Here is a 144,179-nt window from a genome sequence, read left to right on the forward strand (position 1 = left end):
TTTTTGTTTCTGGAGTGTTTGTTAGCCATATTAACATAATGTGGAAAAAATATCCTGAAAAATTTATATTTTGCGTAAGAAACCATACCCTCACATTTTTGAGGGTAGCCACTTAGGGTACACAAATGTCTATTATTTCTAAGAAAATACTTTTCATTGCAATTTTGTTGTTGTTGATACTTAGATTCTTTTGAGTTGTGTATTTGTAAATAAATAGACTTATTTCAGCAGTTTTGGCTTACATTGGTACACTTTATTCAAAAAATTCTTTCATAATATCGATGTTTCATAATATAACATATCTGATTGCAATGCAGAATGTGCACATATTTATGAAGAGAATCGATTTCTTCTCTTAGCTTGGCTCTTGAGTGAAAAAAATTATTTATAGACAAGTAGAATGTGCTCATATATTGAAAAGTTGCATCTATAGTTGTTATATATGGTAGAAACTCCAGATCAGTCCAGAGGCTCCAGATCACTACTTGTAACAGTTATTTCAAACCTGTTTGTTATGAAATCGTTGGAAACAGTTGCTGTCTTTTGTCAGACATAAAAATACATTGCAACTGCTGCATAAAACCCTAGATCTTTTTTTGCATCCTTCCACCCTACTGCAAAGACGGTTGTTGAGTTTTTGTGGTATGCTGTGGCGTATTTAGGAGGGGGGGGCTTCCGGGCTTAACCCCCGCAAAATCTCACTTACTATAGTAAAGTATATGAAATATCTTGCAGAATTTTCACATTTTCAGACAAAGCCACCCCCGAAAGTTAGCAAAGCCCCCCCCCCCCGAAACAAAATCGTAAATACGCCACTGGTGGTATAGCTCAGTGAAAGACACAATCGTACGTCACATTATCCACTGGTAGTGTTGGTGGTTTTTCTGCTGAATTCTTTGACTCAGTTTCTTCTTGCCCTTCGTCGGTACTAGGTCTTCCTCTTTTTCTTGGTGGCAACTGAGAAAGCATTAAAGCTTCGACCGAAACATACTGAAGTGAAGAATATCGATGATTGGTTTTCTGGAATGCGGCAAGCCGAGAAGTTCCTCTTGTATTATAACCATGAGTTACACACTGCCATATCAACAAAATGAAAAATGACACGTAGGTACCACTTTTTAGATTTCAAATGAATTTTGTAATAGGACATAAGCTAATCTATCTTATTAATTCACCAAATACTTCCGTTGTACAAATTGACAAATTCTGGCCGAGTTACTTTATCGTACTTTTTCTCTTTCTTGTATCTTTCCCTACTGTCCCTACAATATCTTCCCCTACTGTTGTTTGAGGAACAGTAACACCAAATCATAAGCTTTGGTCCAAGACACTAATTTTATCTATCTCATCTAAAAATACATGTACACACACACACACACAAAACAAACTCTCAATTATCAAGTTTTATGTTCATAATAAAAGGTGATTAGTTTTTCTTTAAAATGATAGTTGCTTATGAAGCCGGGAATTACATAAAACGGTAAACCAATAGGCTACTTGAGTAAGAGAAGTATTAAAAAATTAGGATAGAAGAGAATACTCCGAAATACGTACTTTAATATTTCGGTGGTTACCGTTTTAACTTGCAATAGTCGTGTGAATGAGGAAATATTTACTATATACCAATCAAAAGCAACTAGGTAAGAAGACCTCAAATACTACTACTACGAAGAAATAACAATACATTTCAATACACAATGCTAAGACCCCGTAAAACATTATTTGTATTACCTTTCGTCTGACTGTCCAAAACAATGTATATACAAATAAGATTTTACATGAAATTACTGAATTTGTATACTAGTGGCATAATTTAAAGAAAAAATCGTCCAAAGAATAAAAACAATATTGATTCTTTTGATTTCAAAAAACACCAAAATCTGCTTTCTCATAAACAAAGAAAAAAATGAATTTTCTAAATTTCTGAAACAGAAAAAAAAAGTTGCCTTTTTGGCTACCCTCATAATTGTGATGGCCGAAATTTATGACCTTCCCGCCAATTTGATAATTACCTTTCAGACATAACAAATTGCCCTAATGAAGAAATAGATCTTAATTCACAATAAAAAGCATATAGGGTCTATACTTACCAAGTACACTTGGTTCTCGAGGGCTTTCTCCAACAACGCAGGACACACTACTCATAAACGTTATGATTTCCAATATACTCAACAGATGTCAACCCAGCACCTGATAACTTACCATTCAGTCACAAATGTGCTTGTAGCTAATTTGTGTAATAAAATCCTTTGATTGGCATTTTTTGCCACAGTGAAAGTAGCACTCACAATTGTGAAGGTATCTGCTGAAAGGGTTAAATCTTATAACAGGGTCTTAACGTGCATAGGCGAACTTATATTTTACTATATACTATAATATTTTTTCTGCATTTTTTTTAAATGATTATTTTTTGCTGTATTTTTGCCAAGAACTGTTTGTAGCACTGAAAATAAAATTATTATTATTATATTTTAAATATATTAGCTTATTGAAACATGAGACTCTCAGTGCGTAATGTTAGAAACACAGATTGTAGAAAATGAACTAATAAGATTGTAGAAAAAAGGAAAACTCGATTTAGAGGCCGTCCCAAAAAAATTGTGGCTCCTGATCCAATTGGCCCAAAAGATCCAATAAATTTCAATCAAAATTTTTCTTCTAGGTCTTATATCTGGAGAACTACATATAGTGTAGCCGAAAACAAACTATCAGTTAACTCCGTATGATGTGCTTATTCTGTAGAAAATACGAAAACACGATTTAGGGGTCGTTCAAAGATTTTGTGGCCTCTGATCCATAAACTATATAGTTTCTTACGGCTATGTTGTTCATTACTTTTCAGGTAGGAATTTTATATACATATACATACATACATACATACATACATACATATATATATATATATATATATATATATATATATATATATATATATATATATATATATATATATATATATATATATTACCCTTCCTTAAAATTACGTTGATTATATTCGTTACTTTAGGTGATGTTCAGTTGTTTGTACTAAAGAAATTAGTTTCTTGTTAAAAACTAAGCTAACCTACTTTGTACATGAATTAACTTTTTGATTGATGGCTTTCATGTAATACTTAGTTAGTTGTATGCTATTTATTTTTCACATTACTTATACTTGTAAGAGATTAGATGTTTAGTATCTTTGCATTTTTAACCAATTTTAATAGAACGAGGACGTTGTCAAATCGACCCGTTTATATCAATATCTATATTTATATCTAGCTTATTATATATATATATATATATATATATATATATATATATATATATATATATATATATATATATATATATATATATGTATGGTTTACTATTTATCTTAAGCTGTAGTTTTAAAACTAATAGATAAAAAACGCTTAAATTTTGTACCATTCAAATATCAGCAGGGGGACATTGTTTATCATACCCAGAAATAACATACACTTACACACCAGTGGGATCTAACAGACCCCAATTAAATTATTTGTTTAAGGTATATTAAGTTTCTTTTTTAAAAAGAAATCAAGTGAAGAGCAATCTTCTTGATCTCTAGTACCTGTATTGACAATTTCAAGTAAGTTGTAATCTCACATGCACAATCTAACAGATATTTGTAAAGTTGCATGCATATTCTTGAAAAATCAAAATGTAATTTTATTAAGGTTTGAAGATGTGCTAGTGGTAACCCAGCTTTGAATTCCAGCGGGAGCTTATGTAGTTCGGGTTCCATGTTCAACACTAGGTCCACGTCCCATATAGCCTTGCTGTTGAACGGGATGTTAAACTCAAAATCAACTCAACTCAACTCAAGATGAGTACTTAGGATCAGTGATTTTTATTGTGTTCTTCTTAAGATTTTTATGTTTAAAACACAAAATTTGTAATTGCGGAAGCCAATATACAAACCAGGTGGTCCATTTGCGCTGTTCAACTGGTGAATTTTTTAAAGTTTTTTTGATTAAGAAAAACATTTAATGGATATACACTGTGATTTACATTAAATATAATGTACAAATTAAAAAAAGCTATTATTCAATACAAGCATGTAGACAAATTTAACAATGCAAGTCAATTTAACAATATACTGTATGTGTAGAAACATAGACTATGAGAACAATAATATTGGAAATTGACAACACCTGCGGAACAATTGTTGCGATATATAAAAGAATAAGCAAATGAACATAATTACAAGAAAAACATATATAGGTTAATTTAAAATGATTAACAATTGTCGACAAACTTTAAAACAACAGCACTTTAAAACTTTCGCCGAGATGATTACAGAAAGAAGATCTCCAGTTCCTTAGCAGAGGGTAGCGATCCCAAAACAGATGCAACGTTCCCTCTTTGTACTGCAGTGCTGAGGCGTTGCAGTAGAAAAGAGGTTGCTCTAGCGTCTCCTGACGATAAATAAATGCGGTGTCCGACTTCTTTTATAAAGTTAAGACCTTCGGGACCCCAGGAACCACCTGATTCGATAGCTATAGTGACAAATGATATTTGTCAAGTAAATTGCTGTACTTTTTGCGTTTTTCTCTTTCACGGCGCGCAGCCACGTTGCCAGCTTGTGCTGAAGAAGAATGTAGATTTGAAGGGGCGAAGGTATCGGAACAAATAAAATCTCATAAAAGTGTTTTTCCTTTCTTCCACGGTATTAGGGTCATACCATCTGGCCTCTTACTGTCTGCACGATTGCATCCCAACGGTTCGCGTATAGAAGGAACGCCTGCTGAAATTAGTGACCTCATGATGATATCGTTCACACTGGAGTGGCGTGAATGTCTACCCGCACTATTGGCACAGGAGAGTCCGTGAAGGCCCTTCTTGTTTAGGACACTTCTACAGGCAGAACATCTGTGTTGCTCGCAAACATCTGCTTCCAAACGCAGTGCACTGGCAATTCGAAAACTGTCATAGGGAAGATGCAGTCCTAAAGCAGGTGATGGGATAGCATGGAGTCAAGCGCCTGCTTCAGGAGATGATGTAGCTAGGACTCTGGCCTTGTCTTCTGGGTTATCGGATGACTGAATTAGAGAAGAAAAGTGACGATTTACAATGGGATTGTCCCAAGAGGATTGTAATCCTCTCTTATCAAGATCAGAAGGATCTGATCCCACGATAAATTACCACTTAGAAATGCTGTCGTTGAAATCCGAATCCGTTACAAGGCTAAGATCTTGTTGGAGAATGGTCTCGATCAATGGGTTAGCGCCATAGAATGAAGACAGAAACGATTAAATAGTCAGGTCCATGGCGCGGCAAATGCCGAGACCTCCGTGGTTAACAGAGAGGGATGCCTGCAACCAAGAGTTATTGTTGAGTGAGCAATTCAGGATAGATTCTAGACCGGCTTTTAAGGTGTTGTCATAGCATTCCAGAAGATCAGCATCCCGCCAAGATGAAGCACAGCGAAGAAAGTATAGCAGCCTTGGCATGGACAATGAGGCTCGTAGTAGGTAAAACGCCGAGTGTGCTGAAATCAAGGAAAGACGTGTAAAGAATTATTCTAATTTAGAAATTTTCTCTTTTAATATTGTTCGTCTTGCCTCATTATATAATGGTGCTCCTAGTAAGCTGGCGTTATCTGTCGAAATTCTTTAAATCCCAGGCGCGGCTTCGTTAAACAACTTGAAGAGGCTATTAGCCTGCTCATTGGAGACTCCGAGAAAGCTGACCTCACATTTGGAGAAATTCATTTGCAATCCGATCTCCTTAGCCTGTATACGGATCATTTCTAATGTCTCTAGTACTGTATCCTTGTCTCCAGCTACAGTCCCGTCATCCAAATACCATATGTTCAGTTCCGTATTGATACTGTTAATCATGGATTGTAAAGTTAGTGCGAACAAACCAAGGCCAAGAGGGTCGCCTTGTTGTACGCCACTCTGAGAGAGGATTATTTCGTCTCCTAAGTATAAGTTGCTCGGTTGCGAGTAACACTGATGGACGTATAGATAAATTAACGGAAAACTGTTTTTATACCTGTATGGGAATAGAATCACGATTCAACTCGTTAAATACGTTTCTAAAGTCTATCTTCAGAAACACTTTCTCCTGATGGTGTGGAAAAGGGTAGTACATACGAGCAGCGTGGACTGCTGCTTCTGCTCCATGTGGGGCGCAAACTCCAAGTTGGATGTGGGGGTAGAAAATGTGTTAGAGGTTCTCTTATTCTATGGCAAATGATTTTGGCTGATAATCTCCTCCACACATTGCCTACTGCGATGGGACGAATGCCGCCACTTTTCTTCCTCAAAGCTATTAATTATGCTCCAAAGAAAATAGGTCTAATTTCCGTGGGCACATCACCCGAAATAATCAGGTGGTGAAAATCACAGATGGCGTTAGTCAGGTGGTCTTTAGATTTGCAGTCTTGGGATAGTAGGAGGTCCTTTAATATTGAAGGACGGAGACTGTCCATACCTCCTGATGACCCGGAAGGAAATTATTTAAGTGTCTTCGTAAACTCGTCAGCTGATACTCTAGGAACTACAATACTGGGTTCGATGAGATCGGGAGGTTCAAAAGGGTGGCTGTGAGTTTACTGGTGAATTATATTTTAATATAAAATGTAATGTTATAACGTTTTCAAACAAAATCAGTTGTCTGCCTTTTGAGTATAACATTAATAATGATAAGTTAAAATGAGTACCTATACATTAAAATGGCAGGTTTATATGTTTGTCTCCAATGTTTTCGACAATGAGATCTCGAAAAGAACAAGTACTAGAAAAGGCCGTTTTCATTGGTCGATTTCAAATTTTGTGTTAATTGTCCATTTCTAATTGAATATTTAAAACAACATGGCTGTTATTTCTTTTTGCACTTTTTAGGGGTATACTGGAAGTGTTGATTTTTTAAAAAAAAGTAAAGCATCATATCCTACAAGTTATACATTGCAACACAGCATAGTTATATAGATAGCTTGTATATCTCCTAGGTGTTTGTTTCATGGCTAAATGATAATGAAAAACGAAGGATAACCATTTCACCAGGTTAAGATGAATCTTTATTGTTTGCAGTATTTTGCCCATACATTACTAACATTATATTTAATGTGCTGTAATATATTTTCTTATTACATAGGCCCTACTTCATGCAAGAACAAAGAAAAGACTGATCAAACATGAATTAGAAACTTCAATCGGTAGTAGGCTCAAATCTTGCAAACGATGCGAGATATTGAAAAAAATCTCGCCTTTATGGTAGCCCTGCCGATTTTTATCAATACGTCTTTCAGTTGTGTCTGTAGAGGGACATTGTGAGGAATGACAAAGAGATTCATGTTCATATATGAATGATGCGCTGTTTAGAGAGCGGAGGTTCAGCTAATCTATATATTAAAATGTTAGGTTTATATGTTTGTCTCCAAAGAAAAGTTTATATGTTTGTCTCCAATCCTTTCGACATTGAGATCTCCAAAACCACACACGCTAAAAATGTGCTGTTTTCACTGGTTGATTTCAAATTTTGTGTATATTGTCCATTTGTAATGGAATATTAAAAAAAGAACATGGCTGTTATTTCTTTATTACACTTTTTAGGGGTATACTGGAAGTGCTGAAATGTTAAAAAGTATAGCATTGTATCTTATGAGTCATACATTCCAACACAACACAGTTGTATACATGGGTTGCATGTCTCTCAGGCGTTTGTTTCATGGTCAAATGATAATGAAAAACCAAGTGTCCAGTCTAAGATGACTCTTTATTGTTTGCAGTGTTTTGCCCAATGAACACCATATATCTATGACATTATAACTAATTAAGTATGTAATATATTTGGTTATTACATACTGCACGCAAGAAGAAAGAAAACACTGATTATACATGAATTAGATACTCTAACAGGAAGTAGGCTCAAATCTTGGAAACGGTGCGAGATATTGAAAAAAATAATCGAAAAAATCTCCCCTTTATGGTACCGCTTGCCGATATTAATCAATATGTCTTTCACTTGTGTCTGTAAAGGGACATGTACAAATGTTCTGAGGAATGACAAGGAGATTAATGCTCATATGTGAATGAAGCACTGTGATGAAAGTGCAGGTTCAATTAGTCCATAAAATGTTAGGTTTATATGTTTGTCTACAACCCTTTCGACAATGAGATTTCGAAAACCACAAGTGCTGGAAACGTGCCGTTTTCGCTAGTCGATTCCAAATTTTGTATAGATTGTCCAGTTTTAATTGATTATTTAAAAAAAAAACGTGACCGTTATTTCTTTATTACATTTCTAGGGGTACACTGGAAGTTTTTTTTTTTTTAAAGTAAAGCATCATATCATATGTTATACATTCCAACACAGCATAGGTGTATACATAGGTTGTATATCTCTCAGGCGTTTGTTTCCTGGTCAAATGATAATGAAAACGAAGGATAACCATTTCACCAGGTTAAGATGAATCTTTATTGTTTGCAGTGTTTTGCCCAATGAACACCATACATTACTAACATTATAATTGACTGTGTGTAATGTATTTTTTTTATTATATACTGCATGCATGAACAAAGAAAACACTGATCAAACATGAATTAGAAACTTTAATCGGAAGTAGGCTCAAATCTTGCAAACGATGCGAGATATTGAAAAAACCTCCCCTTTACGGTATTCCCTTGCCTATTTTTATCAAGACGTCTTTCACTTGTGTCTGTAAAGGGACATGTACAGATATTGTAAAGAATGACAAAGAGAGTCATGTTCATATGTGAGTGATGCGCTGTGTAGAGAACGCAACTTCAGCTAGTCTATATATTAAAATGCCAAGTTTATATGTTTATCCGCAATCCTTTCGACAATGAGATCTCGGAAACCACAAGTGCTGGAAACGTGAAGTTTTTCCTGGTCGATTCAAAATTTTGTGCAGATTGTCCAGTTCTCATTCAAATGTTCGAAAACCGTGTCGTTATTGTTGTATTCAACATTTTAGGGGCCGTTTTGAGCCCATAAGATTAACATTGTTGTAGGCCGAAACTACGGTGTTAGGCAACCAGTAGAGAAGTTACATAAGGCAGATTGACGGTCATTGCAGGCGCTTTGCTTAAATCTGAATGGTAAAATCTATTGCATGCTGACAACTTGAAAGACTTCAAGGAATGAAATGAGACTTACTCGGATGGATATTGTTTTATTAGAAAAAATATTTCCACTTGATATTGTGTTACTTCTACAAATTTGCTACAAACTCACTCCAACATCTATACATAGCAATTCGCTTCCTTTGTGAGTCTCCTTACCTTTACTTGTGTGAGTAAGGAGACATGCACAGTGGGAAGGAGATTCATGGTCATAACAGAACGATGCACTGTGGAAAAAGGAGCAGGTTCAGCTAGTATTCTATTAATGACTTAGATGTGTTATTAGCCCACAAATTTACATTTAAATGTCACATAAATAAAATGATTGCAGAGTCATACAGAACCCTAGTGTTTCTAACGAGGAGTATAAGAGACCTATATAATATCCAAGCTTTAAAATATTTTTATAGTAACGTTTAGGAGAAAGTGGCATACTGTTGTGTTCTTTGGGATATTATTCATAAATTACAAGCAAATAACATAGAACGAGTTCAATTCAAATTTTTGAAACATCTTTATTTCAAATTGTATCGTATATCAGCAACTAAAAGTAAGATCTGTTACTCTTCTCTTTAACTTAAACTTTTTACGCACTCTATTCACAGTAGACATTTTCTTATTTAACAAACATATTTGTACAAAACAGTAGACTCAGTCACAGACAATTGTAATCTACTCCAACATCTTAATTTCAATATACCAAAATGATTGATCATTGCGTAAGAATTTGATATTTAACGGAACGAGATCTTTACTAAAATCCACTGTCTTCAGTTACAGCTTGTAAAAATTTCCATCAATTGGTTCACCAGTGACTTCTGTTATCGTATCTCTACATCAGTGGCGGATTTAGGATTTTGTTTTTGGGGGCGCTATGCGAGTTCTTCTTAGTGGGTGTATATATGCTGGGTCTATGTAGGTATACAGTTATTATATATACTGTAATTTCGAGTAGGGGGCTTGAGCCCGATAGCCACCCCCATAAATACGCCAGTGCTCTACATATTTGTATATTCTCAAAAATAGTAGGCCTACTTTGAAGAGACATTATGTATATAATATGAACAAATTAATTAAGAAGTGTTACCTCTATGAGTTTGAATCTACACTGGAGACTACTTTTTCAATATTTATACAACTATTATTTTATTATTTTAATTTTGTTTTTATTATTTAATTTCTATTTAATATATGATTATATGAATATACCTGTATTTTTATGTAAATAGGGTTTGGCTCTATAGAGGACCATTATAAATAAATAAATGATAATATCTCTAGAATATATTACAGTATAACGCTATATATAAATAACTGTTTGGACTATTAATATCGGATCTTCATTATATTACCCAACTTTACGTAGTGTTTCATATGAAGTGAGAATCGTTTCAATGGATATATTTATTCGTGCAGTTTTACTATACGGACCCATGGTATAAGTAGTGATAGGAGTAGGAGTAGGGGTAGGGGTAGGAAAGAGTTAGAAGCCCCGCAGGGGTTCGTTGGGTTCTGTTCTCGACATAACACGGGCAAATTTAAGACTTCCCTAAATTTTTCCATACATTTTACAATCTGTGGATCCATAGATTAAAACTGCACCTATTTATTACAGTTCTCCCTAACCCACAGCATCCCTTAATTTTTACGTAAAATTTGTTTTTGGACGAACTCAACTGTTGGATTTTCAAATTTCTATCTCCGAATAACCAGGACCATCTAATTAATAATCATCCAACCTCGAATACAACTACAGATAATTTTATTTAAATCGATATCAAACATTATTTTACGCATAGTATAATTTAAAGAATAAAATCTGAATAGATGTTTGATTCTGTAATCATTAATCAAATATATATGTTTCCAAATTTTTATTGTCCATTTCATGAAATGAACTAAACAATTGACTAGTGCCAGTTTTTAAAGAAAGTACACCAGTAACAAAAAAGAAAAACTTACTCCCAGCTATTGGCAATTAATGAACACTTACACTCTCTTCAGTAAATTCTTACTATGTAAACAAAATATAAAATAAAAATGAAAAGAAATACAATGTTCATTTGATGTACTCCTCAGCAGACCCGTATCCACGGGGGGTCTAGAGGGGTCGGGCCCCCCTATAATTTTGCTGCCGCCCTCTAAACTTTACACGGTAGACTTGTAAATGAACTATAATATGGTGATGAACTATAATATGAATGGATCGGACCCCCCCCTAATTTCTACCGTCCCCCTACATTTTTGGGCTGGCTACCGACCTGCTCCCCAGGCACTCAACCTATTTCATACCACGCTTCTCTTTTATCATATACTCTTCCCAGCGTCCCCCAAAAGTAATTTCTATTTTGTAATAAGTTGTTTGATCATTGTTTTTCGCCTTCAGCTGTGTATATGTGTAGCCTTGAGCAAATATTAATGCTTGGCCCCTAAAACAAAATGAAGTTGGCTCCGCTATTAAAATATGAAATATAAATATCCCCTTCTACAATTTAAAATCTTTAAAATAAAAATTATATTTCTAAGGGTCCCAGTTTGTGATGCTTTATCTTAGGGAAATATAGTTTATTCATATGATTAGACAGCAACGGCACTTCACCTTATTTTCAGTTCTTTTGGAAGTGGGCTCATTCAATGCTTCACTAGTTAAATTGATGGGATAATATTTTACACAATTTAAAATCTTAAAAGTAAATACATTATTCTGGATGTCCTAATGGTAGACAGTTTACTCAAATGGTCCCAGATCACGCTTTCGTTATCTTTAAGAGACTTTTTTGGGGGGAGGGGAAGGTGCGGGTTTTGTGAAACTCTTCTTCGCTTCATTTATAAATTCATGTTCCTATCGTGTCATATGGAGTAAGAAAGTTATCTTGAAGTGAGCCCCGTCAACGACGGGAAGCTTAAATGGGAGTGCAGTTGCCTCCTATACCTACCCTTTCGTAAGTTACGACCTGTTTTGGAATCCTATGCATGAGACATCTGACAATTATAACAAAATGCTGCTGCAAAATAACAAATAAAGACACTTACCTCTACTTATTTATGTTCATGACTGTACAATCAACAAAACATTGTAAGTCTTAGCGTGATTCTAATAATTAAAACGGAGTAATTAAAAATATTATTCTGGAGTTATTTGGATATGATATGTGGAATTGGAACTAATATTCATGAAACCTGCTTCATATTGGTTACATTGATTTAATATAATTGGTACTGTTTAGAAGCACGTATTTGCATCTTTTCGCAGAAGCTAAATAATAATTGGCTTTTTCAAATTATCTATAATAATTTTACAATGCATAGATTGTGTTTAATTTTAGTTATAGGTACAAATATACTCTCTTTCATGCAAAGCATGATGCAGGTATAATTATTTTCTTGAATGTCTAGTGACGTTTAGTACTGCCCCTTCAAACGAGACAAGAAATAAGGTTTCCTCGTGGTGTTCCGTAATATTTTAAGAATTCTAGTCCCAATTCTCGGAAAGGTTTTTCTTGTCTTCTCTCGATTTTTCTTGTCTTCTTCGTAAATTTGTGTGCAAAATTTACACCCTGTTTTTCTCTTAATTCCATCTAGAAGTTCAACCCCATCACGAGAGGTATGAAATGAAATGAAATTTTTAAGTTTTACGTCCCACGGTTATGCCGGTTAGGCTAAAGGAGACGGTGATGATGAGTGATGAATGAAATGGTGGAAGGAAGAAAGTGGGAGGAAACGGGAGAACCCCGAGAAAACCCACGCATACGGTGTTTGTCCACCACAAAGTTCGCTTGGTGGAGGCTGGGATCGAACCCGCGACCCCAAGCACCAGAGGTGAACGCTCTATCATTGAGCCACAGCGGCCCATACCACGAGAGGTTCAAAGCGGGTATGATATAATAATATTTGAACCATATCTATTATTGCAGGATATTGTGTAGTGACTTGGTATTTTTAAACGTGGATAGTTTTCGTTTTACGAATTTATAGTTTTTATACTATGGATCATATAATACTGAAATAGCATTTGAAATTTATTACATAAATGAACTATTGCTGCCCACGAGACCCGAAAAATTTATCGTCTCGTTTCGTCTTGTAAGCAACACTACTGACATTAATGTAAATTTTCATTGGAGATTGGATTGAACAGGAATCGAACACAGCGTGATTGAATAAAATGTAAGTAACTGGATTGTATTTACATAAATTGCAATCGAAGTGAATTAGATTGGAATGTGCTTCAGTGATGTGAAATACATTGAATTAGATTGGATTTAAGTGTAATGAAGTGGAGAACAGTTTAGATAGGAGTACAGTTGAGTGGTCAGTTTTGAAATAACTGAAGTGGAAATAATTTAAAATGAAGTGAATGATATTCGACTGAAATGGTTGGAAGTGACGTTGGTTACATTGGATTAGATTTGAGTGGGCCTGATTATACAAGATGGAAAAGTATTTCGTTAGATTATCGTAAATGGGTTGAGTTTAATTGGATTGGATTTGAAATCACTGCTGGTTCCTAAATCCTTATACCTGACACTCCTCTTTATGAAGAATTCTCACTTCATGGCCTCTCTTTTTGTTAGAGCCCTACTCATGCTAGTTACATAATCTACCATTACATTCAAATCCACCTTCATTTAAATACGTTCGTTGGTTTGACCTCTTTTCTGATTTCAGATGTAGCATTAAATAGTCATATATTAAATAATAATAATAATAATAATAATAATAATAATAATAATAATAATAATAATAATAATAATAATAATAATAATAATAATAATAATTTAATTCACATTATACTCCCATTATAAATCAGATTATTATTTAATTGGCACCCAACAGCGTTTACAACCACAGGTGCACCTGAATAGTAGGTATATAATACATGCAATACATATTTGGTACAAGGAATCAAATTTATGCAGCAATCACATAGACTATATCTACTATTAAGTAAATTATACAAGCTATGCTTAAGTTGAAACTGCAGTCGAAATCAAAATTTTAACATACAATAAACTTAATAAATATTTTATAAAATATGACGTATCATAAAAAAGGGAAGATTACACAAAAAAATAATTTATACCGTTAAACAAACTTCATATTAAGATAAAAGAGGATCTAGTAATATCTGATCATGTAACTAAAAGGTACAAAATCTTAGATCTAGAAGAAAAAAGACGCAAGGAAAAAAGAAGTAATAGTTAAAATCCAGAAATAATGATCCATACAAAAGTTCAAATGTCACGATTGCATATTAAATATATAACACTAAAAATGTTTTGTTAACTGAATAAGTTCCTAACAAACTTTGTAGATTACAACATTTTCTTGCAGTATCAATGCAGGGGCGGATCCCGGACCGACTTCTGGGGGGGGGATTGTCATACTGCTACTTTTATGGGCTCCAAACTTTGGGATGGGTTTTATTTATATATATAAAATCAGAATTCTCTCTTCTGGGGAGGGGGGGCAATTGCCCCCTGGATCCGTCCCTGTATCAATGTTTTTATAAATATATGTTTTTGTATTAGAAACTTAAGAGAGAAAAGGAATAAAATTTGTATTATTATGATAAGGAATTTTTATGGAAACAAAACCATCAATAAAGAAACATTCACGAAGAATTTATGAAAAAATAAATAAAAATATATCGCCTATCAGCTAAAAACAAAAGATGTAATTCTTCGAATATACTTAGCAAATTAATATCTTTAAAATCTTTCAACTTGCATCTTAATCAGGCTAGAAAGTTATTCTAAATAAACTCAACAATATTTACAGAGTTTGTGGCTTGATTGATCCAAATCGCAATAAAATATTCCAAAGGGGAGCGCACATTACATGCGGAGAATTTTGCAAGTATTGGAAAAAATACTGCAAAGCCATTTCAACATTGTTATATTTTTTCTGACAGATGTGATTAGCCTACCTGTAAATGTATTGTGAAATAATAATTATTCTCTAAGATCTTTAACTTTTTATTGGGCAGTGTTCACTCAAGCAACATCGCATTCTATTGCACTATCTGCACGAATTATAACTACAGTGATCATTTAATTGGCATTATTGCTTTCATACAACATTCATATACATGATTTGAAGTCACTACTTTAGGTGCTTCTAATCTTCGTCAAAAAGGGACAGTCAAATTTATTATTGTAGAAACTTTATCTCCTACGTTCCGCGAAAGTTCTTTTCTTATATTTTTTGTTTGTGGTTTCTTGCTCTGTAGGAAAATATTTCAACGAAACTGTAGGTAATTACTGAGAGTATTCTTATGATACAGTATTTTACCGTAATAGGGCAATGCTGCTCAGTAGCTACACATAAGACCAATTTTATGGCAATGTTGCTTTGAAATAAACATCCTATATTTTGTAACCAAAGTACAAAAACACTTTAAAAATTACGAAATTATGATCAGGAAGACATGGTTCAACCATAAATTTTAATAGTAATGCTATCAATGCTTGCCCATTAAAGGGTTAACGCAGGTTCCAAACTTAATTTCTTGATTACCTATTATATACACTATTAATAAGACAAAAGATTAATTTTCCAGGGAAAAGTTATAGCTTGAGTTTTGGCAGTATTCAAAGGTACCATATTATCCTCTGGCCATTTAACTGATGTATTAACGTTTTCTTGCAACATAACTTGATCTTGGGCAGTATTAATTTAATTAAAGATTTTAATGTCATCAGTGTACATCAAATATTTAAAGATTAACTTATCAAATAAATCATTTATGTAAACCTAAAAGAGCAAAGGGCCCAGATTAGAACCCTGAGGTGCTCCAGTTGTTATGTTATAAATACAGTAAGTAGAGCCATTATACCTAACTCTAAATTTCCTGTTACTTACATATGAATCTAGCCATTTTATTATATGATTTGACAATTTGTACTTGTAAAGCTTTCTCTTTAATAAATGATGAGGCAGTTTATCAAATGATTTTAAGAAATGAAATAAATAACATGAGTTTGACCACCAGGATCGAATAACAGAATGTAGATTTAGGACAAAACTTGCCAAGTGTGTAATAACTGATTTGCCTACCAGATGGATATTATAACTGATTTACAGCTGATAAGTATCCAACTGATCACGGACAATGCTATACAAGTAGTTATACACAATTTTTTACAAAAAGTTTAGGAATAACATTTATAATAGAAAAAGACCTACACTTCATTGACATTCTCATCTTTAGTCTCGGGTATGGGTGTTACTAGCTTACAATCTTTAGGATAAATATTTACATTTAAGCTACAATTAAACACGGATGCTAAGACCGGTAAAATCACTTTGACCACTTCTTTTATATTGAAAACAGGTATTCCATCTATATCACACGCTGATTTGATCTACACTTTTAGTTGTAACGATAGGTGGTTTTCTAACAAAGAGTTTTCGATAATGTCAAATAAGTATTTGTTACTATCAGTAGTTCGGAATCTGTGATAAACTGGTATAAAGTGCTCAATAAATAAGTTACCAAAGAACTCACGATCTGTGATCAAGGAATTATTTTTTTAGCAATTTCAAGTGAAACTTTGTTGTTTCCCTTACAAGGGACGTATGCGAACCGTGACAGATATTTGTGAAAATTGGTACCCTGACTAATCGTGGATCGCTAATCATTGCGGTGATAGCCACTTGGTGCGGAAATGCCTTGTTTACCCGCTACGTATAATATATATACCAACCAGTGACAGGGTGAGACTGTGCCGAGTTATACCCCAAAAACGCTGGAAAAAGGCAGAAAATGAAAATGATGTACAGGTAACCTGATACCAATGGAAGTGAAACACGTGACTAAGAACACGACAGTACTGTCACACAAGCAGTTGCAATCCCAATGTGAGTTTTTCAAATAGAACTTATACAATTTTATGGCATTAAAACAATCAGCATAAAACGTGAAAGAATATAAGCAAAAAGTGAGTTATTAGTATTGCCGAATAAGGGAGATATGAGACTCTAAAGTTCAGAGATTATGGGGTCCGTACAGAGAAAATAACAAATGTGCAACAACAACAAGACTGCAGAAGGAACAAATGTACAGTAGGGAGTAAACCACAGCATCCAGTAACTAATGTGCTTGATGCGTCATGTCGAGTGGGGGCTAGCGCGAGAAATTTACATATTTTGGTATACTATCTATAGTTTTTCTGTTGTAGGTATTGGTGTATTATGTTAAAATATTTTGCGCCTGTATATTACTGGTAACCTGAATGGAGTGTGTTTTATCTTCGTCTTTGTCTCACATGCTAAAGTATCCTATGCTGTCGACTGACACCTTACACAGGTCATTAATCTTTGCGAATCGATTCTGACATACTTTCTTGTCACAGACCTGTTATCTTTCGTGACACAGCTTTTCTGTAGTCTTTTCAGGCGCTGCATAATCGTTTCTGTGGTTTGGAATGCATACGGGATTTTATGCAGTGTTGCAACCTCAAGACAGTTCGTTTTATAGTTCTCAGGGACGGTTTGAAATATCGATTCCACCCTAACGCCATTGGAATTGTTGAGCTACAGGAAGACTTGCTGTTCATATTTCACATGGAACTTTTTCTTGCTACGGATACTCTAACATGTGCCCTTTTTTTGGATGAATCCTGTATCAAACCCGTTAGTCACTGAATGCTATGCATGCTGTAGTTTACTACCTACTGTACATTTGTTCCTTCTGCAGTCTTGTTGTTGTTGTACAGTTGTCCGTTTCTCTGTACGTACCCCATAATTTCTGAACTTTAGAGTCTCATATCTCCTTTATTTGGCAATACTAATAACTCACCTTTGACTTATTTTCTTTCACGTTTTATGCTAATTGTTTTAATGCCATAAAATGGTATACGTTCTATTTGAAAAACTGTAAATTTGGGTTGGGATGGCAACACTGCTTGTGTAACAGTACTACCGTGTTCTTAGTCACGTGTCACCCTTCCAGAGGTATCAGGTTACCTGCACATATTTTTCATTTTCTGCCTTTTTTCCAGCGTTTTTGGGGTATAACTCGGCATAGCCTCGCCCTGTCACTGCTTGGTATATGTATTATACATAGCGGATAAACAAGGTATTTCCGCACCGAGTGACTATCACCACGATGATTAGAGATCTACGATTAGTCAGTCTACCAATTTTCATACTCCAAAATTTCTCGGAATTACTATTTAACTGATTTTCTATTTTGCTGTGGTAAATGCGTTTATCGTCTTTTATTTGAATTTGGAAGACTTCCGATAATTGACAAATGATAGTCTTCATAATTGTATGTAAGTTTGTACCTTTAATGTGCTAAATTCGTAGTTTTTAATATGGGAATAGGTTTTGTAGAATACTAATAAGGATATTTTAATGTTCTAGAACTGAATTTCAAAATGTTATTTACCGTAGTTAATACAATTACATGGTAATGATACAAAACAGCTTCATTAATATACTTATGTTTTTAGCTAACTATTGTAGCAGTCCAGTCAGTATTAGTCTGAAGTTGATATAATGTATAATAATCACCTTCATCAAACTGAAAACTCTCAGCGAACTTATACATTTTACAACTCTTATGTAGGCTTAAAATATATTAGTTTCAATCATTCTGATGAAAAGAATCAGAATTCATTATACATTGATTATTCTTCCTTGACACTGAGGCAGTGTTGGTGATAACAAGATCAAGAGCAGAGGGATCATTTATGGGGGCAGGGAGGGGCAATTGCTTCCCCCAATGAGTTATAATGTATTCCTGGAAGCTTTTCACTATTTAACTAGTCAATTTTAGATATATTAAAGTTTCTAAATATGAGGTATCATCCTCAAGAGAATTCATACCTGGAATTATAGTTCAGGTAATTTTCAAAGATCTCAAGGGAAAAGGTTGGGTGAAAATAAACATATGTATGATATCAAAAGATTATTCAGAGACGTGTAATTTCATTCACTTTACACACATTCATTTTGAAGTTCGAGATCAGGCCTGCAATTCTCCATATGTTTCTTCTCATTATTGTCAGAAATCTACCACCTCTTTGTCATGACTCTTCATTATATAATATGTTGGCTCTAAAACAGAGATATGTGTCTGAAAAAAATTGTAGTGTTTATGACTGTCGGAAAACCAAGTTTCTGTTGCCGCAATCATGTCATATATTGCAGTGAGAAATAGAAGAGAAAAACACTACTCTTATTTCTTAGTCCTCGAACATTTTGATACAAAATTTTAAGGTCGAGATTCATCATGCCTAATAGTAGAATTATGGTTGCTAACAACATATCTATGATTCCGCCACTTACCATATAATAGTTCAATAAGAATACATGCAGGTCACACTTTAGAATCAGTAATTGAAGAGAAATCTGATTCGTTCAGCTCTACATGAAATGAAGAATAATTATGTTTGTCCTCCTACATCTACATTCCACTAATCTCAACTAACAAAAGTATCTGCGGCGAAGAACCGGCAGAATGGTATCCTTTGAACTTGGAGTCGGTGGTCCTCCAATGGTGGGATCTGCTTCTCTCGTCGATCCTGCACCTATCCTAATCGTGTGTCGAATACCCCTTGTTGTCCTGTTCCTCTTGGTTTTGTGTCGCTGAAAAATGATGACTTTGGAGCTCAATGAATCGGGAAGTATCAGGCTGTGCTTGAAGGTATGCGGAAAGGAAATGAGGAAACTAGTCCTGTTTATTCACAAATATGCATTTACAGAAGCTGTCTGAGAATGTACAATCTTGATCAAAGTTTCCTTCCGATGAATTTTCAAAAGTTCATGATTCTGTCGTTGATAATGCAGTTTAATAAAATAATACAAATTAGCATATTAAATTCACAGTTACTTCTAATACACAGTCACTTCACAGTTTACTTTTCAGACTATTGTAGACTACTTCACTTATATTCAGTTCCGTAACAATTTCTACAACTTCTTCACTAGCAACTAGCGGGTTGAATCTTGTCAGAAACAGTGTCATTTTCTTTTTATTGACTTAAGTACCAGATTTATATTACCTGAGAATCGGGTCTCTTCGACAACTTGAGTTCGGTAAATTATTAACTTTTCGAACTTGAAATTGCTTATTATTGCTGGATATTGTACGGGACCAAAATGAAGGTGTTAACTTAGAGAGCAATCGCTCATCCTTTTCAATTTCACTATTATCAGTCAAATTTTGGAAATGACCTTGGTCGTTGATACTAAGAGTTAGTAGAATATCTAGTTCCAAGTCCTGGTTTGAAAAGGAAATTTTACGGGTATCCACTTCTCTTAACAAAGAGTTTATCTTTTTTATTTTATTTTTTTTTTTTTTTTAATTTAAGAAATTCTTACAGAAGTTCACTTTTCATTTTGCCTTTACTGAACTCCATACCATCATTATAATTTAAATCACTATAGAAAAACTTATTTCAATTTGCCATCTGAAATACCTTATTTCCTACCACTGGATCAACGAACACAAGCAGGAAATTTATCTTTCTGAACACAAATGTTACATTTAAACTCTAATTGAATATGTTATTTCTTACTTAGTTGCTCGAAATAAGCAGAGTGGCATTTTCTTTGTCATACATCAAATTTAATATCTTTTTCTTTTTTGGCTTTCCATAGGTTATTTTGATTACATTGTGAACAACCACCATCTAAAGGTGCCGTCTAGTATGTATATAATAACACAAGTTTTAAAATGCAATAAACAGAAGAAAAAATAAATAAAAATAGAATCCAATTGGCCAAAAAGGAATGTGATAAGATAAAATAAGAACCAGATCCTCGACCTGCCAGCGGATATAAAATTATTCAACCCACTCACAACGCCACTTATATAACGTTGTGCAACTTAAGAACAGAGAAGATGGAAGAGTCCCTGCTTAGCCACCATAGAGTCTTACGGCAAGATATAATAGCCCACCCCAGGAAACACTACTCCTTTGGGGAGTACATTTCGACTAACTGCCACAGTGTTTCTAGTCCCATTTTGTGTAGAAATGGACACTTACTCGTTGGTGGTGAATAGCTAGAAAAAATAAGGAAAATCGTAGACCGAGAAATGATTGATTAGACCAATAATAATAATAATAATAATAATAATAATAATAATAATAATAATAATAATAATAATAATAATAATAATAATAATAATAATAATAATAATAATAATATCCTGATCAATTTTTATTTATTTCTAGCAAAGTTTTTACATACCCTTATAGAGCAGTATTAGACCTACCATTTTATACGTACGAGCTTTGTTCTTTTGGGGCCACAATTCTTATGAACAGTTATTTGGTATTTGTATGGTATTTTATATAACAGCTCTCTGTTACAACATTTGTAATAATTATAATCACAAATGTGACATTCGTGTCAGTAACTTGGTCTCCTCTTGCTAGCTTTTTATGCCTCACCCTCCTAAGAGGTGCTCCCGAAATTGGGAACCACTGGAATTAGAGGAAGGCAAAAAAGAATTAATTGTTTTGTTGTTTTGATAACGACTTTAGCGCCCCTCTTCAACACGCTTGTACTATGAGACGGACCTAAAGTTTAACATGGAGAACCACATGAGCTTTAATCGGGAATTAAACCAGATTTGGCATATACGAGAAAAATATATTTATTTTGGTGAATGAGATTGGAGGGGAGAACCCATGAGATATGACTTTCATATGATTTGTTCAAGTGTACTGGACTGAATGAAGTACATTAGACTGGATTCAGTTGGATTCAGTTGGTTTATTTGAGGGTAGTTTACTGGCTTGACTGAAATTAAAAGTTGTTGCAAAAATGTGGGATTATGGTATTTAAAAGAAAACAATTGTTCAAGAACTTAAATGAAACATTTTTATTAGTCATTAATGGCTCACATATACTAACACCTGCTAATATTAAAAATCAAATTAAATGAAAATTCGATTGGAAGAAATTTGTACTCATATTACAGTTGAAAGAAAACGAAAACAATGCCCAATATTGATTACAGTTAATACCTGGGGTAAAAGTGAGGGGGATCGCAGTGAGACGCCGTTCTCCCACCTCCAGAAAATATGTGGGGCGTCTCCCACTTTCTAAAAAATATACAATGAGCAAAGATAGGTATAGGAGACGGCGTCACGTCATGCATCCCCCTACCATTTCAGATCCACTCTTACCCTTGGCCTATACATATAATTTAACCAAACCATATCGAAAGTTAAAATGCATAATTTTCATAAAAATATACATATTATTCATGATATATGTTTCCTATTACCCCACCCGATTCAATACTTTCCCCAATAGGTACAATTAAAGCTATAGAGGAGTCAGCAAGAGATGGTCTCTGACAGCTCACAAAAGGTGGTCACTATCGCGTGTCAAGGGTTTTATTTGGTGCATTTATAAAGGCAATTTAATTAATGGTCCGTGGTTGCTTAACACTAGCACCAAAGTAGGGGCTGTATTTCCGTCAGCATGTGGTAAGAAACTTCAGAGACCATCTATTGGTGGCCCTACTATAATAGAATATAACAATTAAGAGTGGTGGAAATAAGTAAAATATGCAACAGATGATGCTCGCACCAAGTTACTGATTTATCTTTAATAAGTAATAATATGCACACTAAGACACACAGCTCCAATAACTAACATTATTAATCAAATATATTTCTTAGAAATCACTGTTATTACTGTTATATAGTACCAGTAATCCCAAAGATAGATATTTAAGTTATCTTCCGATTCAATTTATTAGCTGAAACAGGGGGTAAAAATGATGGGGGACGCGTCCGCTTACTTCCAGAAAATATCTGTGGCGTCCCTCAACTTTTTAAAAAAATACAATAGGCAAAGATAGCTTGGGGACGCGTGACGTCATGCGTTCCCCTACCTTTTCAGATCCACTTTTACCTCTGATGCTGAACACAATCTTTTATTTTTCACATTGCTATGACTATGTGAATTTATATTTTTCCAGCGTTTAAAGTTTTTAAGAATGTTTGTTGAGCAGTATTAAGATAAATATTGTATGTAAAATGTAATAGTTATGAAAAATGTGAACGTACTCAAAAGAGATCGGTGCCGGAGGAAGATTGTAAATTTTATAACATCGGTAGGAGTGTCAATGCAGTCTTTGCTTTGGGGACAAGGAATTTGGGAGTGACTTTTCGCTTAAGGAAAGAGGAATATTTTTCATTAGTATCCTGTATTATTATACTGTATATTATAGTGCCTGTCAAAGTTTTCCTGACAGGTGATTCAGCTTACCTTTGAATGAACAAATCAATGCATTTTCGATAAGAAAACTACCCATTCGAAATATTTTTTGTGAAAGCCTTTAATGGAGATAATATATACACCAGTGTATCTAACTTTTGTAACTGATATTTAGATCTAATACAAAAGAAAGATTGTTTTATTACTGGAATGTATGCGATTTTTAAAATGAAAATAATAATGTTATCAAAATCAAGAAATAACTTTGCCTAATCGAAGTATATTAAACGTTAGTTCTGTTTCACAGTAGCTCACAGTAAAGATAACTGTGGTAAATATAGCATATTAGAGACGAATAATGTTAGGAGTTTACATAAGTAATGGACAAAAAAGGAGATAATAACCAAATTCTAAATAGAATTTTATCTTGAATATCAGTCTTGCGGTAACGCTAACAAGAAAAGTGAAAATTAACTAATGAGTGGTTCCAAAAATTAGTAAATTTTATCTGGCCATTAGTAAGACAACGTGTGCGAAACAACTCTAAAGCAAGTCGCGACCAAGAACAGAGGCAGTATCATAGCAAGTGTTAATCACGTTTCTGATCTATTTGATTTGAAACTTCGTTGGAAATGTTTACCAGATTTTGGCCAGTTGGTGCGAAACATTTCTTGAAAAATAGAACACGAGAATCATAAATGTTTACCTTAAAAACAGCCTTCGTTGGATCATCAAATGTAGTACTGCAACGTTAAATCATTTACATAAGGTAAGTCAGTACTGTAAAGTTAGTTGTACTATATATATATATATATATATATATATATATATATATATATATATATATATATATATATATTACTGCCAACTTGTTTCCACTAGGTGCCAACAGATGTCCTAAAATCTCACTCTTCATCGAGGGGAAACTTCACAAAAGAGTTGACCTTTGGATAAGGGACAAAAAGGAATATTGTCAAAAGAAGTGATTGGAAGTCTCTTCAAATCCACCTGGGATAGGCCTCCTTTTCTGACCAAAGTTACACAGGCCTGGCCTCTACCACAAGAACTTAAACGAGAAGGATCAAATTTGAAAATTTAGTTTTGGGAATTGGTATTTTGAAGGTCAAGAGGTAAAAGATAGCAGTGATGAATACATTATAGCAAGACAAATAATAAAATAATAATAATAATAATTGCTTAGTTATATCTTTTACTTCTCCAGCTTCTATTTGAAGTTTCCCAAAGCTAAATGTTTTGATACAGTATTTCCCAAAGCTACACTTTCCCTTCTAAGTCCTTGATGTAACTATTCCTAACTGGAAACTGCATGATGTCATAATTACCTTCTGTCACTATCAGTAGCATTGAAGGCAGAAATACTGTATATGAAGTAGGCAGAGCAGCTTGACAAATTACATGGAATAGTGGTCGCTGCTGGCAGCTAAAGAAAAGCATCAATCGTATTCTAGGTACACGTGTAGAAGTTAAGCTTACTGGTACACTCATAATACTGCTGGAGAGTTGTGTCAAAAAAGAAAAAATAACTACAAGTTCTAAAGTACGTAAGTCCTAAAACCAATCAGCATGTCGAAATTCTAAAACTCATGTAACTGCCTCCTCAAGTTTTAAAGTGCACCAGTCATAAAAATCAGCCTGTCGAAGTTCTAAAAGTCATGTAGCTGCATAAGTCTTAAAGTACACCTGTCATAAAAAAAAACAGCATATCGAAGTTTTAAAAACCATGTAGCTGCACAAATCTTAAAGTGCACCAGTCATAAAAATCAGCATGTCGAAGTTCTAAAAGCCACGTAATTGCGCAAGTCTTAAAATGCATCAGTCATAAAGATTATTTATGTGCATGCTCTTGAAGTGCACAAGTTCTAAAGTATAGAAGTCTTACAGAGAATCAACATGAGGCAGAAGTCCTTACAATCATCTAGCTGCATAAGTCTTAAATATCTTATATCTGCACAAATACTAAAGTGTACAAGTCCTAAAAATCAGGTAACTGCATAAGTCCTAATATTCATTCAGCTCCACAAGTCTTAAAAATCATGTAGCTGCACAAATCTTAAGAATGTCAATCCTAAGTGCAAGTAAGATTGAGGAATGCCATTTTATTGCAAACAGAGAAGGTCCGAGTCTACCTCGGGCATTACATATGAATATCTCGGATAATTTACACGTGTGCTGGTCGAATTTCTATTTGTGGAAAACTTATTTTCAGCCTTGTTCCTGAATGAAAACATGCTTTGCTTGACATCACTCAATGAAATTCTGAAGATCTTGTACGCTGAGAAATTTGTTGTCCGTTTTCTTGTTTTGTGGTGCTTTGGTGACGAACATAGATGAATGTTTTTTGCTAAGGTTGTTTTATACTTTTTTTTATCTGTAGTAATATGTTATAGAGTATAAATAGGTGAAAAACAAATCACGAACACTATAACATTTTACTTAATGCTAACATTAACAAACAAACTGTGTTCGTTTTTCACATTACGTAACTTCTATTTTCATATGAGTAAAAGAGCATTGGTTTGAAGTAACATTGTAGTGGTTCACCAAACAAAACCAATAAATGTTCTAATAAATACTGCAGAACGTTTAAATCTTTATTTATCGTGTATTTTGATGACTACCTTTTCTTACTACCTAATAGTACATATTTAAATGTACACTAAGGTTACAAGAAGCTGGAATTTGCATAGGTATCATATAAGCCCAGGCTGAAAGTGATAAATAACAAAAGACTCTCAATTTAGGTTTAGGAATCATTCTCAATTTTTTTATTACTTCCACACATTAAGACTTTATGAGCATCATCCGTGCTCGATGCTTGCCAAATTGACCTTCTCTCGCTACATTTCCTTTCTCATCACACAGTGACCAGTTGGAAATGACTTTCCTGACGTGTCTTGCTGGACAGTTGATTTAAGTAACATCTACGACAGGATTTTCACTTAAATAACCCCTGTACGCCAATTTAGGTGTCTCATCCCCTGGGGTTAGCACATAAAACCTATCATGGGGATCAACAATGATATTTCTATCTCCGTAATCCCCATGCTTCTTCTTATACCACACAATCCCTATGAGAGCTAAAGCAATAGCGCTCATACCAATCGCTTTTAGGAACATTGCTTTCGCAGTGGCGTAGCATACGACTAATAGTGTTGCATATTTACCTGACACTCCGACAATAATAGTTTTCACAAATTTTCCTTTACCCTTTCCTCCCCCTTTACAACCCTTTTTGCCGCAACCACCATAGTATCCTCCATAACCACCGTATCCTCCATAACCACTGTGGCCAGAATGTCCTGATATATATCCTCCATATCCTGAACCAGAGCCTGATCCTTTACCACCATATCCCGATCCTTTGCCACCATCCCTATGCATAGCAGCTGTAGAAGAGAAAAGAAATAAATCAAATTTACTTTCAGGTGGAGGATATGTCACTGTTAGAACAGTACGTCAATACGACAAAACAAACAAACAATACAATACAATATATTAGTTAACAATCTAATTTGTTACATTTACAAGTAGTACATAAATAACAATTTGTTCCAGTCAGATGAAAATTGTTATTTATTATTGGTAACTAGCGACGTAAAGGAATCATTAATGGGAATTAGAGATTTCAATATAGGAGGGCAAATTATAAGCAAGATTAAGTATGCAAATAATATGGTTATTATAGCTGCAATGGAAGAAGGACGACAGGAGATGACTGACAAAATTGTTGAGACTAGAAAACTATATGGAATGGAGATCAATATTGAAAAAAAAAAAAATCATGAGAATATCCCGTGGAAACGCGATCTTACGGATGAGAGTAGAACAAAGAGAACTTGAAGCGATAAATCATTTCAAGTATTTTGACAAGAGAGGCTTACTGCACCAATGAGATCAGGTCAAGAATTGCCTTAGCCAAAGAAGTATTCAACAACAAAAATCTTACTGCATTGTTCCTATATTTGGACATTACAGCAGTTAGAAAAATATTTGGAGAACTTCGAAATGTGGTGTTGAAGGAAGATGGAGAAAATAAAATTGACGAAGAGAGTAACAAACGAAGATTTTTAAAACATATAGGAGAGAAGAGGACACTTTAAAGCCAGTATCCTTCGTACGAAGGCTAATTGGATTGGAGACATGTTGCGAAGAAATTGTCTTCTTCATACCACCATAGAAGGAAAGATGGAAGGAAAGCGAGGAATAGGAAGAAGAACAGAACTGATGGATGATTTGAAGACTAGAAGAAAATATTGAGAATTAAAAAAGGAAGCTGAAGATGGAGAAAAATGGAAGAAACTTTTCCAGGCACAAACCTAAAATTCAGACGAAAAAACTCATTAGTTCCAGGACTGCCAAAGAAGACTCAATAATAATAATAATAATAATAATAATAATAATAATAATAATAATAATAATAATAATAATAATAATAATAATAATAATAATAATAAAGACGTACCTTTTTTTTTTACTCTCTCAAAAACTACATGAGAATTTACCCACTAGCATATCATTTTTTCAGTTCGATGTGCGCTTTCTATTAATGTAAGTAGGATTGTGACCAGAACATTAAGACAGAAGAGGCCAAGGTTATTTTTAGACGGGTGGTTTGACTTCACCTTATATTCATAAATACATAATAACAAATAACTGAAAATTAAAGGGGCTGACGATGGCCCCAGAGGGGCTTAATCTGTCCTGGCCATTCCATAGCTACACTGTAAAAAAAAAAATCGTTGTGTTATTTCAACGACATGACTATGTGTTAACACGATTGTGTTGAAATATAACACAAACAGGTGGTTAGTAAAACTCACTCTCCATTTGAAGTTAAGTGTCAAATGCCGGTAGTTGAAATGACAGACAGCCTCTGTTAAATTAACACAAGTGTAGAATCTTCGGTGTTGTTTTCTGCGTGATTGCCAAATATTTTTGGCATCTAATTATAAAGGATTATAAATTGAAGCTACAGACAAACACAGTAGAAAGAAATAAACAAATCCAGGTATACGCAAAATTTCAACGTGCGAACCGCGCGATGTGTTTTCAATTGTTTTACATGTTTCTGAAGAAATATGTCAACAGCGAGAAACAACATCGTATTACTGTGTCACTTCTACAATGCACTAGAGCTCACCAGTCAACACCACGGACTGCGCTTCAAAAATGGCGGAAAACAAATAGAATCATGATTAAGAGGCAAACATATTATAGGGATACAGGTAAGAGTTTCCTATTATTCTTGGTGAAGGATGTGTTCCGCACCATCAACAAATACTTCACAATAAATATTGGGGAGGACGACAAAAAAAAAATTATGAAGATTTTCTATATGAAGTGTTCTGTAGTTTACTATTCTTATTTTAAAATCAGAATCTTCGGTAAGCGTAAGCATGCACACCACATGGTTTTCCAACACAGAAAAATGATTACATCAACACCACACACGGAGTTATTTCAACACCGAAATAGGTATCGTAGTAACACAGAAGTGGAGTCGAACTAACACCAAAAACGGTGTTAATCTGATGGTCTGACTTTGAATTTTAACACAGGGAGTGTTGAATTAAAACCAAAACGGTGTTGCTTATACGGCTTTGACCTTGAATTATGAAACAGATTGTGTGTTGAAATAATAAGAAAATGATTTTGAAGTAACACAGGGATTGTGTTATATTGATACTTGACATGGTGTAATATTAACACACTACACACTGAGTTACTTTCTTCGTGTTGATGCAACACCGCCACAAGTAAAACTCAACACTTTTCTCCACACTACCGACCCTGACATGGTCTCAAATCAGCACCGAAAATACTAACACAGATCCGAATTTAACACCGCTCAACACCGGTTGTGTGCTAAAGACGTAACACACACCCTGTGTTAACGCCAACACTGCGGGGTCTGTGATGAACTAACACCGCATAGTGGTAGTCAGGCTGGAACCACTGCCCTGTGTTAAAATTGAGTGGAATTAACACAACCATTTTTTACTGTGTACAGATATGGATATGTCTCTCATTTTTGGTTACTCTTATCACTAAAACAAATCTTAAAATTTAGGAGTTAATTACAATTTTCGACTATATCTCATTAGCCGTACTGAGTACTGTGATAACGGTAGAATATATATCACATTAACCATACTGTGTACTGTAATAACGGTGAGCTATAACACATTAACCATACTGTGTACTGTGGTAACGGTAGACTATATCTATTTAACCATACTGTGTACTGTGATAACGGTAGACTATAACTCATTAACCACACTGTGTAATGCGATACTGGTAGGCTATATTTTATTAACCATTTTCTGCACTGTTCTCTTGCTAGTGTCATAATGAAAACGCTTGATAAGGGTGTTCTTCAATACCTGATTCATCTTAATAAGTGGCGTGATTTTTGTACAGTATTCAAACTTTAGGTTTACAAAAACAGCTTTCTCGTATCTCTCGAAAACTATGCATATACAGGATAGTAGGTAACTCCACCGAAAAACATTGGGAGACGATTCCTTATATGAAATGAAAGAAAAAAGTTCTAATAAACATGGCCCGAAAAACGTCTCCTTTCAGAGTTATGTATGATCCATTGAAAATTCGAAAAATCACTTTTCTAAACTCCCTAACTTAGAAACTATAGGACCTATCCCAAGCGGTTTAAGGAATTACACAGGAACTAGTATGTGCTCTATCTAAATATCTATGTTTTACCATCCTCCGTTATCGGTGAAAGGAACTGTAAAAAGGAAGTTGAAGTATAGGGATACTTCTTTAAGTACTAGTGGTGCGTTCGTTTCGCTAGTACTGGTGAATTCTGAAACATGGATATTTAGATAGAGCGTATACCAGTTTCTGTGTAATTCCTTAAACCGCTTGGGATAGGCCTTATAGTTTCTCAAGCCAGGGCGTTTTGAAACGTGATATTTCGAATTTTCGGTAGTCATAACTCTAAAAGGAGACGTTTTTCCACCCATGTTTATTAGAAATTTTTTCTTTCATCTCGTATAAGGAACCGCCTCCCAAAGTTTTCCGGTGGAGTTACCTACCACCCTGTATATTGAACCTGCATCACCTGGCTCTTACTGATTATACCACTGACTGACCTTTAAATCCTTACAACAGACACTGCCTGGACCCAAGTATATGTGAAGCTTACTGTCAATGTTTTATGGAATCTGCAGAAATACAACTTCACAGAGAAGATCTATAGCACCTTCCTCATTTTTTAATGAACCAGTGTTAGTTTATGGGGGAAAATTGCGCCCTTTACACAAGCAACGAAATATAGGCAAGGATACAGACTACCGCATAAGTGTCCTACTTCTTGAAAATAAAGTTTCAATGGTATTCTAAGGAGGGCAACAGTGTTCTGTGGGAGCCTTACCTCCTTGGTCACCTTCTACTTAACGTTTACGCTCAAGAGTAAACAACTTGTTGAACTTTCTTTTCATAAGGTAGAATTGTTAATGAAGTACTTAGTAAATATAAACTAAAGCGCTTTGTGAGAAAATTATCCTTAACATTCCCAGTCCACCTATTGAGGATTTATCAAGATAAATTACTTATTTTATTGTATAGGGTTCTTATTAAGTAAATAATAATGTTATTATATATATATATATATATGAAAAAAATCATTAAAACCTTGTTTGAGACAGTTGCAATTTTCGATTTCGAGCAAGAGGAGGAGAGATTTTTAAAAACGAGACTTTTATAAAAACTCAAGTTTATAATTAGATCCAAAAACAATTGTGTGCGCATATGTCGGAATAAACGGACGTAGGTCATGCAAAAGTCGCTTCGGAACGTAGGGGCTATAAAACTTGTAAATCCATGGAAATGTCGAATTCATCTTTCATAATCATGACTTTCTTCTTTCGTCACTAAAGAGTAAAAAAGAAGTTAATTCCTACTGCTATGAGTCACATATTTTCTGTGTGCCTTGTCCTGAATTCGATATCTGGTGAAGACCCTTTTTTCGAATACAAATTTCAGTTCTAGTTCGGATTTTCCCATTTTAAACACTAGATCCCCATTCATACAGGCTTGATTCTAGGAATGGACGTTAAAAGTAATTAGGGTTCTGACACGTGACACAACGTGACAGGCGTACAACTTTAATACTAAGAAGGGACGTTAGAAGTAATTAGTGGTCCGACACAATGACACAACGTGACAGACATACAGCTTTGATAGCAAGAAGGAAAGTTAAAAGTAGTGATCCGACACGTAACACAACATGACTGATACACTTGCCTTGATACTAAGAATGAACGTTAAAAATAATTAGTGGTTCGACACATGAAACAACGTGACAGGCATATACCCTTGATGCTAAAACGGGACGTTCAAAGTAATTAGTGATCCGATACATGACATAACGTGACAAACGGGAACAATAACATTGACATTTCGAAATTAGTTAAGAATACAGATGACTCAAAATGGACTCAAAGGTATCGACGATTCCACTAGGTGAACGTCAATCTAGTGCCTCTGCTCGCTTAATTCTATTGGCAATCACTGAGCATCATTTCTCGCTACAAGTTATTTAAAAACAAAACACAGAGTATGTGTGTATTCACTTTTAGTTGTGGTTGTACGTACGAGTATCGAATACCTATTATGGGCTACAGTTATTTGTGCCAGCTTACGATGGAACTTTCAGTTTCTTTTACGTAATCATTGGCATGAATTACCAAGGACTTCAAGCGCTGATAGAAGATTTAATGATCCAAAAAATTGCATCAAAAGATTGCGATCTTAGGCAGTAATTAGTTTTTTAATCAAGGGGCACACAATTTTTGAACGATCTCTAAATCGAGTTTTCGTATTTTCCATGGAATAAGCACATCATACTGAGTTATGTGGTAGTTTGAGTTAGGCTACACTATGTGTAGTTCTCCAGATATAAGGCGTACAAGAACATTTTTGATTGAGATATATATAGGATCTTTTGATCCAAACACGTTACAAATACGCTCAATAAAAATAATCAAACGTAGTAAAATAGACTAAAATACGTATAAAGAATGAAAATCAAACTAATAACATGATGTAAACTATAAGACTGTATAAGTAGCAAAATCAACAATAGGGAGATTAATTTGTATATTTTGATGTAACATTGTACATAATTACATAGGCCTATACAAACATTTTCCGTTCCTATAAGGACGCTATGGTCACTTCAGTGATCAGTTACCTTATCTCATAGGAAGTGTGTGTACATTGAAATGGAATAAAATCTTATCCGGTTCCAAGATTACCACACTTCTGCGTCCTATAGGCTATACTTCCAGAACCGCCACCCTTCCCAACCCCTCCAAAAAAGAGGAAAAAAGAAATTAAGTATTAAACACATTTCTACTTACCAAGGTACAGGAAATTTTGTATATGAAAATCCTTGAATTGAACGTACCACGATTGTGTAAAAAATTGTCAAATATTCATATTACCATGTGAAAATTAAAAGTTATCAATTTTTGCTTAATTTACTTCCAAAGCTCATACTCAATTCACATCGAAATGCCGAGCGAGCGATAGCGAGTGAAGGCGGGTTAGTAGCCAGGTTGGTTATGTTACATAAATTTACATTGAAAAGTGTAATTTTCTCCAGTTTCTTTGCAGTTATTTGCTTACCAATTTTTTGCAGTTTATTTTTAGATTTATTAAGCCGTGACTTTCACTTACTTTAAAAGATTTTTCTGGTTATTACCTTATTGTTTCACAAACTGTAATATTGTTACCTTATATCAAGACTGCGTGTCTGTATACAAAACAAATGGTCAATACATTTCCACCATAGACTAATTATAAAGAATAAAAGGTTTCAGTTGCTTTTCCCGCTGAAACTGTGGAGACCGTGGCGTCACCACTCAAGGAAGTTGGGTAAGACGAACTACTAAAAGCAAGAACGAATCAGATCATTCAAAGCGCCTGAGTCTGATAGAATTAGCCAATGATACACTTAGCTACTGCCAGTAGCAGACGATGCAGTTAGTTACAACTCTAGTCAATAGTGTCGCAGACTCACTTTCGTTGCATTATGGGAAAAAAATTAATTTCCATTAGTTATATAGGAAGTGGTTCATTAGAGTAATCAGTGATTCCTACAATCCTACCATGCAGTAACCTTTCGCCAAGTAGTTTCCTCCGCTTGCCAAATAGTTTCATGTTTAGGACCGCTTATATAAGAAAATAAACATAACTTTTGCTCTCCTTATATATATATTGAAACAAACAAACAAGCAAATTATTCATTCCTTCCCGGTAAATTTTCAAAATTTTGCTAGAAACGGACGACCAACTTTAAACTTAACCTCTACCAAATAATACCTCTACAACCACAGAACTATCTCTTAAATCGAGCGCCAATTATTCCGTCCTTTCATACTAAATACCTCAGCACCTAACATCATAACTTATTAGCCATTACAATTTCAATTATCCATAAGCAACATGTTAACATAGAATACTTCTTCTTCTTCTAAATATCACATAGATCTACTAGGCCTTAAATTTAAGTTCGTCGTTGCCAACCATTTCATTTCGCAACATTTCCCTCCTACAATAAGTATATACACCTAATATAAAGAATTGAAGACAATCGATGTCCGGGATTGAGTAACCAATTAAACGTTGAACGATAATGTAAACACTAAAATTAGAATAAGCTTAAATATGAATTGGTCAATTTGAAAACCTAGAACCATCTTCCTCACTGACATGAGCAATGATTATACCAGGACCGGATTAACCCATCTGAAGGCCTGGGGCTAGAAAAAATATGTGGCTCCTACTAACCTCGCCTAATACTTTTCTGTGAAAGTACAGTAAGATAGTTAAGGGAATATGTTTCATATTTTTGGTCATATTGTATTTTATGATGATGATCGTAAATTTATGATTCTCTTTAGATAGCCAGTTGAGATTTTGATGAGAGTAGAAGCCCCTATTCACTTGGAGTCCCGGGGCAACATCCCCCCTAAGCCCCTCTTTAATCCAGCCCTGGACTGTACCGTAGTGGATTCTCAAATTGACAGTTTGTCAAGTGCCTCGTTTTATATATATATATATATTTTAATTTGGTGACCCATCACTAACCATACTGTGTAGTGTCATCTTACTGGCACTACAAAGAAAAGGTTTAAGAGGATATAGGATAAGTGTCAATTTCACCTTAATAGATTGCATGCTTGATAATCGTACATCAATTTTAGGTTTACAAATAATCTATTTCTTTTCAATTTTCTCGAAAACTACTCATGAAAACCACACACTTACTCATATATTTTTTTCTGCTTCACAAGGTCCGTCGATTCGTGTATTACTGTCTTTGGAGGCTCTCTTATTTTTTTGTCACATACTAATAATTTTGAAGAATTTATAATGAGTTCCTGAATGAATTTCAGTATTGTGTAGCAAAGACAATTCGAAATATGAAAACTTTTTTTTTTTTTTTTACAAAGAAAATAATATTAACCGACTTTTAAGAAATCGCTGTAAATAAATTAGTTACTATTATCTATTTAAAAAATCTAATTCTGTATGTGCCAAGCCGAACAAATTAAAAAAAAAACATAAAATTATAATTCGAACTGATTTTATTAGTATTAGGCATTAATTTGTTGTCACAGACTTCACTTCTTTTTTATAGATAATTAATGAATTATTTTCTGCGTTTTAGCACTTTGTTGAAGTCGGTTGACAGTGCTAAAATGCTATAGATAACGAAGTGATATATATATATATATATATATATATATATATATATATATATATATATATATATATATATATATATATATATGTGTGTGTGTGTGTGTGTGTGTGTGTGTGTGTGTGTATAGAGAGAGAGTATTCGGGGGAAGTGACCATAGGGGTGAAGTGAATAGAGTTAAGGTTAATGATATGTGGCATCAAAGCATGATCGGCGCTGACCTTGCAAAGCCCCTGTATTTCCAGTGTTGAGTTTGGGGCTGATGAAGAAGGTATTGCACAGAGGAAAGAAGCGAACTATTGAATGCAGCGAGCATGGACAACAGGGAAGGTGAGTAGATTTATAGCCTTTATTTTGTTGCTATTGTAATATGGAACAGTAAGAAACTAAGGTAATTTTTTCCTGAAGTAATCGTGTTGACGCAATATTTCCACAGTAGTATGAGGCAATTATTAGGTACGTATGTATATAGATATGCCTGAATATATTGCGAACATAAAGATACAAAACATGTTTTGAAAAAGAAGATGACGAGGTGGGGTGAAGTTACTAACATATTTTGAGGTGATGTGGGCTGTAAGATTTCTTAACTTCCACACTATGTGCACTTCCCCCCGAATTACTCTCTCTCTGCATATATATATATATATATATATATATATATATATATATATATATATATATACAAGGGCTGATCCAAGAGGGCTATACCCCCCCTTGACCCTCAGGTATACACTGGATAAAGCGGCAAATTATAGTTTAGCCCCTCCCTTGATCAAATCCTCGACCGCCAATGTATATAGGCCTATATACACGGTGTATGTTTGTGACCATACCTCCCAACAGATCTCGATGAAAAATTTTGAACATAAGTGACGTTCGAGCTGGCATGGTTTTTACTATTTCACATTGGCGGTGCAACTTAGGGGAGGGCAAGTGGGAGATATTTAAAAATAATCAAAAATGACCTATATTAGTGCCCAATCCATAGTTCTCAAGGTCGCTGAGATAAACAGTGACACTTGCGATGCCAATTAAATCAAATTTAGCAAAGCAACTTGGGAAATGAGGAGATATATAAAAATGATCAAAAATGACCGATATTGGTGTCGAATCTATAGTTTTCCGTGTCGCTGAGGCGAATAGTGATACTTCTGATGCTGTTTAAATCGAAATTCATGAGGCACTATCTTCCGAAGTTTATGTCTGGTATAAACGAACGTTGTGGCCTTCATCGAATACCTTTCTCAATTACTTATGGAAACATGCAATAGTTGTGATCTATGAACCGTTGTTGACTCTTGTTAGCCGTTAATTGACTTCAAACTTGGAATCATTGTCTTTCGAAAACGAAGCGGAATCTGCCCCATGTTTAGGAAATTTTGATGTCAGCACTCACATGCTAACGTGTGGATGTCTAGTACAATTTGAAAACATAAAACTTCGTACCAGGTTGGCAACACTGACAAAATAATCTCAAATATTGATTAGTTTCATTCTCTATGTTAGTGTAAATGTATTTGAACAGGCATAATTCTTCTTGAGTGTATTATTAATGTAACAATATTGAACATTTCTATTCACTTTCTCCTAGTGAGTCATTCAAGAGACCCTCGACATTTGAACACCCTTTATCTCGGAAACGAAGCGGCATCGAACCCATATTTATAGAAACATTTTTACTTATTTGGATTTCCGCAATCACCTCGTCACTTTTGGCGATGCATTTATGTTACACCCTGTATAATTGATCGAATTAATTTGATTGATTCATTTTGAGTTTAACGTCTCGTTCAGCAGCTAGGCTATATGAGATGTGATCCTACTGATTAACGTGGAATCTGAACCATATGAGTTTCGCCCGGAATCGAACCCGGGTCTCCCACGCTAGAGGCTCGTACGCTAACCACTTAGACACGAAGGAGCTCCTTGGTCGTATTGAGTAGCTCCTCCTTTTTTGACCTTAAAATAGGGAAGTGTGTGCTTCTTCTCCATGTTAAAATTTCAGATTACACTTAGTGCTTCTCTTATGGCAAGATGTGAGAGCAATTAATATTTCTTGGAAGGTTTAAAACTTAAAGTGAAATTTGCTACATTGGCATCATTTACGAGAAATTACGGCAATGTACGTGTATACAAAAAAAAAAAAAAAAGTAGAAACCTATTATTAAAACAGTAAAAAGACTCCTTTTAGAACAAGTGGAAAAGACAGTAATTAACAACGAGTGTAAACAAGTGCAAAGTAATTATAAAGCATTTACTACAGAGAAAAAGACCCTTTTGCTACGGTGACACTTGCATGTACGGAAACTCAAGAATGTATGCACTGAAAAGTATCACAAGTCACGTGACACTGACATATTAAAACAAGCATGACAATGCTGAAAATGTGCCAAATGGCACATTTTCATAGGTACAGTACGTAACTACTATTTGATGTGATTGCAAAAATTGAATACTGCAAGTGGAGAAATGGGATTAACACTATAGCGGTGTTACCTTGTAAAGAAATGTTGCCAACGATATCACTCAGAAAATTCCGCTGCATTCTTGCGAAAAACGATCGAAAATTTGGTTATTTGAAGATATCGTGAGAATCCTGCTGTTAGTAATATAGATACATAATACTTTAATTAATTTTAGTGTAGATACGTAAAACAAATATTCAAGAGTCTAAAAGTAATTGTCATTGATTGATAACTGATGTTAAATTATCGTCATCTTAAGCTAGTGAAGTGGAAAAAAGTTGCAGCACTTGTCATTTTTTTTTAAATTCTTGGTCATATGTTTAACTAATACAGTGTATGGTTGTCGCTTTTTGAGGGCTAATGAATGTAGGCTAATAATTAACATTACTGTGAATTTACTAACGCTTGTTGTTGTTATTGCCATGCGAAAGTTTGTCATCAATCATCTGATTTATTGTTGTAAGTAATACATGTGATTAACCTTCCTTAATATCACCAGGAATGTCGTATACAGAATTTCAAGAAGGGGATTCATATAATTTCAGATGTTTCTCTACATTATATTAATATGGCAGGTGCTTATTTTTTCATATTTTGCCAAAAGTGGGGGGTTAAAAACTCGAAATCTTTCTTGTGTATGCCACTGAACACCATAATCTCCGTACATTACTCAAATTGTAACTGAATCACATTTACAACGAATTTCATCGTCCTTATGACAAATCTTACAATTAGCGTATTCCAGTTGTTAATTACCTCCTGCTTGATTAGTTTGCATTTGTTTTGTGAAGATTTTGCTGTTATATTTTATGTATTATTATTGGGTGAAGAAATGTTGAGATGGACACATGTCTATTTCTCTTCATTACGTCACAGAGTTGCCATAATACAGTTATAGTAAAATTAATATATATTGTTCATTACTCATTTTATTTTGTGAAGTGATTGGGCTTTGCAGAGGAAAAATAAAACAGAAGAAAAATTGTCACACAAAGGAATTCAGTCTGATATTAAAAACAATAATAAACTAGAGATAACTTACTGAAATTTTGTAAAGTAATAAAAAAAAACTATCAATATTAATGTTTTTAAAAGAACTATGATTTAATGTTTAAATTCCTTTTGTTCATATGGGATAATTAAGTTAAAATTCATCTGAGTAGTTTATAGGGTTGCTAACTGACCGATATTTTTGTCAACTCATCACTATATTTCAAAGTTTAAGACACAATTAATCTTTATATGTTTCAAGGATTTTATTAGGTGTCAGTAATTTTAGTACTCAGATTTGGCAACCCTAATGTTCTCATTTCCAACGCAAAACTGTTATACGTTTGTAAGGACTACTCTCACGAAAATTTGAATGGTTCCATTTTATCCTTTTTGCTTTCGTGGAAAATGCAGGATAATTTGCAAGAAATTTCACATAAAAGCAGCACCTCTGACAAAACTGAAATACGTATAACGTCACTTGTAAACAAGGAGATTAGTTTGCAATCCCGCTATTTGCGTATTAAATGTGCAGTACTTTTTAAGACAGAATACATGCCTTACACAATCTCCTCCTCTTCTAAAAATTTTGCTACATAACACTACAAAGTTATTAACTATATGCTAATCATAGGTAACAATCAAATGTTCAACCATTTTCTCCCCTTTAACTGCTCAACAAATAACAACCTAATACATGGGGTCCGCTGTGGCTCAGTGGTAGAGCATTCATCCCTGGTGCATGCGGTTCTTGGTTCGACCCCAGCTCACGCCAAGTGAGCTTTATGGTGGACGAACTCCGTGTGCGTGGGTTTTCTCGAGATTTTCCCATTTCCTCCCACTTTCTTCATTCCACCATTTCATTCATTTCTCATCATCACCGTCTTCTTTAGCCTAGCCGGCATAAGCATGGGACGTAAAATTTAAATATTTCATTTCATTTCTTTTCAACAACTTAATATTTAATTCTTCAAGAGGCGTTAGATATGGTTTGAGAAGAAAACGGGTTTAATACTCATATCAGAATGGATCATTTTGAAGTATGAATACTTTTAATTAATTTATACATATTTGGCATCAATTTGAAGAAAATTAGAAATTGTGATGGTAAAATAATACGTGTTGATATTGATGTGAATCTTGTATTATTAATGTTGAATGGTTCTAGAACTCAGAAAATCAACAACTCGATTGCAACAAGAACCATAAGATATCCTCTAGGCTAAAATCGCCGGCTTATACCCTTCAGAGTTTCATGTTAGGGTTTTAATTTTTTTAACTGAGAAGTGAAATTGAAGGGTGTAGTACCGGCTACTTGTGTGCGCAAAGAAAATTCTATAGACGTAATAGAAGATGAACCATGGTCAGGAAAAAAATGAAGAAAAATGGTACAAGAAAACGAAACTAATATCTTCTCAGAGTTTGTAGGAAAATCGACAAGAATAATTCAAATACAAGAGAGTAATGTTGGGAAACAAAACTTAAAGTAAGAAAGTAACATGCATTCGTACTAATGACAATGAACAGACGTTATATTAAACGCGTTGGCAATGTATGCAGTAGACAACTTTGATAGTTTAGAGATTCTCCCAACGATAAATTGTAGTAGCTGTACTTGTAACGTTTCGATGAGCTTTGGTAATATAGTTTCAAGAGTCTCTTTGTGATACACTGAGAAAAAATGTATGTTGCTTACGTAAAAACGTAGGTTGCATGTGTAAATCTTGTAGTTTTTGGACTTAACGTACAATAAACCTATAAGTGAAATAGTATATTTTATGGGTAATTTCCGTATAAGTGTTCCGAATAAATGTACTTTCCGTACGAACGAAAGAACTGTATATAGGCGGTGAGGATCTCACATACAGAAGGGCGTACGTAACATAAAGCAGCCATATCTAACATACGTATAAGCCCTATATATGTAATATACTGAAGACTATTAAATGTCAAACGTCCTGCAACGCTGTGATGTAGCAACTAAGCAAGAAAAGTGTGGAGTATGTGGACGTATGTTCCGTACTGATTTACGTAGTAAACATAAGGATTCTGCATATTTGTCTACAATATACCGCTGTCCGGATAACGGATATTTCTCAGCGTATATTATAGTTCCTGCGTTTGTAACGTTTCCATTTACAAAGCTTTATTACTCGTGTAAGAGTCTTTCAATGTTATACTGTAGCAGCTGCACCTATAACGTTTCCAGCTTAAGAAATTTGATAATACTTTAATGAGTTTAGCAATGCTCACAACATTTCCAATCATTGAACTTTGATAATAGTTTAAAGAGTCAATTATATATATTGTAGTAGCTGCACTCGTAACGCTTCCAATCGAAAAACTCATCCCTATGAAAAGTATCTATGCAATATTTATGATGTCAAGGACTTGGTATGATTTAGTATGTTAGTTCACATCCATCAGATACTGGTATCTATATCCAGTAATGATTTCAGATTTCCACCAGGGGAAGACTTCAATATAGGTGGGGTGAAAGAAGTGCTGCGAAAACACTAGTAAGCTACGTGAGCACGATTGGAGATATGTTCCAGGGAAATTTCGTCCCCAAACAACCCTGTGCAATAACCACAGTCTAAAAGCACTTCTCTCGCTTCCAGGCTACGCTATGTTTCACATTTTTCGTTTCGGGAATCATTCCACGATACAACCTATCAAGAACAATGTCACTGTATGTAATTGTATCGAAACACTTCCTGAATAACTCTATGACAGGAACTTTTATCTAGTCTAGAAACTGGTAGATATTACTTAGTCTACACGACTCGAAGTTATAGAAGGCATTGACACTGATATGTGTCGACTTATCTATTTACTATTGTGTTTACTAGAATCCAGAGACAACTCGATTACACACACACACACACACACACATTAACTAATAGTTTTAATCAATCCGTCTGCTTACAAAATGCAAACAACTATGTTACAAGCGTTCCTCCTTAGCGTTACTCACTCAGCCCCTGTAGCTGCTTCGCCCCTCAATTCCCAGTTACTGTAATATGTGAGCTCACAACTTTTCCAGTCGCAAAGCCTTTAGTTCAGTGGCAGAGAGTCATGGTCTGCACAATTCATTTTACATTTTCTTACTCATCGCCCGCGGAACTTCTTAAGTGAGAATATGACGGGTTCATCTTCCCACTGAATCAAAATGGTTTCCATCCTATATGAAATTAAGCAAAGTTTTAGCTTTGAATCCTTGTATCTCCAGAACTAGTAGCCCAATCTTCATCTCTCAAACACTAATGATGTAGAAGAAATCAGAATAAAATAGATATATCATATTCTTACTCATACTTAAAATTAGCATCGAGAAAAATAGTTGAAGTCAAAATATTTATTTTATCAAACAGCTTTTTAATCTTGATTTGCAAAATCACAAGCAAACACCTCGAATAATCCTAAAACGTGTAGGATTATTAAAAATCTTTAAATTTGTTTTAATTTGCCGTATGTTTTATTTTGATACATTAAAAGGTAACTACAAGTAACTTATTTTCAGGAAAAAATGATGGCTTCTCACTAAACTTTCGCTTCTCACTAAAATATCTTTGGCTACTTATTTTCAGTTTAGTAACATGCTGATTTTAGTCAGATGATCAACCCAGATAAAGTAAAATGAAATTTCTGTTTCTCCAGAGAGAAGGAATTTCTGGTTTTCCAACTTTGTTTCTGTCCATATCCTTTACCGAACATTACGTGGCCTTTCTTTTTAATTATACCCCATAATAATCCGTTCTTGTGGAACTATTATATTACATTTCCTACTGGGTTGTTAATGTAGCAAAGTTTATAACCTTGCGCAAACACTTGAACAGCTCAATTATTTCTAATGCATGAAGACGTCCCATGGTATCGCATCCGGCTAATTCAATTGTAGCAAGCGAATGCGTAACGATGCCCGAAGTCTTATCTTCTGGTGCAGAAATATCTCTGATCATTCTATTTTTAACTGAAGATTCCATTTGCATGTAACTTCTTTCATAATGATGATGAAGAAGCACGTATGAGTTCTCTGAAATTACTTTAATGTTACTATTTTCCTCTCCTGAACAAGTGTAGAGCTTGTTGAATGATGATGATGATGTTTGCCTCTTCATGTTTATTGTATGTAAGACCTTGGAAGCGTACCATGTTGTTTGATTTTAAAAGGAGTAATTTTCTGACTAGTAACTATGAGATGAAGTATAGTCCCGAAAATTTTCATGCAATTCATTTGGTAATTTTATATATGTTTAATAATTTTCAATTTACTATACACAACTGTAAACATTATTTTCTTTAGTTGAAGATGGTTGTTGATATATTTAGTGCATATTGCCTAACAGCGGAACCGCGGATAATATTCATGGTGTTTGAAAGAAAGGGATGTTCAAGTACTTACTCGAGGTTATAAACTTTGCAACATTGGCAACCCAAAAGCAAATATTACGAACACAATGGTAGTTTCAGTTTATTAGGTATCAGAACATTTGCGGTACAACCAGAAAACCAGTTTTTCCTGAACATATGCTATAGTGTTCAAAACTTTCCCTTAGATAGTGGGACATTTGCGGCGCACACCGTGGAATGGGCGCCAAGTGGATCAATTTCACCCAACGTTAGTCTAAATTAGAATGAATATAGTAATAAAGGAGGTACACTCATGTCCAAAATTATTGTCGCATGTCTATAAATATGTTGTTGTAGAAATATAATTTGATAACAAATTCTCCCGGTATTTCTTATAATGTTAGTATGTGTATAATCGGCAAAGACATGTATGTGGCAAATTTCATGTCAAAACAGCAGTAAATAACAATAATAAACCGAAAAATAAAGCTTTCTTGTCCATTTAACAACATTTTGTTTTATTCACTCTAATTTTAGTATTTATAATTCTTTTCCTATGAAATTTACCACAAATAGACATTTTCCGATTATGCACGTAGTATCAGTATTAAAAGTAAACTGCAAAATCATTACCAAATTATTTTCTTACAAGAAGACAGTTATATATATGCGACAATCATTTAGGACATGGGTGTACACATGGAGATGGAACAGCCTAATGTTATGTGATTCATTCTGATTGGCTGATTTTGGTAGGTTATGGATATATAAGAGGAGAACACGCAGGCCACCTAATGGAAACTATCACAATAATCGGAACCTCTAAGAAGAACCCATGCATTTTTCATTAGGGTTTTCAGTACAGACTGTATCAAAATTTCAAGAACAGGAACATAACTTGGAGGAAACAAATATTGTCCCTTTGATCTTCGCCCTCTTACCAACAAGACGTATCAGGGATTTTTCAGTTTGGTGAAGGCTAAAGATAGATTTTCATACAAGCGTTCGTTGCGTTCTTTGCTTGCGGTGTGGCTGAATAACCAATTGAGAAATTATTTAAGTACGGTTCTCCGTGTATCACAACTTTCTGTTGGCTACACATAAAAATTGCAAGCAGCGAATGCAACGGACGTTTTGCATGGAAATGCTTCTTAATATTAATGATTGAAATCCGAAATTAATTAAATTGGATTTCGAGCAAGCAACAATAACATCTCGAAGAATACTATTCCAGCAGGAAACGCACATTAGTCTGTGTGATTTCCATTTTAATCAGTGTTCGTGAAGGAAGGTTAAGGAATTGGGACTTATAAATGACTATAAATCAGTTCCAGAGGTGAGGCTTTGCTTCAGAATGTGTTCTGCCCTAGCATTGTCTGTTACTGTTATGTGTTTATCTGCAATGTACTAATTGAATTCTAGGCTTAAGTTTAGAGTTGCCCCTCCAGTCCAGAGTAGCCCTTGGACTTCGCAACATACAGAAAACAGTGCTTAAAGTATTAAAAATTGTTACATTTCACTTAACTTCAGTATTCCGTGGGCTTTACAAAAATTTAAAAGGTTTTCTTAATTATTTTTGTGCATCCGTTACACCTATTCGCCATATTCGCCATATTTTACAACTACCATGCTGCTGAAACCTTCCGCGAATGCTTCCGCATTCGGCAAATAGTACTAACTTCTACATTTCTTTTCTCGTATTAAACATAACTCTCCTGCCGAAGTTACATTCCTAAACATCAAATAAAATCTTCAAATGATCATTTCTTACCTCATTTCTCCTGTAAATTTTCCTGATTTTTATAAAAAGCGGAGGGGTAACTCTAAACTTAACCCGAATTCTATTATATAGGAAAATAAATTACTAATTCATTGAATGTTAATTTTGACTGTCTCTTATATTTATCCCGAACTAGATCTGACTAAAAATCCCTAAATATACTTATAACAATGGACAACTACGTGCAAAACGAGTGACATGTGATAAATCACTCTTCAGGAAAGTTGTTCTTTGGATAATTTCGTAGTACTTCCTCGTAATCAGAAATATCTCAATATGTTGAAAACGAAGAAAGAAGACTATTATATTTCAACTTTGAATAAACACTGGCAAATAGTTATTCGAAAACTGTTAATAAAACCTATAAAAGAAAACAAAAAATATAAATATTCCTAGAAGTTCCCTTTAAATATTATGGACAGGCGTTTGACCGATCACAAATAAGGTTTGTTTACATTTTTTCACTTTTGGATAAGAAGCATTTGCTTACATCTTCCGGATGTGTCTACCATGTATTCTAGTAAATGTTTTTTTTTTCTGTATAAGTGATTCTTATATTTGGGTTTACATGTTCTTAGTGTTCTAAGAAAGGTTCGTGTTTATGTATGGTGAGTTAATAATGGTTTGATGTTCTGAAAGAAGATGTTTAGTCTGCTTTTAGTACATAAAAAAGCCCCGAGTCACCTGGAAAAGTCATGTTATTCTGCCCTAGAACAACTTGCTAGCTACACCAATGTTATAAAATTTCGTGTTTGTAGAGCAATTGATACTGTCTGTTTATCCTCTTACTGAACGCCCGAAAATATCCTCTGTTAACTTGGAGAATACGGAATTATTTCCAATAGTACCGCAAATGTCCCAGTACCACAAATGTCAACACTCGAAGTACCGCAAATGTCACAGTACTGCAAATGTCGATACCACAAGTGTTGCACTTTTAGTTTATTATGGTGTACGATTAAAACAAAAGACCATGTCAGACGTTCGGTAAAGAACGTGGGCCAGAAAAGGTAGGAAAAACTAAAATTTTTCCTATATCTCCTTACGGTCAATACCACCAACAACTGACGTTGTCTTATAGCATATTAAAAGGGTTCACTTTCAGTGTTGAAATTGGAAATCTGCAATGGGCCAATCCTCACTTCAGTTAAATCCATTAGAATATGGTTGTTTTCGAGATGACACAAGGAAATATTTACAGCCAGTTATGTTTCCAATTTAACTATAGTCCCAGACAGAATACTGCGGTTGTTTACAACAACCCATGTGTTTGATCGTATGGCATGGGTGTGTGCCATCAATATTAAGTTGTTCAGTTTTCTGTTGATGCAATGGTGACGATATTTCTATGAACATCTTGACGAAAATTTTGAATGTTCAAGAAAATGATGGATGATGTTTAAAATGAATGCAAATATAAATTCTTTAGAAACAACTGAAAAGTATGTAGTGTAAAACAAACTAAATTTTTAAAAGACAATACAGTGAAACCTCTGTAAAGCGGACAACCGTGGGGAATCAAAAAATGTCCGCTATAGAGAGGTGTCCGCCTTAGAGAGGTTTCAATATTTTCTTATGTAAATTAATAAACAAGGTAATATGCAATTAGAATTTTTTTGCATGAATCACGTATTTATGAGTATTACCAAAATGTTACTGTACCTGCATTATCTTGCGCCATCCAATTCAAGGCACAACATGGGAATGTTATAGTTCTCTGCGCTTTACACTTATCGCTACTTACTACGTTTTAGGTGTGTTGCTTTAATTTGTGAGTTAATTGCAGACCAGCAATGACTTTTTTTTTAAAGGACAATGGGTGGGACTGGAATGCAAGCAAAGGATATAAGGGTGTTGTGAAACAGAGACCCTTCCTCTGGGTTGCTGAACAGACAGTTGAGGAGGCAAAATGTTGTCACATCCACACTTTCTTCCTTGGTGACATACCTATGATTTACTAAAAGTGTATTTTTACTGCACTTTACAACTTGTTTCTAGAGAAAGTGTCCGTAATACGGAGGTAAATAATACCTATAAAAGACAAGAAAGACTGTCCGTGTCCGTACTAGAGAGTGTCCGCTTTAGAGAGGTTTGCCAATATGGTTTTTCCTAATACAGTGTTTGGGGATTACAAAATATGTCCGTTATGGGAGGTGTCCGCTTTATAGAGGTGTCCGTTAGTAGAGGTTTCACTGTATTGAGCAACTTCAACAAAACCCCTAAAAGTAGAAACCAATGGCTCAAGAAAGCAGGAAATAATAATAATGAAGCGCTTAAAAGCAGAGAAAAATACATTACTATTATCTGTAAGTGATTTTGAAGTCTGTGGCAAACCAAACAAATTAATGTCTCATAAAGTATCATCGTATACCTTACCTCATTAAAGTACAGGTATTAAGTATTACTTTCTTCCCAGACTTTAACATTTTTATCGATAAAAGTAATGAATTATTTTCTGTTTTTAAGTGTTTTTGTTATTTTCTACTTTTTAAAAGCTATTGTTGATGTCGGTTAATATTGCTTTTTAACAAATTGAAATGAATAAATATTGCAGCTTAACACGTATACATTAACAGATCTACGAAATTATATGTGATCATAAACACGATATTAACACCATCATCTGTTAAAGAGTTTCGTAGTCTAGTGTTCAGGAGTATTCTTAGATTCTTACATGGGACCACCATCAAACCATGCTCTTTCAAACAAAAAACAAATTATCAAAATCAGTGCACGTATGTCAAAGTTATGCGTGAACATAGACACAACATACATAGATATACACGTGTCAAATTGGGAAACTCTTCCTTTTTTTTGAAATCAGTTAATAAAATGTATTTTAGTCATTTGGTTTAAAAGTTCATCACAGATATGTAGTAAAATGTTAAAACCTATGTAATTCGCTTATATAGTGAGGATGTACTATAAAGGTTTAAGTGGTCTAAGATAATAGGGAAAAGAACAAACAGCATGCTTGGCCATCTTATTCGGCACTCTGATTGGATAACCGTGCTGATAGAGATAAAGGCAGCAGGAAGACCAGGAAGAGGAAGATCAAGGATAGAATATCTAGATGCAGTTACGAAGAAGAGGCCTTATCAAAGTATAAAACAGCTCTCCCAAGGGAGAGAAAAGTTTTTAAATTTCCATGTTGTCCACCAACCTAGGGTTAAGGTGAACAAGAAGAAGATAGTGTTTCTCAATGGTACACTTTAGTAGCTATATTCATAAGGTTTCTAATCGCAGAGCATTGCTAATAGTTTGTAGAAATAGAAGTGAGTACTGTGGTGATGACGCGTCAATGGCAGCTAATATTTAGTTTCGTGTGAGGCAAGCTTCTAAGTGAAACACGCAGTTTAAGGGGTAGTAAAGTATGGATGGAATTTCGAAGGACCGACTAAATGGAGCAGTATTCATTCATAAGAAACTGTAAATGACGTGGGCGCGGTTACATATAATAATTCGTATTAGGCTGTTATTACAAAGACCAAACATTGAAGCAAGAAAACATTATAAAAGGAATGGAATGTCACAATTTCTTAAATTAAAGAGCTGCAGTTTCGTGTCAAGTTGCCAGTTGTCACTAAACTAAGGAGATTTCACGGAAAATTGTAGGAAAATAAACTACCAATTCTGCACTTTCCCTAGAAATATATATATATATATATATATATATATATATATATATATATATATATATATATAGTAGAATAGTTTTCGAGAGAGTTCCAATTTTGATATTCACCTCCGAGTATACTATCCTTATTTTTGGAGGGGTAGGAAGAAAATTCGGAGAACTCCTCTGGAGAATGATATTTCAATATTCAATTTAAAATTTTACTTGTGTACGTTGAACAGTATAGCTTCTAAGCGAATGCATGAAAAAAGAACTAACAGACACACGGTACTATCTCATGACCAGAGATGGTCATTTTTCCTAACCCTCCCTCACCCTCATCCTCAATTGACGCCCCTCACCTCACCCTCCATCACACTCACCCTCCATTGACGTCCTCACACTCACCCTTCCTCACACTTACCCTCCATTGATGCCCTCACACTCACCCTCCATTGACGCCCTCACACTTACCCTCTCTCACACTCACCCTCAATTACTTTATCGCCCTCACCCTCCAACGCCCTCACCCTAAACTACTAAAATGAGGGTGAGGGCGGCCCTCATGAGGGCAAAATGAGGGAGGATGACCATCTCTGCTCATGACACAAGACCAAGCCCATTTGGCAGTCCTAAACGTTCTCTGATGTTTGAGCATTCTTGACAGTCTGCGAGAATAATTCAGGTACTCAGGAGGACTGTGTAGTCTTTACAATAAGAATGACTGACGTCACGCAAAAAGTAGAAACGTATTTGATTTAATTGACATCACCAATGTCTTCGATTTACCCAATACAGAATGTTGCTTATTTTCGTGCCAAGTATTCGTAAGAATGAGATACGGTATCCTTAGAATGGAATAAACTACATATATTGGAGCAGGAAAGAGAGCGCTCCAGTGTTACACACTTGACATTTCTGCGTGTTTGGCTGCTATGTCTCGAATATCGACAGGTTCTGGCACTCAGCAAACAACGACATAGTTATTTTTGAAATATCATAAGATATGGATGCCACGTTGAAATCGGAAATGAAATATTTCAACCACATACCATTTGAGTTAAATTAATTTTAGTTTAGCGTCAATTTCAGCAGCGAGGCTATATGAGACTTGGATCTACTGATTAACGTGGAATCCGAACTCCATGAGTTCCCACCGGGAATCGAACGCTGGTCTCCCACACCAAAGGCACACACATACCGTTTGAATCACACGTTAACGAAAGAGATCGATTCTATTCTTCGAGAATTGAATGGATTGCAAAAAAACGATTCTTGATATTTCTTACGATTTTTGCTCTGATACCTGTTGACAGAGAGAATGGCGGATATAGCCGTTCCATAAGACTTCCGACATTTATGAATGGCATAATTTGAAAGTCTAAAAGTTGGAAATTTCCGCAGTATTTCGAATAAGATTCTAGATATTTATGTGTAACTTTAGTTATAATGCGGAAGGGGATGAAGAGCAGAGATTATAGGAAAGCAATTTAGTTTTCAGTTTATTTTCAATATATCTGTTAATGTAAAATACAATAATTTGTAACATATAAAATACAAGATAATTATATATGCACAAGGAAAACAGTAATAATCGCTCTACGGTCATCAGATGTATATTTTATTTACATGTAACATTAAACAAGCACCAGTTTTTATATAAAATCCCAGATGAAAAAAATACAATAACTACATTCCCACAAATGTACATCCACATAATCCTCTACATGAAAATATTCTACAATCGTCAGATAGGACATTATTATCAAAATCTATACACAATAACTATTTAACCACAATACATAAATAATTTCTATTTAACGTGCCTTTTTCTCCTACATTTCACTGTATAAAATTTAGGGTGTAAAAGTAGAATGAACCACTGACAAGTCTTCTGTCACCAAATCGTTGTTAAATAACATCATTTAGGCATACAAGTGATATTAAAATAAAGATTTGATAGTAATCATTGTTCATCAGTATTTTAAGATGAATTCATTGACCTTAATATAAACAGTATTCTTTGGTTTAAACATATATCGTTAGTTTAACAACAATATACTAACATCAAATTGTCAGTGTTTCTGAGTAAATTCGTTAATACATTCTTTATTACATTTAGAAGTGAATCTGATTGTTGATACGTCCGATCAATTTCAGGTGAGCTAAAGTTATAATAATTAACAGTATTGAAGTTAGATACAAGGTTGATAGCTACGTATTTGAAATATTTTTTTGCCGGGATACTTGCTTTGTTTTGTTTAGTGTAAACATGGGTATTTTGATCCTAAGTTAAGCTAGGACCATTTGTTATCATCGGTGCCAAATAACGAGGTATAATTTCAAAATCAGTGGCATATTACTTTAGAATTTGGTACTATGTAATTGATAATTAAAATATTTTGGGTCCTTTGTTTACCTTTCAAATTGTTTATGGAAGTAATGACAGAACAACCTTTAAATTGTTATACCAAGCAAAACTATTTTGCGTACGAAGACTTGGCCTACAAAAGAGCTTCTAATAGGATGATTTGTGGTCAATAGATTGACTTTTTTCGAGATTATTCTTGCTTTCTATATAGATCAGAATCTTCGCTTTTAATTCATATACAAAATGTTTCAAAACAACACCGACAATGTTTGGGAGGTGATTCCTGACATAAAAATAAGACGAAAAGTATAGACCAACCTGGGTGCTCAAATGCTTCCTTCTGGAGTTATAGGCTGCCCAAAACAAGAAAAAATGAACTTTAAAGGTCCATAGCTCCAAAACCCTGCCATGGTCGGGTCAAGACTTTACTTAGGAACTAATATGCACTCTATCCAAAAATACAGGTTTCACAATCCTCATGCAACAATTTTTGAACAGGCAGTTTGGTTACGGGGATATAATCTGAAGTACTCACTAACTACCTCTATAAAAATTGTTGCGGAAATACTGCAGGATTCTGAAACATGTATTTTTGGATAGAGCACATATTAGTTTCTTATAATGTCTTGATCCAACTACAGTAGGTTCCATAGTTCTGAAGCTATGGGCCTTTAAAGTTAATTTTTTCAAGTTTGCGGCACCATATAACTCCGAAAAGAAGCATTTGTGCACCCAGGTTGATCTATATTTTTCGTCTTATCTTGGTGTCAGGAATCACCTCCCAAACGTTGTCGGTGTTGTTTTGAAACACCCTGTAAATCTCAAATTTCCTCAAGATACTCAAAATTATACGTATAATCCCAGTGGAGTCGCACATGATATCATTGATGGGGGAAGGGTTCAAGTACGTACCACTATTTGCATCACTTTAGGGCATGGGTGACTTTTTTAAAACACATTTATGTGTAAATTGTATATTTTCCCATAATATTTTCCAGGAAAAAGGACTAAAACCCAGTACAGCCCATTTGCGTACGCCACTGTGTACGGGTATATAATTTTGAGAACACCGACTCTAGTGCAAACATGAACCGAAACGTTGAGGCACAAGGAAGCTCCTAAACGTATTCAAAGCTGGAAACATCAGTGATAAAACTTTTCTCGATTACAAATTAAATCAATAATAATTTGGACGTTATTGGTATTTTTCGTATTGTGTTCTTATACTAAGAAAACTATCATTTTAGTCCTATTTCCCACACACGATCATCTCTGATATTCAGTACTGAAATTTTCTAATTGTCTTGAATACCATATATTTGGAAAATATATGGAAACTAATTTTACTTTGCTCAGAAGAGCAATTTCATTAAGACATGAATAAAGGAGCGAATAATTATGCAATATGAAAAAGATAATGGTAATGAGCAGATGGTTCTACCAAATAGAAAATTTATAGGTAAAATACGATATAAAACATTTTTCGTGAAGAAGTGGGAGTGTGAATATAACTAATTACTGTGAGTGTACAACATATTGAAATGAATTTTGAGTGATAGTGAAAGTACTGTACCGGGTATGTGTAAGTGTGCTCTTGTATTATACTCGTTTATGCGTATACACACCGCCGCTAACGCGCCTGCTTCCTACGGACGCACCCCTACACTACCGCTTGGACACCCCTGCTCCTCTCCTGCCCTGACCCGGTTAAATAGCATTCATGCTTTTTAGTGGCCACTAGCACAAGTCAGTTCGTGTTTTATGCACTGAAGTTTTTATACCATACGTCCACACTGTATTTATACTGAGCCCCCTGAAGTCAATCTGCAAGTAGTAACGGAGCTCGTCATTTAGTGCATACTCTTCTAAAAGCAATACAAAAGTCTAATCTAACTGAAAATGTAAGAAATGTGTCGAAATTTGATGGAATCGTCTGTTCGAGTATTGCCAAGATCATTTATATGCAAAGCAATATTACTGGTAAACTTGGGTAAATTGATCACAACTTAAGTGAAAGGATTGTACAGAGCACACAATAGAAGGAAAATCAAAGTTTTGCATCAGTTGATATTGATAGAATTTATGTGCAAGATCTCTCTTTCGTCTTTTAAAGAGACTTCCAACAAACGTATTTCCACAAGTACTGGATTTAAGAAATACAAGAAAACTTTACAGATCTTTCATTCATTCAACTCGTCTTAAAAGTTGTCCATAAATCCAATTTAACAGAATTATTGTGGATGTTGTCCTTCTTTTAAAATAACACATTGTAAAGATAAGATAATTGTTCCCCTATCCCTTAGGCGATTGTCGGGTATCTGGGTTAAGAGCCTGCCTTTGCCACTTTTCTTTTGCTTGTTTATTCTTAGGTGAAAGGAGATAATGAAATAAAACTTAGATACAATCATACTTACAGATACATTAAAACATAGATACAATACTTAAATACAGGGGACGCGGTAGCTCAGTGGTGCCCTCCCCGCTAGTCTAGTGGCCAGCACGTGCGCCTGTGGTGTACGGGGTCCCGGGTTCGATTCCCACTGGGAGAGCCTTTGTGATTTTAACTGTCCTTGATATTTCTGTGTTCGTGTCCCTGTCGTTCTAGGCGATTGGAAAAACGTCAAGTAAACGAATAAAGCAAGTAAAATTAAGTAATAAGTAGTTCAAGTAAGTTACTGAGACACGTTCGGTGCGTCAGTTAATTTTTTTTAAAGTGATAGAGCGTTCACCTCCGGTGCTTGGGGTCCCTGGTTCGATTCCAGCTCGCGCCGTGTGGACTTTGTGGTGGACAAACACCGTGCTCGTGGGTTTTCTCGGGGTTGTCCCGTTTCCTCTCACTTTCTTCATTCCACCATTTCTCTCATCATCACAGTCTCTTTTAACCTTACTGGCATATGCGTGGGACGTAAAACTTAAAGATTTGATTTTCAATACTTAAATACAATCATAGAAAATGTTATTATACAACAGAAAATAAGAACCTGAAGAATTTTCATTGTTGCCATCCACAGAAATTACAATGTTATCTGAATAACAATTCCCCCAAGATCGAAGTTAAGTCAGCGACTCGAGGAACGAACTTAACTGCATTTGATTACCCATCATGTTGTCTTCGAATCCTGGGAAGTACTTTTTAACTAATAGCTGTATTTAGTTTGTAATAAACAAAATAACACGCAGTTCACAGAATACCAAAACAACATCATACGTAATCAAATGCAGTTGAGTTTGTTGCTCTAGTCACTGCCTTAACTTCGATTTTGGGGGAATTGTTATTCCCCTAACACTGTAATTTTTATATATGGTAACATCAAAAATTCTTCAGGTTCATATCAGTATTCGTAGTTTGAGGGAAATTTCGTAGGTAAATTTCGTAAAAAGGGAAAAAGTGATTATTTTTCAATAAAACGTAAAAATCCAGGAAAATTCTCGCGCAGACTAATTGACCAATATAAATGTTTAAACTTTTCTTTGTTTCTCAGATATTAACCTATACAATAACAATAGTTTTGCCTCTGTTTGTGTCTGTGTGTGTTCAAAGCAGCATAATTTGTACCTATTCTTGCCAAGATGTATTTTTGTGTATATTTTTTGTATAAAAGAAGTGCAGGAAAAAGAAAAAAGAAAGGAAGCATAAAACAAATGAACAAAATAATTGTGGCTGGCGCTTACTTTAATATATCTAAATTAATTTTATCACGTAAGTTCTGTCATAGGAATTGGACACTCAACAAACTAGGGGAAATTTGATTAGAAGAGGGAAAAATTTTGTGTCAGTAGAGGGAAATTTTCTTAAGGAAACATACAAACACTGGCTCATATTTTCTGTTGTAGAATAACATTATCGATTGTTGTGGTAACATTATCTCCTTTCACTTACGAATAAACAAACAAAAGAAAAAGGGTAAATTTTGTATCGTTGTTAGTAAGTCAGGCTCTTAAAATTATACGGTACTACAAATGTTGCTCTCAGTAATATGGTGATTTTCAAATATGAGAAATGAAATTGTTCATGGAAAAGAAATAAAGCATCATTTTTCATGCAATTGAAATAATTTTAAGTTTTTATCCAGAATTGACTGCAAACTTTCCAGTTACCTTTATGTTTTTATATATATATAGTAAGATTTTAAAATGTATCTAATCGTTTTACAGCTATTTATTTATTTACTGAGAATTAAACATGGTAAAAAATGCTTTTATATGACTTGGTGTTAGTGTAATCTGTCTTTAAATACTACTTTTATGTTAACATACTCAACAGAAATAACTTTCTAATCAGCCAGCAGAAAAATGTAAATAGTGAAGTTCGTCATTGAATTCTTCGCTTGTATTGTTAAAATACATTTCCGAACCAGTAAAATGAAATACATTAATTCAGTTGCTACAAGCACTTAACCCATTACTATCATAGATTATAAAAGTAAGTTTTGTAATACATTATCATGAGAATTGGTGTTGTGAAGAAACTCTTTTCTTGCTTTTGGAGAGTAGAAATCAGCAAATAATTGGCATACAATTACACTAATATGATGTTAATTTCCTAAAATAAATAAGAAATCTCATTTATTAATATAAAGCAGAAATTTTTTGTTGATAATTTCTTAGAGAAAAGTGCCATCTGGGAATAATTTCTGTAGCATTGAATTCCGTGATTTGTACTTTCAAATTTTAGAGTTGAAGCGACACGGATCGGTAGTGTATAGTAATTGTAAACAATTTTTCTATTTTTCAAAAATTTGGAGAAAATAAGTGCGCCAAATTGTAGTCAACAAACACTGCTGAAGGAAGCCATGATATTGACTAGATGGTGTTAGCGCAAGCTTGTGTTTAGTGTGGACCTTCCTGCGATCGGAAATCAGTAATCAAAAAGCTTAATGAGCGAGTTGTGTCATACTATCAAATTAGTATATGCTATCAAAGTACTAAAGAACCAGTATTGAAACCGGAAATGGTTCATGTACCAGTATTGGTTTCAGTACAGATACAAGGTTAGGGGTTAAACTTACTTTTAGGATGCTGAATACATATCGGCAACCGTGTTTCGCTATCTCTGGTATTCGATGGGTATTCAACATAGAAACTGGAAGTGATACATCATGGTATCTGTTATTCTTTTTGTTTTCTTACCTGTTGACGGACTGGCGGATTGGTAGTTATAGCCGTTGTTTAAGTCGTGCCATACTTATGCATCACAATACAATTTGAAATCCTAATAATAATTATTATCAGTTGCGTGTGGAAGGGGAGGGTCTTTCGGGTTATAACCCAGCTCAATCAAAAAATAAACATTTGCTGTATTAAGCAGTGGCGGATCTAAAAGGTAAAAACTGGGGGAGCCAGCCAGAACCCAGATTATGATAGGTATATTATGAGTTTACTAAAACGCTCAAAAATATATCAGTAATAGTTTCAATTAGTTTTGTCATTCAAAAAACTTTGGGGGGCTAGGGTCCCCGCGGTCCCAGGCTAAATCCGCTACTATTATAAAGATATGTATACAAACACCTGAAGTGATAAGTAGTTGGGAACCTGAATCTCCACATAATGATTTTCTGCGTATTAACTATTATTGTGAGACGTATCAACTAACATGATTCACAACATTTACAATTTTACAGTACATTTACAATATCTTGTCTAGAAAAAAATCTCCATCACAAAATCTACTAGAATGAAATACATACTATCTACATAAACTATTAGATAGATAGATAGATACATAGTAGTATCTAACTAATACACTAATATATAAAACAAATTACAGCTTATTACTTCCAAATAGTACACTAAATGAAACCAAACAAAACTACATATTAAGGTCAGTGTAAAGAAGTACTTGTCTCTAGGAGATGGCAGAATATGGTCTGTATTTTCCATAATTTATACTTTACATTGCAACAGCGTCCACAATAGCAAAGTGAATTTCAAGAGATGTATCTTGAAACTGTACGCAAAAAGAAACAATAACATTATGCATATGTATTTGGTCATTTCTATGAGAAGTTCATTATTGTAAAGCGTTTTTTTTTTTACAAGGTACAGAACACCAATATTACGAGGAAATATAAATAAATTACTAACAATGCTACTAGTTAGTGGGGAAAAATCTGAAGTTGTTTGACATTTTTTTCGGAAAGAGATAAAGGAAATTTTTATTGCAAAGTACAATGTTTAAGTGAAACTTTTTAAATCCTATAAACTTCATTGACACCAACAAAATTATTTATGAACAGAAAGTAGACAAATTAATTTTCTGTAAGTGTCAAATCAGTGTTAATTGTTAAATTTTGACTATCAATTATCAAGGAAGGAAATTGTGCTCTAATATTTAACCCAAGACAGATGTGGCATATAAACACACAACAGTTTAACCGTTTAGAAACAGCTGTGGTATTTAAACATGATTACTTAACCCTTTAAAGATAGGTGTGGCATTTAAATATGTTTTTTTCAAACATTTAGAGACCAGTCTGGCATTTAAACTCACATTCTATCGTTTTGTTGACGATGGGTATGCCATATAAACACTAGATCTGAACAGAGAGAACGAGGTGGTTTATGATACTCATTTGCGTTTAGTTCGTCAATCAAATCATTCAGTGCCCAATTCTTAGGCTCAATGGTTTTGGGGGAGACTGTTTTTTCTTTTTGAGTCCCTAGAGCTGTCTCAAGTGGTTTAAAACAAACGAGAATAAAAGAATAAATGAATGGATGTATAATATCACACCAGAAAAAATGAAAAGACACAAGATGAGTGGAGGATCAAGTTTTTCTACTATTGAAGCGTTTAGTACGAAGTGATGACACTAAAGTGTAATAGAAGTATTGAGTACTGATAATAATGTTCCTTTGTTTGCAAATATTTTCAATGATCTCTTTCGATTAAGAAAAATATTTATTTATAAGCTAAACAACGAACATGAAATACCGAAGCTTACTAATATTTCACTCATATATTGAAGATGTAAGTAATATACACTAGTTTCGTTTCTCATAAAATCTAGATTTTTGTAATTATTAGTATAATGAGGGAAACTCAAGAGCCAAATGAGAAGTTTTACCTCTTGCAAAAGGATTTTAGAGTGTCTCAGATTGGTATTACTGTCCTATATGCCCACTACAATTACCTAAAAATCGAGCATATCCTGAAAACCTCACCTCTGATAGAGAGTGATACAGTTTAATTTGCTTCTGGGTACAGTTTCTACATTTATTTTCTCTTGAAATTGACTAAGTTATTGTGGATCTTAATGCTGCTTTGAATATGCATTAAAATTTAAAAGTATAATGGTGCTATCTATTAGCGACAGTACAGTTTTACAATCACCTTAAGTACTATTTAATACAAGATTATATTACAATAATAGATCTACTCCTACAACCCATGAACCGTCAACAAATTTATACTAACTACAAATTCGAACTACATTCTCAGGTATTTATAATGTTTTTTTTTTGTTTAAATAAAGAACCAGTAATTTTACTCATTTTTACAAGTAATTTAATTACTGTATTATTTACCTTTCATTGTTTATTACCTATATCCTTCACCGTCACCAAAAATATAACTGAACTCGATAAAACTTATGCTCACCCTCAAAATAATGATACACTCCAAAATAATATAATCGTGTAAAAATTAAAAATGTTCTACGGAAGAAAACAATGTACAACACCTAGACTGGATAACATCATGGCCAGTTACCTCAAAAAAGCCTTAGGCACATTACGCAATAAACTCCTTGATCCCCTATATTAGTAGTTTAATAATTAGCTTCGCCCCTGTAGCCTGGAAATATGTGGATACAATCCTAACACCTAAACCAGGTAGAAGTAATGAACAATCTATAAACCACTAAAAACTACCCTCACGTGGACATTGTCCAAACTTACGGACAAAATCTTGGTTCAGTGCCTTCACATCAATCTGGCAGAAAATACCCACTAAGAATACCTTTTATTCAAGCAGGCTGCCGTCCCCACTGCAACCATTTATCAAGTCCTACGAATATGCTGGGACACAAAATACTATACTCAGAAACCATAAACAAACAGCGATATTTTCTTGATTTAAGTAGTGCTTTTGACACAGTCTTGTATGATGGCCTTCTGTATAAGCTCACTAACAAGAATTTTCTAACTATAATTATCCGATGGATATACTTTTTTTCCTTTCAGGACAGAAGCACACAAATTAGAATGGAAGAAACTAACCTCAATCTAAACAGATAAAGAGAGGAGTCCCTCAAAGACCTACACTTGCTCCCTTACATTACATATTGCATGTAAACGACACGGCAATCTATAATAATGAATTCGTAATAATGAATCTACAATACTTAGGATTTTCCGCTGATGATATCGCGCATTGGACTTGCTTTCACCGTGTCCAATTCTTATTGAATAGACTGGAAGGACAAGTTGTCAAAGTCTTTAAATGGCGAAAGGACTGGTAACTAGAAATAAACAGCAATAAAACATAACTACTCGTCACACACCTTATGTGTAAAGATTCGCACAAAGACCGCTTTAACTCAATCGGAGTCAACTACACAAGTGTATGACCATCTAGAACTGCTACATATCTTTTGATTATATTAGTCAACTGGCACCCTTTAACACTACATATCAAATATCCTAACAACCACCCGATAATCAACAGGATCTGATGAAATAATTAACAGAATTTAAAATGCTATTACAGGGGCCAATCTAATATGAATCTCCTTTCTTTACTCATAATAATGTATATTTACTAGAAGAAACAGAAAGATACTGGCCATGACTGCTCTAAGGTCGCACAAGAAACAACAAGGAGTGCTGTACAACGCTAATAATCTATATCAACTTCCGGAATTTATCGAATCATTAGATACTAAATTCGCAAGCAGATTATTAAACTCCATTTTCTTCGAAGGGCAATTTGAAAGCCCACTAAATGAACCGATACCACCTATTGTTAAGATACTAATATATAGGCTACGATGCCAAGCTATCAAATTATTTGATGTTGAGTACTTACACGCTATCTTTTAATTTTTAGCCCATTAATTTTATAAAGAGCGACTTTGCTAAAAGGAGACAAGGGGACGAGTGTCACTGTTGCTTCCAAAACAAAAATCTGTTCCTCCGATTTCCCTCCCCCCCCAGGAAGTAAAAGCTGGCGTCGTCATTGTTTATACGAAAAATTACTTTTGTTTTCTTTTAAATAATCTACAATTTCAGTGCTTTGATGTTATTGATTTCTTTTCTTCAAACCTATACCATGGACATTTGTTTCGTTCATAGTTCTTGCAAATACATGTACTAATAATATGTGAAATACCGAAGTTGTTTCCTTTTATTATAAACTAAAACTTTTAAAGATAAACTATTTTTAAGATAGTAATAATTTATAAACATTATATATGACATGGATATTTCTAATAGCTACAATAATCAACAACCAAATCTACACTTATCTACATAGATATACTATCCAGGACAGATAGACCATTTTCTACTTATCTACTACCCAAATAATACTGGATAAGAATATATTTTTAAAAATGTATGCATTACAGATCTACTACCCAAATACAGGATTAAAAAAATATTTTTAAAAGATTTATGTATTACAAATAGGTATCAAAACATGCTTTATACAATTTTATTCTGTACATTTCGTTAAACAATTGAAGCGCTTGGAAGATAAAGGTGGTATGTAACAAATTGAATATGATGGGAAAATTGACTTTCACAGCTTTCCCCGTTAACATACCACCTTCATCGTTTCTAAATATCTGCACTAGGACGAGGACTCACCAAATAATGTGTTAGGTAGCATGAATAGCATATAACACGTGCATGAACAGCCAGAATGCAACATTTCGAAAAATGTAACAAAACACCTTTATCCTCCAAGCGCTTCAATTCTTAGCTGAATTTACATTTTCGTATTCAAATAAAATGTTATTTATTGTAATAGTTTGTCTCTTTCAGTGTTATTTTAATTTGAGTACAGAAAGAGGTGTTGTAAATATTTATATTCTTTAAATTACACTAAAATTATTGACATTGATCATGTAGATTTTTGTGCGTAAGTTTTGGTAAAAACTTTAAATCTTCGTAAGGTTTTATTTAAAAGAAGACATATTAAGTTGTTAGAAAATAGTGTTTAATATTTTGATTATGTCGTCTTCTATTGCTTGTAAATATTCAGAATTCAATATTTTGATGAAAACATTCTTCGTTGCTTTATTACGAATGTAATCTTCATGTTTAGAATTACTTTCTACATTATACAATGACCAAATTTTAAATAATAGTAAAATAATGATACGAAACCAAAATGAAATTCAATTGGGGGAATACAAATACTGAATGAGAACAAAATATAGAACCATAGAAGGATAAATGTCATGCATATTGAGAGAAGTAACTGAACTATGTTGGAAGTGCTATTGTAGATGAAAAAACTGGCAATCTGTTGAAGAATAGTCTCTGTGGAGATGTAATGAAATGTTAAAAGGATAGTTATACATAAGAGAAATAGTCTCTGAGAAGATGTGATGAAATATTTAAAGGATAACTATACATCAGACGAATACTCTCTGAAGAGATGTAATGAAGTGTTTAAAGGATAGCTAAGGATAGCAAAACATCGGAGGAATAGTCTATGCGGAGATGTAATGAAATGTTTAATGGATAGCTATACATCAGAGAAATAGTCTCTGAGGAGATGTAATGACGTGTTTAAAGGACAACTATACATAAGAGAAATAGTTTCTGAGGAGATGGAACGAAATATTTAAAGGATAGCTATACATCAGAAATAGTCTCTGTGGAGAGGTAATAAAATATTAAAGGATAGTTATACATCGAAGGAATAGTCTCTGTGGAAACGCAATGAAATGTTTCATGGATAGCTATACATTAGAGGAATAAGTTCTGAGGAGATGGAATGAAATATTTAAAGGATAGCTATACATCAGAGAAATAGTTTTTGAGGAGATGGAACGAAATATTTAAAGGATAGCTATATATCAGAGTAATAGTCTCTGAGGAAATGTAATGAAGCGTTTAAAGAATATCTATACATCAGAGGAATAGTCTCTGAGGAGATGTAATGAAATTTTTAAAGAATAGTTAAAGATCTGAGGAATAGTCTCTGAGGAGATGTTGGAGTTCTTTAGATGGAAATTCAGGTTATAAAGTACCACTTAATAAAAATGTCCATATATGCATGAAGTCCATTACTATGCACAGTTTGGATTTCTTTTATGTGAAGATAAATACTTGGAACTGGTAAATAAAATCTTGAATAAGATGTTCTTGTGCAGTGTCAACTACAGTAATGAATTACCACGTACCAAACTTTGTCTTCTGTTGTGTTTTAAACTGTCATACATGTATGTGTGTTTGTAATACTTTTTTTAGTATGATTATTGATTCAAGGCTAAAATCTGCGATACCCAAATTAGATAGCACTATTCAATAAACAAAGTTCCAATACTATCAAATCAACTATGCACAAAAGTAAAAGAAACTTTGTACACTAGCTGTTCAAGTGATGACTCTGTTTGCTACAGATGACAGAAGTCTTTCAGGATGTAAATAAACATGAAGATATTAATATGTTTCTCTTTAGTTAATTGTCCGAGATTCTTGTTTACTACCTAACGATAAGAAGTTTGAGTAAAGGGACAGACAAAATGATTAATACTTACATTAATTGTTGGGGCATCCAAACAGGAAGAGATATTGTAGATGTTATTTGATTATGAAATTAATTGTGAATTGAATTCCAATGATTAAAGTTTTCATCAAATATAGACATTCTTGATAATTACGTTATGGTTTTAAGTATCACCGAATAAAAATGGTGATTCACTTATGTATCCTCGGTACGCTAATTTTGGCGTGTCATCTCCCGGTGTAAGAACATAGAACCTATCATGGGGATCGACAACAATACTTTTATCATAATCATTATGCTTTTTCTTGTACCAGACAAGTCCTATAAGAAGCAAAGCTATTTTACTGAATACAATTGCCTTCTTAAACATAATTTTAACCATAGCATAACACATGATTATCAGTGTTGCATACTTTGCCTTCATTCCTATAATCAGAGTTTTTACTATTTTGCCCTTTCCCTTCCCTTTGCCCTTCCCGTATCCGGTTCCTTTGGCAACAACCACATAGCCTCCACCACCGGAACCAGATCCTGAACCATAACCGGATCCAGAACCTCCTCGATGGATCACTATAAAAAGAGAAATATAACATTTAGAAATGTTTATCATTTATTACAGCCTCAATGGGTCACCATAAAAAGAGGAACATGACATTCAGACATGTTTATAATTTATTACCCCTCGTTGGATCACTCTAATAAGAAATGTGATCTTTGGATATCTTTATCATTTAATAGCCCATCGATAATCACCGTAAAAAGATAAGCATGGCATTCAGATATGTTTATAAGTTATTACCCTCTCGCTGGACCACTATAATAAGAAATACGACATTTAGACATCTTTACCATTTATACCTCCTCAATGGATTACTATAAAAAGACAAATATTATGTTTAGACATCTTTATCATTTATTACCCCTCTGTGGATTACTATAAAAAGCGATATGACACTTAGACATGCTTCTAACTTGCTACCTGCTCAATGGACCTTTATAAAAAGAAACAAACATATTTAGATATGTTTTAACATTTATTATTCTTACTATTAATCTACATAAGGACCAGTAACACAGTGTTCTTATCATTTTCATTTTTGAGCAATAAGTGAAATATCATGAATGACTCAAAAGTAATTTTGATGTTGAATATTTTAAATTGTATAAATGTCAGTATGTTTTGGTGGCTGATTTGGTGTAGTCTAGTGGTCTGAAGCTTGAGCTGACGACCGTGAGGCAAAATCTGTTGGTGATTCAAATTCGTCTGAACAGCGTGTATTTTTAATTGTCACTGCAGTTTCTGGGATCATGTCCCTATCATATTCGATCAAATAGAAAAGTTGATAGGATTACCTTGAAGACCATGGGGTCAATCATCGCAGTTAGTAAAATACTTTTAAAAAAATGCACGATGTCCTGGATTCGACTCCCGATTGATATCATTGAAATTTGAGCTCACTACAGTGCTTCAGATTCCACATTAAACTGTAGGTACATGTCTCATACAGGCTTAGTGCTCAAAAGCGACTCTAAACTTCAACACCCAATAACAACAGCATTCGTACGTTTTTTGTTCATGACTGTATGAAGTGTTCAGTTGATTGTTTGTTCATGACCGTTTGTGTAGTGTGTTCAGTTGATTGTTTGTTCACGATTATTTGTATAGTGTGTTCGGTTGATTCATTGTACAGTATGTTTGGTAGATTATTTAATGTCCCAATTCAGTATATACTCATATGAGATCTATACTCATAGGTTAACTTTGGAAAAAATAGATTAAGTGAATTCTTTAATTTAGCATCCTACTATTGTGTCGTTGAGGCTAAAGGTAGTGTTGGAAAATTTCATGAAAAGTTCAAACTTGGAAAGTTCGCGTGAAAGTTCGCCGAAAGTTCGGCTCATTTTTTGAATTGTCCATTTAAAAAATCCCTGTAAAATTACAAACATTTTGGTATATAACATGGCTATATTAAAAATCGAAGTAAATTTATTTTAGTATTTTTCTGTTTCTAATAGTGCATAATTTTCACATTTTTTCAAAAGACGTTACGGAGCGTTACAAGAATGTATTTCAAATTCCAAGCCTATATCATAAAACAGTATGTTTTCGGCAGAAACTTTCAATGTTACATGATGCTGACAACCGAAAACTTAAATTTGACTTGCACAAACAAGTTTATATCATAAACTCACGCATTACCAATACAAAATTAATCATTTTATTTAATATTTTTTTCTTTGTGGAAAGCACTGTTTCAGTTACAATAATGTATTCTACGTGTTTATCCATATCATGTATAATGTCAATGTGTGTCAGTCCATCTTGTATCATTATGGTGCAAATAACTATACTTTATACTACATAGTTAGCTCATAGTCATCACACTATGTTCAGAATAAGTTATTATAAAAATGAGTGTCGCTAATTAGTAAATAAAAGAAAGCGAAAGTTCGGGAAAAGTTGCTTATGAAAAGTTCGGAAACGAACTTTCGAAAATGAAAGTTCGCGCGAAAAGTTCGCTCATTTACATCTCTAGCTAAAGGGGACGGATGATTAATAAAAGTTAATAATTATTAATGGATTAGTGGAATGAAAATAACAAAAGAACCGGAGAATCCCAAGAAAACCCAAATACACTAATGTTATCGATCTAGGGATCCCTCGCAATAAAGATCAGACTCTGAGCTTACTTTATAATTGGTGAAGATCGACTTCTCAAGGGAGCAGCAAGTAACCGCAAATATACATTTAAATGTGAACAGCAATAGACCTGGGAATGGCAGCCGCTGAGACAATAACAACAAATAGTATTGTTCTTACAACAAACATGATATTAAAGTATTGAAATAATTAACTATTTGTATTTCTTATTTTGCATGTATTTAGGTGCGTAACAAGTAGGTCTTAAGTAGGCTATATACTGTTCGAATTGTCCATAATATATTAGCGTATATTTTATAGGAGCTACATGGTTTAAATTACCTGTCTTCCCTTTATCGACTAGATATAAAAGATTTCCTCTTCACTATACAAATATTTATATTACATTATTATGGAAGGAAGAAGGCTGATACAGTCTCTCCTCCGAATACCTGCATGAAATGTCACTGCGTTTTGCTTTGGATCAGTGACAAACCGAATGAAATGTCTCGACATTTTGCTTTGGCAAGGTGGTAACTCTAGTTGGCAATTAAATAATAAAAATCTTCCCACAACTTCCATATTCACAAAATCTAAACTCAACTGACTATTTTTTCTCTTTTCGAGAAATTAAACATCTACTTAATGGACACAGGATAGCAGAAATGATATCATTTCTAAAGTAGAAATGCGATTTCAAATATAAAGTTCACAGGTCTTCAAAAACGGATTACATAAAGTGAAGGACTGGAAAAATTTGCTACGAAACACGGTGACTATAAAGAATCACAAATGCCATCATGGCCTCAAAGGTATGGACAGAGAAAGAGAGAGAGAGAGAGAGAGAGAGAGAGAGAGAGAGAGAGAGTGTTCGTGTGTGTGTTTGTGTGTGTGTGTGTTTAAGGTGATTGCACGAACTTTTTGATAAATCATTGTGTACACGTATGGATTAAGATATTGCTTGCTGATCCCAGAGTGAAATACTGTTCGCTGATTCACTTGATAATATGATAAAGGTGAAACGGTTAAGTATTTTAAAGACATAAATGACAGTCGTGGAGAAACACACACACACACAAAAAAAAAAACATTTGTTGCCCCCTTTCGTCAGTAAGTGAGCTTCTGCTTCAGGAGGCTACTTCAAAGAAAGGTAATGGCACAAATCCCTGAGGGGATGAGAAGGACATATCCCCTCCAATCTTGGAACTAGGTGGGACTGTCTCCCTCCAATAATTCAATTCGAATTTTTTTTTGGGGGGGGGGAGAAATGTGATGATGTGTTCCCGATTGGGACAAAGGAAAGTGAGATGAAATTGATGTCTCCCTAGAATAAGCCTAAAATCTGCTTGCCTTCCAATGTTGAAGACATCTCTGCTCCCCTGATCCTCCACAGCATTGTTTTTCAACGTCATGAATATTCTGAACATTGTTTTCTAAAAACAAATATATAGCAACGGTCTTACCCGTCCCCCCTTCCCCAATGTTGAAGACAAATTTGCGCCACTGACAAAAGGAATGGTTTTCTCTATACTTTGAGATAATGATCACAAAGTATTGAATGTAATTAATTGTTTAGGGAATTAAGATAAAGAATGCCTAGCTGATATATAGTTATTGAGACCACATAAAACATGGTAGCGGTTATGCTACATTAGCGAATGCCATTACTTGATTGTTCCACGAGTATTTTGAAACGGAATTGACTATTGGTTTATAGTGAAAAATTGTCTGACTCGATTCACATTGATCTTTCTTGTAAAAAGAAAACAAATCAAATTTTAGGTTTTGTTTCCTTCTAACAAGTTGCCTCAAGTTCCTAAGGCAAGCTTTCCTTTCTCCGTAATAAAGACCAAGAAGTGAGTTTTGTTTCACTGTGTGAAACTACAATAGACTTTCAACTATGGGAATTCAATGATCAAACTTGAAGCAGTACATCTATAAGTACTGGTTGCAATAGATTAATAAGATCAAAGATAGAACCTGTTTCTAAGACGCTGAATCCATAAAAGAAAGCTATTACCCACTATATCTTATTGTTTTTGCTTTAGGGTGATAAAGATTGAAACCGGAAACTGGTAATTTTAACCACTTCCGGATTCAATAGAGCGTTAAGAGAGAAGATAAACGTATTCTACCGAATCAGAATCGATGGCAGAAAATTGCATGTCGATATCTTTTACCGTTTTTTGCTCTACGGAAATCAGTATTGAAACCGGAAGTAGTAGTATATTATAACCACTTCCGGTTTTGGTAGAGTGCTGCAAGTTGTGAAGATATATTCTCTTGATACTTTGAATAGATTGCAGAAAACCACTTGTCGCTATATGTTACCATTTTTGTTCTATGGTGATTAATGTTGAAACCGGAAATTGTTAATTTTAACCACTTCCGAGTTTAATAGAAGGTTAATGGAAGAGGCGGAACCTATTCTTGACAAGCTGAAACAATTGGAAATTACCGCATCTAGATATCTCTTTTCGTTTTTGGTCTACAGAATAATCATCATTTAAACCGGAAGGTAGTAAATTCCGTCCTTCTATTATGCCCTTTAAGCTAAGGAAGACCGGATAGTTAAGGCAAGTGAATGATGATGGAACAATTGGTGAAATGAGAAAGTGGGAGTAAGTTGGAGTACGCCGAGAAAACCCACAAACACGATGTTGTCCACCACAAATTTACTTGGACGTAGATCGAACCAGAGACCCGACGCACCAGTGGTAGGTGCTCTACCACTGAGCCACCATGCTCCCTTCAATTTCTATTTAGTATACTATCTGAAATGCGCTTTCTTCGCACGGAAATGATAGGTTTATAGAAAATACATGTAAGTCAAGAAACAAGTTACAAAATACATAGCGGAAAGTAACACTTTTATCCTATCCCTTTATCTAAAACTGCAAAGCAAATATGAATTCTTGGTTGCATACAATCAAGGCGTTCTTAGAAACAACCAGAAATGTGCTTAAATTGTGATTCTTTGACAATCCTAACCCTCAAATCAAGAATCCAAAACATGCTTTACGCACGATTGCATGTGGTGAATATTTGTGTACAAGCTTCGGTAGCACTAGGCGACTCATTTCTACCGCGCAAGTCTATTGATTGACACATTAATTTTATTAATATTAATATTTTTAAACGATTAAAACGAATTTGACCCAGAATGCTGGCATATTATGGGCGGAACTGAGAAGGAATGAAGACGCATTAAAGGAAGCTAACGAAGGACGACAGATCATAAAGCTAATAGGAAAAAGAAGAAAGAGCATGCTTGGCCATCTAATTCTGCACTTCTACTGGATCAGCGTGTGGATAGGGAGAAAGGCAGAAGGAAAACCAGGAAGAGGAAGACCAAGGATAGAATATCTAGATACACTTAAGAAGAAGAAATCCTATCAAGGTATAAAAGAGTTCCCCAAGGAAAAGGAAAGTTTTAGAATTTCCGCGTTGCCCACCAACCTATGGAGAAAGCGAATTTAAATAACCATCAAAAAAAAATAAAGATATTTACTGAGTCATAATAAAGTCAAGGCCTAATTTTGCTGAAGCAACGTGATTTATTACATTCTGTATTATCAGCTGAAAGAATACATTTTCTGATGAAATTCCGTTGTTAAAATAAGAATATTAGTGACAAACTAAAAGTGTATATGAACAAAACTAATTAATTTGTAATTTTTGCAAGAATCGAACTCGCTTCTGTCTGTTAACTTGTTTATTATTATTATTATTCGTGTTCAGATGGGTCACTGAAATTAAAGTGACCAACTTTTCTTCCTTATGGCATACAAAAAAATTTAAACTTGTTAATTAGTGTTATCACAGATTAGTTAAAATACACGTTACTCCTACGGGGAGGATAAGTTTATTAAGCATATTTGAACACTCTTTCCACTTTGTTCTTATAAAGGTTTCAATGAAAGTGCAATCGTAATTACCCTGTTCTTACCCTGTGTCAGTTTGAGCTATATAAACTGATTTTTATTTTTTATTATTATTATTTCTAGACGAAATATACACAAACTCACTGGTTCTCAACCTTTTTTGACGGACGACACAGTTCACTGAACTTCCAAGACAACTCGACACACTTATTTGATATTATTATTATAAATAACTAGCATCGATTACCCTCCTCGTTGTGTTAAATTAAGAAAAAATAGTAATATATTACCTTAGTCAGTCATTTTTTAGGTACTATTACTAAAGTTCTCTTTGATATCGGTCATTTTCGATGATTTTTTATATATTCCCCTCCTCTCAACATATTACGGGGCATGGCATCGAAAGTGTCATTGTTCATCTCAGCGACTCCGAAAACTATGAATTCGACACTGCTATTGGTCACTTCGATCATTTATATATATATATATATATATATATATATATATATATATATATATATATATATATATATATATATATATATATCGCCTCCCCCTCCTCCAAGTTCCCGGGACTGAATTTTGATTTAAATGGCATCTGACGTGTTACTGTTCATTTAGCGATTCCCAAAAACTATAGATTAGACACTAATATCGATCATTTTCGATCACTCCTAAATGTCTTTCCCCTCCCTCCCTTTTAAGTTACACCGTCAAAGTGATATGAGTAAAACCATCTCAGGTTTAAACTTCAACTAGATTGTAGATCTGATTGAGATCGATCCGGCGGCTCAAGAGTTTCATATATATATATATATATATATATATATATATATATATATATATATATATATATATATATATATATATATATATATATATATATATATCCTCCTATCCCCTCCCCTAAGTTCTACAGTCAAATTGAAATGATAAAAAACATCTCAGTCCCAAACCTCATCTAACATTATGTTAAAAATCTGATCGATATTGATCGTTTCTTTAAAGAGTTTTTAAGTTTTATTTATTGTTAACTCCTCCCTCCCCCCCCTAAGTGCTATCGTCAAAGTGAATAGATAAATACCATCCCAGGTCCGAACCTCATCTATGTTGAAAATTTGATCCAGACCGGTCGGGTAGATCAAGTGTGATGAAGTCACAAAGGTAATCACATTCATTTTTATTTTTTACATACTTTAAAAATTTGATCGAGATCGGTCAGGCAGTTCAAGAGATTAAGAGTCACAAACATAGTCACTTTCAACTAGATAATAATAATAATAATAATAATAATAATAATAATAATAATAATAATAATAATAATAATAACTATTAATAGTGAAATCAATTAGTTTTTGTAATGACTATATAATACTGAGCATTATAGATACCGCTGGAGTTGTTGATTGGTACAGTCTCTCGAATTTAACTAATTATTATGAAATTCTTCATGATTGTTAAATTCTAAAATTTCGCGACATACCGCGACACATCGGTTGAGAACTACTGCACTAACTAACAACTCAATATATGCTTTACCCAATTAACTTCCTAGGCCTATGTTTAGCAGTAAAGGTCCAGCTCTTTTTGTAAAAACATTACAATTTTGGTAATTTCTGTTCACATTAGGTTAGTTTAGGTTAAGTTATGTTAGCTTATGTTAGCTTAGGTTAGCTTATGTTAGTGTTGGTGTCTAGCATAATTTTCCGAAAAAATGATAGGATTTCAGTTAATTTCTACTAATATTAGGTTAGTTTATGTTAGTTCAGGTTAGGCTAGGTTAGATTTGGTTACATTATGTTAAGTCTAAGTACTTGCATCAACCATTTCTCCTGTAAATTTTGTGTTTTTTGCGTGCGTCTTGACCCCTTCTGCTAAACATATTCCTCTTTTTCATCTTCTTTTGGTAATTACCCAAGGTATGAACCAATAGTCTTTAAATTAAACATAGTATCTTTAGTGTTTAAATCAATAGTCTTTAAATTAAATAAAACATAAATTAAACAATAGTGCGTTCTGTGCACGGGGAAAATAGACCCATTAGAATTAATTAAACTTCTTCTCCTAGTAGAATAGGTACCATTTCAGTAAAATTATAATGATAAAAGTCCGTAATATAATCCCTTAACATTCCCGTTTTGGGTTAAGTTTAGAGTTAGTGAAGTGTTTATTTGATGTTTAGGAATGTAAGTTCGGCAGGAGAGTTATGTTTAATACGAGAAAAGATATGTGGAAGTTAGAACTATTTGCCGGATGCGGAAGCATTGCGGAAGGTTTCAGCAGCATGGTAGTTGTAAAATATGGCGAATATGGCGAACAGGTATAACGGATGCGCAAAACTAATGAAGAAAACCTTTTAAATTTTTGTGAAACACACGGAGTACTGAAATTAATTGAAATGTAACAATGTTTAATACTTTAAGCACTGTTTTTTGTATCTTGCAAAGTCCAAGGGCAACTTCAGACTGGAGGGGCAACTCTAAACTTAAGCCCCCGTTTTTCAACCCTTCTCAACTCCCGTGCCGATGGGAACTGAGCTTTAACTTAAAACGACATGGAAGTGTCATTATTCATTTCTGCAACCCCGAAAACTATGGACTATGTATTGGAATTAATATTACACTCTTCATTTCATGATCAAAAGTGCATAACAGATGTCCCATAAAGTATTGATATATTGAGAACTAACAGTGAACCTAATTCGTCTACAAATTTTAATCCTGAATACACAATTAATTGCATTTCTTGGGATTCTGTTCGAACTATGAATTTAATCTAAAGAACATGGAACAAAACTCAGTACTGGTTATCTTATATCTAAATATCTATTGTAAATATTTTACTTACTGTGCACATTACATTACTTTGAAAATTTTCAGCAAATTCTGTATATCACAAGGTTCCTTTCAAATTATTTTTTTTAGTAGGAACTCTGGTGCAAAGATATATCTAAGTACTTATTTGGTACGAAATATTAGTTTAATCGTAATTGCCATGCACGACATAGGGACTTTTGGTGTCAATCGAGGTTGTGAGAAGATTTTTCCTTTAGTTCTACTCTTGCAGTATGCCGTTGATTTTGAAACCTCTGGGAATTGATGTTTTTCTTTATTCTACTCGTAACTTTGGTTACCGAGTAAAATAAAAATATTTAGTATTTTTTTTGTTGGACTTCTTTAATGTGGGCGACATGTATAATAACTATTACTCCCAGTATCGATATTTTCATGTTATACATTTTCAAGGTTTATGATTTACCTTACCATGAACCTTTCTATCACTATCTCAGGATGATTACAAAAAAAAAAGAAAAAAGAAAAAGAAAAAAGAAAAGGAAAAAAGAAAAAAGAAAAAAGAAAGAAAAGAAAAAGAAAAATACACCTCCACCTCATGGCATGCTCATCAGACTAAAAGAGATAGAATATTAGTGAAGGCGAATATTTATTTAAACAATTTGGAAGGAAACGGGAGAAACTCGAGGAAACCCACAGACACGATGTATCCCACTAGAAGTCCAAATGGTCTGAGACAATGGTCCCAAAGTGCGATACCACTAAGCCACAGCGTCCTCTCCCCACCCCCTTCAGGATGAAAAAAAAAATCAATTATATTAAGTATGTCGACCAAACGATAAGCTGGTTGAGAGCTATTAAAGCTTGTTAGGCATAGAATATTGTTTCACGATGATTTTATGGACTTACAAACTATGTTAGGCATAAGTGTCAAAGTCTTAAACAACGGTATTGTCCGCCCTCCGTCTGCCGACAGAGCGTAAATGGTAACAAATATCAAGTTTTTTTTTCTGCAACGAATCAGCGTTCCAAGAATAAGCTTCATCTCCTTCATTAACCCTCAATTCAAACCAGAAGTGGTTCGAATTAGCCATTTTTTATTTCAACGTTTATCCTTATAGAACGAAAACGTTAATAGATAGCGATATCGAATCTTTGCAAATGATTCATTCCTCAAGACAAGAAAACCCACCATAACTATCCGCAACACTCTACCAAAACCAGAAGTGGTTCAAATTTACTATGATATGTGGTTTCAATACTGATTTTCCTGGAATACGGGAAAAACAGTAAGATATATCAAGATGCGGTTATTTGCAAACGATTTAGCATATTAAGAACAGATTCAATCTCCACCAATAAATCTCTATTCAAACTAGCATTGGTTCAAATTAATCATTTCTAGTTTCAACACTTATCGCCATTAATCATTTCCAGTTTCAACACTTATCGCCATTAATCATTTCCAGTTTCAACACTTATCGCCTTAATCATTTCCAGTTTCAACACTTATCGCCATTAATCATTTCCAGTTTCAACACTTATCGCCATTAATCATTTCCAGTTTCAACACTTATCGCCATAGAATAAACATTATATCTGTAGATAGTGACAAGTGCTTTTCTGCAATCGATTCTGGGCGTCAAGAGAACGTATCATTACAACTTACAACACTCTACCGAAACAGAAAATGGCTAAAATTTACCACTACTGCAGCTTTTAATATTGATTTCCATAGAGCTAAAACGGAAAGGTATATCGAGATTAACCAGTTCCGCTTTTATCGCCATAAAACAGAAACAGTAACAGATAGCGACAAACGGTTTTATGCAATAGATACAGTGTCTACAATATTTATATCATCACAACTTTGCAACACTCTACCGAAACCAGAAACGGTTGAAATTCCCTAGTACTTACGGTTTTAAATATGATTTTCAAAGAGTGAAAACAGTAAGAAATATCGAGAAGTTGTGCTCTGCAGTGGATTGCGCGACACAAGAATATTTTTTTTTTAAATCTCTTCCCTTAGTCTCGGTTCAGACGAGCAGAAAAGTCTGTTGCGGACCAGCGCGAGCCGGAAATACATTGATTCTTATCATTCGTGCCACACGAGCAGACACTCCCCCGCGACTCTGCTGCGAACCCGCAGCGGGCAAAAATTGAGTTGCGGGGATTGCTGGCTCGCAGCGAGTCCGCATAGGTGTAGCGGGTCAGCAAAGCATTGCTGACAATGAGTCAAGCCACATGAGCAGACTTTCCCGCGCCCGCACAAATGGATGTAGAACTATTCATTAACGAAATACAAAAATATCACGAGATATGGTATTTAAAGTGTGAAAATTATCGAGACAGAAATAAAAAGCGAGAGGCATGGAACAAGATGTGCAAGACTGTAGGCCTATGTGAGAAATTTAATGAAAGAACAAATAAGAAAAAAACAGCATTGATATGTATTATTATTACTTTTTAATGTGAGAATCTAATATTCATGTTGTGTTACTACTGACATAGTAACACCTTAAAACTAGTCAAGATAACGTTAAGTCTTAATTGTTTTGTTTGGTTTTCTTTTTGCTTTGTTTTGTTTTTGTTTATCAATCCCTTGTCTGTGGTTGTCCTCGCTGTGGTGACCTTCCCTTCCCTTTCCTTTTTTCTCCCTTTTTCATTTACTTATGAAATAAAAAATACGAAAATAAAAATAATAAACATTCCCAATGATGACATCTAGCCGGTTTTGAATGCTCAAGGCACCGACTGAGAATTACGCGGCTGGGCGAATGTAATAATAATAATAATAATAATAATAATAATAATAATAATAATAATAATAATAATAATAATAATAAAATTGCATGCAATATTTACATTTGATTTTCGTTTATCCCTTTGAGCAGCGAGGCTATGAACCTTTATTGTCATATTAATAAAAATATACAACAAATATACAACAGGGTACTCATGAGGTTTTAAAAAAAAGCGTGCTGGATGATTAAGAAAATTATTGGTTCTCGTATAGTTGATAATATTGTGCACATTGTTGCTATTTTAGAGATAGCAACTGAATGTTTCTTAAAATGAAGAACAAAAAAAAAAAAAATGTTGCTATGAAGCTCTATCTATGTAGCTTACAAAATAATCAGCCCATGTTTCTCTGTTTTCATTTGCTGCATTGCCTCCTTGTGGTGTGATACACAAATTTGGAAATTTCTCAAATCATTTTATAGTTATTCGTAAAATATTTAAACCACCTTCCTCCTGATGATCGCATTTCAATAAAAGTGTACTTACAAAACTCCATTAGATACTCTATTTTAGAAATAAATTTTGAACTTTTCTATCTACTTAGATTGTAAATAAATAATTGGAAATTTTGATATTATATAAATGACCTCCCTTCCTCTTTTAGCAGTGGAATATACGAAAACTTTGAAACATGTCCCATTGTTTTAAGTAAGAGTTCATATTTGGAATTCACATCTTTAACTTAAGAGACTCTCACACACGGCACTGTGTGAATAAATAAAGGGAAATGTTACAATTATAAAAATAGTCCCCTTTTCCCACCTTAGAAGTTGATCGAACCAGGAACGCCACGCACCAGAGGTGAACGCACTACCACTGAGCTACCGCGTCCCCACTACTATAGAAACCCTCCATCTCCTCTTCAAGAGAAAAAAATCAAAAATGCTGGAACCTGTGCTTTATTATTTTTATTTAGGGGTTTACATTCCGAAAATTTCATCTCTAACCGAAGTGAATTCTCACATTCGGCTCTTTGGGAACAAATAAAGGGAAAGTTTACTGTTACTGAAATGCTTCTCTTACCCTCCTAGGAGAGAAATATTTAGAAACGCTCAAATAAATGTCTAATTTTTAATTTATAGTTGTCAACATATGCCACAAATTGAAATTAGTCACGCGACAGTTAATCAACGACAGTGGACGCTAATAACAACTGAAAATGTCTATGAATAGCTCCCCGAATGTCTTACTTTCTCTATTCATGCAAACAATAGTTAGTTAAAATTTAACATAATTAGCTTACATTTAATGTAACATCTAAAATTTGAATTGGTGGCATCAGAAGTCTTATTATAGTACCTTTTGCTTTAATTTTATCACTTAACTTATTATCGTTAAGAGTTCATCAAACGCAGTGCTGCTCATGCGAAAATAATTTAAAGAACTCTTTGTCATTGCGTAAATCAATAAACATGGAAGCTGAAAATAAAATAAACTGTTTTCTATGTTGGACTGAAACGCCCACCCGAGTTCGTTGCGAGCCCGCAGCAGAATTTTCTGCTCGTGTGAACCGAGCCTTAACCCTCTATTCAAATCGGAAGTCAATTCAAGTATTCAATGGACTTCTTCTTTCAACATTTATCTCCATAGAACAAAAACGATAAGTAATAGCATGTAGACATAATGGCTTTTTGATACAGATTCAGCGTCCGCGCAACAGCTTCTACCTTGATCTTACTACAACTAGTAGTTGCAGATTTTTCTTTTCTTGTATCACTGCGTTCGAACATTTCTAGAGCATGAGCGGTATTTGACATTTGTGATTTTTTTTAAAGCACTGGACAGCATTGAGTGTTAATAATTGTAATGATAGCAGCAATTTGAATTTCGGAAATGCAATTGGAGCAGGATGTAATTATATTCGTAGGCTATCTTTATTGTGATCCAAGGTTCAGAAGTAATGAAGATCAAATATAAATAACACTGGTCAAAAAATTTTCACTTTTTTTATTTTTTACAGAAACGAAAGTAGCCAATCTTTATAGATTTCGAGGTGCTGAACACGAATATCGCACTTAAAATTAGCTGGTAGCTCAGGGTTGCCAGTAAATGTGGAATTTACCTAAAAAAAAATAATGTTTTTCACATTTATTTTGTTAGGGTTTACTCAGGAACGTACAATTACGTCCCTATTTATCGTTGCGGAATGTGTTATACCTCTTTCTATTCGTCGATGACCATACTTTCTGAAAATTTAACAATCGTTCTGGTAACCGGCACCCTTGGGAAATTATATACACATATATCCTTTTTTTTTTTTTTTTAGAGGAAAATCCGATTTTTTAAATTTTTACTGGCAACTCTGCAATAGTGAAATTATAATTTATATTTGAAAAGTAACCCGTCAATATTGGGAATGCAAATGTCGTCATGATCGAAGCGAGCCGAACTGTGAAAAAAAAAATATTATTCCTTCGACCGAAATGAAATTTTACATACCTTTACAAAATGTACATTAAAAATGTAATATTGACTTCCGTATGCCGAACACAACTATAGGACAATACATTCAGACAATGTAACTATCATTTCGGTAGTCTGTACTGGGGTGGGGGATTTTATGTACTGAAATATTGCACGAAAAATTCCCTTTCTGCAAAATTCCGACTTTTTTCTGCCTACAGCTCGCAATCCTGGAATAGATAACTGCACTGGCAATCCTCGGATAAATATAATTATAAAATCTACGTTGGCACCAACAATTTATATTCTATTCACATCAACACAAAAAAAAAAAAAATTCCCATGGGACGAACGTATTGTCAAGAAATTTCGAAGGGGTAAATGTCACACGTACTTAGGGAACAAATGAATTGCGTTGTTGTTATAATAGCAATATACAAATAAGTGTAACAACGGTTTTGCTGCCGTCGTTAAGTAAGTTGTACTTGTTGGATCTGGCAACAATGCGTAAAGCTCACTCGTGTGCCCACGATCCAATCACTTGATCATTCGACAGGCTGAAACTTGTTTGCGGCGTGCGTGTGTGTGTCCGCGCTCTCTTTTACTGTACTGTAATGTGTCTTGGTTGAGAGTGGTTGGTGGTGAATGTATATACAGTAAAGTATTTGAATTAAACTGTGAGTGTTTGTGTTATTTGAACGAGTGTCGGTTCTCATAAAAATGCCCCGCACCTGCAAGAACAATCCTGATAACTTTTGTTATATTTGTGCAGACGCTATTTGTGGTAATAGAAGGCGACCACTTACTGATGCAGTAAGAAAAGCCTATTCATTGTATTTCGGTTGTCGAGTGGGAGACCAAGACAAATCTTGGGCTCCACACGTGTGTTGTACGTCGTGTTCTTCCGTACTAAACGCTTGGGTGCATGGGAAAAACGTCTCCATGAAGTTTGGCGTGCCTGCTATTTGGCGTGAGCCCACAAATCATGTGTCTGATTGCTATTTTTGTATGACACCGCCCTTGAAGAAAGGAATCAATACCAAAAGCAAGAGAAATATCGAATACCCTGTCATCCCATCTGTAATTCGCCCTGTGCCTCATGGACAAGGACTGCCAGTTCCTGTTCCCCAAAACGCAACAACATCAAGCAGTGATAGCGAGAATGCTGATCCTACACATCCCCCCGAAGAAGTGCATCCATCCACCAGTGTTGTTGATCCTTCATTTACGCCATCTTCATCCAGCGAAACACACAAAGTCACACAGCGTGAACTCAGTGATCTGGTTAGGGATTTAGACCTCCCGAAGTGTAAAGCTGAAGTGTTAGCCTCACGACTGCAGCAGTGGAACCTTATAGCTGAAACAGTGCGAGTGTAAGTTTTTCGGGATCGTCTGAAAGAACTTGAGAACCATTTCAGTACTGAAGGTGACATTACATTCTGCAGTGATGTTGAAGGTTTTTTTCATGACCTACATATTTCATACAAACCGGACGAGTGAAGACTATTCATAGATGGTTCCAAAACAAGCCTGAAGGGTGTACTGTTACATAATAATAACGAAAGACCGTCCATCCCTGTCGCATATACTGCTTTAGCGAAAGAAACGTACACTACGTTGAAATCTGTTCTACGTGTCATTAGTTACAATCAGCATGAATGACTAATATGTGGAGATTTCAAAGTAATTTCGATTTTGTTGGGTTTGCAAGGAGGTTATACTAAGTATTGTGTTATATATGTGAGTGGGACAGTCGCGCAAGAGATGAACGCTCTACATAAAAGGAGTGACCTTTAAGAACAGCTCTGATTCCTGGCTCAAAAAATATTGTCAATGAACCTCTAGTGAACCCTCAGAAAATTGTTCTCCCACCACTGCATATTAAGTTGGGACTTATGACAGCGTTTGTAAAGGCAGTGAACACGAATGGAGCAGCATTCGGATATTTGTGCATGAAGTTTCCACGATTAAGTACAGAGAAGATCAAACAGGGAATATTCATTGGTCCACAGATACGCCAGCTCCTAAATGACCCTAACTTTGAGGCCACAACTCCTGATCAGCTGCATGCGTGGCGTTGTTTCCGTAATTTGACCACATTGTTCTTGGGAAACAAGAGAGCCGACAATTACAGGGACCTTCTGGATGAATTAGTTTATGCTTATCAAAACATTGGCTGCAACATGACACTGAAAATGCACTTTCTTCACTCACACCTCGATGTCTCCCCAGAGAACTGTGGTGCTTTCAGTGATAAACACGGCGAGAGATTTCACAGGGATATTTCTCTCATGGAATATCGATACACGAGTCGGTGGACAGCTGCAATGTTGGCTGACTTCTGCTGGACGCTACAGAGGGATGCTCCAGACACAACGTACAAGAGTAAGGCTAAGAAACGGCGTATTCATTGAAGGTGAGTGCATTTATTTATCCTAGGCAATAAATTTGTGAACAATATACTTTTGTGCAGCAATAACGAAGGTCCGAGGACCAATTTATTTTTTTGGCCAAAAATGTAGTAGACAGGGGAAATTTGCGGTATTTCATTCAAAGGATAATATTTATTCTCAGTTCGGTCTCCTTGATGGCACATGATGTTACCAGTCTTCGAATAACTTTTCCAGCATTCTTTCCAGTTATTTATTGCAGGATTGCCAGCTGTAGGCAGAAAAAAGTCGGAATTTTGCAGAAAGGGAATTTTTCGTGCAATATTTCAGTACATAAAAGCCCCCAACCCAGTACAGACTACCGAAAAGAAAGTTACATTGTCTGAATGTATTGTCCTATAGTTGTGTTCGTCATACGGAAGTCAATATTACATTTTTAATGTACATTTTGTAAAGGTATGTAAAATTTCGGTCGAAGGGATAATATTTTTTCACAGTTCGGCTCACTTCGATCATGACGCCATTTGCAGAAACCATTCCCAATATTGACAGGTTACTTATCTTATATATAAAAGAGAACGTACAAATCCTTTGTTCCCTCATCACGCTAATACGGGTGAACCAATTTCTTTCATTTTTGGGGGGTTATTAGGATTTGGACCCTAGATGGTTTTTATCATATCACTTTAATTTTTAATTACTAGTGTCTTGAGATAATTGACCATTCAAGTGTCCATAACGTACAAATTCTTTGTTAGTTCATCATAGGTAAAAATAAACGTATTTATATGCAACCCGCATGACCGTGTCACTCGGCGGGTTAACATAAATGACAGGCGATATAATGTTAACATTTACTGCAATCTACTATGGTTTTTATCATATCACTTGAAAGCGAAAAAGTAAAAATTATCTAAGTAACAAAGTTTATTGCGTTCCGGGGTGACCGCAGCGAAGCGGGGCGGGTTAACATAAATGACAGGGGATATAATGTTAACATTTACTGCAATCTTCTATGGTTTTTATCATATCACTTGAAAGCGAAAAAGTAAAAATTATCTAAGTAACAAAGTTTATTGCGTTCCGGGGTGACCGCAGCGAAGCGGGGTGAACGCTGCTAGTCAACTATAAATTATAATTTTACTATTGCAGGGTTGCCAGTAAAAATTAATCGGATTTTCCTCTATAAAAAAGGGATATTTTCTAATATATGGGTATATAATTTCCCAACGGTACCGGTTACCAGACCGATTGTTAAATTTTCAGAAAGTATGGTCATCGACGAATAGAAAGAGGTATAACACATTCTGCAACGATAAATAGGGACGTAATTATACGTTCCTGAGTAAAACCTAACAAAATAAATGTGAAAAACATGATTTTTTAAATGTAAATTCCACATTTACTGGCAACCCGGAGCTACCAGCTAATTTTAAGACTGATATTCGTGTTCAGCCCCTCGAAATCTATAAAGATTGGCTACTTTCGGTTCCGTAAAAAATCCACTGTAGACCAGTGTAATTGAGTTAATAGCTCTTACGCGAATAACAACAATTTTATTCTTTATAGGAATAATATTAAAGTTCTTACATCAGTTTGAAATATTTGAATCAATCAACACTAAAACGTAAATAATATAGATTAGATAGTTCATTTATTCCTGGAAAGACTAATTCTGGTACATGTAAAATATTCTTAGTTCAACTTACGTTTTAAGAAATACAGGTGATCTCAAGACTTTATATAGGACAGTGACAAAATATTTCAATATGCACCACTGATTAATCAACTAAAATTTGTTCCTGTGTGAGCATGCTCAGAAAGGCAAATGCTTTCTTCATAACGTGGTTTGTGGGAAATTAGAGCAATTTAAAGGGAACTATTGTACCCTGAAATAGCTGTAATCTTTACTGTTGATCAACAATTGAATTGTCGTATGAATAAGAGAGGGAAAGAACGAAGAAATCTAAGGTAAACATGTATTTCATACTCTTCAAGTATTATTCTTTCTGATTGAATTATTGTTTAAGTCCACAATGTAAAATATTTTGATACCAAGGCCTTGTTATTCTAGTGTCCTATATACAGGACATTGGACATTTCACCTACTTAAGGTATTTGATTCCTGACTAAATATAGGGAATTAGTCCTAGAAGCGACAGTCCTATTAGCGACAGGAACTGTTATTTGTCCTATGAGCGACCGATTCATTTACAATGAGATGATGGAAGATTATATGATTCCCTCTCGTAAAATATGTTTGTCTCTGGCGTTATTAGCGTCCGAACAACCTTGCTATGAAAAATGTACTTGCAGTGATACTCTTCACCTCTACTGTAAGTGCAAATAAAACTTATCTTAATTTTAAGTTAGATTTGACAAACTTATCAAATAACTTAACGAGACAACAGGGACATTTCCATGAAAAGTATATTTCTATGTAATTAATTATTGAAAATCCAAATTGTAATATCCACTTTCTTCAAAAGCACTGTTTCTGTACTTAATTTAATTCAAATCTAATTACTTACTAAACAAAACAATATATTTTATTTTGGAAAGTTTAACAGTTTCGCCAATAATAATCTACTTTTTAGACTTCCTAAGACTCTACGAATAAAATTAGAAAAACATTTCAATAATAAACAGCCTTTGAGATCCCTTAGATCTGATTGGCTATTCCCAATCAATCCTACCAATTACAATGCAAACAATCCAAAAGGTAAACAAACTCTTAAATTACCTTCCCCCTTGTAAGCATTCAAAACGTAAACTAATTGCTTAATTCGCATTTCCCCTTGTTTTCATAAAAGCTTGTCGTATAGCAATCTGATATAATCTCTTATAGTAAGATAAACTGTTAAGTTCTGCTAGAGATTTGTAACTTGTGTAATAATTTCTTCGGATGCACCATGTTTTTGAAATGAGATCTGTAGGAACGTAACCTTTTCATAGTACATTTTGTTAGGTTCTAAATCACACTAGCGTGAAAGAAGTTAAAGAAGAGGGAACCTTATCTTCTTCCATTATCTTAATATGAACGAATCGGTGACTCATAGGCTAGTTAACAGATCGAATCGGTCGCTAATAGGACAGTTAATAGTTCCTGTCGCATATAGGACTGTCACAAGTAGGACGATACCAATATAGGAAGTAAACTTTATGTATGCAGTAATTATAAAATACATGTTGTTTTTTTTTAATCTAAAATACAAAATGGGTAACTTTACAACGTGAATTAGCAACAGGTGCGCCTTCAGCATGTATAAACTATTTGTGGAGAACCCATAATGTCAATAGTAAAATATGAGTTCGAGTAGACTGCAATAAAACCTGAGTGCACTGCTTTATAAAATCGATTTAAAAACAACCAAACAATATCATAGATTGCATTATATAACAGATTCAAGAATGGTGTAGATTTGTTAGATAAACTGATGAGCTTGTATTCAATCAAAATAAAATGTAATATTTGAGTTTAACGCCCCACGATTATACCCTTTAGGCTAAGGGAGACGGGAGTACGATGATTGAATGATGATGAAAGAATTGGTAGAATGAAAAAGTGGAAGGAAACGGGAGTACCCCCAAGAAAACTCATGGAGACGATATTATCTACCACAATCTTACTTGGCCAGAGATCGAACCAGGACCCCACGAACCACAGGTAAGCACTCTACCACTGAGCCATCGCGTCCCCATATTCAACCAAGATCAAAGGGAGGAAGTGGTATTGGAACCTGTTTACGAACGTAATTGAAACTCCTGTAGTTGCAAGTTGGAAACTTTATCAGATTTTGAGCTTGGGCAATTTGGATCTCCTGGAATTTTACACAAGTATTACTATGGCATTACTCTCGTCGTCTCCACCAACAAGAATTACGCCCAGGTACTCTGTAGAAAGTGTCCAGACAAGAAAATGAAATGAAATCTTTAAGTTTAACGTCCCACGATTATGCCTGTTAGGCTAAAGGAGACGGTGATTATGAGAAATGAGTGAAATGGTGGAATGAAGAAAGTGGGAGGAAACGGAAAAACCCCGAGAAAACCCACAAGCACAGTTTTTGTCCACCACAAAGTCCACACGGCGCGAACTGGGATTAAACCAGGGACCCCAAGCACCGGAGGTGAACGCTCTACCAATGAGCCACCGCGCCCCCCACCAGAAAAGAAAAGTAAGCAGAGATATGTTAATACGAAATCACGAAGGAAAACAAGCAAGATGCAAAGTATATCCGAAGAAACCGATAACATCATGCCGTCAATGTAATATTGGTTTTTGCGCAGTATCTGCTTTGATGATTACCACTGATAATGTAAAAATGCTGTGTATTGATTTTAGAACATAATGTACAGGTATATAGTCTTGCAAAAATAGTAGTTTAATAAAACTGACCGTGAGTCGAAATCAGGCATAATTTTTATTTATTTTTTAATTATCAACCTAAACGGCCGATGTCCTATACAGGGTGGCCCAAAAGTAGATATAGACTCCTGCATTGATCAAATATAACATTCTAGCCTATGGGTTTATTTTCCACGGCTGTTCCGAGCTTAAGATATAAGTAAAAAGGCTTTAAGAACAAATAATAAAGAAACTAAGTCTATCTAATTGATAATAATAAGAAATTATATAAAAAGCAATGAGTTGATCAGTACCGGACTGTATACCTACTTTTGGTCCACCCAGGACAGACTGTACCGGACGTACCCCGGTACATGCAACCGAACTCCTTTCTTTTTTTTCGAATATATGTTCTACGTATAACAAGATATGTAACATCTAACATGCAATCAAATATATGCAGTAGAAAAAATATGGCACCAAATGGGTTAATATACTAGAGAAAAACAAACTTATTATTATTTTCGAGGAATCATAAGTTTTTCTTGATTGAGACATGTTTCACTACCCATTTCTGAACGCTATCTGACATTTGACAAAATTAATTCGGAGCAAAATTGGTATACATAAAAGAGTTTGGTTTACTAAAAACTCCTTTATATATATACTCTGTCTGTGAGACTGTCCAGGAGACACAAAATCTAAAGAATTGCTTAATGGATCACCATAAATTTTTGCTAAGATGCAGAGGATGAAAAGTTGAGAATCAAGTTCTCTGAAGGGGGTGATCCATCCAGTTGATCCCAAGAATATGGACAATCGGAAATCGGCCCCCCATGTGTTTCTATTGGGATTATGATAGATAATCCTCCTTGCTTGATATACTACCAGCAGTTTTGTTTAGTTTTGCAAGCTAGTGTAATGCTCAGGATTCGAAATACTAATCTGGCAGCGAAATACAATTCGAAACTGGAACTAAATGACTTTCTATTACAAAAACACTGAAAAACTTAAATATTTTCTATTTTCAAACATTTGTTCATCTTGAAGTATACTTAATTTAATTTCAAGTAAAATGATATATTTAAACCTAGCCTTGGCAAAATTTAGCTTGTTAAGGAATTTAGCTTACCAAAAATGAACCAAACTCTTTCACATGGTGTACATGGCTACTTGGTGTTTTTTAGTGCTGAAGTTTTACTTTAGTTGAGTTAAATTAAATACTCAGAAAGATTGAGAAATATGTCCATTACCAAATAAAATGAATTTATTTTATTGAGTTAAATTTAGTAGACGAAATATTAAGAAAAGGTGAGTTCAATTCTGATCTTATAAATATTTTCTTTTTTACTGTTGAGCGTAGATGGATCGTTAAAAAAAAAAGTCAAAATCCAAATTACCTCAGAGCGGAGAAAGTGTTTTTGGAGTGTCCGCCTGTCTGTAGGTCTTTTCGTATGTGTAGTCTATAGGTCACACCGTACAAGTTCAAATTTTAACCTTTTGTTTATTATTCCTCACGGCATCGAACTTTCCCTCAAAACTAATAATATAACTAGTTTATCGGAAAGTGAAAATCGAAAACTGCTGCTTTTTTCTCGAAAATGGCTCTAAAGGTTTTTTTATTGTATTTCTCAATTAAACATTTTAGTGCGAAACGAACAATTTAAGTCACTTTTCTTTCATAAACTCCAGAACGTAAAGCTTACAAGATTTTTTTAAAATAACATATTGGACAGATGAATGGTCAGTTTTGTACCAACAATTGTTTCTATAATTCAGTTTTGTTTAGTAAATCCCTACTATGTCTTTTATTTTAACTTTGTTTGTGAATTAGCAATTTTGTTAATATTTATAAGAACTCCACAATATTTACAATTTCTTTATTTTTTTTTTTCACAGGTTTTTGTGGGAAAAGATACCTTGAAACTTTTCCTGAAAGGGCGAGCATAAGTATTTGGGCCCCTTAGTGAAATATGAAGTTGAGCTCCTAAAGAAATACAAAATTTGGGCCTCCCTAGAATTCAAAACATTAGAAAATGTTTTTGTTACTTCAAATATTCCTAGTTGGTGTTTTACTTAAGTAGGTCCACATTACATTTATGCTTACGGATATATATTTCGAATGATGAACTTAAATGATTTTGAGTTGTTTCGGATACGGTGTGGTCTGTGGTGAGACTATTCCTAATTAGTTAAGTTAAAGAGTCAACATTCGACTCAATTTAAAGTCTTAACAAGTCTTGAGAAATATATTGAAGGGTAAGGGGAAAAAACAAGGAATGTCCATGTGCGTGCTTTTTCGGGTGCTTTGTCCTGACTCTTGGTACTATTTGGCTGTATACGCCATGCATGCGTAGATGTAGAAATATCCATGTAAAAAGGGGCAAAAAATTTGACTAACCCTATTCTTTTTACGCTGTTTTCAATATTAAAACGCTGTTTTCAATATTAAAACGCCATTTTCTCGAAAATGCAATTTTGTGACATTCCTTCTTTTTTCCCCTTATTATTTCTAGGGTCCCTGAAATACTAAGAGACATTTACTGAAATAGTGTCAGATCATATTTCTGTTTCATTGATGTTTTTCTGGTGTTGGGAACCTATTCTATGTTTCATTTAGACATTCCTGTTGGTGTCGCATCATAAGACTATTTTATCTTGTAGTCCCCACCACAAAAAAAAAAAAAAAAAAAAAGTCAGCTTAAACGAGAGCTCAGTTACTCCTCTACAAGTTATGGCATTGGGGTAGATGGCTGTAAAGGATAAGTTTTGTTTAGACGATTTTCTCGGAACTAGTAATTTAGCTTCTATTCGTATTTTATAAGTAAATACCACATTTCATTAACAGTTTCACAGTTAGCACTGTGGTTCAGTGATACAGCGCTAACCTCTGATGTGAAGGGGCCTTGGTTCTATCTCCTGCCACAAGAGCTTATGGTGGACAACATCATATTTATGGGTTTTCTCGAGATTCTCCCGTTACTTCCCACATTCTTATTTCATTATTATTCGATTTCATTAATCATCTGCAGGAACTTGCGCAGTGGGTGGCTCCTGGGGATCCGGACCTTTCCTCAAATCTATCTCTTTCTTTTCTTTTCTTTCTTTTTTCTTTCTTTCTTTCTTTTTTTTTTGGTAAATTTACTATAATTTTAGAAATGATCTTAGAAATTTTAATATAATTTATCCTTATAGAGAATTAGACTCTCGAAAAACTTTGGACCCCCCCTGAAATAAATTCTTGCGTATGTGCCCGATTGTCTATTTTCTTCAGCTTAAAGGGCATAATCGTGGGAGGTAAAACTATACATTTAATTTAATTTGAACGTAAAGTAAAGGCATTTTGCTGGAAGTATGAAGTCTGTTCGGGCAAATTTCTGAAGATCAGCGCTAATGAATTCAATTATATGTAGTTTTAAATTAAGTATTCAATTAACATACTACAAATTGACTTCTCTAGAAATATCCCAGAAGGACATTTTTACTAGTGCATGAGAATTCTTTTTTTGACCAGCAACAATGATTTTCTTATATTACACTAACTAGTTGTTCATTCTAAACCTTCGGGTCACCTTTGACACCAGGTAGGAGTTATCGCAGCTAATGACAACTATAAACAGGTTAAGTATGACGTTTATCTTCCTGTACTTGTTGTTCACTTTATTTCCACTGGATTCCAAAGTCCTGAGCTTCATATGAAACTTACAATGGTTATGTTTAGCATTGACTAATAAATATTGTATTATAATGAGATTTGTAATTTTTGTTTAAGTTTCTGAAAGAGATAACTTTAAAGAGCAAATTGATTATAAATAAGTAAGGGAGAAACATTTATTTATATGATAATAAAGAGAGACATGCCCCGGTTTCTGTTTTCTGTTTCTATATTGTTTGGAACCTAAAATTTGAGTTTTACATCTTTGCTATTGGGTTGAGAGCGGAAGTAACGAAATCACTTGACTCATCCATTAACCTGACTGTGAGCTATTAGGAGCGTGACTGGCAGACTGAGGCGTCTTGATTATATAATAAAGGTATGTATGAAATTATTCCTTCTGAAAAAGGTACAGTAGTTTGTTTTCCCAAACAAATTAGTTCACTGGAGAGGACAAGTTTTGTTTCTGCGATTTTCTCTAAAATGGCTCTAATGATTTTCTCGTATCTCATATCATAAGAAATTTCTCTTGAAATACAGAAAGATTATGGATTCTTTCTGGACAAGTTTCTGAAGAACGCTTCAGAAGGTTTTATTTATATTTGGTCTGATATATAGTTTTATAACATGAAATTAAATTTATTTTTTAAAACAGTAATGAGGTGAGTTTTGTTCGGTTGAAGTTTTTGGCAAATTTTAAAAATTAAAAAGAAATCATGAATATATAATTTAATATTGACGCTGCAATATGGCAAAATTAATTTATTTATGAATGTAAAAAAAATGTAAAGGTGCCCAACTCCTCTTTCGGGCCAGAGCCCAAGCCCAAGAGTCTTTGTTGAGGCATGGATCAACTCTTACTAAAACTGTTACTTCCAGGGTAACTTATAGTCTAATACTAGGTACTTCTGGAAGTCACCTGCAACATTGCACTTCCAGGAGTGAATTTCAGCGTCGTTCTTATAGAAGACATAGTGTGGCTCTTGAACTAGCCGCTCAGAGTGTGGCAAATACAGGAGAGACTTACAGCGGAGCTCTTATACAAGTCATTTACAGCGTGGAATTTACAGAAGCCATTTACTAGGCAACACTTACATGAGTCATTTACGGTAAGGTACAATGTTCGAAGTGGAAAAAAAGCAGAGGCGGTATTTTTATTATGATTTTGACTCAACATACCGGCTATTTGAAGATTGTCTTGATCAGTGAAAAACCACAGACGGTATGTCCTCATTACTGAAATACCAGAGGCGGTATGGCATACCACCGCATATCGTCTCACTTCGACCACTGGAAGCAAATACTCAACACTCCGGTCGCATTTAACTTCCAGGTCTCTCTAGGTGGATATTTAACAGAGCCTAATTAAGTGCTTTGAGACACATTAAAAAGCGAATAGAACGAAAAGTAATTCCCACCTCCGCCGGCGATGAATAACATAGAAACAATAGTTTATTGATGAACATGATTTTCTTAAAACTAAAATAAAATGTATTTAACGATAAATGAATATAGTGTTCCAGAAATAATTCTACAAAATGGCGTCATTTATTATGAAATTTTAAAAAAATGGAGCGAGAAAATTAATTGTGCTAGACCATATCTTTATTTTCTTATTTATTTATTTATTAACATGTCAGCATTTAATTCACTAAAATTGATACATCCTGAAGCAAACGTAAGTTTTTCCCGATCAAATAGGGTCGTTTTACAAGGTAGGTCCTTACCAATGCAATCTCTAAAAGAAGTCATTATCGGCCTCATTATTTCCCCTCAAGAGTGGTTGTTCGTGGACTATAGCACGGCCAACAAGAGATGGTCTCTGACGTTTCATACCACATGTGGTGGGACATTGCAGCCCCTACTTTGATACCAGTGTTACCAACCACGATCACTCTGTCTTATACCATTAATTAAATTGCCACTACAGTTGCACCGAAAAAAAACCTTGACACTTGAGTAGTGGCAATGTCACTGCGAGCTGTCAGAGACGTTCTCTTACTGGACGCACTATAACGCATGCCACTAACCGTTTCTTAACTGTGTACCTGCAATCATTCACATCAGCCATTTCTTCACAGCTGATATGTTCTACGTAAATTTGTGCGCAGAGATACCAGTACTTTAAAACAAGGATACAAAATGATGTCTGTGACCACGAAACCATTGTTATCAAGAAGAAAGTGTTAGAAAAGAAGAGAAAATGACAGAGGATAGTGCAATTGGAAGGGAGTCCGACACGGATGCTGTCTCTCGCCAACGTTATTTAATATCTATCTAGAAGAGATAGTAAATAAGAGTCTACATAATAAAAAGCGCATTTCGGTAGGAGGTAGAATGATTAGATTTATACGGTTTGCAGATGATATGGCGATTGTTGCGGAATCCTGAAAGAAAAGCAATAAGATGTTAGATAACTTGAGGAAGGGCTGTGAAGAATATGGGATGAAAATAAATGTTGCAAAGTGAAAAGCCGTGGTGATTGAAATGAAGCGGTTGGTGTCAAATATAGAAGTAGGAGGGACAAGTGACTAGTTTTCGATACTTGGGTAGCATAATTAGTGATGATATGAAGTGTGAACGTGAAATAAAAGCAAGGATAGCATTGGCGGAAGAAGCCTTTGTGAAGAAGAAAATATTATTTTGAGGGACCTTGTATAAAGATTCGAGAAAAGAAAACTCATAAAATACTTCGTGTGGAGTACTGTAATGTATAGGGCAGAGAAACATTGATATTACGAAAAATGATGAAACACGACTGGAAGCTTTCGAAATATAGATGTAAAGAAGGATGGTGAGAATTAACTGGGTCGTGTGGAAAATGAACGAGAGGGTGTTAGTAATGGTGGGAGAAGAAAGAACAATTTTAGGTATTATTAAGAAGAGGAAGAGAAAATGGATCCGTATCGGCTAAGAAGGAACTGTATCATGAGGGACGTGCAAAAGGATATGGTGACAGAAAAGAGAGGGATAGGGCGAAGGAGATTACTATTAATCGACGATAACAAAACAGAAAAATCGTATGTGAGGACGAAGAGGTTGGCGATGATCCTGGAAGCTTCAAGTTGCAGCAAGTGACCTGTCATTAATGGCACAATACCAATTTTGATGACGATATTATAAATATTTTTAGCGCTTAAACATCTGATGTCTAGTTATCAGGTTACATCTTATTTTCAAATGTTTGAAAAATAGTGTAGAAATTATTTCCATTAAAAATAACTTCAAATAAACAATAAAGTAGGGTACATTTTCTCCAAAATCAGGACAGTGATAACCCTAATACAGGCAGAAAAATTGATTTGTCCTTTCGGCACAGAAGTACCAATTTCAAAGTTCTCCAATAATTCTTATTTCTTTCACCTTATATGCAACATACGTAGTTATTTTCAGAGCAATTAACACTACTACTTAAAATCCATCACTTGCCAATAAGTAAACAAAATCACTTAATGGATACAAACTAATACAAGTTTCACTGCCACTGCTTAGCGTTGATCTGGCCAGTACCGAAGTGTCATCCATATTCATTAGGTTAAGTTTATATTTTGAGTAACACAGTGTCGCGATGTAGGAATTTTTTACTCTTCACGGTAATGTTTTGGATGTTGCAAAATTCATGAGTCTAACGCCGTTGTCATTACTTTCTTTATTGCACACCTTCATTTCCTAATTGGTTTGAAAATTTTCTCTTGTTCCACCTTCGAATTGAAATCTTCTAATCGAATTTTCAGACAGTATCACAAGAGTTCTTCAGAAAACTGTTCTACTACTTCGTAAAAACTGTCTTTTATTCTGTTGGGGTATATACATTTAAAACAATAATATCACACCATCTATCCTTAAGAGTAATAAAAGAAAATATGGCTTAAGTTTAGAGTTGCCCCTCCAGTCTGAAGATACCCTTGGACTTTGCAACATACAAAAAACAATGCTTAAAGTATTAAAAGTTGTTACATTTCACGTAACTTCAGTACTCCGTGGGCTTCACAAAACTTTAAAAGGTATTCTTCATTATGTTTGCGCATCCGTTACACTTGTTCGCCATATTCGCCATATTTTACAACTACCATGTTGCTGAAACCTTCCGCGAATGCTTCCGCATCCGGCAAATAGTACTAACTTCCACATATCTCGCATTAAACATAACTCTCCTGTCGAACTTACATTCCTAAACATCAAATAAAAAGTTCTTATTATCATTTCTTACCTCATTTCTCCTGTAAATTTTCCTGATTTTTATAAAAAGTGGAAAGGTAACTCTAAACTTAACCCGAAAATATTAATAAATTCAACTCGTTTAGTTGCTGATATCACTTGTTTGTGAAGCAAAAACTGTTCCTAGTTGTTGATTTTTATTTCCTTCCCGTAAAGAACATGAAATGTTCGGTATTCCTTCCCATCTAATTTCCTAAACTTCTGCTAGATTTAATCTGTATTTTTGTAACTTACTCGTTAGGATTTTATTGCGCCTGCCCTATAAGAACTTATTTTTTTTATGTTCCAAATCTCATGTCCATTTTACTTTGCTAAGGCTGTGCCAAGTTATCAGTCCTGGTCCGAGGCTTCTGTGAATGTTTCTAAACGAAAGTCTTCTTACAGGATGAGGTTGTTAACCCCATATCAAATCCACATGCTGGAGGATCACTCCTTATCTGTTCACGACTGCTTATTTAGTATATTCGTAGATAACTTCCATATGTAGAAGTCTTCACATATATTCACAGCCTCAAGGCGCGCCTTGACGTGGTGACAGGAACCCGGATTTTATACGCGTATTTTATATGTAACAACGGAAAATATTTTATAATCTGTAACTAGGGTTGTCATGTATCCCGAATTAGGCAGGACATCTCCAATTTTAAGAAAATGTTGAGCGAGTCAAATTACGCATTACATGGTGGGATACAAAATTATCCTAAGAACTTAACAAAACTTGTGATAGAAGTTCTTAGTGATATTTGTTTCCACTGTCGAAATATCATAATGGTTATATAGCTAAAAATTTTCATGTTGAAAGCCGTGAAATCGCAGCCAATGATCGGTTGAACTAACTGTATCTTATGTTCAACTAACCGTTCCTTTCGTTCAACTAGCCGTAACTTTTGTTCAACTAATACACATGTTCCATAAGTGTGCCCCTCTTAAGGGTTACTAAAAGGTTGTGAATAACAATGAAAAACGAGTGATATATTTTTTGCAGCGAATAATTTTGAATTTCCGCGAACTCCCTTACTATGCGCATTTTACTTTCTCCCTTAGTCGTTGTGAATAATTGTAGGAGATAAAACTAGATGTTTCGTTTCATTTCTTTTATAAGTATTTTAGCGAAAGTGACACGTTAAAACCCCAATTCGATATAGGTACTAATAACGCTGCAAAATTGATGTTAATCGATACAGCCGTTCAGCCTTCAATGCATCACAAATATGATTACAAGTACATTCATTTCTATTAATGTACACTTAAGTAAGTGTCAAAAGTTATTGGATACCTACGTATTGTTGTATGGGACTTCTTTGAGCATGGTGAAATGCAGCAACGTAACGTGGCAGAGACATAACAAGTCTCTGGTTAGTTCGCTGGAGGGATGTGCAGGCATACAGCCTCTATTACCGTCCACAATTCGGTGATTATTGTAAATGAAGGATCCTGGGTACAAATTACACTTGGATGATACCAACATGCGCTCGATACAGTTCATGTTCGGACATCTAGAGGGCCAAATCATGCGTTGTAAGTTGCTAGAATGTTTCTCAAATCAGTCGCATATTATTACTGCCTCGTAATATGTCGCATGTCATCTGTGACACTCTCACTCTTAGCAGGATACACGAAGTGCACCAAGAGCAGGCGTTGATCACCAAGCAACTGAACATAGAGATGACCGACCATCATCAGATTAAAGAGTGTTTTGTTGTTAACTTTGACCCATGGTCTCATCGTGTCTGGGGCAGCGAACCACCTAGAAATGTTACTCGTCTGATCACATTACATGTTTCCACTCATTTAAGGCACACCCAATCCAATTGTCCCAGAGCTCATGTGAGTCGCCGCTGATGATGATCAGTGGTTAGTAGCGGCATTTGTGTAGGCTTGCGGCTGCAATACTCCATTGAAACTACATTGTGCTTCTCTGACCTCTTAGTTAGAACATTCTGCATTGATTTGTCCTGTCAGTTCACGCACTGCTGCTTGTGTATTTGGTCGGACGAGTTTTCCCAGATATCGCTGGTCCGGTCGTTTAGTACATGGGGTTGCCATGTGTTCTTGATGGATCGAAATGTCTTCAATGGGGTTATCAACGGTCCGTCCTTGACACTGTAGAGCGAAAAAAGTTTAATGATCGGATGACTTCCGAGATCAAATCCCCCATTCGCCTAGAACGAAGTTTACACACCGATAATTCCCGTCGGGTTCCCTCTATCACGTAACACAGCATTTCACAGCCTCACAAAATTCTAACTCATAGCACGAACAGTGTGACCACCGAGCAAAAATATTTCATACTAACCTATGCAGAAAAAAGTACTAGACCTGGGGAAAAAGTACAAAACTTTTATCTGCTTCGTTTCACCCTATCGTATTAGAAAATTTCCGGCTGCTCCCCTCCCCTGCGGACGAAAGAATGACACTCCACATTCTTGAAAAACGCTCCAATTTTAAGGTTTTACAATCAAAATTCAATACAAACCACTTACACTCTCCCAATTTTGACTTTACGCCGACAACACTAAAAATTCTGGCGGAATCTCTACTTAATTGTCGTTTTAAAATACACCATAAACCATTAAAGTAACACAGATATGATAAATATTGAGGATGTCGGGAGAAAACAAGAAATATCATAAAATGGGCTTATTGAAAAAATTGAGTTTTAATTCCTACTGTTTAAACGGATCACCAAATATGTAATATTGTTAACTGTGGTAATTTATTAGTTGGAGGAGGCAACCAGACTTCATGTACGTCCTATTTCCGCTCCTGTAACTAAAACTGCTGAGAAAAAAGTTAAAAGGAATAGTGTAATTTAGGCTCCGCATAAAAAAATGCGACAGCTAACCCGTGCAGTTAGTCCACCCAACACCTTCTTATATACCTTCTTATACACCTTCTTAAAACATAATCGTGTCAGATAAAGAGATCCCCTCTCTCTCTCCTTCTTTCTTCTTTCCATACAAAAATTAGCTAACAACATGAGCGCAATTCTGATTTCAAACTACACATGTATTAGTTTCGATAAAATGAAATAACAAAACCGAGACGAAACAACATAAATAAGTTGATGTAGGGAGAAACTGAAACACATACATTGAAAAATTGAAACCAATGGATGTCTATTACGCAGAAATTCAAAAATGAGGCAGAGAGAGAGAGAGAGAGAGAGAGAGAGAGAAAGAAGAGAGAAGAAGAAGAAGAAAAAGACAAGGGAAAACAGATAAAACTGTGGAATTCAAACGTAGTAAGAAAAGAACCTAACATTATAAAGTTCCGTTTCCAGAAATACAACAGTAATATAGAAATAGCGTTTGTTTTCACATATTTTTTAGAACTATTCGAATATATAGAGGATGCTTTAAACATTCATTATGTCACTTTCATAATGGATAGCATACTCAATTTTCAGTAGAATTGTAGATCTCCGAGACACATCTAGAATAATGTCAAAAGCTTGTCATACATGCTTTGTTTCCGTGTGGTTCGATTGCAAAATTCGGTAGTGTTTAATGGACGTTGTGATCCAAAATACATTCTAATATCCAGTAGATAGCGTTAGTCATATCCTCCATTTCAGACGACTAGTTTTTTCCAAAGATTTATCTGTTCCGAACATTCAGCATTGATTTAATCTCTTCCAGATATAACGTAATTTGCAAGATATCATGAACACGCTAAGAGCTGAAACGGATCATCGTGTCAGTCGGATGATGTAGACCACCACTGGGTCGAGGATTCAAATCCGTAGCGACCCGGTAATTCGACCGAGATTCGGTATCCCAGAGGATAAAAAAAAGAGATTTTACTTATTCCCTTGCGTTTAAACAGTATTTCTGTCACAGATGACCAGGACTGGAGATATTATCCCCAGAGCACGAGAAACACGACGCCCAAGTTCCCAGTTAATTAGATTCTCCAGACCAGGTATATCGAGCTCTTGTTCCGTTTTAACTTTGGAACATGAAGTGCGTGTGTGTGTGAAAAAGAGAGAGGAGGAGAAGTGAAAGATTCAAAGACAGGATAATGAAACGTCAAGTAAGAGAGAGGGGGACGAATATAAATATGAAACATACTTATCATTGCAGTGTATGATGTACAACGCACACACTGTTTACTCGAATTATCGCCAGTGATGCTTTGTAAGTTCTCCATTAGAAGATGAATCTCTGTTTGCAGCCAGTATTTTATGCTAATAACTTATACTACCTGATGGGGAATAGAACTAAGATTTTCCATTTGGAAATCTAGCACGCTACCACTACACCACCGATTGCTTTAGCCAAAGTTTGTTTAACAAATTTTGTAGTGTTTCTTTCTGAGAACGATAACATGAAATGTGTATACTGTAGATCAATGATATCTTTGGAATATTCTGCTAATTCCCTTGCCCTTTCTCAACTATCACTCTTAAATCGTCTCTATTATGGTACAGGTGTTTGCTTCCACATTCTTACGTATTGCTTGTTTAGTATGATATGTCGATTCTTCACAATGACTGGCGTGAACAGGATTTGAACCTATGTTAGATAGCTGTATTATTCATAAGGCCATTACGTTACCATTAGTTGACACTGTATGGAATGGAAATTAACATCGAAAAGTCGAAAGTCATGAGAATATCCCGTGGAAGCTTGCCTTTACGGATCAGAGTAGAAGAAAGAGAACTTGAAGAGGTCGATAATTTCAAGTATCTGGGGAGTATTCTGACGAGAGACGCTTACTGCACTAAAGAGATCAGGGCAAGAATTGCCATAGCTAAAGAAGCATTCAACAAGGAAAGACCACTCTTAACTAGCAGACTCAATATTGGACTTAAGAAGTTGGTCAAGTGCTATATATGGAGCATTGGACTGTATGGTTCAGACTTTGACATTACTGAAGTTAGAGAAGAAATATTTGGAGAGCTTCGAAATGTGATCTTGGAGGAAGATTGGGAAGATAAAATGGACTGAGAGAGCAACAAACGAAGATGTTTTAAAACGGATAGGAAAGAAGAGGACACTTCTAGCCACCATCCTTCGTAGAAAGGCCAATTGGATTAGACACATCTTGAGAAGAAATTGTCTTCTTCACATCGTTATAGAAGGAAAGATGGAATGTAATCGAGGAATAATAAGAAGAAGAACACAGCTGATCGATGATTTGAAAAATAGGAGAAAATATTGGGAATTAAAACAGAAAGCTGAGGATCGACAAACGTGGAAGAAAAATTTCCAGGCCCAAATCTAAAATTGAAAAAAAAAATCCTTCATTAGTCCGAGGACCTGCCGAAATACAGAATACCTAATAATAATAATAATTACGTTACTCCTACACTATCATGCCACCTGAAATTACAAGCCAAATATTTCGTACTTTAGCCTTGATCTTTGTAACGAACCGTCTTCTTCGTGTAAGGTTATTTGCACCAAAGTGCACAACGAAATTCATTTATTCGACAGCCTAGAGAGAAATTAGTGCCCACTAATAAAGAAAAAAACATACAATCCAGGTAAAGATAGAGAAACAAAACACATTTTGCAGTAATTTCGTCGTGCAAGTTCAAAAGTACGCAAATAATAATAATAATAATAATAATAATAATAATAATAATAATAATAATAATAATAATAATAATAATAACCTATATTATAAAAGTGAATGTAACTATGTTTGTGGATCCTAATCTCTTGAACCACCAGACCGATCTCTATCAAACTTTCAACATAGATAAGGTTCGGATCTGGGACGACTTTTATCATTTATGTTTCACTGTGCAATGTAGGGACCGGAGAGAGGGAGATATATGTAAAAAATGAAAATGAAAGTGACTGTCTTTGTGAATTCATCACTCTTGAACCACCCTACTGATCTCGATTAAATTTTCAACATAGATGAGGTTCGGTGCTAAGATGGTATTTATCTATTTTCTTTGACGATATAAGTTCGGGTTGAGGAGAGGGAGTAGTTAAAAAGAATAAATAAAACTTGATAACTCGTGAAACAAAGGATCAATCTCGATCAAATTTTTAACATAGGTGAGGTTCGGACCTGAGATGATTTTTATCATTTCACATTCACGGGAGAACTTCGGGAGGGTAATGGAATAGGGAGATATCCGAGGGTCATCCGGAAAGTGGTACCCGTTTGTGCAATAAAGACACAGTAGTACATATTAACAAATATACACATTTTTATTGGAAGGAGCATACTTTACACTACTTCTTCACATAATCACCAAGCAAATTGAGGCATTTGTCATACCGTGTGACGAGTTTTTGTATTCCAGCGTCATAGTCCTCCTTCGCCAGCGTATTGAGATACGTAGTCACGCCTCATTTAAGTTCTTCATCGCTGTCAAATCTTTTTCCCGCCAGAAAGTCGAGACACATTAGGAAAATGTTCACAGAGTTCATCAATTGTGACGCGCCGATCGTTTCTCACGCATTCGTCTACTGACCTCAGCAGTTCGTCTGTAATGACAGATGGTCTCCCTGAACGCTCCTCGTCGTGTGTACTCCCCCTCCCCAGGTTGAAGTTGCGACACCAGCGCCGAACATACGACTCGTCCATCACATTGTCTCCATACACCTCCTTTAATTGGCGATGAATTTCACATGGTCGAACGTTTCGTGCATTAAGAAATTCAATCACGGCCTTTACTTCACAACTGGCGGGGTTCACAATTCGTTTAAACATTGTACACGAGCACAAACACAACACAGGGACTGCTAGCGTCACGCAACCTCGCACAGAGCAGGCAGACAAGCCACTGACGCGGTCTGACCTTGCCCAGCTGCACCCGAGTAGTCAGCGCTTCATGCGGCGCAAACGGGTACCACTTTCCGGATGGCCCTCGTATATATAAAAAGAAATAAAACTTAATGACTCTTGAACCACCAAACCAATCTCGATCAAATTTTCAACCTACATGAAGTTCGAACGTGATATGGTTTCTGTCATATCACTTTTAAGGTGTAACTTCAGAGATGGGAAGGGAAGCGACATTTAACAAAGAACGAAAAATGACCTGTATTAGTGGCGAATCCATAATTTTAGGAGTCACTGAGATTAACAGTGACACATCTGATGCTGTTTACATCCAAATTCAGCCCGAAACTTGGAGGAAGGGGAGACATAAAAAATGATCGAAATAACCAATATCTGTGTCTAATTCATAGTTTTCCGGCTCGCTGCGATAAACAATGACACTGCAGATGCCGTGCCCCACAACATAGGGTGGGGAGAGGATAGATAAAACTAATCGAAAATGACCGATATCAAAGGGCGCTTTAGTAATACTAAAAAGTGACTCAGTGACAGAACATATTACTATTTTCTCTCAATTTAACCCAACGAAGCGAGTAATTAATAATAATAATAATAATAAATTAATAATAATAATAATAATAATAATAATAATAATAATAATAATAATAATAATAATTGAATATACTGTGAATGAGAACATTTATTATTATTATTATTATTATTATTATTATTATTATTATTATTATTATTATTATTATTATTATTATTCACCTACTTTCGAACTCGCACGGCGAAATTATTGCAAAATATGTTTCATTTCTCTAATTTTTCCTGGATTGTATGTTTTTCCTTTATTAGTGGGCATTAATTTCTCACTAGGCCGTCGAATAAATTAATTTCACTGTGCACTTTGGTTCGTTCGAAAGATCAGAGCTAAAGTAAGAAATATTTTGCTTGTAATTTCAGGTAGCCCGATCGTGAAGGGGTAACGTAATGGCCTTATGAATAATACAGCTATCTAACATATTTTCAAATCCCGTTCACGCCAAAGTTAATTTTTTTTTACAAAGTGATTGTGAACAATCGACTTATCATACTGGACAAGCCATACATAAGAATGTGGAAGCAAGCACCTGCATCATGATAGATACGATTTCCGAATGTTGGTTGGGAAAGGGCAAGGGAATTACCAGGACATTCCAAAGACATCATTAATCTGCAGTACACACTTTTTGTGTTATCGTTCTCAGAAAGAAACACTACAAAATTTGTTAAACAAACTTTGGCTAAAGCAAATGGTGGTGTAGTGGTAGCGTGCTGGACTTCCAAATGGAAAATCGTGGTTCTATTCCCCATCAGGTAGTATGAGTTTTTAGCATAAAATACTTGCTGTAAACAGAGATTCATCTTCTGATGAAGAACTTACAAAGCATCACTGGCGATAATTCGAGTAAACAGTGTGTGCGTTGTACATCATACACTGCAATGATAAGTATGTTTCATATTTATATTCGTCCCCCTCTCTCTTACTTGACGTTTCTTTATCCTGTCTTTGAATCTTTCACTTCTCCTCCTCTCTCTTTTTCACACACACACGCACTTCATGTTCCAAAGTTAAAACGGAACAAGAGCTCGATATACCTGGTCTGGAGAATCTAATTAACTGGGAACTTGGGCGTCGTGTTTCTCGTGCTCTGGGGATAACATCTCCAGTCCTGGTCATCTGTGACAGAAATACTGTTTAAACGCAAGGGAATAAATAAAATCTCTTTTTTTATCCTCTGGGATACCGAGTCTCAGTCGAATTACTGGGTCACTACGGATTTGAATCCTCGACCCAGTGGTGGTCTACATCATCCGACTGACACGATGATCCGTTTCAGCTCTTAGCGTGTTCATTATATCCGTGCAAATTACGTTATATCTGGAAGAGATGAAATCAATGCTGGATGTTTGGAACAGATAAATCTTCGGAAAAGACTAGAAAATGGTAACTCCTTTGGTTATTTGAAAACAGAATTTTATTTATACTAGCTCGACCCAAAATTTGTTCCCATCCTATAATTCAATGTGTTTTGTTTACGATGAAATTTGAAACATGGTACATCTATGAGGAACATAAACTTTCTCTTTCGAACATTTGTAACTTTTCATTACGATACACTTTAGACTTTTAATATAGGGTATTTCTGTAGAAATTTAGCAGTAAAATAGCACTCTTCAATTCTCTCTTCCTTTCTTTGTTTTTCTTTTCGATTCGTTTTTTTTTTGTTGTTGTTGTTGTTGTTGTTGTTTTTTGTTCAGTTTGCATTAGTAGTCTGAAATGGAGGATATGACTCGGTTTTATTATTGCATTTTATCGAAACTAATACATGTGTAGTTTGAAATCAGAATTGCGCTCATGTTGTTAGCTAATTTTAGTTAGCCAATTCTTTGGAGAGAAGAAAGAAGGACGGAGAGGGGGGTCTCTTTACCTGACACGATTATGTTATAAGAAGGTATAAAAAGGTATTGGGTGGCCTAACTGCACGGCGTTTAGCTGTCGTAATTTTTTTGTTGCGGAGTGTACATTGCCAAATGTTCACCAGATTCCTTTTTCTCTCCCAAATGTATTTATGAGAAAAGAAGAGGAGTAGACCTACTAGATTTGGAGGTGAACTTATTGGAACACTAAAATATTGCAAAAGGTACTTGATCTAGTACGAAAGTACTATCTGTGGTCATACTTAACACGAAAGCTGCTTCGCGCCGTTCGACCGGGTTTCCACGATATTCGCGCGAATTCAACTAGTTCCTTGTCCCTATCACATGACTATCGAAACTTAAGTGTAGATATTAATAGAGATGGATGTAATAATTGTTAGACTCTCAAACTATGCTAAGCACATGAGTCGAAACTCTTATAGAGCGGCTTGGTGCTTCGTTTTGTCGACAAATATTAGAACAAAAACGGTAAAAGATGTCATGCGTTCTTTTTGTTTTCAGTCGATATTTCAAGTTTGAGTATTGTATTTTCATAGTTTCGAAGTCTGCCGTACTTCAGACTACGAAATGAAGTTTACTTGGTATATCCTTTATATTGTGATCCTAGAGATTGTGATCAAGGGTGTACACTAGATGTCCTACCATATACTAATTCCAGAATAGGAAATGAATGAACATAATCCAATTATAGATTTTTCGCTGAATATTCAATTAAGTGCAAATCATTTGGTTTTCCTCAAGCTATGAACTTAATGAGTATGGAGGAAACTTTGGATACTGGCCATACCAATGTTATTTGTCCTCTATATTCATGTAATATACTTCAAGTAGTGATAACAAACTGTCAATTATTCTGCAAATAATTATATTATATTGTTTATTGGTTACTGGTGAATGGTGAAATAGTCAGTGTTGCCACACTTGGCTTAATTGTATAATAATTAGCACTGTTTCTTATTCATCGATGGTACTATTTTCAGCTTTTCTTGTGACAAAGGTGGTGTAAAATTCTACCCGATCCACCACTGATTTAACAAACACTTCTCCATTTTCAAAAGTGTCAGTAATACTTTACTTACAACTATCGTCACTTTCCCCTACTGTGTGTTGGACTCTTAAAAAATGCTGTTGAATGCTTAAAAAATGCTTTAAAAGTTCATTCTGTGACGTTGCACCGCATAACGCTGCGAACTTTGAGTGGAAAATTCGTAATTCGAACTATACCGGGAAACAAATGACGCTAGATGGTCGAAGGAGACGAGAAAGAAGTAGTGTGGTCGAAATTTTAGCTTGATTTTTTTTCTCTAAAAACAGAATACCTTACAATACATACTGAAGATGATAACTGTTTTACCTTTTAATTTGCAGCCTCTATTATTCTTTCTACGTGCGAAAAAAGTTTCATCTATTTCCACTGTTGTTCGGGGTCCTCCTATTTGGATATTTTTAAAAGGTAATTTTTGAAAAGATCACTTTCTGGATTTGGACTCTTGGAAAAGGGGGAGGGGGAGTGTTCTAGAACTTTACTTCTTTTAGTTTCGTGTTATAGAACCATGTATTACACTGGTATAAAATAATGAATTAATCCCTTTTTTGTTTCAATTTGGTACTATTTTTCAGCGCACTCCAGAGCTACTACTGTGGCAACATTGTAAACAATTATTGGGGAACTCTGAAAATGGTACTTCTGTGTCTAATGGGTAAACCAATTTTTCTGTGTTAATTAGTGTTATAGCCCATCCAGCTTCGAAAGCAAATGTGCCGACGTCGCTCCATCGTGATTTTTAAATGTCCCGATTTTAATCTTTATTTGAAGTTATTTTTAATGAAAATAACTTCAACACTATTCGAAGCTTTGAAAAGAAGAGGTAACCTCATAGCTAGAGACCAGATGTTTAGGCCCTGAAAGCATAGAAACTAGGCACTTATAATTCCCAAAATAGACAGTACAATAGTCACGTATTTAAAAATATACAGTAAAATCTAACTCAAATTAATGAAGATAGCCATGCAATGACATTAGCGTCTTGGAAGTTTTACTGGGAGGGCCAGCATTAATATCTGTGTTCCCTAGAAAATATGATGTCGGGGGACCAAGAAAAATATGAATCTTCCCGGAATTTAAAAAAGTTAATAAGCATGTTAATTACTTGTAGGGGAATCAGTGTTTCACTGAAGAATAGCCCTGATTACGTTTATGCTTCATCTTAGGGAAATATAATTCAGATAATGGGACAGCAGCAGCACTAGTTTCATTAGTTAAGTTAAAGGGACAATATTTGATATAACATGAAGTCTCAAGAAATATATACAGGGCAATATTGTCAAGAAATATATTGTTGCGGTACCGCGGCAACAATTTTTATAGAGGTTAGGTGGTGAGTACTTCAAATTAAATCCCCGTAGCTGAACTCCCTCTATGAAAATTGTTGCGTGAGTACCTTAGGATTCTGAAACATGAATTTTTGGATAGGGCACATATTAGTTCCCAAGTGAAGTCTCGACCCGACTACAGTAGGTCGCATAGTTTTGGAGCTATGGACCTTTAAAGTTCATTTTTTATTTTAACTATAACTACGGCCTATAGCTCCGAAAGGAAGCATTTCTGACTCCAGGTTGGTCTATACTTTTTGTTTTATCTTGGTCTCAGGAATCACCTCCCAAATATTGTTGTTGTTGTTTCGAAACACCCTGTATATTATTTCTGGGGTCTCTAGTAGTAGATGTCAGTGTTAGATTTACGTATAAACTAAACAAACTATAGTTTAGGGCCGCACTCTCTTGAGGTCCCGCAAAATTAGACGAAAAATTGGATGTACATTTCCCAAGTTTAAGAAAAACAATAAATAAAATAAAATCTACATATAACAACCCCCTTCAATATCACCACCTTGCCGCGGTGGACAGGGAGGATTGAGTGCTCTAATGATCCCAATTGATATGCCGGAAATAACTTTCCTATCAGAGGGCTTCCCATGCCAGACAGGTCATTAGGGTAAGAGCCAGACGAAGTGAAATATTATGGTAGTTGGCCACCATTACGACACAGGCTGAAGATGATTGACATCGGCAAGGCTCAGATGTGAACAAAAACAGGCAGGATGTCTTCTATGGTTGTTTCACTGCGAGGTGGAAGGACTTGGTACACCACCATCTTTACTCAGTCCTTAGAAAACACCATGGAAAGAAAAATAAGAAAATGTAATATAAAAGTAACCAAGAAAGTTCTGTCGCTTTTTGTGGAGACCTATGTTCAATTGGCCCTCACACCATAAGTTGAATGCAAATGGAGATAGGCGAAGGTCATTTGTTGGTGTGGTCAGTATATTCAACACACAACCTGGTTGTGGCAGTTCAATTACACCGTGAACTTGCGTAAGGACAGAGTGAACATGAGACATCTACAGACCGTCATAAGGACATCTACGCTGTACGAGCTCAAACGCAACGGGGAGGAAGATATGCTAGGCCTTTGTTAAGGGTATCGCAGACAGTGCAGCGGCGGTTTAACATGTTCAAGAACGGTGACGAAACATTCAAGGACGAACCGCGTGCCGGAAGACCAACACATGTACAAAATAAAGATCTTCATGCAGCCATTGAGGTGAACAGTGGCCAGACATCTGAGAAACTGGGACTACAATTCAGTGTGAGTGGAGAAACCATTCGGCAGCACTTCCATCAACTTGGGAAGCACTACAAGTTGAATCGTCGGGCCCCACATGACGACAGCTGGCTAGAGTAGTGCTCGAAAAAGACGTACTCCTGGGAGCATTATTCTCCCGAGCGGGTCGTCTGGATAGCAGCAGAAATATTGGAAATAATGGAAAAAATAGACACTTCAAAGTAACAAACAAAGAAGAGGAATACAGAAGGTGCAGAAATTATTTCAAGAGAGAAATAAAGAAGGCCAGAGAAAACTGGAAAAAGAACTAGTGCAAGGAAATTGAGGAAAATATAGTCAAAGGCAATACAGAAACGGCAGATAGAAAGGTTAGAAAACAGTTCGGTGAGAAAAAGAAACGCACAGGCATTATCATGTACAAGGATGGGACAACGGTGATGGAAGAGAAGCAGATAACAAGAATATGGAAAGAATGCATTGAAGAACTCTACAAAGGAGACAGCGTGAACGAAGAAGAGATAGAAAAGAAAGAAGACGTCGATGAAAATGAATTAGGACCATCAATTTTACAGTGCGAATTCGACAGTGCTTTGGAGAAAATGCAACATGGGAAAGCCCCAGGAATAGGCCAAATACCAACGGAAGTGATTAAGAACTTCGGAATAGCAACAAAGTAGAAACTATTTAATCTTATTAATTAAATGTATACCCCGGCAAAAATACCAAGAGACTTCGAGAAAAGCATATTGACTCACGGAAGAGAAAAGGCGCACGGAAAGGTGAAGAACACAGAACGTTAAGTTTGCTTTCCTACGCACCAAAAATACTGACCAAAATCGTCGCATAACGATTGGAAGGGAAACTCGAAGAACGATTTAGGAGAAAAAGGGGGAACAAAGGAAGCAGTACTAAGTCTACAGTTGATCATCGAACAGCACATCCGAATGAACAAACTAATTCTGATAGCATTTGTAGATATTTTAAAAAAAAACTTTTGACAACGTAGATTTGAATATCATGTTCAGATCGTCAAAGAATATGAAAGTGGATTACAGAGATAGAAGAATAATATACCAACTTTACAGGAACCAGACGTCTGTTATAGGAAGAGATCAGAAGGAAGCACGAATAAGTCTAGGAGGACTCAAGGATGTGGACTTTCACCTCTCCTGTTCAACGTCTATATAGAAGAGGCTATGAAAGAATTCTTTGATTAAAACGAGAAAGGCGTAAAAGTAAATGTCCAGGTTTTCAGCACAATAAGGTTCGCTCATGACATAGCGCTGATAATGAAGAACGAAAGGGACATGCAGGAAGCACTTTCAAACTTGAACGACCAACTGGGAACAACATGCAAGTGAAGAATAAAAAAAGAAGAAAACTAAACTGATAAAGTGAACAAAAACAGGACAGGAAGGGCAAAGTATGGCTAGAGGGAGAGAAAATTGAAGATGTTAAGACGTTTCCCTATTTAGGAAGTGTAATATCATTGGATGAAAGAAGTGAAAAATTCGTAAGTTCCAGAGTACCGAAGGCTAAACTAGCATTCAATTGGAAAAGACGATTGTTAACATCAAGAAATGTGTCGTTGGACGTTCTGAAACGATTTATTGACTCTAGTATGGAGCGTGGTGCTTTACGGATCAGAAACGTGGACATTGAGGAAAGCAGAAATATTCATGCTGGAAGCATTTGAAACGTGGTGTTAGAGCAGAACGCACCGGAAGGAAAAGGAATGAAGACGTACCAAAGAAAGCCAATGAAGGGCGACCGATCATGAAGATAATAGGAAAAAGAAGAAACAGCATGCTTGGCTATATTATTCGGCATTCTGATTAGATCACCGTGTTGATTGAGATAAAGGAAGAAGGAAAACCAAGAAAAGAAAGACCAAGAATAGAATATCTAGATGCAGTTACGAAGAAGCGACCTTATCAAAGTACGAAACATCTTTCCCAAGTGAGAGAAACGTTTTAAAAATTTCCATGTTGCCCACCAACCTATGGTTAAGGTGAGAAAAAAGACATATAACAAGAATGCTTCTTGTTGTATAGTCTCCTATGATATAAGTAATAGTGTTCCTTCTGCTAGCCTGCTTCCTAAAATATCACTATTTTCTTCATATCTGTATATAGGATGTCTACGTTCATCTGGACACATAAAGGGCCCTTTAAGGTCCCACCAAACCTAAATCCGGCTCTAGTAGACATTTTACTGAAGTGGACAGAGATCATGTTTTCGTGACATTTGAATTTATGTGCATGATGAATCTAGATTTTCCATGAATCACATTCATGCTCGTATCGTATCACACGGAATCACGAAATTTTATCCTAAAGTTGGCCCCGCTCCCTCGAACGCCAAAGAACTTCAATGTCTCTCACAAGTTATAGCACTGAATTACATTAAAACATCAATAAAATGGTGAATAGTATTCATGTAATGTAGAAACAACATACCTCCTTATTATTAAATACACATCTCATTGAAGTAAGGTGACTTCAGCACTAATAAACCTAGTAGCAATATACACTAACTGGAGGAGATTGGTTTTGTTTTTGGTGAAGCAAACTCCTTAAAAAGCTAATTTTTTTCCAAGGCTAGACTTAAACATATAAATTTTACCTTAAATCAAATCAAGTATACTTTAAAATAAACAAATGCTTAAAAACAGAAAACGTTTAAGTATTTGGATTTGTAAAATAAAGAGTCATCTAGTTTCGCATTTTTGTATTCCACGCCAGATTAATATTTTGCAACCTGAGCACCATACTAGCCCGCAAATCTCAACAAAACTGCGGGTGGTCCTAATCCTAATCCTAATCCTAATCCTAGTCCTTATCCTAATAGGAATACATGGGGAACCGATGTTCGATTGTCCATATCTTGGGATCAGTTGAATGGACTTTAACTTTTGATTCTCTACATGATGGCCGAAATTGATGATGATAAATGAAGTAGTACTTGAGATTTCGTGTCTCCTGGACAGTCTCACAAAAGAGTAAATATATGAAGGGGTTTTTGGTAAACCAAATTCAGTATTCTTCCTTTTTTTCAATTTGGCTTTGACTTAATTTTGTTAAATGTTAGATAGAAATGTTTTCTTATTCTCGCTCAAACTTATCTGAATCAGCAAAAAATATTGTTGTTTAGAAATAAACGATGTTTCTCTAGTATGTTAAGAAATAGTTATGAATTTAGATCAGCTGTAATTTTTTGAAACTTTAAGTCCAACTAACGAGTTACTATTACGATTTGGTGAATTCAATTGATGAATATGATTGCTAGCACAGAATTCAGCACCAGAAACAGAGAAAAAGAGGGTGTTTAGTGGCAGACCGTATACTGGGTGGGAAATAAATGGGGGCAAAGTAGAACATGTCTAGAAATGCAATGTTAATTTTGAAACAAGTAGAGGGATTGAGGTCAAATGTTGGATGTGAGGAATGCATGTAGAGCTCCACTAAATAGGCATAATGTATATCATGGGGGACATCTAGAAAACAGCCATGTTGGATTTAGCGCAAGAAGAATATACGGGAAAGGAGTCATCTGACATATGGCTCTTGACACATACTGTCTATTGAAATCAATAGTGGCCAATACAAATTAAGACCTCTGTAACAGGTGTTCCATGCTATGGCAATGTAGCAATACTGTCAGGGGCGGACCAAGGGCTGGGCAACCCTCGCAACTGCCTGGGGCGCCAAAGCCAGAAGGGCGCCAAAATGAGCCTCAAAAAGTAAATTTTATGACGTGTTTTCTACTGACTTTTTTGGTTCTTGAAAAGTAGCATCAAGTACAACATCTTTTTGCTATTCCACCATAGAAGAAGAGAGTTTCACAATACTAGGGGGACTGTACCGACAAATGGAGACATGTCATGTAGAAGAAATAGTGGAGTAGGAGATGGTATTGTCTATAGTGGGCCATGTTCTTTGTAAACTTTTCCCAGGTAATGTAAACTTTTCCATTTTGAAGCAACGCGAACCGATAGAGGGTTTGAAGAGATATTAGTGGATGCAAGAGAAATTGCAGAGACTCTCGAAACCGACCCCCTATTTCCAAATGAATTACAATTACGACCACGGAAACCCAAACATAAGTTTTAAAATGAGGTCCCTAAAGCGCGCATTGCGGGTACCAAAATTTCTTTCAAAAGTAGTTTTTATTTTCATATTTTGGGTCAAACCATAAGTTGACTAGAATAACTGTCGTTTCAACTAAGCCACCATCAAGACCTATTTGGGTTTCTATACAAGATCAAAAATGAAGACAAGGATTCCTTGATGAAGAACTGTGCTGACCTTCAAGTGGCTTTAACAGATGAAGAGCATTGTGATATTGATGGTTTATAACTTCAACAGATACTATTGATTTTACTCTCTCTGCTAACAGATGAAAAAAGGCTAAAAGCCCCATTGAACAATTAAAATACTTGATGAGTTAGCAGCCGACTGAAAATTTCCTTAATGTGCACTCAGAATTGCCCTCACTCTTCCTGTCAGCGTGGCTTCAGGCGAAAGGAGCTTCTCAAAATTAAAATTAATTTAAAAATATTTGAGATCTGCCATGTGCCAGAAGCGCCTCGTGGGACTCTTCATGATGTCGATTGAGTTCGACATTCTCCAAGACATTGACAGTATATCATTGTCAGAGATTTTGCAGACAAAAGAGATCGGAAGTTTATGTTGTAATTGTTGTGAGGTGCTCAAAACAAAAGTATTTAAAATTGTTAATTTGTTGTTAATTTTCAGTAATAGTGGAATTTAAATTTTTATTTAGTTTTCCTTAAGTTTTGTTATGCTATTAATTATCACGCCTGAGACCAAAGGTTGCAAAATTAAGAAAACTATTTGTGTAAATTATTATAGATTTTAAGGTACTGTATTTAAGGGAAAAAAAACATATAAACGCTTTCTCATAAAGTTCCCTAAATTGACTTTGATGTGGTTTCACATTGACATATGAAACTTACGAAAGTTAGAGGATTTCTAATAGATCGTAAAACCTGTTATTAAGCTTTAGTCTTGTAAGTGTTCAGCTTTTGCACAAATTCATAATTTTATGAATACTATGGACTTCAACTACTAGGACCTACATAAAAGGGGTTGTTTATATTGCTGTGCGTAAAACACGTTGGACATATGTGAAATGTTTCTATAGGTATTTCACGTTATTATAATAGATTGTTACATAGTCGGATATATGGTGGAATGAATCCTGATTATATAACAAAACAATTTACAATATAGCAGTAATTATGTCACCGTTAGTAATATTCAATAAATGCTGTTCGATATTGTTTTTGTCTATACATATCGTTACATAAATAATAATAAAAAACACAATGTAATTGATATCATTTTTAAGTACTAAATATACCTTATCATGTATTTAAATTATTTTTTCTTTTTGAAAAATGGGTTTAAAATATTAAAATCACTGTAATAAAATGCAAAATATAGGCTAGGACTAGGGGGCGGCAAAAAGTCACTTTGCCCTGGTGAAAATTTTGTCTTGGTTCGCCCCTGTATACTGTCGTAAAGATGACGTGAATGAGGCCGCTTTCTAGCTAACAAACGTCCCGATTCACATAATATTCGTTCATATGCTGGTAAAAGTCCAAATATGACCAAGGACAACCTGATAGAGTTCATGACTGACGTTTCCTGGTCTTCTATAGAACAGATAAATCTCCTGCTCCTCGCTGATTCATGGAGAACCAATCAAGATGAAGAGTAGGTGTAGAAACCGTACAATGTTGAACTTACCCGACTCTTTATCCCTGATGGTTGCACGTCACTCACGCAACCGCTGGGTGTGTTCTTGTAATTGTAAACAATTGTAAATAATTGTAAACACCATAAGGAAAACGTTTATTAATAAAATAAATTACAACAGGGGGCAATTCAGCCCAAGTTGGTGACTCTTACAAGCCCAGTAAAATGAGTATAGTTGACGTCAGGAAGGACATCCGTACGTAAAAACTAAGCTAAAACCGCTATGATGAATCGGCTAAACAAAGCCTTGAAAAATATTAGGACGTATCCCATAGGAGACACGCAGCGGCTTCGCCCGACTTCTCTGAGAAATAGACAAGGGCTATCGAGTCGAGGACGGGCTTGGTTAAGGAGGTGTAAGTAAAGTGTACGAATATTAACCGAGTTACGAAATTTGCTTTTGGGGGGGGGATACGAATCCGATGGATCCCTCGTGTGGAAACACCCCTTGTGGAATGTGTTATTCCCTACACGCCTACCAGTGGCGTATTTACGATTTTGTTTCGGGAGGGGCTTTGCTAACTTTCGGGGGGGGGCTTTGCCTGAAAATATGAAAATTCTGCAAGATATTTCATATACTTTACTATAGTAAGATTTCGGGGGGGCTTAAGCCCGGAAGCCCCCCCCCCTAAATACGCCACTGACGCCTACTAATGTTACGCAAATTGGCACGTTTGGTTTAATGAGTTAACGTATCTGTCGTATTTTGCACTATTGAGCCTTTTTAAAAAAACAAGCTCAAACTGAAGATAAGTTAAAATGAAACGTGTTAAATTGAAATTCTTAGTTGACTCTAGCTCAATTATTATCTACTTGCGTGTGATCTCTCTTAAGTGTATTACATATATTACTGCGTCTTGATGTTGCTAGATGATATTCCTATCATCTTTAATATTGAAATTGTAAAAATTTGAAAGTGAAAACCAGTGCTAAAATCAAAAAAGAAAAAAAAATCTTTTTAATGCATGAGAGTAAATTATAGCCTTTCTTTTGCTGTAACTTATTTCATGCGAGCCTTCAGTGTAAATATTTGTTTTGCATAGGTACTAACCTTAAGCATGACAAAAGCTAAGCAGCTATTACGAACTTCATCCAGTGTAGCAAATTATATATTATGGAAGTTTCTTTTTTTATATAAAAAAAAAGATAAATAAAATGATATATTTAAACATGTCTGTTGCTTTCTCTATCCTCGGTTTTTTTAAATAAGGACAAATACTTTTTCTTTATATATATATATATATATATATATATATATATATATATATATAACATTTTCCACTATCATGCTAAATCTTGGAAAATATGACTTTGAATGGTATTTAAAACGAAAGGAAAAACAAAATAATTTCTCAGACTACTAACTGCCACTGATACACCAGTGATAAGAATTCATATTTAGCTTGAAGCGGAACAAACTTTTGTTCAAAACAGCAAAAATGTATGTATAATGTTTAAGGGAGGGACAATAACAGAAAGATGAGACATGCATAAATTGATAGACCATATTGATAGACTGATATATGGTATATAAATTGATAGATATATAAATTGATAGACTGAACAAAATGAGATAGGTATGTGTAATAGGCATTTTCTTATGCGTCTTTTTTAGAGAAAATGAGGGAAAAAATAGTATTTTTTTTTTTTTTAAACCTAAATGCTGTATGAGAATCATGTTAATGCTACTGTATGAGAATCATGCCACCACGCAGCAGCGTAAATCTGGCTTCAACATTGGTGCGGAAGGTAAGACCCATAATTTTTGTTTGTTTGTTTGTTTGTTTGTTTGTTTTTAAGCAATTTTGATACATCTCACTTCCTTTGTAGTAATCGGACACTAATCATCACATTTCTTTAAAAAAAAAAACATTTTAAATCGGATTATTCGGGGAGGGACTGTCCCCCCAGTTCCTAGATTTGAGAGGACATGTACCTCTCATCCCCCGGTATTTGCGCCATTGCCACCATGTAAGATAAAATTGATATTAAAGTATATCTAGGGATAAAAGTGAGGGAGAACACGGAGAGACAGAGTTACTCCATTTCCCAAAAATGTCTATGGTTACCCCCAGTTCCTAAAAAATTACAATGAGTAAAGACAAGCATGGGAGATTGCATGATGTCATGCGTCCCTCTACCTTTTCACATCCCCTTTTATCCCTGAGTATATTCCCATTAAATTCTTCAGTATGGTTAATGGTATGTAGAAAGCAGTGGTAGAGCGCTTACCTCTGGTACATGGAATCCCTAGTTCGATCCCCCCGGCCAAGTAGCTATAATTTTGTGGTGAACAACATTGTGCCCGCGGATTTTCTTGGGATATTTCTTTTCCTCCTATAATTTCATTCCACCAATTATTCTATTCACCAATCATTCGCCTCCATTTATCTTCCGTACCCCTTAGCCTAACGAGCATAATCGTGGGACGTTAAACTTAAAGATTTTTTTTAAAATTATATGTATCCTAAAATTATGACTAACTATTAACTATTAATTTCTGTTTAACTGAAATGCGTATTGTTTCAATATAACACATGTAGTATATATAAGGTTGACAGTTTACATCGAAGTGAATAAAATAACATGCGTATGGGTAAATTCTAATGCTTAGTTTTCGAGAAAAAAAAACAAATTTTTGTAGCTTATTTTCAATATTCTAACAACACTAGTAGATAGTAAAGTTTTTGCCAGAAGACTAAAAAATTAGACGGAAGAAAGTCAATGTTATGTTCTCCTTGACGAATATTGACATGAAAATGTTTAATCTTCACACTTCATTTTATAGGAAAAGTATTAAAAATTCATTTCATATTGGGGTATTTTTTTAAAAAAAAAAAAGAAAGAAAAGCAGGTATTTTCAGAAAATTGTCTGTTTCTGCTGCCAGAATAGTTGCATGTTAATGAAATGTGCCTTATCTTCACCGTTAAAATTGGCTTTTATAAATGTTGTCAACTAATTTTTAAATAAGATGGTTAGTTCAGCTGAAATTCAGGAAATACTTTAGGATTTTTTTTTTTTTTTTTTTTTTTTTGTTATTTTGGTCCCCGTTGCTAGAAAAGATTAATATTTCACCAACAACTTTGCAAAGTTTCGTAAACACCAAATGTATTATTCAGAAGAAAAAAAGAAAAGAAAAAAGAAAACAGTTTTGAAATCAATCCCAAATGTTAATGCAATAAAAGTTAAATGGTAAGTATTTTAAAGACATCGCTGTCTTACAGAAACGTACAGAATGCATTTGTAGTGTCTTCCTATTTGTTTATATCAAATCTTCATATATATACACGGTGTCAGCAAATACATCAGACTCAACCTCAAGAAGCTAATTAAAAGAAATCAATGTGGAAATTGTATTTATTTTTATCCTCTATCTCACAACATGTGACTTAGCAACTAGCAAGAAAAGATCACTCCTATGTAATGATATTGTGCAGTTTATTGGAAAAAAAAAAAGAAAAGGAAAAACGAATTTTTTTCATTTATTTACATCCTTCATTTGTAAGCCATGTTTACCAGTTGTGATCCTGTATCTAAATTTTTTTGTTTTAAGAATAACAGGACAGTTTCCAATTCCAAAATAGTTTTAGGTGAAGAAAAGGAAGCAAAACTAAAAACAGAAAGACAAACAGGTACTGTCCTACAAATGAAGGATGTAAAAGTGAGAGGAAGGGCCTATATAAGTGGTCAAAAAAATATTAACTCGGGCCTTTTTTAAAAAAAAAGTATAAGACAAATTCGCATTAATTATTCGCTAGGCTGCTCATAAAAATATTTTCAAGCTCTAAATTTAAAAGGAACAGGATGGCAAAATTAGTCCTTTTGTTGTAAATTTACCTTTTTTATTATAACATTAGACTAAAGTAAAAGCTGGTCAAGTGCTATGTATGGAACATAGGATTGTATGGTTTGGAGACTAGGGCATTATGGAAGTTAGAGAAGAATATTTAGAGAGCTTTGAAATGTGGTGTTGGGGAAAGATAGAAATAATAAAATGCATGGAAAAAGTAACAAACGAAGATGTTTTAAAAACCATTAGGAGAGAAGCGGACTCTCTTAACCAGTATCTTTCGATAAAAGGCCAACTGGATTGGACACATTTTGTGATGAAATTATCTTCCTTATGCCGCCATTCAGGTTAAGATGGAAGGAAAGTAAGGAGAGGAAGAAGAAGAACACCACATATCAATGATTTGAAGACTAGAAGAAAATATTGGTACTTAAAAGTGAAAACTGAAAATCGAGAAATGTGGAAAAAAACATTTCCAAATCCTAACCTAACTGAATGTGAAATCTATTACTCCCAGGACCCACCAACAGGCAGAATATTTAATAATAACATGAAGACAAAACCTGTTCAGCTGATGTAGGTATTGCTATTCAACTACGTAAAACGTGATACTACATTAGCGAATATTATTGCTTTAACTTTTGACTATCAACGGGATACATGTGTCCCATGCGAATAATTCAAACATCGTTGGGAATTTGTTTCTAGAAAATTCTTAAAAAAAAAAAAAAATGTTCTCCCATCGGGTCAGATGTGACTTGGAGACTGTGTTTAGTTTCCAAAACTGTGTACAGGTGTCAGGAATATCCCACATTAAAGGAGTCGTACATATAAAAGAATATTCACATTTTTTAAAAAAAAAAAAAAATGTAGTCAAAGGTTTCATGTTCTATTAGCACGGTGCACGGAAATTGTCTAAGAGGGTGTTTTATTGATAAAAATCATATTTTAGGTGTTATGTTTCCATTTGATATGTGGTTTCAAACGTCTAAAGGCCAAACTGTGTTTTCTGCGCAATACAGATTTATATTTATGTCTAAAAATTATTTAATAATTAGGGGCGGGACAAGAGGGAACATTCGAAAAGAAGAAATCTAATAGTGAGTATTCTACCGTATAACGTATATTTTGATTGTACCTTTACAATTATTATTTCAAATCCATTTTTATAATATTAAAACTTTCCGAAAAAAAAAAAACTAAAACTGTACAATGTAGTCAATCTATACGAGAATAATGTTACGTGAGTATTAATGGAACAACATTTCACAATCTTTTTTCAAGAACCTAACAGAAGTGCCTAATTCTTGTAAGATTTTAAATTTTAAACTTATCATGCTGGCGCCATGACAGGCAGCAACAAGACAGCCAAAATATCATTCTGAAACAGGACTTGTGAAATTCCTTTCCATTAAAGTTCGCGTGTAGATATATTTTATAGATTGACTATTCATGTATAGTTTTGAGACTTTTGTTATTAAAAACCCAAAGTGAAATAAGAACTGCAAGAATACAAAAGTAAAATATACCTATTATTAATATGATCACGAAATTGTTAACTGCCTGCTCTAAAGGGAAAAAGAGTTTTCGTTGGTTTATTCTTGTGACCTTCAGGAAGTGGAAACGTAGGAAGCGAGATTTGTTTTGCTTTATTTCGAGTTTGAAGTCCTTGTCCATTACTTAGGCTATATTAAATATGAGAAGTGGATCTATAGCTCAGAGAAGAACCCAAAACAGTTGAATTTCCACAGAGAATTGTACCCGAGTCTCCTGCTCCAAAAATCGTAGTATTTCTTTTGTTTATCCTTCTAAGTAATCCCCAGGCTCTTTAGACCATGAATTGCTTAGTTAGTAGTTAACGCACTGTCACTCAAGTGTTCATAACATTTAATTTTAATTTGCATTATTTTTTAGAATTGAACTAGTACGTACTGAACGTTATCCGAATGTAAGGTAAAACTAAGTGATTTAGTGACACTATTTACCGCCATATATGATAATCCCTGTCTTTCAAGTTGTGTAATGTATTAAGAGCCCACACTACAAAACTGCAATATATTGCTGAATATATTGCTTCACAGTACATTACTTTTCAAATATTTTATAATTTCAAATCCTAAAATTTTAGATTAAGTAGGATGATATATTTGGATAACTAGAAACTAGAACACTAGAAAATAGCTAGAAACTATACAATAGAGCAATAGAAATTTTTTAAAATAATATTACCTCCTCCTCCACCACCACCAATTCTTGTAGGTTGCTTTGCCAGCCGTGGTTCTTCATTAAGAACTAAATTAATATCCACATTTCCGTCTTTGCCACCTTTACTGCGAGTAATTTCTAGTTGCAATCCTGGGAAAATATAATTAAGTCCAATTTCAAGGCTATGCGTATTGAAAAGGCTTGTCAATTTATCAAAGAACGATGCATTTTCTCCTGGTTGCTCAATCACCAAATCCTCACTGTCCTCCCGTGAAGAATTTCCTTCGTGGTAGTTCACCAAGCTTGTATTATCAACATCCACTTCATTTTGTTCATCAATCTCAACGTTATTGTCATTGTCTTCACCGAAAAATCCAAAATACCGCCCTTCTCCATTCACAGAATCACTTGTTATATTATCATTTCGCACCAAGTACACATCATTGGGGAACGACAAGTAGTCCATCTTTTTCGCCCTATCGATAAAAGTGTTAGCCGTTTTGGAGATACAAGAAAATATATCCAATGTCTTACAATCATCCAAAAGATTGTACAACAACCGGAAGCCTGTGCCTAAGATGGTATCTGCCAATGTATCCAAAAGCCTTTGGGTTGCAATACCATGCTCGTTTGCTGGGAACGACAATACTCCAAAAATTACTAAAGATATGAAAAATCCCGTAGGGATTCTTCTCATGATAAAAACCAAATTTCAAACACTGTTGCAAAAGGAAATACACAATCTAAAGAACACAAGGATCTCCATCAAAAAGGGCAGAATTCGATGTGTCTTAACAGAACTGTTGCAAGAAGATAACTAACAACTATTTACCCCAAAAAATATATTTTTCTACATTGTGCCTCTGGTTTATTCTTGGACCGCAAACTATAGTGGGAGGAATATACCGTATATCTTTATCTCCAGTTACCTTAATTCTTACGCCGTCGTGAACACACACCACAAAGGTGATAGTGTTGATGTTACAGGTAATAAACAGTACAGCGGACGAAGGCAAAACCTAGCGTTTGTTCTTCCCAAGGCCACTATCTTTTCTTGGATTATTAAGATAAAGAGGCAAGAAAACCGTTGTTTTTGTCATCATGCACGCATCCAAACTTTGCAAGAAAAGCGTGATATAGAAGAGGGAATGCTTGGGAGAGATTTCATTATGATATCATAAGGTCACCATGTAATTTGGGTGTTGGAGATGCTTGGTTGCACCTATGAGTCAAGGTGAGTCTCAGTATTAGTAGGAGTGAATAAACGCTAAAGCGTCAGGAAATTAATATAGTATCATTATTGTTATTGCTATTATTATTATTGTTCTTGTTACTGGGGGGCGCGGTGGCTCAGTGGTAGAGCGTTTATTTTCGGTGCTTGGGGTCCCTGGTTCGATCCCAGCTCGCGCCGTGAGGACTTTGTGGTGGACAAACACCGTGCTCATGGGTTTTCTCGGGGTTCTTCCGTTTCCTCCCACTTCCTTCATTCCACCATTTCACTCATCTCTCATCATCACCGTCTCCTTTAGCCTAACCGGCATAACCGTGGGACGTAAAACTTAAAGACTTTAAGACTGTTCTTGTTACTGTTATTACGTCTATCTCAGATGTCCTCTGGTTTGCTGTGGTTGGGCTTCAAGACTATTTCTTCCCGACGTGTGTTCTAGTTATTCCGGACCACTCCATCAGTGTCATATTTGAGAATAAAATAAAATTAAGTCTTTCAGTTTAACGTCCCACGATGATGCAGGCTAGGCTATTGCTTTATTTATGCAATAGTGGAATAAATAAAGTGGTGGGAAACCGGAGAACCCACAGAACACCCATACACACTATGTTTGTCCACCACAAAGCTCACTTGACGTGAACGGAGGTTGAACCAGAGACCCCACTCACCAGAGATGTAATGCAGTGAAAAGTTGAAAATTACATTCTTCAGTTTTATCATTTGCTAGAGAGCTTAAAACTCCACAGAAAAAGAACACACACCTTCCAAAATTTTTAAGGGTACCAATGGCCGTAAAAATTTAGAAAAAATTGATAAGAATACCTTGGCCTACTGATACATATCACAATTTTTTTGTAATGATTTTTGATGTTCTCCAAATTTTAGGGGTCGCATACATGATGGTCAAAGATTTGATATTTGATCCTGAAAACTGTATGGTCGTTGACCTCTGAGAGATGTATATATTCGCTTTTCTACATACTGAAAAAAGAATCTTGTACCTGAGTGTATGTTCAGTGGCGGTTTTAGCCCAGGGCCAGGTAACCTAGGCCCCCATCTTTTTTAGTACCTAAAATTATTTATATATTTTTGAAAGTTTATAGTAAAATCATGATATACCTATCATAGTCTGTGTTCTGGCTGCCTACCCAGTTTTTACCTTCTAGAACCGCTACTATGCATGTTGTACTTGTTTAACACAGGCTTTACATAATACACCTTTTCCGTCGATAAATCAAGTATCTTTGCCAACAATCCTCTGCTTCAAGGAAATAACTTGGAAGTCTTCCCTCTTGGCATTATGATCTTAAATAAGAAGTATGCTACTTACAATAGGAAAAAAAAATATAGCTGGCTTCGTTGATTGACTGTAAAATACTTATTGTTACTTTCTAGATTATTGTTCCTCACTGAAAAAAACATGAAACAAGTCTTTTTGGTTTCAACACATGATTCACTCGCCTTTTAATCAGTATTCGTAGTTTGACGAAAATTTCCCTAATCTAGGGAAAATTTGGTAGGTAAATTTAGCAAAAAGGGAAAAAGAATATTTTTCGATAAAACGCGAAAATCCAGGGAAATTCTCTCGCTGACTAATGGACCAATATAAATGCTTATTTCTTTCCCTTATAAGTATAAAAGTATAATGTTGTTACTAAATGTCTGAGAGGCGACTAACATTGGTTTCTCCTTGTTTGCGACTGTTACATAAAACATTATTGTCGAATGAATTTTTGTCAGTCATTTAAGTTTTCCATTGCAACGATGTGATTTACCTGAATAAAAGAGTGTCCTAAATCCCTCATCTAAATTGAATTACATCCGAAATCATTTGACGTGTGATGCTATTTTATTCAGCAGAAATTATTTTGTAGACCTACTAAAAATTAAATTTTGAGTTGGACTTGGGCTGTAATATTATGCAAGTAAATAGCTATTGGGACATAGAAGCTGACGAATAAAGAAACTAGTAACACGAAAAAAGTGAACTTGAGATGTGTATTCAAGTCAGATCCTCATTTAAAGAATCAAGTTAGAAACATTTATATAAAAATGAATGGGTCAGTTTTGAATACAGCAACAATCTTGAAAGTACTTTGTTTCAACCGTACTCATACAAAACCATCATCATGAACTCAAACTGGAAACTCGAGAATAATATTTATAGAAAAGGTATAGAAAATATAAGATGGAGAAATAACAACTTATATGAGTAGATGGAATTAAAAGATGAGAAATATTTTTGTCAGTAAACTAGATTGGTCTCCAAAATTATTACTGTTTTTCTACAAAATTATTAGTGTATGGTTTGGAAATGGAACTAACCGATACACCTCTGTTATTCTAAAGCAGGGCGCAAAATTTCAGGTCGCCAGAAATTTAGGCGACTAGAAATTTAGACCTGGTGACCAGTGTTCAGTAGAAATGGTTTCTTCCTAAACTCACAGGGCTATGCAGTTTCTGTTTCGCACGAAAATAATTATCACTGAGTGAGAGAAAACACGGAATGTGAAGTATTCACAACGGACACGGAAATGATAAGTCTTTACAACGTTGTAATTTGCTCCTTTTTCCCCATCCTCCATTAAAATTGTTTGCCTCCTGGATTCCTGCCTTACGAGATTCCCAAATTTGCTTCCAATTATCATATTTTATGCAGTTCTACCTGTGAATACTGCTTCATATGAGAGAGGCTTCAACAGTCTCAACAGAGTTAAAGCTGCCTACAGGAATTTACTGAAGACTGACGCATTGGATGATTTGCTGATAATTTTCATCAATGGTCCTTCAATTAAGAACTTCGATCCGAAAACTGCAATCGATATCTGCTACTTCAGTACAGAGAGAGAGAGAGAGCGTTACACGAATTCAAAATTGATTATCCTAAATATAATTGTCTGGTTTTGAAATTTTATACCCTGATGTAATCTCTTACTTTGTCCAACCAAAGGCCTAGAAGAGGGGGGAAGGACCTCTCATAATTTGTAGGTGAGAGATACTGACGACTAGAGCCGTGCCGTGAAGAATCAGCGCCCGGGGCGAGAGTATACGACGGCGCCCCCATACATATATTCCAAGCAATTTTTCCTATCTTTTTTCTCGCCCCCTTACGTCGGCACCCGGGGCTGTTGCGCCGCTTGCCCCCCCCCCCCCATGGCACGGCCTTGCTGACGACCATCATTTTTGGATTGGCGAGTGCGTCTGACTGAAATTTTGCGCCCTATTCTAAAGCATGATTCTACTGACATCTCTAAGGCAACAACATTCTACGAGTAGGTCATTTATATCAATACTGCATTGTTATTAGCTAGAAAGTTCTTTAAACCTGTATGAATTCTACATATATAGAAGTAACCATTTTTCCTTGTTTTTCTTTCTTTAAATAGGAGATTTTTTAATCACTAAATGCACTCTAATTCTAATTCAACCCCAAATCATAACAGTAGCTTTGAAGTTTTCAAGAATGTTTCACGAAATCGGGTATATTTTGCTATATTTTACGATAGCGATAAACTCCTTGCCTCCTGGTTTATTTCAAAACGTCAAACACGTGTTTCATAATAAAAAAAAATCGAAAAGTTTTTAGGAAGTTGATAGTGGATATATATATAGTGGATAGTGGATATAAGTTCACTATATATATATATTCAACGGAATAAACTCACACCCGACGTGAATAAGGAGTAAAAATGATTGCGAAGCCTGAAGAAAATATACGCACGCTATATTGTATTATTTTGTTTTTAATTATAAAGAATACTTATTTTAAATTTGACAGACTCATCTGATTGTATACTGATTGCAGTTAACACTAGAACGTCCAGTATCTTTGAACCCCTAGTCCGCCCGCGAGGTGTCGTTTTGACACCGCTTACTTTAGTATAAGGAAACTAAATTTAAAATATGTTTAATGATCAAATACACTTTCCTAATAAATATATTTAAAAAAAAACAGAAAACTTTTTATTGTATATACATGTTGTAATAGGTTTTAAGTCTAAAATTTTGAAAATACTACATATATGGGAGTCACTGTTTTTACAGTGTTTTATAGTAATATCTTAGTAAACAAACTAGTTTCACATATCTTTAAATTTACTTTGTTACACAGAAATGTAAATGGAAAAAATGACACAAGAAAAGTTCTGCAACTTCGACTCCTCAATTTTCGTTGCAATTGATGCAAATATAGCGAACCCGAGTAGTACACTTCACCCATCAGTTTCAAGCAGTAAGAGCACCTTTTGGTCGAGAGATTTCCCTTGCATTTCTTCGGTTTAGTATTTCATCCGTTTCCCAGTACCCTTTGAAGCCGAATTTACTGCAACTACTGCTACATTCTTGGAAATAACTGGGCCTAATGCTTCTTCGTCTATGCATAAGTTTGTCCCAGTTTTTCGATTAAAGACTAAATAAAATTTCTTCGGGATATTTTCTTCCCTAGAGTCTCCCTACAGACAATCCAAGCATTGTTGGCTGCCAAGTCGAGAACATTGTAGAAGCTGTGAACAAGCCATCGTCGAGACCCTGCCTTGACCGAATACTTCATGACCTCATGGGGTCAATAATATCAACCCCTTATTTAGTAGTGTTGTAGAAGGAAATAGTTTCTGGACTTTTCTTATTATTCCTGCTAATTTGGACGCCACCAAAATAAAGAGAGAAGAGGAGCAAAACGTTCTTTCTTTTCTTGCACTGGTGAACTGTAAGTTATTCCCTTGTGATCGTACATTGCCGAATAATAACGTGGCTGTTGAGATGTTCTAATGGCATCAGGTATCTCTCTTCTCACCCTATTCAAGGTACCAACAATGCTTATTTTCTTCTCCTGGGGTTCCTTTGCAAGTTTTAGAGAAGTGAAAAAGTTTCGCAGGTAACATTACGACCAGTGTTGAAGATACATTCTATTAATTTGATAATAATATAATCTACAAGCCGTTGGTTTTCTGGTCCCTGTTCATGCTTACCTAAGTATGGAGATGCATTTACCATAAGTTTTTGCTCATTGCGACATTGCCTTGGAATGTTATTCAGTGAAAATTCACACTTTTGATGTCTAAAAAAAAAAAAATCTTATTTACTTGACGCAACAACGAGACTAAAATACTTATAAAACACTCTGGTCACGTGTTACAACAAAAGGCTAATTCAACTAGCCTAAATAGATCTTCAACAACTTTTGCAGTGTATACTATCTACAAACACTGTATATCATGAGACAATACAAAATGAAAGCTCAACTTTTCTTAATGTAAGCTAAGTATCAATTTAACACCTTCGGGCGTTTTTAGGAAATCTGGTTACGCTTTCCTTAATACTCAAATTAATTAGGCATAGGCTATTTCTCGTGCTCAGGTTATTATTCTGGAAAAAGTCAAAAAGTTTCAAACCTCCAGTCTAAGAAGAAATATTTTATTCATGGTTTGAGTATCAAAGTGACACCTTTGGGCGTTCTAGTGTTAAGGATTATCGTAAAACGTCAAATACGTAGAGTCAAATAGGATTATCGTAAATCGTAGAGTTCAATAAATATTAAAGTTTAAGTATTACTCAACAAAAATTAAAGATTAAGAATTAATGAAAATTAAAGTTTAAGAGTTACTCAATAAAAATTAAAGTAGAAGAGTTTCAATAAAAAATAAAATTTAAGAGTTACTCAATACAAATTAAAGTTTAAGAGTTATTCAGTAAGAATTAAAGTTTAAGAGTTACCCAATAAAAATAAGGCTTAAAAGGTACTCCTTAAAATTTAAATTTTGAGAATATTAAATAAAAATTAAAGAGTTACTCAGTAAAAGATAAAGTATAAGAGTTACTCAATAAAAATTAAAGTTTAAGAGTTATTCAATAGAAATGAACGTTTGAGAGTTACTCAATAAAAACAAGTTTTAGAGTTACTCATTTAAAATTGAAGTTTGAGAGTTATTCAATAAAAAATCAAGTTTAAGTGTTATTCAATAAAAATTAAAGTTTCATAGTTACTCAGTAAAAACTTAAGTTTGTGAGTTATTCACTAGAAATTAAAGTTTAAGAGTTACTCAATAAGAATATAAGTTTGAGTTACTCAATAAAAATTAAAGTTTAAGAGTTATTCACTAGAAATTAAAGTTAAAGAGTTATTCAATAAGAATTAAAATTTAAGAGTGACTCAATAAAATTAAAGTTTAAGTTTGAGAGTATTAAATAAAAATTAAAGAGTTACTCAATAATAGATAAAGTTTAAGAGTTATTCAATAAAAAGATTTATTTAATAAAAAATAAATTTAAGAGTTACTCAATAAAAAATAAAGAGTTACTCAATAAGAATTAAAGTTTAAGAGTTACTCAGTAATAATTAAAGTTTAAGAGTTTCGCAATAAAATTAAGGTTTGAGAGTTACTCAATAAGAATTAAAGTTTAAGAGTTACTCATAAAATTAAGAGTTACTCAGAAAAAGTTAGAGTTAATAATTATGATTTTCTAAGTATACGTACTCTGTACTATCTTCTTGCTAGTATCATAATAAAAACTTAATGAGGGGGCAAAAAGTGAAAGTATAGAGGAGATAGCTTCACAAGAGTTTCTCTTCATCCGATTTTCTTCAAACTTGGCACATATATACTAGACTGAAAATGAATCAACATGTATTTTTTTTTTTGTTTGTTTCGAAAAATAGGTTAAGGGCGGCAAAGGTCCCCTTTTCAAAAAAGGGTCCCCTTAATTAAAAGGGACACTTTAAAGGAACGAAACTCTGCCGATTCAAAGATGAAATACGGGTTTTGTCGTTTTTTGCGAGAAAAGAGTTGCAGGGGCAATGGCCCCCCTCGAAATGACAAAGGACTCCGCACAATCCTCTTGGAAATTGGAATTCTGTGGAATTGCTTAAAACCGTGTTGTGTTGTAGTTATGGTGTTCCTGAGAAAAACTCTCAATGGACACAACCACAAATCACTAATCGTTTGGCCAATACAGGGCCACTTTTTTGAAAGCAGCCGAAGATAATGACTTTCTGGATTTCGGTAAAAGGACTAAAACCATGATATATTGTAGATATTGTGATCCTCAGAAAATGTCTTAATGGGGATCATTTGGCCACTACAGGGCCACTATTTTGAAAGCAACTGAAGATAGTGATGTTCTGGATTTCAATGAAACTGTAAGATGTTGCAGATGTTCTGATCCTGAAAAAAGTCTCAACAGGCACAACCACCAATCACTGACTCTTTGGTCACTACAGGGCTACATTTTTGAAAACAGCAGAAGTTAACGTTATTCTTGAGTTCGGTGGAATTGCTTGAAACCGTTATATGTTGTAGATATTGTGATCCTGAGAAAAAGTCTGAAGAATCACAACCATCCATCATAGATTGTTTGCCACTATCAGTGCCATTTTTAAAACGAACAGGGGGTAACGTTTTTCTGTACTCTGGTGTAATTGATTGAAAGTGTGATATGTTGTAGAAACTGTGATCATGATAAAAAAAATCTCAATTGATACAACCACCAATCAGGGATCATTTGGCAACCACGGGGACACATTTTTTAAAACAGCAGTCTGGGATTTTCGTAGAATTGTATGAAACCCTGAAAAGTCCGATTCCACAACCCGGAAAAAGAGATGGGAAGAGTAGCGGCCAACATCATTTAAGCACAGACAACTTTCAGATGTTCATTTTGCGGAACAAAGGAAAACCCTGGAAAGCTTTAGAAAATTTTTCTCAGGATCACCACATCTACAACATATAAAAGTTTCATGCATTTACGCCGAAATCAAAACTACCGTTATACCCGGCTTATTTATAAAATCTGGACCTGTAGCGATTTTTCCACATTTCGATTATCTTTTATCTATTTGAAGATATTACATAATTACTGTAAAATTAACGGTATTTTAATTTCGCCGGGATGAAGCATCTTAAGGGTTTTTTGCCCCAAAGTCTTCAATTTTTGTGTTAACAGGAATGGCTATTTATTGTACACTACCAATTTTTTACGTTCAAAAAATGTTATTCGCAATTTTCTCAAAAACTATGCATGAGAATTTACCATCACCAATATTATTTTGTTCCGTACAATGCGATTATCCAATTAGTAAATGTCTCATCCTTTAGGAGAAATTTTCTTTTCTTTCTTACACACCGATAATATTGGAGAATTTATTGTAGAAGTAACGTAACTTTTTAGTGTTAAAGGCCTTCCTTGCTGACGCCTGCAGGTATGTACCAGGGTTCGAACCTACTTGCCTCAGTAACCTACTTGCCAACAACTGTTCTTATGTCTTGACCTAAAAGAAATATGTTAAAGTCATATGTGGTTTCTTTTCTTTTTGCTAAAAAAAAAAAATATTATAGCTAAGATTTTGTTTTAAAAATCAAGGTTATTTTTACGCCGATTGCTTCTGAGGTTTGTCAGGAGAGAAATACTTTCCGTGATTGAGAGAAATTTTGAATTATAGCACAACAATGTAGGTGTGTGAACTTAGAAAAGTGTGGATAGCATTTATGTGAACCTGACCATGAAGAGAGTCACATTTCCCTTTTGTCGATGCGTGTAAATCACGAAGAAAGAAATGTGATATTTCACGATTTATCGTGTCGTGAAAGTTTTAAAGCTGAAAAGGAATCTAAAAATAATCAGGTTTACAGGATATTATAGAATAATATTAAAAAGATAATAATCATTAATTTTTTCTTAAAAACGAATGTAGATAGTCGTGTTTGAAATGTTTCGAAAGAGAATTTTTATTGTATGTTTCATTATTTTAATTATATTAGATCCTATGATTATGAAACATTATGTTATTCTGTAAAGATTACTAAATACTGGAGTGTCAACTGCAAATCAGATCCCTGATTGTTGATTCTTGGTCCACCTAAATCTTAGACTGGTTTTTCAGACCATATTACTACAAATCGAGATAAAATTAATTGAACATAAAACTAATAACTGAATGATAAAGAAGTTTTAATTCTATTACCTGATCTTATAAAATGTATGAAGGCTATGCATGAGATATGAAGCAAGGAATCTTAGACTGTGTGAAAAGAGTAATATGGAAAGGCACTTTACATTGTGTTTCTCTGGCAGCTTGAAGTCAACCTTGAAGACTCCACCTCACCTCGATTTACGTAAGTATAAACGATTAGAATTAAGCTGCCAGAGGGCAGCTTAATTTCTGGGCTTTTAACATCTATGGCCATTTAGACCGACTCGTATGAGGGATGACATCTCTCGCAGAGCATACTGTCAAGGGAAAGGGAAAGAAGGAAGCGGCCTGGGACTTATAAGTTAGGTACTAGCTCGTCATTTGCCTGATGTGAATACGGAAATCCCAGGAAAATCTCATTCAGGATGACTGGCCTGACAAAGCGTTTTACATTTTTTCGACCGAGTGCCCTCACCGGGAATCGAACCCGGGACCGCTTATAAGTATAAATTAATGGCATGTCTAGACCTGAAGAGTACACTTAAAGTGAGGTGACTGAATGTAGAGGATCCTTTTACTGCAATCCGTATTCCTTTCATATTTCTTTGTCTGAAAGCTTCACGTGTATGTCTGATAGAATAAAATAAGTTTTGAACTTACTTCAATGATTCTAATTTGATTTTGAAAACAACCGTGACTTAATACATTCAATTCAGACAGTTGGTGTTTTGTAGACCTCAATCTCAAGCCAACCTTAAATTAGTATTTATATGAATTGACAAAAAAAGAAAATTACAATTTACCGTAATTTCATTTTCTAAAAAAATTCTATATTTCCATTTGTGTACTAGAATTAATTTTATTTTTTCTTTAGTAATCTATCAACATCAAGGATGAATTAGCTTTAAATAGCACTAGACTTACAGAAGAAGAAAACAAACTAACTCTATGGCTTATGTGGGGGCGTGGTGGCTCAGTAGTAGAGCGTTCACCTCCGGTGCTTGGGGTCCCTGGTTCAATCCCAACTCGCGCCGTGTGGTCTTCGTGGTGGACAAACACCGTGCTCGTGGGTTTTCTCGGGGTTCTCCCGTTTCCTCTCACTTTCTTCATTTTACCATTTCATTCATTTCTCATAATCACCGTCTCCTTTAACCTAACCGGTATAACCGTGGGACGTAAAACTCAAAGATTTCTTTTTAAAGATTTTCTATGGCTTATGCAACCCAAAGGTTCAATGCCGCATTCAAAAAAGCATTGCATTGGCTTCTATCCTTAACCAAGTTGATCCAGTTTCTACTATATATTCCTATTTCTGAGAGACTCATATTAATACTGTCCTCCTATCTGTTCCAAGGTCTTCCTAATGATCTTTTTTTTTCGATTGACTTTCCAGTTAGTATTATTTTGAAAGCTTTCATTATTTCTTCCATTCTGGCTACGAGACCAACCCCATCTAAACCTCGTAGACTTGACGACGCTAACAATGTTAGACAAACGGATAAATTATACAATTTCTTGGGCTGCAATGATATTGCGCACACTTTTCCGGTTTTATCAGTTTTATCTGATAAGCCGTTGACAAGCTGTCATAATGTACAGGATTGCGCACAAAAAAATTAAGCAATGTTGTCAGAGTGAAAATATTTCCTCTTCTGTTATGTTTGTATGTATGTGTTATATACCCAGGTTTTTACAAGAACTGACTTCTGTAATTAATTAGACGATAAATGTTGACTTAGTGGCCTCCTCTGATTGGTGGAGTGGAAAATGAACTTTGCAGGTGGCTAAAGTAAACTTTTAATTAGAGGACGAATATGATTGGTTGACTGGGATGTAAAGGTCAAAGAATCTCTTTATTTATACCAAAGGTGATGACCTTTTGTAGTCAGAAGTTTTTATACCTTCTTTGGGTTTGTGTTGTGACTGCCTTGTTTTGACACTGGAAAATGGCGGATTTCCGAGTAAGTGTTACTGAAAAAGGAGTTGCTTGTGTGATTAAAGATGGTTTTAAGTATCGTCGATTTCGGGAGAATAAGAAAGGATCACAGTGGCGGTAAGTAAAGTATTTATTAATTATTAATTTTTTTGACGAGAAAAAGAGCATAGGCTAACTATAAATGATTATATTTTTTGTATTACAGTATATACAGTATAATTTTAATATTATATAGCAAAGTAAACTTGTTAACGATATACCACATATATATCTGACACTCTTGACAAATTTATTTTCCAGGTGTACGTTAAAATCATGTTGTGCCGTCATTATCACTGATTGCGACAGAACTGTTATTTTGGAAGAAAGAGGACAGCACAATCACTTGAGCGATTTTTCAAGGGTTCAAAGTCACGAGTTACGAGAAGTCTGTAAGAGAAGAGCAGCGGAATACCCGAACGAAAGGCCGAATAAAATCATTAGGACTGAGCTATCTAGTTTAGAAAATACAGAGAAATTAACGCATAAGGATATGAAGAGGTGTAGAGAAGCGATGTACTGTATTCGAAAAAGAAACACACCAGTTCGTCCAAGAAATATTACAGAGGCTGTTGAGCAAATGATTGAAAGGGAAGATAAGTTCAGTCATGATGGAGAAAAGTTTCTATTTGTAAATAAAGAAGCTAAGATTATCGTCCTAACTTGTGCGAGTAACATTAGGTACGTATAATGATAACATTTACTGTACATAGTCGTAGTGTATATAATAATATTTAGTATAGTTTCGATATTTCAATATTGTTGGCTGTTTTTTTTTTTATTTTTTTTTTAAGCTTTTCATTTGACATTTTAGGCTTGATTATGATGAACAACTGAATAGTGGGAATTGTTAGATTTATAGTATTAGTGTCAATGCAACTGAAGTAACATTTCTTTTCGTTTTACTTTTCAGATTTATATGTGAGACAAATAATGTTGAGATTTACGCAGATGGTACCTTTACATATGCTCTTCGTCATTTTCATCAGCTGTATACTATTCACGCATACAAAAACCAATTTTATTTGCCTCTATATTATGCGCTTTTGCCGGGGAAGGATAAGGAAACTTACAAGGCAATGTGGGAAATGATAAGAAGTCTAGAACCTGAAATAAATTTGAAGTCGATCCATGTAGACTTTGAAACTGCAGCTCACGAAGCTATCAGGGAGGTATTTCCAGAATGTAACATCATTGGATGTCGATTCCATTTGGGTCAATCTTGGTGGAGAAAGATCCAGGGCAACAAGCACTTATATCGAGCGTACTTGAATCCACAGTCTGAGTTAGGTAGGTACTCTAGGTGATTTTCCTTCATAAAGTTTTGCTTGTTAGCCAACTAATCAAAACAGTGAAATTAATAAACTTTCAGTAAACAAAATTGATTCCTCTGAGATGTCATTGCTTTTAGTACCAGATATAGATGGCATGTAATAATATTTTTTTTTAAAGAATAAAAGCTTTTAATTGTTAACAAGTTAAACAATTGATTATACCTTGTTCAAAGTAATTCCAATCTGAATTGTTATTATACACATTTGGTTAATAGTCTTCCAATATTGTGACATCTTAGCGGCGTTGGCACTCAGAGACTAAGTCGTTCCTATTCGATTCTACTTTTGTGAACTACATATCGTTGAATTAAATAGAAATTCTTCTGAATAATTATGGGGTTCCTTATATAAGAAAGATTTCCTCTTGTCTCATATAAGAAGGAAGAAATACAATATATCGTCGTCTAGGATTCAACAGCTCGTATGTCTCCAATTTTGGCGAACTTGAGTGTTTGATACTATTAGAATCAATATAAGATTGTGCACAATCTGGTTAAGTACTACACCTATATCATTATAGGTGATACTGTTCTTCCCTAAAAAGTCACACTGCTTATATTAAGGCTAAAATTATTTTTGTAAACGTTTTTTTTTCTCCTGTAAAATTAGCGAAGGGTTACTTACGCGGTGTTGAATCTCAGACGACGATATAATAAATTGTCAATATTAACTATAATGATCATCAGACTTGTTATATTTTAAATCACATTAGAAATCATAAAATACCAAAACAGTAGTATAATTGAGGGTTTTAATTGTATTTTACAGGGATGTGGTTAAAGTCGTTTTTCGGTCTTTCATATTTACATCCAACTGAAGTATCCGATGCGTTTGCAGATTTGATATCAGTTGCACCGGACAATGAAGGTCTTCACTTCTCCGACTATGTACTCGAAAATTACATTGAAGAAACTAGCAGGTAGGTACAAAATACTGTTTCTAACTAAATTTAGGAAGGTGATTTAACTTATATTGACAGATTCCATATTATTAATAAGTAAATCGTGTAATATTGGAAGGATTATATTGGAATAATCAGTATTTATATGAGGAAGTCGATTATAAACATCAATGTTTGTATTAATAGTATTGTAATCTAAGTATATTGTATAGTATATTATTGTAACAAGTATATTATATGGCTGAAAAAAACGATGTTAAGGACAGACGTTACTAGCTTTACAAAAGCAAAGTTTTACCGCAAGGGAGAACATTATTCATTTTGATTTTCAATTGTCAATTTTTCCATAAAACTTGGATAATAGTGTGAAGCATGCCTACTGTGCTATATTATTATTATTATTATTATTATTATTATTATTATTATTATTATTATTATTATTATTATTATTATTATTGAGAATGTTTTTAATAATTGTTTCCTTCGTTTTATTTAGATTTCCACCTAGAATCTGGGCTTCAGAACCCTCAGTGGCTCCTCGAACGACGAATGCGGCAGAAGCATTCCATAAACATTACAATGAACAGTTCTATTCACCGAGTCCGGATATTTATCAGGTGATTTCATCTTTGTTGAAGACACAATCCGAAACACAATTGAAATTAAGATCAATTGCTAATGGAAAGACCAATACACAAAGAAAGGAAGATGTGAAGAGACATAATTTCATATTGCAGCAGTATGAGATGCTTAAAAGTGGTGCATATTCAGAGTATCAGACAAGGAGGATTAAATTTCTAAAAACAGTAGGCTTAAAATTACAGCCAAGAAAATTTTAACATGTACACCGTAGATTGCAAATATAGAAAAAGTTGGTTTTGGAGGTATCTTGTATTGTATTTACTGATCCAATTATATTTAGTTAATCCTCAATATGCCTAAAGACGTTTAAAGGTGATACATATTCAGAGTATGAGATAAGGAAAATTACATTTCTAAATATTGTAGGTTTAAAATTGGAACCAAGAAAATTTTAATATGTGGCTTGTAAATGTAAATGCTTGGTTATGGAGATATTTTGTATTGCATTTTATTGATCAAATTATATTTATTCAATCCAATTTGTATTTTATTTCTAATTTCTGTTTATGTCCTAGTCTGAAAGAAAACCTTGTTTGCGCACAATATTAAAGCTGACATTGTGGCAACGTTGGACAAAAATATGTGTTAAAAGAGGCCAACAGAGATTTGTGCGCAATTCGGGATCTAGAGTGTGCGCAATCCAGGTGCTCCCATTTTTTGTTATGACTTTCCGTCATTCTCTATTCCCGTTTCTTTTGGGTTCGAATATTCGCCTCAGGATTTTATTTAAAAATCTTACACATCAAGGAAACAAACATATGTTCATATCAAATTGATTTAGAGATTTGATACGGGTCTATAGCTTTCGATTTGATATAACTGTAGATCGGAAAAGGCTAAGTCGTTTTTTTAGAAATCTACGTCCACTTTTAGGAACTCAATGCTGCAGGGAACTTTATGAAAATTTAATAATAGCCTAAACTGGAAAAGCCTAAACTGAAACCAACTTTTGAAGAGGTCCAAAAATTATGTATTTTATAACTAAATAAAAATATTTCAGATGAACGTCTCACGTTTAAGCTCTTTAAGCTAAGAGAGACGGATGTTTAAGGCAAATGAATAATGACGGATAAATTGGTGGAATGAGAGTGGGATGAAACGGGAGTAGCCCAAGAAAACCCGCCGACTATAACTAAACACAAAATTAGCAACAATTTTATAAGGCTACATCCTCTATTGTAAAAGATAACCTGTAGAGAACGGTTGAGTCGAGTTGAGTTGATTTTGAGTTTAACGCCCCTTTCAGCAGCGAGGGTATATGAGACGTAGACCTACTGATTAACGTGGAATCCGAACTACATGAGCTCCCGCCGGGAATCGAACCCGGGTCTCCCACATCTGTAGAGAACGGACAATACATTTTAATAAAAGAATCATTTCACAAGCTGATTACTGTAACTTTTATGTTTGAAAGTCTAACAATGTCAATTTTTTTCTTTCTTGGGAAACAGATCATATAAATGCGTTGTTTCTTTGATAAAGTAGTATGTTAAAAACTAGCAATTTTTAAGGATCATTAGATGGAATAGGTGAATGTCGATCTCTGTTAGGTTGCTGATGACATGAGCTGTTTTTCCCTTTTCTTCCATTTATTCTTTTTCTTTTTACTTTAATTCTTAAAAGAGGGCACCACATAAAGTTATGGTGACGATATTGGTGAAGAAATTAGGATATTCATTAAAATTATTGGTTAGTTAAGATAGAGATCGACCTCAGTGGCTTCTGTAACTAAGGCCATAAATATGGTACTGTATATTACCACTTTTGTTATAACATCCAATAGCAATAATAATACTATTGTTAGTAGGGGTAAAAGTGGATCTGAAAAGGTAGGGTAGAGGTCTGTACGGGCTCGGGCCTACAAAGCATATATAACTTCGGCCCCGGGCCGGACTCGGGCCGTAAATTTTTAAATATAAAACTATATTTCTCGGGCTTTCTCGGGCCTAACTTTGTAAATATACTGTACAACGATATATATTGCACTGTTCTTTTTGGAGAACTTTTAAAGCACAACTGCAAAAGTTAACCTCTAATTGCTGTAAATAAAAATACAACTTTGCGTTAATTATTAAGTTTCTGTAATTCGGGCTTATTTCGGACTCATTTGATTATCACTTGTGCTCGGGCCTAAATGTTAAAACATATTTCGGACTCTGATCGTTCACGGATCCGGCCGGGCCGGGCTCGGGCTAAAAGTTCCGGCCCGTGCAGACCTCTAAGCTAGGGGAACGCATGACGTCACCCCGTCCGCAATACCTATCTTTGCCTATTGTAATTTTTTTGAAAGTGGAGGGACGCCTCAGATAGTTTCTGGAAGTGAGGTGACGGCGTTCCCCTGACTTTTACCCATAATTGTTAGGACATTGCTGTAGGATTACCCATGAGACAAGAACTGCAGCTTTCTCATTTCGGACAGGTATTGTGAAAGTGAAATCTCGTTTCGGAAAGTTTATCAGTTTTTATTGACACAGATCTGTCTCGTCTCGTTTCTCGTCATGAAAATCATGACTCGTCTCGTCTGTGGCCTAATCCTGGACACAGTTCAGATATGCTAAAGTATTAGGTAGTCTACTTAGTGTGTCTTCAAGATCATTGTCAATTCACTGGGAGGATGAAGAAAGCAATGATGATTTCAGGGATGACTGGAGGGGGGGAAATACTCCGGAAGCTACGAAATTTTCCTTCCTTTCGGAGGAACATTTCTCCGATTGGGCTCAATCTGGGTTATCATATTTTCGCAGCACTATTTTCACCACTCTTTTATTCAAAGTTCCCCCTTCCTTCCCTGGAGGAAATCTAAAATCATCACTGGATGAGAGATAGTTGCTATGTTTTTTGGTTCTTGTTGCTGGTTAGAATTAGAAAATGTAATTACGATCGTCCCTCTCGAGACAAAGGGGCGTATCTAATTTTCTCAACTTTTCCAGGAGATAAGTTTAAAGATGTTCTCATAAGTTTCTTTTATCGTGTTTTGTCAAAATTTAATTGGATCTCGTCGATACCTGACACGAAGGATATCAAACTAAATTTTAAAAGAAGACGATAGAATAAATAATGAGGAAAAGTTCAAACTTGTCTCCTGAAAACGTTAAGAAAATGAGATACGCCCTTTTGTCTTGAGAGAGACGAATTGATGGCCATCACATGCGATTCAATTACTTCTACATAAGTTTAATCTTGAAATAAAGCCGCGACCTTGTTTTCCTCGAAGGATAAACAAGCACATACAAAATTAAGTAGTTTTAAATAGTACTGTTATTACAAATGACTTAGTTACTAATAACTGATCATTTCCGCAATGATTCCTGATAATGCACCTATCTCAAATTTCTCTCCTGACATATATAACTTACTAAAGAGAGACAGAAGAGCCTCTTCATCTATACTGTTCGCTCCATTAGACATAATATCCGTGCCTGATGAAGCGAAGAGAGATAGATAGTTGGCGAAACTGTTACACATGAATTATTTTAGTAACACGTTTAGTAAAGATTATTTTAATTTTCCCACTTTCCCCGAGTGAAGAATGAGCACTTCAACTATTGTGCTACCAAAATGTCTTGAGCCGTGGCAAAAATGCGAACTAACGCTCACACCCTCACACATCCACGCGTTAAGCCAATAAGGGTTCAGCTCTTGCTAAGCGAGAGAAAGCGAGTGAAATTCCTTCAGCCGATAGCAGCGCTTGCAACGGAAGACTAGGGATCAAGTCAATGTAGCATATCTATAATCTAATTATAGTAACAAAAATGTTATAATTCTTCTCTGATCCTTACAGGTTGGTTTTCACTAAAGCTTTCTTATAAATAGTACATGATTTAAGGAGAACAATTATGCAAACGTTCAAGCTTTACGCTCAACAATATTCACAAAACACGTCTTATTCATAATTTATAATCTCTGAAAAAACCTTTCTGCAAAATTTCAAGCTGTAGGCTTAATGGATTCACTGACCTATTGATGAGTGAGTCCGTGAACATACTTATGTGTTTGTTTGTTTAAGAGGCCTCGTCGCGGCGAAATTAAAATACTGCTAATATTACAGTAATTATGTGATATCTCCAAATAGATAAAAGATAAAGTGGTACAAGACTTCGCTAGACAATATTACTTTACATGAGATACCGTTATCACGACTCACTTATCTGCTTTTGATTTCCAGTCATTTAGAAAAAAATCGACATTTATATTCACGTTTATAAAGGGCTGCAAACGGAAAGCTACTAGGTGACTCGTGATAATGGTATCTCATGCAAAATAATATTGTCTAGGGCGCTCTTGTTCCACATTTCGATTATCTTTTATATATTTGAAGATATCACATAATTACAGTAAAATTAGCGGTATTTTAATTTCGCAGTGATTAGGCCTCTTAATTATTTTTAATATCCCTTCTCGGGACCAATGCTATATGAGTTGTGGACCTGCTGTTTAAAGCGGAGTCCAAATTATTATAATACCTAGTAACATTCAATGATCCCACACCAGGAATTGGACAAGGTATGAGTACCAAAGTCTCGCGTGCTGGTCACTAGATACGTGCGTGTAATACACATAATAATAAGAAAAACATAATATTTATAAAATATGAAGAAACGTCTACAAAAACAAGACAGAAATACTGTTTGAGCAATTATAATTAATTAATAATAGTTGATGTTGCGTGGTAACATGCTTATATATTTGTTTCGGCTTATTCTCAAAATTAATAAAAGTAAGTACACTTGGTTGCGTTATACTGTTGTTACTCTGAAAATTTCACTGCTATTTTCTTTATACGTAGTGTAGGTTGAGTATTTTGTGTTATGAATATGCCTTATAATAGACTGATTTAGGATTTGTTATTTACATTTTTGGGCTTTCGGCATCTATGGCCATTTAGCCCGTCACATATGAGAGATGACGTCCCTCGGCTAGCGCACTATCTGAGAGTAAGAAAGGAAGAAAGAATTGGGGAAGGAAGGAAGCGGCCTGGGACTTATAAGTTAGGTACCACCCCGGCATTTGCCTCGTGTGAATGAGGAAAACCCAGGAAAACCTCATTCAGGATAGCTGGCCGGAAAACGCTTTTTACACTTAGTAGACCGAGTACCCCCTCCGGGAATCGAACTCGGGACCGCTCACATTGAAGACGAGAGCGTTGATTAGACTGATTTTTCTTCTGTGCGTCCTTGTGCAATACCGAGATTATGAAGGTCAGGAGTGTTTTTTTTTATTAAAATAGGTGGGTCTAGTTAGACCCCATGCCGTAATCGTCGGTGGACCTCTGATGGGTAACTAACAACATCTCGCCAGAAATTGGCGATTCCGCAGCGACAATCCGCGGTAGCTCCACCTCCGTCTTTAAAATTATACCACCAATGGCCCACCAACGACAGAGACGCGACGAAACACCAACGATCCATAAAATACTTTCAAAATATTTTCAATCCCCTATAAGTGTGATTTATTTTCATTATGAGTCTAAAAATCACTAAAAAAAAGTAACAAAAAAGGTACCCTGGGGTAGACGCGAACCAGCATCCTTTTGATTACTAGGCGTGTGTTCCTCCGACTTCGACACGGAGGTAATGAGGAACACCTGGTTTGTAGAGTAATAAGACATTGAGGTTTCTTTAATTTGGCCAATCAGAGTGCTCCTTTAACCGTGTATATTCGACGATAACCGTTTGGAGTCAGATAAAATGCGTTCACAATGTAATTTTATAACAAAATGACGCGTCTATTTACTTTATTTAATACTTTCCCATATTCACTTTCTAATGATCGGCGACAGCTGCTATCTAAATTCTTACAATTATACGCACTCATCCCAAGATTTTTCAGTTCATGACATAGAGACAGAGATTACTCTAGACCCCAGGAGCTAACTTTAGGAACAATTTGTCAGAAAAATAATATATAATAATAACCGAATGCACTTGACTGGTGATAGTTTGTGTTGGTTTCTTCGCGATTCTCCGCGATGAATCACAGAGCGCGGACCAAAATCAAGCCCTGGCTGCAACGCAGTGGTAAATTCAACACCCCGTCTCTAGATATTTGTTTCGACTCGACGAAACTCTGCCGCCAATGACACACAAGAGGCAATCCTTCGACGCATCGCTATATCCACGATCGACGTTTACCGGCAAGTGAGCTACTAGGTGTTGGCGACGTTTATGACATGAGGTAGTTGGTATTCTGAGGATTGTTACGAAAGTAGTAGTAGTTGAATTCTTAAACATAGTTATATATTTATTACAGTATTAATGATATTGTTATTTAGTTTGTATTGAAGGAATTGGGGGGGGGGGGGGGGCTTGACTCCTCTATGTCTAGACTACTTACTTTAAATTATGTCTTGTCTTACTTTGTCATCAATGCTGCTCTTTCATTTGCTGCTCTTATTTTTGAGTGTCCGATATTGAGTATCCGGGGTTTTCTCGGGGTACTGTGATTTCCTCCCACTTTCATTTGACCAATTCTTCCATCATCATTCATTTGCTTTAATCATCGTCTCCCTTAGCCTAACGGGCATAATCGTGGGACGTTCAACTCAAAGATTTCATTTCATTTCATTTCATTTCAAAGAATACACACTTTGAGGGAGTGTTTCGTTAACCTACTCGGTTTGAAAGAAATATAATATAAAGGATAATTTTGGTATTTAATCATTGATTTGTATTGTTTCCCTCACTTCATTGTGAATGCTTTTATCTTAAGTTAAAACACACGCCTTGTGTATTTAGTTGTGGTTGATAGCGGCGTTGATGGTGGGGCCGCGATGGCTTAGTGGCAGAGCGTTCACCTGGGGCCCTGGGGTCGATCCCAGCTCGCACCAAGTGAGCTTTGTGGTGGACAAACCCTGTGTGCGTGTTTTTTTCTTCGGGGTTCTCTCGTTTCCTCTCACTTTCTTCATTCCACCATTTCATTCATTTCTCATCATCGCCGTCTTCTTTAGCGCAACCGGCATAACCGTGGCACGTAGTGGTGCTGATCGTGTTGGCACTCTTCTATGACGTTCCATGGTTTTAAAGCAATATGATTGATTGCTGATGTAATGTTGTTATCCGATGTGTCTATACTGTCTGCTTTGTGGTTGTGTGAGCTACTCGATTAAGAATACGGTTAGAATGTGGTTTTTCTATTACAGTTTGTTGGAGGTCGATGTTAAAATTTTGTGAGTCATTCTTTAAATGCACTTATTGTTTATGCGTAACGCTCATTAGTTGAAGTTGGTTGTTTGAATATGGAAATAATTATGTTTTAATTGTATTTTTGGGAGGAGATCGATGAAAATGAAAGTAGTAAGTACTACGTCATTGCCGTCTTACAACTTCCTACATTGCGTTACGTGGAACTAGTTCGTTTCTTTTAATAGATTTATTTCATTTCTACTTTTAGTTTTTGCGACATTCTTTCAGAAATGTAATTAAACAATCACTACTTCACTATTCAGGTAACCGCTTGAAATTTTATTTATTAACGAAGTTTACCCAAGTAGGCTTCAGACCACGATTGTAGTTTAAATTTAGTGCAGTTCTAGGGTGTAGAGAGACCATAAAGGAAGTTCAACCATCAGAAATAAAACGTTAAATGAAATATTTAGTTATAAATGAAAAAAGAAATATGCAGAGAGCTCTACCGTTATACCTCTTATCTTAAAGGAGATGGTTGATTAGTGAAACTGAATGATTATGAAATAATTGTAGAATGACGATGTGGAAGGACACGGAAGAACCCGTGAAAATCCAGTCACGATGCTGTCCATCACAAACTCACCTGATCTGAGATCTAACCAGTGACTCTTAGGACTAGGTATGTTTCCCATGCCGTAAGCGTCAACGAACCACAAAATTACTCCCCCAAAATATGTTAAATCGCCTACATGCGTAATGTGTTTACATTAAGGAAAGCCTAAAAAACGCTTTAAAGAAGTAAAAAAAAAATGCAGGGCTATCTTAGGATGGGCGCGAACCACGAACCTTTCAATTACTAGCCGCGAGCCCTTCCGACTTGGCCACAGAGGGGATGAAGAGGACGTCACTTGTAGAGGGGTAAATTAGGTCTTTTGCATTTGGCTAATCAGTGCTCCTTTAACCACATATATTCAACTATAACCGTTTGGGATCAGATAAAATCTGCTCGCCATGTATTTTTATAACAAATTGACGAATCTCTATTTACTTTATTTCATGGTTCTTCCATATTCACTTCCAAATGATCGGCGACAGTTGCTATCTAATAAAGTTGATGCGTTTATTGCTTCTAGTACATAATCGCTTAGAAAAAGAAGCAGCAAAGGCATCAAATGTAGGAAATGAATTTAGAACACCTAAATGGCGCATGCCTACCACATCTTGTGCTGTTAGAATATCTGAAACAATTTGTTCCTAAAGGACGTACCTAGAACATGACAGATATATGTCCCAAGTGACGACATAAAAACAAATGACTGTTAGAGTGCGAAACTGAGTCAAGTATATAAATGCTATATTTGTGGTACATAGTTGCAAATATCAATTAGGTGTAACAAGTACCTGAAACTGTAGGTAGCTGAAGTACATACTTAGCACATGAATATCGTATGTGCCAAGTGTTGGGTACCTAAAAAGTAGCTGGGACATCCAAATGGCACATGCCTAGCACATCTTGTGCTGTTCGGGTTTCTATTACTCGCTTTTAGTGAATCTTGACCTATTACTTAATTAATGTTGATATTTCGGCAAGAAGTAAGTAAGACTATTCATGGCTTTGGATTGATTGTTTTAACAAAAGAGACACTGACCAAAGCTTAAAATCCACTTTATTTTAAATTATAATTTGTAACTGTTTCGGATATCTAGCATATCCTTCTTCAGACACTGTCTGTATTTTCTTTTATTTTTGACAGTGCCTGAAGAAGGATATGCTAGATATCCGAAACAGTTACAAATTATAATTTAAAATAAAGTGGGTTTTAAGCTTTGGTCAGTGTCTCTTTTGTTAAAAGAAGTAAGTGAAAAACTATGTACGTATATACTGTAAAAGTGTATAGCGTGTCGTGGTGTTTTACTCTAGAAATATGGGAGCTCTATACATGACAATAAGCGAAAACTCCCCACGTTCCATCACTTCTACAAATGTTCTGCGTATGCACTATTGTTTCTTGCGGTGACTTGAATTCTGTAAATTGCGCACAAAACTTTGACCTACTGTCTCCACTGTTTCATCAAAAGTACTTGGTTGCTCCGTGATTTTCCGTTTACATAAACAACTAAAGGCCTTGAACTGTCGATACCACAGCAAAATGCTCTGGTGACTTAGCGGTTCTTTATGGCAGTGTCTTGCACTTCACGCTGCACTGCTGTACCAGATGCACAGCCACATGTTCTAACACTCCTTTTTTCTGCATTATTTCCATTTTCTAACTTAACTGGATTCGTTTACTCACCTGCTGTGTAACGACAAAAATTTATTTCCCTTCCTATTCATATATTAACCATTATTATATGTAGAATGCTTTGGAAGTATTGTGTTTGAATTGTTTATAGAGGTCCTGTATTATTATGTTTAGTGAAACATTAGTCTCTTCTTTAAGTTTTACGGAACTCTGTTAAAACGTATTTAGGTGTTACAAAAATATTAAATTTAAAAATTATGTAATGGTATAGATGTTCCAAGGGGATACTAATGTTTTGTTTCACCGGAAGTTCAGGTTAATGATTAAAGAAATATAATTTTAAATAACTTTTATACCTTTACAAACGTTTGTTTGTTTCAAAATAACTCAGCAGCAGACCTTTGTAATCAGTGATGCTAGTTAAGGGAAACTTAGAAAGTATTTTTTAAGGAGGGAAAAAGGGAGATTTTACGAATATGAGATAAAATGTAGGGAAATTTAGCTTTTCAACAAATGTTATGTTACTAAATAGGAAAGGCTCTGAAGGTGTCGGTCTGCAATTTTGTTCAAATTTTGCATATAGATAGTACCCCACCAGAAAGCAATAAATTTCAAACGGTTCACGGTACCACCTAATAGAACTCGAAATATAGGAGTTTGTCTGATTGGCCAAATTAACCTCAATGATTTATCACTCAACAAGTGAGGTCTTCTTCACCGCCTCCGTGGCGAAATCGGAAGAACACGCTTTCATAATAATCATAAGGTTGTTAGTTCGCGCCCACCCAGCGGTACCTTTTTTGAGCGCTTTTTTTAGACTTACCTGAATGTATTCAAATCACGCATATAGGTTAATTTAACATATATTGGGAGAGTAATTTTGTGGTTCACTGGCGTTTTGTCGCATCTTCTTCCTTATATTTAACAACTTCATTTCAGTAACTTGTGATTGATGTTCTAATTTTTAAATGGCTCCTAAATATTTTTAAGAAAAAGTATTCAAGGAAACTGAATCCCTTGTATTCGTAAGTCCTTATTCGTTGCAAGAGGTTGCGAATTCAAATTCCCGTAAGCAGAGGCGTTGTTAGTCCGGTGGAAGGGAGATATGATCACAGTATAATAAATAAATACGTAGCGATTCTCTCTTTAAACAATGATATATATATATATATATATATATATATATATATATATATATATATATATATATATATATATATATATATATATATATATTAGTGAACGAAAATTGTTTCTTAAAAAGGGAACTTTTGAGCATTCCTGAGTGAAATTTTAACTTGAGGACCTGGCACCACTGTTTGTAACACGATGTTTATTATTCTTGACAATAGTAATGGACAAGTCTTATAAAAATCAACAACCGCTACTCTAAAAAATTTCAACAAGTTATTCTTGTGTAAAAAGTCCACTTTGGAATTTCAAATTATTTACACGTTTCATGGCCCAGTTTTATATATAGGGCTATATATATAAAGATTTTTAAAAATATATTCGTCCGTTCGTTCTGAGGTGCATTCACCTAGAGGCCACACTGTTCAACGTATCTCGTGATTCTCCACGAGAGTTTCACGAATTTTCTTCCTAAGCCCAGAAGTAAGGGTTGTACTTAAAGGGTATTTTTTTGTTTTAAAAAAATGCGATTTTCTCAAAAACAAAAAAGGATCTACCGATTTTATTTATATTTCATAAATCAATTTTCCAGAAAAAACTCCATCATGTGATATAAGTCGTTTCTTTGGAAAAGATCGAGAACGGATGGTTAATTCTTGGGGGTGAGTTTTCTTTTGGACTGTTCTCTCAAAAACGACTCACACAATTTTGTTCATACTTCATAAATAAAAATTCAATTAATAACACGACAATATGGCATAACTCATTTGTCCTTTAAAAAATGGACGAGGGTAGTTTGTAATGGAGGATGAGCTTTTTTTTTACGATTTTCTCAAAAACAATTGGCGATTTTATTCATATTCCAAAAATAAATATTTCTTGAATAATTCTATAATATTGTGTAAATTATTCATTACGAAAAAAATCGCAAGGGTTAGTGTACTCTTGGATACGAGTTTCTTTTCAGACTACTTTCTCATAAATGACACTGGCAATTTTGTTCATATTTCATACGCAGTTAACATTTTTTTTTTTTTTTGAGAATTTTGTAAATGATACTCATGTGATTTTATTATTTTATAAACAAATAGGCCTATTTCATGAATAATTCTAAAATATGGTATAAGTTATTTCTTATTTGAAAAATTTACAAGGAATAGGTTTCTTTTGGGGATGAGTTTTCCTTCGATGAAGTTTCCTGAAAACACCTGAGAATTTTTGTTCGTATATCAGGCCTCATCACTGCGAAATTAAAATACCGCTAATTTTACAGTAATTATGTGATATCTTCAAATAGATAAAAGATAATCGAAAAAGTGGAACAAGACCTCCCTAGACAATATTATTCTGCATGAGATACCGTTATCATGACTCATTTAATCTGCTTTCGATTTCCAGTCATTTAGAAAATTGGCATTTATTTTCGCGTTTCTAAATAACTACAAACGGAAAGCTACTAGGTGACTCGTGATAACGGTACCTCATGCAAAATAGCATCGTCTAGGGAGGTCTTGATCCACTTTTCGATTATTTTTCTATATATTTTAAGATATCACATAATTACTGTGAAATTAGCGGTATTTTAATTTCGCACTGATAGGGACTCTAAATGACTGCAGCAGAACATGATTTCGTTTAAGAAATTGAAGCAAGAAAGATCAGCGCGGTGGCCCGCACTTTTTTTCCCGAATTACACTATTCGTAATATTTGAATACGAGTACATGTCAAAAGAATCTCTATGGTGCATTATTTTTCTTTTAAAATTATAACTTCAAGTGGAAACATCTAATAACACCCGCTTTCAAACAGATTCAATGTTTTAATTAAAGATTTTGGAATAACTCAGCTACACTAGTTTTGCTAGCTCCTTTCCCTAATGCAAAGTTTACAACACTCTCAGAGCCGAGCGTACTTGGTTGGTTGAATTAAAATTTAGTGTCTCTTTCAACGCTAAGACCATACGAGACGTGGACCTATAGCTTAACGTGCAATCTAAGCTAGACAAGCTTTCGCCGAAAATTAAACCCGTATCACCCATACTCAAATTATTATTATTATTTTTTTTTTTTTTTGTCATATTTGTGTTAACTTACTAACCCCTAATTAAATATATATTGTACCATTCTGTAGGTAGAGTTAATAAAGTATTCGTGATTTAGCCTTCACAGTGCTTGGGGTCCCGGGTTCGATCATAGCCCCCGCCAAGTGAACTTTGTGGTGGACAAACACCGTGTGCGTGGGTTTTCTCGGGGTTCTCCCGTTTCCTCCCACTTTCTTCATTCCACCATTTCATTCATTACTCATCATCACCGCCTCCTTTAGCCTAACCGGCATAACCGTTTGACGTAAAACTCAAAGATTTCATTTCATTTCATTTTAGCCCTTCACATTTTATCACAAAATGTTGTATTGAGGAACTTTGTTTCCAAACTCCACCTAAGTCATTTTTTGTAATTTTACAGGAGTAGCGAAAAACGTGTATCGCTCTGGTTATACATTTAATTAAAAATATTTGAACGATATCTTTTATGTCTAGTAGTACATAACAACATGCTAAATTTTGAGAAATGTCTGATTTTAGGTTCAAGCGTAAATGGCGGGAAAATGTTTCATTTCTGTC

General features: G+C 34.9%; 2 protein-coding genes across 2 annotated transcripts in view; one reads left to right on the forward strand and one right to left on the reverse strand.

The window, feature by feature from the left end:
* Nucleotides 1–25,803: 25,803 nt before the first annotated feature.
* LOC145665828 (uncharacterized) lies at nucleotides 25,804–116,786 on the reverse strand. Its single transcript, XM_081732945.1, has 2 exons — nucleotides 116,100–116,786; nucleotides 25,804–26,698 (listed from the first exon to the last, which is right to left on the reverse strand). Exons 1-2 carry the CDS (start codon nucleotides 116,770–116,772, stop codon nucleotides 26,223–26,225), a joined length of 1,149 nt encoding a protein of 382 aa, XP_081589071.1. The 5' UTR covers nucleotides 116,773–116,786; the 3' UTR covers nucleotides 25,804–26,222.
* An 18,931-nt stretch (nucleotides 116,787–135,717) lies between these two features.
* LOC145665829 (uncharacterized) overlaps nucleotides 135,718–144,179 on the forward strand; it is an 11,462-nt gene continuing 3,000 nt past the window's right edge. Inside the window, exon 1 of the mRNA XM_081732946.1 lies at nucleotides 135,718–135,777. The gene's annotated coding sequence lies outside the window, so the exon portion shown is untranslated. The remainder of the gene's footprint in view (nucleotides 135,778–144,179) is intronic.

The sequence above is a fragment of the Thermobia domestica genome, chromosome 12 (genome assembly GCF_964235325.1).
Source record: "Thermobia domestica chromosome 12, izTheDome1.hap1.1, whole genome shotgun sequence".
Taxonomy (NCBI): Eukaryota; Metazoa; Arthropoda; class Insecta; order Zygentoma; family Lepismatidae; genus Thermobia; species Thermobia domestica.

Excerpts from the sequence above, each read along its gene's own strand:
- LOC145665828 (XM_081732945.1), bottom strand. The coding sequence starts at position 116,772 with ATGAGAAGAATCCCTACGGGATTTTTCATATCTTTAGTAATTTTTGGA. Across the intron at positions 26,699-116,099 it reads TGGTGGTGGTGGAGGAGGAG|CTGCTATGCATAGGGATGGT; the intron begins GTAATATTATTT and ends TCTCTTCTACAG.